Genomic DNA, 139,942 nt, shown 5'->3' with positions numbered 1-139,942 from the left:
TTGTATTCTCTTGAGTTGTTTTTATTGTGTTGGCAGGTTTTGGAATGTTTGGATTCCTTTTGGCGGGGTTTAAAATATTTTGGCAGGTATTTGGAATGTTTTGGCGGGTATTTGGAATGTTTTGATTAGTTTTGACGGGTTTTGAAATATTTTGGCCGGTGTTTAGAAGGTTTTGATTCTGTTTAGCCCAGTTTTTGGTGTGTTTGGATTAGCTTTGGTGGGCTTTATCATGTTTTGTCAGGTTTTTTCGAATGTATTGATCACTTCTGTCTGGTTTTCTATTTTGGCGGGTTTGAAAATATTTTTGGATGAGTTTTGGCGGGTTTTCAAATATTTTGGCTCTTTGCGCAGAGACGACGGTGCCGGTTGCGGTGCGCTCCGGGGCGCTCCTTCTGCGGCAAGACGCCTGGCAGCGGCACTTGGGACAGCTCCGCGTCTCTGTATTCTGCGTTTCTTGCCTTCTGCATCTCAGCAAAATGCTTTCCCACTAGGTCTAGCAAGGAGAAACTGTGGCAGCTGAGTAGATGTAGCCCGGCCCGCCCTTTGAAGTTGACAAGTTCTTGGCATCTCAGAGCCTCAAGGGAAGAGCAAGGTTATCTATGGTAGGCTGGGGCAGAACTAGCAGCAAGCAGAGCAAAATTGTCCAAGAATAGCTTCCATTGGAATGCTAATGGCAATTGAAGAGGCAGGCCAGTGGCAAGCCACTAGCTTCTAGCAGTTTGAAAGTTGCAGACACAGTGCAGGTGTTGTGCGGCTTCCTTCTTGGCCTCCTAGAAGGTGCCGCGCTCTCCGTCTCTTGCTTGCCAATATGTTGCCGTGTTCCTCCTATTGTTTGGTTTGTTTTGATTTGTTTTGATGATCTTTTGGCGGGTTTTCGGAATGTTTTGGTGGTGTTTTAGAATGTTTTGTTTTCTCTTGTGTTGTTTTTATTGTCTTGGCAGGTTGTGGAATGTTTGGATTCGTTTTGGCGGGGTTTAAAATATTTTGGCGGGTATTTGGAATGTTTTGGTTTGCTTTCATTTGTTTTGATTATGTTTTGGCAAGTTATTGAAAGTTTTGATCACTTCTGACTGGTTTTCTAGTATTTTGGCATCTTTTCAGAATGTTTTGATCAGTTTTGGCAGGTTGTAAACTATTTTGTCGGGTTTTTGGAATGTTTTGGTTGGTTTTGATTTGTTTTTATGATGTTTTGCCAAGTTTTTTGAATGTTTTGATCAGTTCTGGCTGGTTTTCTAATGTTTTGGCATTTTTTCAGAATGTTTTGATGAGTTTTGTGGGTCTAAATTATTTTGGCGGGTTTTCGGAATATTTTGGTTGGTTTTGATTTGTTTTTATGATGTTTTGTCGGGTTTTCGGGAATGTTTTGGTTGGGTTTTAGAATGTTTTGTATTCTCTTGAGTTGTTTTTATTGTGTTGGCAGGTTTTGGAATGTTTGGATTCCTTTTGGCGGGGTTTAAAATATTTTGGCGGGTATTTGGAATGTTTTGGCGGGTATTCGGAATGTTTTGATTAGTTTTGACGGGTTTTGAAATATTTTGGCCGGTGTTTAGAAGGTTTTGATTCTGTTTAGCCCAGTTTTTGGTGTGTTTGGATTAGCTTTGGTGGGCTTTATCATGTTTTGTCAGGTTTTTTCGAATGTATTGATCACTTCTGTCTGGTTTTCTATTTTGGCGGGTTTGAAAATATTTTTGGATGAGTTTTGGCGGGTTTTCAAATATTTTGGCTCTTTGCGCAGAGACGACGGTGCCGGTTGCGGTGCGCTCCGGGGCGCTCCTTCTGCGGCAAGACGCCTGGCAGCGGCACTTGGGACAGCTCCGCGTCTCTGTATTCTGCGTTTCTTGCCTTCTGCATCTCAGCAAAATGCTTTCCCACTAGGTCTAGCAAGGAGAAACTGTGGCAGCTGAGTAGATGTAGCCCGGCCCGCCCTTTGAAGTTGACAAGTTCTTGGCATCTCAGAGCCTCAAGGGAAGAGCAAGGTTATCTATGGTAGGCTGGGGCAGAACTAGCAGCAAGCAGAGCAAAATTGTCCAAGAATAGCTTCCATTGGAATGCTAATGGCAATTGAAGAGGCAGGCCAGTGGCAAGCCACTAGCTTCTAGCAGTTTGAAAGTTGCAGACACAGTGCAGGTGTTGTGCGGCTTCCTTCTTGGCCTCCTAGAAGGTGCCGCGCTCTCCGTCTCTTGCTTGCCAATATGTTGCCGTGTTCCTCCTATTGTTTGGTTTGTTTTGATTTGTTTTGATGATCTTTTGGCGGGTTTTTGGAATGTTTTGGTGGTGTTTTAGAATGTTTTGTTTTCTCTTGTGTTGTTTTTATTGTCTTGGCATGTTGTGGAACGTTTGGATTCGTTTTGGCGGGTTTTAAAATATTTTGGCGGGTATTTGGAATGTTTTGGTTTGCTTTCATTTGTTTTGATTATGTTTTGGCAAGTTATTGAAAGTTTCGATCACTTCTTACTGGTTTTCAAGTATTTTGGCATCTTTTCAGAATGTTTTGATCAGTTTTGGCAGGTTGTAAACTATTTTGTCGGGTTTTTGGAATGTTTTGGTTGGTTTTGATTTGTTTTTATGATGTTTTGCCAAGTTTTTGGAATGTTTTGATCAGTTCTGGCTGGTTTTCTAATGTTTTGGCATTTTTTCAGAATGTTTTGATGAGTTTTGTGGGTCTAAATTATTTTGGCGGGTTTTCGGAATATTTTGGTTGGTTTTGATTTGTTTTTATGATGTTTTGTCGGGTTTTCGGGAATGTTTTGGTTGGGTTTTAGAATGTTTTGTATTCTCTTGAGTTGTTTTTATTGTGTTGGCAGGTTTTGGAATGTTTGGATTCCTTTTGGCGGGGTTTAAAATCTTTTGGCGGGTATTTGGAATGTTTTGGCGGGTATTCGGAATGTTTTGATTAGTTTTGACGGGTTTTGAAATATTTTGGCCGGTTTTTAGAAGGTTTTGATTCTGTTTAGCCCAGTTTTTGGTGTGTTTGGATTAGCTTTGGTGGGCTTTATCATGTTTTGTCAGGTTTTTTCGAATGTATTGATCACTTCTGTCTGGTTTTCTATTTTGGCGGGTTTGAAAATATTTTTGGATGAGTTTTGGCGGGTTTTCAAATATTTTGGCTCTTTGCGCAGAGACGACGGTGCCGGTTGCGGTGCGCTCCGGGGCGCTCCTTCTGCGGCAAGACGCCTGGCAGCGGCACTTGGGACAGCTCCGCGTCTCCGTATTCTGCGTTTCTTGCCTTCTGCATCTCAGCAAAATGCTTTCCCACTAGGTCTAGCAAGGAGAAACTGTGGCAGCTGAGTAGATGTAGCCCGGCCCGCCCTTTGAAGTTGACAAGTTCTTGGCATCTCAGAGCCTCAAGGGAAGAGCAAGGTTATCTATGGTAGGCTGGGGCAGAACTAGCAGCAAGCAGAGCAAAGTTGTCCAAGAATAGCTTCCATTGGAATGCTAATGGCAATTGAAGAGGCAGGCCAGTGGCAAGCCACTAGCTTCTAGCAGTTTGAAAGTTGCAGACACAGTGCAGGTGTTGTGCGGCTTCCTTCTTGGCCTCCTAGAAGGTGCCGCGCTCTCCGTCTCTTGCTTGCCAATATGTTGCCGTGTTCCTCCTATTGTTTGGTTTGTTTTGATTTGTTTTGATGATCTTTTGGCGGGTTTTCGGAATGTTTTGGTGGTGTTTTAGAATGTTTTGTTTTCTCTTGTGTTGTTTTTATTGTCTTGGCAGGTTGTGGAACGTTTGGATTCGTTTTGGCAGGTTTTAAAATATTTTGGCGGGTATTTGGAATGTTTTGGTTTGCTTTCATTTGTTTTGATTATGTTTTGGCAAGTTATTGAAAGTTTTGATCACTTCTGACTGGTTTTCTAGTATTTTGGCATCTTTTCAGAATGTTTTGATCAGTTTTGGCAGGTTGTAAACTATTTTGTCGGGTTTTTGGAATGTTTTGGTTGGTTTTGATTTGTTTTTATGATGTTTTGCCAAGTTTTTGGAATGTTTTGATCAGTTCTGGCTGGTTTTCTAATGTTTTGGCATTTTTTCAGAATGTTTTGATGAGTTTTGTGGGTCTAAATTATTTTGGCGGGTTTTCGGAATATTTTGGTTGGTTTTGATTTGTTTTTATGATGTTTTGTCGGGTTTTCGGGAATGTTTTGGTTGGGTTTTAGAATGTTTTGTATTCTCTTGAGTTGTTTTTATTGTGTTGGCAGGTTTTGGAATGTTTGGATTCCTTTTGGCGGGGTTTAAAATATTTTGGCGGGTATTTGGAATGTTTTGGCGGGTATTCGGAATGTTTTGATTAGTTTTGACGGGTTTTGAAATATTTTGGCCGGTGTTTAGAAGGTTTTGATTCTGTTTAGCCCAGTTTTTGGTGTGTTTGGATTAGCTTTGGTGGGCTTTATCATGTTTTGTCAGGTTTTTTCGAATGTATTGATCACTTCTGTCTGGTTTTCTATTTTGGCGGGTTTGAAAATATTTTTGGATGAGTTTTGGCGGGTTTTCAAATATTTTGGCTCTTTGCGCAGAGACGACGGTGCCGGTTGCGGTGCGCTCCGGGGCGCTCCTTCTGCGGCAAGACGCCTGGCAGCGGCACTTGGGACAGCTCCGCGTCTCTGTATTCTGCGTTTCTTGCCTTCTGCATCTCAGCAAAATGCTTTCCCACTAGGTCTAGCAAGGAGAAACTGTGGCAGCTGAGTAGATGTAGCCCGGCCCGCCCTTTGAAGTTGACAAGTTCTTGGCATCTCAGAGCCTCAAGGGAAGAGCAAGGTTATCTATGGTAGGCTGGGGCAGAACTAGCAGCAAGCAGAGCAAAATTGTCCAAGAATAGCTTCCATTGGAATGCTAATGGCAATTGAAGAGGCAGGCCAGTGGCAAGCCACTAGCTTCTAGCAGTTTGAAAGTTGCAGACACAGTGCAGGTGTTGTGCGGCTTCCTTCTTGGCCTCCTAGAAGGTGCCGCGCTCTCCGTCTCTTGCTTGCCAATATGTTGCCGTGTTCCTCCTATTGTTTGGTTTGTTTTGATTTGTTTTGATGATCTTTTGGCGGGTTTTCGGAATGTTTTGGTGGTGTTTTAGAATGTTTTGTTTTCTCTTGTGTTGTTTTTATTGTGTTGGCAGGTTGTGGAACGTTTGGATTCGTTTTGGCGGGTTTTAAAATATTTTGGCGGGTATTTGGAATGTTTTGGTTTGCTTTCATTTGTTTTGATTATGTTTTGGCAAGTTATTGAAAGTTTTGATCACTTCTGACTGGTTTTCTAGTATTTTGGCATCTTTTCAGAATGTTTTGATCAGTTTTGGCAGGTTGTAAACTATTTTGTCGGGTTTTTGGAATGTTTTGGTTGGTTTTGATTTGTTTTTATGATGTTTTGCCAAGTTTTTGGAATGTTTTGATCAGTTCTGGCTGGTTTTCTAATGTTTTGGCATTTTTTCAGAATGTTTTGATGAGTTTTGTGGGTCTAAATTATTTTGGCGGGTTTTCGGAATATTTTGGTTGGTTTTGATTTGTTTTTATGATGTTTTGTCGGGTTTTCGGGAATGTTTTGGTTGGGTTTTAGAATGTTTTGTATTCTCTTGAGTTGTTTTTATTGTGTTGGCAGGTTTTGGAATGTTTGGATTCCTTTTGGCGGGGTTTAAAATATTTTGGCGGGTATTTGGAATGTTTTGGCGGGTATTCGGAATGTTTTGATTAGTTTTGACGGGTTTTGAAATATTTTGGCCGGTTTTTAGAAGGTTTTGATTCTGTTTAGCCCAGTTTTTGGTGTGTTTGGATTAGCTTTGGTGGGCTTTATCATGTTTTGTCAGGTTTTTTCGAATGGATTGATCACTTCTGTCTGGTTTTCTATTTTGGCGGGTTTGAAAATATTTTTGGATGAGTTTTGGCGGGTTTTCAAATATTTTGGCTCTTTGCGCAGAGACGACGGTGCCGGTTGCGGTGCGCTCCGGGGCGCTCCTTCTGCGGCAAGACGCCTGGCAGCGGCACTTGGGACAGCTCCGCGTCTCCGTATTCTGCGTTTCTTGCCTTCTGCATCTCAGCAAAATGCTTTCCCACTAGGTCTAGCAAGGAGAAACTGTGGCAGCTGAGTAGATGTAGCCCGGCCCGCCCTTTGAAGTTGACAAGTTCTTGGCATCTCAGAGCCTCAAGGGAAGAGCAAGGTTATCTATGGTAGGCTGGGGCAGAACTAGCAGCAAGCAGAGCAAAGTTGTCCAAGAATAGCTTCCATTGGAATGCTAATGGCAATTGAAGAGGCAGGCCAGTGGCAAGCCACTAGCTTCTAGCAGTTTGAAAGTTGCAGACACAGTGCAGGTGTTGTGCGGCTTCCTTCTTGGCCTCCTAGAAGGTGCCGCGCTCTCCGTCTCTTGCTTGCCAATATGTTGCCGTGTTCCTCCTATTGTTTGGTTTGTTTTGATTTGTTTTGATGATCTTTTGGCGGGTTTTCGGAATGTTTTGGTGGTGTTTTAGAATGTTTTGTTTTCTCTTGTGTTGTTTTTATTGTCTTGGCAGGTTGTGGAACGTTTGGATTCGTTTTGGCAGGTTTTAAAATATTTTGGCGGGTATTTGGAATGTTTTGGTTTGCTTTCATTTGTTTTGATTATGTTTTGGCAAGTTATTGAAAGTTTTGATCACTTCTGACTGGTTTTCTAGTATTTTGGCATCTTTTCAGAATGTTTTGATCAGTTTTGGCAGGTTGTAAACTATTTTGTCGGGTTTTTGGAATGTTTTGGTTGGTTTTGATTTGTTTTTATGATGTTTTGCCAAGTTTTTGGAATGTTTTGATCAGTTCTGGCTGGTTTTCTAATGTTTTGGCATTTTTTCAGAATGTTTTGATGAGTTTTGTGGGTCTAAATTATTTTGGCGGGTTTTCGGAATATTTTGGTTGGTTTTGATTTGTTTTGATGATGTTTTGTCGGGTTTTCGGGAATGTTTTGGTTGGGTTTTAGAATGTTTTGTATTCTCTTGAGTTGTTTTTATTGTGTTGGCAGGTTTTGGAATGTTTGGATTCCTTTTGGCGGGGTTTAAAATATTTTGGCGGGTATTTGGAATGTTTTGGCGGGTATTCGGAATGTTTTGATTAGTTTTGACGGGTTTTGAAATATTTTGGCCGGTTTTTAGAAGGTTTTGATTCTGTTTAGCCCAGTTTTTGGTGTGTTTGGATTAGCTTTGGTGGGCTTTATCATGTTTTGTCAGGTTTTTTCGAATGTATTGATCACTTCTGTCTGGTTTTCTATTTTGGCGGGTTTGAAAATATTTTTGGATGAGTTTTGGCGGGTTTTCAAATATTTTGGCTCTTTGCGCAGAGACGACGGTGCCGGTTGCGGTGCGCTCCGGGGCGCTCCTTCTGCGGCAAGACGCCTGGCAGCGGCACTTGGGACAGCTCCGCGTCTCTGTATTCTGCGTTTCTTGCCTTCTGCATCTCAGCAAAATGCTTTCCCACTAGGTCTAGCAAGGAGAAACTGTGGCAGCTGAGTAGATGTAGCCCGGCCCGCCCTTTGAAGTTGACAAGTTCTTGGCATCTCAGAGCCTCAAGGGAAGAGCAAGGTTATCTATGGTAGGCTGGGGCAGAACTAGCAGCAAGCAGAGCAAAATTGTCCAAGAATAGCTTCCATTGGAATGCTAATGGCAATTGAAGAGGCAGGCCAGTGGCAAGCCACTAGCTTCTAGCAGTTTGAAAGTTGCAGACACAGTGCAGGTGTTGTGCGGCTTCCTTCTTGGCCTCCTAGAAGGTGCCGCGCTCTCCGTCTCTTGCTTGCCAATATGTTGCCGTGTTCCTCCTATTGTTTGGTTTGTTTTGATTTGTTTTGATGATCTTTTGGCGGGTTTTCGGAATGTTTTGGTGGTGTTTTAGAATGTTTTGTTTTCTCTTGTGTTGTTTTTATTGTGTTGGCAGGTTGTGGAACGTTTGGATTCGTTTTGGCGGGTTTTAAAATATTTTGGCGGGTATTTGGAATGTTTTGGTTTGCTTTCATTTGTTTTGATTATGTTTTGGCAAGTTATTGAAAGTTTTGATCACTTCTGACTGGTTTTCTAGTATTTTGGCATCTTTTCAGAATGTTTTGATCAGTTTTGGCAGGTTGTAAACTATTTTGTCGGGTTTTTGGAATGTTTTGGTTGGTTTTGATTTGTTTTTATGATGTTTTGCCAAGTTTTTGGAATGTTTTGATCAGTTCTGGCTGGTTTTCTAATGTTTTGGCATTTTTTCAGAATGTTTTGATGAGTTTTGTGGGTCTAAATTATTTTGGCGGGTTTTCGGAATATTTTGGTTGGTTTTGATTTGTTTTTATGATGTTTTGTCGGGTTTTCGGGAATGTTTTGGTTGGGTTTTAGAATGTTTTGTATTCTCTTGAGTTGTTTTTATTGTGTTGGCAGGTTTTGGAATGTTTGGATTCCTTTTGGCGGGGTTTAAAATCTTTTGGCGGGTATTTGGAATGTTTTGGCGGGTATTCGGAATGTTTTGATTAGTTTTGACGGGTTTTGAAATATTTTGGCCGGTTTTTAGAAGGTTTTGATTCTGTTTAGCCCAGTTTTTGGTGTGTTTGGATTAGCTTTGGTGGGCTTTATCATGTTTTGTCAGGTTTTTTCGAATGGATTGATCACTTCTGTCTGGTTTTCTATTTTGGCGGGTTTGAAAATATTTTTGGATGAGTTTTGGCGGGTTTTCAAATATTTTGGCTCTTTGCGCAGAGACGACGGTGCCGGTTGCGGTGCGCTCCGGGGCGCTCCTTCTGCGGCAAGACGCCTGGCAGCGGCACTTGGGACAGCTCCGCGTCTCCGTATTCTGCGTTTCTTGCCCTCTGCATCTCAGCAAAATGCTTTCCCACTAGGTCTAGCAAGGAGAAACTGTGGCAGCTGAGTAGATGTAGCCCGGCCCGCCCTTTGAAGTTGACAAGTTCTTGGCATCTCAGAGCCTCAAGGGAAGAGCAAGGTTATCTATGGTAGGCTGGGGCAGAACTAGCAGCAAGCAGAGCAAAGTTGTCCAAGAATAGCTTCCATTGGAATGCTAATGGCAATTGAAGAGGCAGGCCAGTGGCAAGCCACTAGCTTCTAGCAGTTTGAAAGTTGCAGACACAGTGCAGGTGTTGTGCGGCTTCCTTCTTGGCCTCCTAGAAGGTGCCGCGCTCTCCGTCTCTTGCTTGCCAATATGTTGCCGTGTTCCTCCTATTGTTTGGTTTGTTTTGATTTGTTTTGATGATCTTTTGGCGGGTTTTCGGAATGTTTTGGTGGTGTTTTAGAATGTTTTGTTTTCTCTTGTGTTGTTTTTATTGTGTTGGCAGGTTGTGGAACGTTTGGATTCGTTTTGGCGGGTTTTAAAATATTTTGGCGGGTATTTGGAATGTTTTGGTTTGCTTTCATTTGTTTTGATTATGTTTTGGCAAGTTATTGAAAGTTTTGATCACTTCTGACTGGTTTTCTAGTATTTTGGCATCTTTTCAGAATGTTTTGATGAGTTTTGTGGGTCTAAATTATTTTGGCGGGTTTTCGGAATATTTTGGTTGGTTTTGATTTGTTTTTATGATGTTTTGTCGGGTTTTCGGGAATGTTTTGGTTGGGTTTTAGAATGTTTTGTATTCTCTTGAGTTGTTTTTATTGTGTTGGCAGGTTTTGGAATGTTTGGATTCCTTTTGGCGGGGTTTAAAATATTTTGGCGGGTATTTGGAATGTTTTGGCGGGTATTCGGAATGTTTTGATTAGTTTTGACGGGTTTTGAAATATTTTGGCCGGTTTTGAGAAGGTTTTGATTCTGTTTAGCCCAGTTTTTGGTGTGTTTGGATTAGCTTTGGTGGGCTTTATCATGTTTTGTCAGGTTTTTTCGAATGTATTGATCACTTCTGTCTGGTTTTCTATTTTGGCGGGTTTGAAAATATTTTTGGATGAGTTTTGGCGGGTTTTCAAATATTTTGGCTCTTTGCGCAGAGACGACGGTGCCGGTTGCGGTGCGCTCCGGGGCGCTCCTTCTGCGGCAAGACGCCTGGCAGCGGCACTTGGGACAGCTCCGCGTCTCCGTATTCTGCGTTTCTTGCCCTCTGCATCTCAGCAAAATGCTTTCCCACTAGGTCTAGCAAGGAGAAACTGTGGCAGCTGAGTAGATGTAGCCCGGCCCGCCCTTTGAAGTTGACAAGTTCTTGGCATCTCAGAGCCTCAAGGGAAGAGCAAGGTTATCTATGGTAGGCTGGGGCAGAACTAGCAGCAAGCAGAGCAAAGTTGTCCAAGAATAGCTTCCATTGGAATGCTAATGGCAATTGAAGAGGCAGGCCAGTGGCAAGCCACTAGCTTCTAGCAGTTTGAAAGTTGCAGACACAGTGCAGGTGTTGTGCGGCTTCCTTCTTGGCCTCCTAGAAGGTGCCGCGCTCTCCGTCTCTTGCTTGCCAATATGTTGCCGTGTTCCTCCTATTGTTTGGTTTGTTTTGATTTGTTTTGATGATCTTTTGGCGGGTTTTCGGAATGTTTTGGTGGTGTTTTAGAATGTTTTGTTTTCTCTTGTGTTGTTTTTATTGTCTTGGCAGGTTGTGGAACGTTTGGATTCGTTTTGGCGGGTTTTAAAATATTTTGGCGGGTATTTGGAATGTTTTGGTTTGCTTTCATTTGTTTTGATTATGTTTTGGCAAGTTATTGAAAGTTTTGATCACTTCTGACTGGTTTTCTAGTATTTTGGCATCTTTTCAGAATGTTTTGATCAGTTTTGGCAGGTTTTAAACTATTTTGTTGGGTTTTTGGAATGTTTTGGTTGGTTTTGATTTGTTTTTATGATGTTTTGCCAAGTTTTTGGAATGTTTTGATCAGTTCTGGCTGGTTTTCTAATGTTTTGGCATTTTTTCAGAATGTTTTGATGAGTTTTGTGGGTCTAAATTATTTTGGCGGGTTTTCGGAATATTTTGGTTGGTTTTGATTTGTTTTTATGATGTTTTGTCGGGTTTTCGGGAATGTTTTGGTTGGGTTTTAGAATGTTTTGTATTCTCTTGAGTTGTTTTTATTGTGTTGGCAGGTTTTGGAACGTTTGGATTCCTTTTGGCGGGGTTTAAAATATTTTGGCGGGTATTTGGAATGTTTTGGCGGGTATTCGGAATGTTTTGATTAGTTTTGACGGGTTTTGAAATATTTTGGCCGGTTTTTAGAAGGTTTTGATTCTGTTTAGCCCAGTTTTTGGTGTGTTTGGATTAGCTTTGGTGGGCTTTATCATGTTTTGTCAGGTTTTTTCGAATGTATTGATCACTTCTGTCTGGTTTTCTATTTTGGCGGGTTTGAAAATATTTTTGGATGAGTTTTGGCGGGTTTTCAAATATTTTGGCTCTTTGCGCAGAGATGACGGTGCCGGTTGCGGTGCGCTCCGGGGCGCTCCTTCTGCGGCAAGACGCCTGGCAGCGGCACTTGGGACAGCTCCGCGTCTCCGTATTCTGCGTTTCTTGCCTTCTGCATCTCAGCAAAATGCTTTCCCACTAGGTCTAGCAAGGAGAAACTGTGGCAGCTGAGTAGATGTAGCCCGGCCCGCCCTTTGAAGTTGACAAGTTCTTGGCATCTCAGAGCCTCAAGGGAAGAGCGAGGTTATCTATGGTAGGCTGGGGCAGAACTAGCAGCAAGCAGAGCAAAATTGTCCAAGAATAGCTTCCATTGGAATGCTAATGGCAATTGAAGAGGCAGGCCAGTGGCAAGCCACTAGCTTCTAGCAGTTTGAAAGTTGCAGACACAGTGCAGGTGTTGTGCGGCTTCTTTCTTGGCCTCCTAGAAGGTGCCGCGCTCTCCGTCTCTTGCTTGCCAATATGTTGCCGTGTTCCTCCTATTGTTTGGTTTGTTTTGATTTGTTTTGATGATCTTTTGGCGGGTTTTCGGAATGTTTTGGTGGTGTTTTAGAATGTTTTGTTTTCTCTTGTGTTGTTTTTATTGTCTTGGCAGGTTGTGGAACGTTTGGATTCGTTTTGGCGGGTTTTAAAATATTTTGGCGGGTATTTGGAATGTTTTGGTTTGCTTTCATTTGTTTTGATTATGTTTTGGCAAGTTATTGAAAGTTTTGATCACTTCTGACTGGTTTTCTAGTATTTTGGCATCTTTTCAGAATGTTTTGATCAGTTTTGGCAGGTTGTAAACTATTTTGTCGGGTTTTTGGAATGTTTTGGTTGGTTTTGATTTGTTTTTATGATGTTTTGCCAAGTTTTTGGAATGTTTTGATCAGTTCTGGCTGGTTTTCTAATGTTTTGGCATTTTTTCAGAATGTTTTGATGAGTTTTGTGGGTCTAAATTATTTTGGCGGGTTTTCGGAATATTTTGGTTGGTTTTGATTTGTTTTTATGATGTTTTGTCGGGTTTTCGGGAATGTTTTGGTTGGGTTTTAGAATGTTTTGTATTCTCTTGAGTTGTTTTTATTGTGTTGGCAGGTTTTGGAATGTTTGGATTCCTTTTGGCGGGGTTTAAAATATTTTGGCGGGTATTTGGAATGTTTTGGCGGGTATTTGGAATGTTTTGATTAGTTTTGACGGGTTTTGAAATATTTTGGCCGGTTTTTAGAAGGTTTTGATTCTGTTTAGCCCAGTTTTTGGTGTGTTTGGATTAGCTTTGGTGGGCTTTATCATGTTTTGTCAGGTTTTTTCGAATGTATTGATCACTTCTGTCTGGTTTTCTATTTTGGCGGGTTTGAAAATATTTTTGGATGAGTTTTGGCGGGTTTTCAAATATTTTGGCTCTTTGCGCAGAGATGACGGTGCCGGTTGCGGTGCGCTCCGGGGCGCTCCTTCTGCGGAAAGACGCCTGGCAGCGGCACTTGGGACAGCTCCGCGTCTCCGTATTCTGCGTTTCTTGCCTTCTGCATCTCAGCAAAATGCTTTCCCACTAGGTCTAGCAAGGAGAAACTGTGGCAGCTGAGTAGATGTAGCCCGGCCCGCCCTTTGAAGTTGACAAGTTCTTGGCATCTCAGAGCCTCAAGGGAAGAGCAAGGTTATCTATGGTAGGCTGGGGCAGAACTAGCAGCAAGCAGAGCAAAATTGTCCAAGAATAGCTTCCATTGGAATGCTAATGGCAATTGAAGAGGCAGGCCAGTGGCAAGCCACTAGCTTCTAGCAGTTTGAAAGTTGCAGACACAGTGCAGGTGTTGTGCGGCTTCTTTCTTGGCCTCCTAGAAGGTGCCGCGCTCTCCGTCTCTTGCTTGCCAATATGTTGCCGTGTTCCTCCTATTGTTTGGTTTGTTTTGATTTGTTTTGATGATCTTTTGGCGGGTTTTCGGAATGTTTTGGTGGTGTTTTAGAATGTTTTGTTTTCTCTTGTGTTGTTTTTATTGTGTTGGCAGGTTGTGGAACGTTTGGATTCGTTTTGGCGGGTTTTAAAATATTTTGGCGGGTATTTGGAATGTTTTGGTTTGCTTTCATTTGTTTTGATTATGTTTTGGCAAGTTATTGAAAGTTTTGATCACTTCTGACTGGTTTTCTAGTATTTTGGCATCTTTTCAGAATGTTTTGATCAGTTTTGGCAGGTTGTAAACTATTTTGTCGGGTTTTTGGAATGTTTTGGTTGGTTTTGATTTGTTTTTATGATGTTTTGCCAAGTTTTTTGAATGTTTTGATCAGTTCTGGCTGGTTTTCTAATGTTTTGGCATTTTTTCAGAATGTTTTGATGAGTTTTGTGGGTCTAAATTATTTTGGCGGGTTTTCGGAATATTTTGGTTGGTTTTGATTTGTTTTTATGATGTTTTGTCGGGTTTTCGGGAATGTTTTGGTTGGGTTTTAGAATGTTTTGTATTCTCTTGAGTTGTTTTTATTGTGTTGGCAGGTTTTGGAATGTTTGGATTCCTTTTGGCGGGGTTTAAAATATTTTGGCGGGTATTTGGAATGTTTTGGCGGGTATTCGGAATGTTTTGATTAGTTTTGACGGGTTTTGAAATATTTTGGCCGGTTTTTAGAAGTTTTCTGTTTAGCCCAGTTTTTGGTGTGTTTTGGTGTGTTTGGATTAGCTTTGGTGGGCTTTATCATGTTTTGTCAGGTTTTTTCGAATGTATTGATCACTTCTGTCTGGTTTTCTATTTTGGCGGGTTTGAAAATATTTTTGGATTAGTTTTGGCAGGTTTTCAAATATTTTGGCTCTTTGCGCAGAGATGACGGTGCCGGTTGCGGTGCGCTCCGGGGCGCTCCTTCTGCGGCAAGACGCCTGGCAGCGGCACTTGGGACAGCTCCGCGTCTCCGTATTCTGCGTTTCTTGCCTTCTGCATCTCAGCAAAATGCTTTCCCACTAGGTCTAGCAAGGAGAAACTGTGGCAGCTGAGTAGATGTAGCCCGGCCCGCCCTTTGAAGTTGACAAGTTCTTGGCATCTCAGAGCCTCAAGGGAAGAGCAAGGTTATCTATGGTAGGCTGGGGCAGAACTAGCAGCAAGCAGAGCAAAATTGTCCAAGAATAGCTTCCATTGGAATGCTAATGGCAATTGAAGAGGCAGGCCAGTGGCAAGCCACTAGCTTCTAGCAGTTTGAAAGTTGCAGACACAGTGCAGGTGTTGTGCGGCTTCCTTCTTGGCCTCCTAGAAGGTGCCGCGCTCTCCGTCTCTTGCTTGCCAATATGTTGCCGTGTTCCTCCTATTGTTTGGTTTGTTTTGATTTGTTTTGATGATCTTTTGGCGGGTTTTCGGAATGTTTTGGTGGTGTTTTAGAATGTTTTGTTTTCTCTTGTGTTGTTTTTATTGTCTTGGCAGGTTGTGGAACGTTTGGATTCGTTTTGGCGGGTTTTAAAATATTTTGGCGGGTATTTGGAATGTTTTGGTTTGCTTTCATTTGTTTTGATTATGTTTTGGCAAGTTATTGAAAGTTTCAATCACTTCTTACTGGTTTTCTAGTATTTTGGCATCTTTTCAGAATGTTTTGATCAGTTTTGGCAGGTTGTAAACTATTTTGTTGGGTTTTTGGAATGTTTTGGTTGGTTTTGATTTATTTTTATGATGTTTTGCCAAGTTTTTGGAATGTTTTGATCAGTTCTGGCTGGTTTTCTAATGTTTTGGCATTTTTTCAGAATGTTTTGATGAGTTTTGTGGGTCTAAATTATTTTGGCGGGTTTTCGGAATATTTTGGTTGGTTTTGATTTGTTTTGATGATGTTTTGTCGGGTTTTCGGGAATGTTTTGGTTGGGTTTTAGAATGTTTTGTATTCTCTTGAGTTGTTTTTATTGTGTTGGCAGGTTTTGGAATGTTTGGATTCCTTTTGGCGGGGTTTAAAATATTTTGGCGGGTATTTGGAATGTTTTGGCGGGTATTCGGAATGTTTTGATTAGTTTTGACGGGTTTTGAAATATTTTGGCCGGTTTTTAGAAGGTTTTGATTCTGTTTAGCCCAGTTTTTGGTGTGTTTGGATTAGCTTTGGTGGGCTTTATCATGTTTTGTCAGGTTTTTTCGAATGTATTGATCACTTCTGTCTGGTTTTCTATTTTGGCGGGTTTGAAAATATTTTTGGATGAGTTTTGGCGGGTTTTCAAATATTTTGGCTCTTTGCGCAGAGACGACGGTGCCGGTTGCGGTGCGCTCCGGGGCGCTCCTTCTGCGGCAAGACGCCTGGCAGCGGCACTTGGGACAGCTCCGCGTCTCCGTATTCTGCGTTTCTTGCCCTCTGCATCTCAGCAAAATGCTTTCCCACTAGGTCTAGCAAGGAGAAACTGTGGCAGCTGAGTAGATGTAGCCCGGCCCGCCCTTTGAAGTTGACAAGTTCTTGGCATCTCAGAGCCTCAAGGGAAGAGCAAGGTTATCTATGGTAGGCTGGGGCAGAACTAGCAGCAAGCAGAGCAAAGTTGTCCAAGAATAGCTTCCATTGGAATGCTAATGGCAATTGAAGAGGCAGGCCAGTGGCAAGCCACTAGCTTCTAGCAGTTTGAAAGTTGCAGACACAGTGCAGGTGTTGTGCGGCTTCCTTCTTGGCCTCCTAGAAGGTGCCGCGCTCTCCGTCTCTTGCTTGCCAATATGTTGCCGTGTTCCTCCTATTGTTTGGTTTGTTTTGATTTGTTTTGATGATCTTTTGGCGGGTTTTCGGAATGTTTTGGTGGTGTTTTAGAATGTTTTGTTTTCTCTTGTGTTGTTTTTATTGTCTTGGCAGGTTGTGGAACGTTTGGATTCGTTTTGGCGGGTTTTAAAATATTTTGGCGGGTATTTGGAATGTTTTGGTTTGCTTTCATTTGTTTTGATTATGTTTTGGCAAGTTATTGAAAGTTTTGATCACTTCTGACTGGTTTTCTAGTATTTTGGCATCTTTTCAGAATGTTTTGATCAGTTTTGGCAGGTTTTAAACTATTTTGTTGGGTTTTTGGAATGTTTTGGTTGGTTTTGATTTGTTTTTATGATGTTTTGCCAAGTTTTTGGAATGTTTTGATCAGTTCTGGCTGGTTTTCTAATGTTTTGGCATTTTTTCAGAATGTTTTGATGAGTTTTGTGGGTCTAAATTATTTTGGCGGGTTTTCGGAATATTTTGGTTGGTTTTGATTTGTTTTTATGATGTTTTGTCGGGTTTTCGGGAATGTTTTGGTTGGGTTTTAGAATGTTTTGTATTCTCTTGAGTTGTTTTTATTGTGTTGGCAGGTTTTGGAACGTTTGGATTCCTTTTGGCGGGGTTTAAAATATTTTGGCGGGTATTTGGAATGTTTTGGCGGGTATTCGGAATGTTTTGATTAGTTTTGACGGGTTTTGAAATATTTTGGCCGGTTTTTAGAAGGTTTTGATTCTGTTTAGCCCAGTTTTTGGTGTGTTTGGATTAGCTTTGGTGGGCTTTATCATGTTTTGTCAGGTTTTTTCGAATGTATTGATCACTTCTGTCTGGTTTTCTATTTTGGCGGGTTTGAAAATATTTTTGGATGAGTTTTGGCGGGTTTTCAAATATTTTGGCTCTTTGCGCAGAGATGACGGTGCCGGTTGCGGTGCGCTCCGGGGCGCTCCTTCTGCGGCAAGACGCCTGGCAGCGGCACTTGGGACAGCTCCGCGTCTCCGTATTCTGCGTTTCTTGCCTTCTGCATCTCAGCAAAATGCTTTCCCACTAGGTCTAGCAAGGAGAAACTGTGGCAGCTGAGTAGATGTAGCCCGGCCCGCCCTTTGAAGTTGACAAGTTCTTGGCATCTCAGAGCCTCAAGGGAAGAGCGAGGTTATCTATGGTAGGCTGGGGCAGAACTAGCAGCAAGCAGAGCAAAATTGTCCAAGAATAGCTTCCATTGGAATGCTAATGGCAATTGAAGAGGCAGGCCAGTGGCAAGCCACTAGCTTCTAGCAGTTTGAAAGTTGCAGACACAGTGCAGGTGTTGTGCGGCTTCTTTCTTGGCCTCCTAGAAGGTGCCGCGCTCTCCGTCTCTTGCTTGCCAATATGTTGCCGTGTTCCTCCTATTGTTTGGTTTGTTTTGATTTGTTTTGATGATCTTTTGGCGGGTTTTCGGAATGTTTTGGTGGTGTTTTAGAATGTTTTGTTTTCTCTTGTGTTGTTTTTATTGTGTTGGCAGGTTGTGGAACGTTTGGATTCGTTTTGGCGGGTTTTAAAATATTTTGGCGGGTATTTGGAATGTTTTGGTTTGCTTTCATTTGTTTTGATTATGTTTTGGCAAGTTATTGAAAGTTTTGATCACTTCTGACTGGTTTTCTAGTATTTTGGCATCTTTTCAGAATGTTTTGATCAGTTTTGGCAGGTTGTAAACTATTTTGTCGGGTTTTTGGAATGTTTTGGTTGGTTTTGATTTGTTTTTATGATGTTTTGCCAAGTTTTTGGAATGTTTTGATCAGTTCTGGCTGGTTTTCTAATGTTTTGGCATTTTTTCAGAATGTTTTGATGAGTTTTGTGGGTCTAAATTATTTTGGCGGGTTTTCGGAATATTTTGGTTGGTTTTGATTTGTTTTTATGATGTTTTGTCGGGTTTTCGGGAATGTTTTGGTTGGGTTTTAGAATGTTTTGTATTCTCTTGAGTTGTTTTTATTGTGTTGGCAGGTTTTGGAATGTTTGGATTCCTTTTGGCGGGGTTTAAAATATTTTGGCGGGTATTTGGAATGTTTTGGCGGGTATTTGGAATGTTTTGATTAGTTTTGACGGGTTTTGAAATATTTTGGCCGGTTTTTAGAAGGTTTTGATTCTGTTTAGCCCAGTTTTTGGTGTGTTTGGATTAGCTTTGGTGGGCTTTATCATGTTTTGTCAGGTTTTTTCGAATGTATTGATCACTTCTGTCTGGTTTTCTATTTTGGCGGGTTTGAAAATATTTTTGGATGAGTTTTGGCGGGTTTTCAAATATTTTGGCTCTTTGCGCAGAGATGACGGTGCCGGTTGCGGTGCGCTCCGGGGCGCTCCTTCTGCGGAAAGACGCCTGGCAGCGGCACTTGGGACAGCTCCGCGTCTCCGTATTCTGCGTTTCTTGCCTTCTGCATCTCAGCAAAATGCTTTCCCACTAGGTCTAGCAAGGAGAAACTGTGGCAGCTGAGTAGATGTAGCCCGGCCCGCCCTTTGAAGTTGACAAGTTCTTGGCATCTCAGAGCCTCAAGGGAAGAGCAAGGTTATCTATGGTAGGCTGGGGCAGAACTAGCAGCAAGCAGAGCAAAATTGTCCAAGAATAGCTTCCATTGGAATGCTAATGGCAATTGAAGAGGCAGGCCAGTGGCAAGCCACTAGCTTCTAGCAGTTTGAAAGTTGCAGACACAGTGCAGGTGTTGTGCGGCTTCTTTCTTGGCCTCCTAGAAGGTGCCGCGCTCTCCGTCTCTTGCTTGCCAATATGTTGCCGTGTTCCTCCTATTGTTTGGTTTGTTTTGATTTGTTTTGATGATCTTTTGGCGGGTTTTCGGAATGTTTTGGTGGTGTTTTAGAATGTTTTGTTTTCTCTTGTGTTGTTTTTATTGTGTTGGCAGGTTGTGGAACGTTTGGATTCGTTTTGGCGGGTTTTAAAATATTTTGGCGGGTATTTGGAATGTTTTGGTTTGCTTTCATTTGTTTTGATTATGTTTTGGCAAGTTATTGAAAGTTTTGATCACTTCTGACTGGTTTTCTAGTATTTTGGCATCTTTTCAGAATGTTTTGATCAGTTTTGGCAGGTTGTAAACTATTTTGTCGGGTTTTTGGAATGTTTTGGTTGGTTTTGATTTGTTTTTATGATGTTTTGCCAAGTTTTTTGAATGTTTTGATCAGTTCTGGCTGGTTTTCTAATGTTTTGGCATTTTTTCAGAATGTTTTGATGAGTTTTGTGGGTCTAAATTATTTTGGCGGGTTTTCGGAATATTTTGGTTGGTTTTGATTTGTTTTTATGATGTTTTGTCGGGTTTTCGGGAATGTTTTGGTTGGGTTTTAGAATGTTTTGTATTCTCTTGAGTTGTTTTTATTGTGTTGGCAGGTTTTGGAATGTTTGGATTCCTTTTGGCGGGGTTTAAAATATTTTGGCGGGTATTTGGAATGTTTTGGCGGGTATTCGGAATGTTTTGATTAGTTTTGACGGGTTTTGAAATATTTTGGCCGGTTTTTAGAAGTTTTCTGTTTAGCCCAGTTTTTGGTGTGTTTTGGTGTGTTTGGATTAGCTTTGGTGGGCTTTATCATGTTTTGTCAGGTTTTTTCGAATGTATTGATCACTTCTGTCTGGTTTTCTATTTTGGCGGGTTTGAAAATATTTTTGGATTAGTTTTGGCAGGTTTTCAAATATTTTGGCTCTTTGCGCAGAGATGACGGTGCCGGTTGCGGTGCGCTCCGGGGCGCTCCTTCTGCGGCAAGACGCCTGGCAGCGGCACTTGGGACAGCTCCGCGTCTCCGTATTCTGCGTTTCTTGCCTTCTGCATCTCAGCAAAATGCTTTCCCACTAGGTCTAGCAAGGAGAAACTGTGGCAGCTGAGTAGATGTAGCCCGGCCCGCCCTTTGAAGTTGACAAGTTCTTGGCATCTCAGAGCCTCAAGGGAAGAGCAAGGTTATCTATGGTAGGCTGGGGCAGAACTAGCAGCAAGCAGAGCAAAATTGTCCAAGAATAGCTTCCATTGGAATGCTAATGGCAATTGAAGAGGCAGGCCAGTGGCAAGCCACTAGCTTCTAGCAGTTTGAAAGTTGCAGACACAGTGCAGGTGTTGTGCGGCTTCCTTCTTGGCCTCCTAGAAGGTGCCGCGCTCTCCGTCTCTTGCTTGCCAATATGTTGCCGTGTTCCTCCTATTGTTTGGTTTGTTTTGATTTGTTTTGATGATCTTTTGGCGGGTTTTCGGAATGTTTTGGTGGTGTTTTAGAATGTTTTGTTTTCTCTTGTGTTGTTTTTATTGTCTTGGCAGGTTGTGGAACGTTTGGATTCGTTTTGGCGGGTTTTAAAATATTTTGGCGGGTATTTGGAATGTTTTGGTTTGCTTTCATTTGTTTTGATTATGTTTTGGCAAGTTATTGAAAGTTTCAATCACTTCTTACTGGTTTTCTAGTATTTTGGCATCTTTTCAGAATGTTTTGATCAGTTTTGGCAGGTTGTAAACTATTTTGTCGGGTTTTTGGAATGTTTTGGTTGGTTTTGATTTGTTTTTATGATGTTTTGCCAAGTTTTTGGAATGTTTTGATCAGTTCTGGCTGGTTTTCTAATGTTTTGGCATTTTTTCAGAATGTTTTGATGAGTTTTGTGGGTCTAAATTATTTTGGCGGGTTTTCGGAATATTTTGGTTGGTTTTGATTTGTTTTGATGATGTTTTGTCGGGTTTTCGGGAATGTTTTGGTTGGGTTTTAGAATGTTTTGTATTCTCTTGAGTTGTTTTTATTGTGTTGGCAGGTTTTGGAATGTTTGGATTCCTTTTGGCGGGGTTTAAAATATTTTGGCGGGTATTTGGAATGTTTTGGCGGGTATTCGGAATGTTTTGATTAGTTTTGACGGGTTTTGAAATATTTTGGCCGGTTTTTAGAAGGTTTTGATTCTGTTTAGCCCAGTTTTTGGTGTGTTTGGATTAGCTTTGGTGGGCTTTATCATGTTTTGTCAGGTTTTTTCGAATGTATTGATCACTTCTGTCTGGTTTTCTATTTTGGCGGGTTTGAAAATATTTTTGGATGAGTTTTGGCGGGTTTTCAAATATTTTGGCTCTTTGCGCAGAGACGACGGTGCCGGTTGCGGTGCGCTCCGGGGCGCTCCTTCTGCAGCAAGACGCCTGGCAGCGGCACTTGGGACAGCTCCGCGTCTCCGTATTCTGCGTTTCTTGCCCTCTGCATCTCAGCAAAATGCTTTCCCACTAGGTCTAGCAAGGAGAAACTGTGGCAGCTGAGTAGATGTAGCCCGGCCCGCCCTTTGAAATTGACAAGTTCTTGGCATCTCAGAGCCTCAAGGGAAGAGCAAGGTTATCTATGGTAGGCTGGGGCAGAACTAGCAGCAAGCAGAGCAAAATTGTCCAAGAATAGCTTCCATTGGAATGCTAATGGCAATTGAAGAGGCAGGCCAGTGGCAAGCCACTAGCTTCTAGCAGTTTGAAAGTTGCAGACACAGTGCAGGTGTTGTGCGGCTTCCTTCTTGGCCTCCTAGAAGGTGCCGCGCTCTCCGTCTCTTGCTTGCCAATATGTTGCCGTGTTCCTCCTATTGTTTGGTTTGTTTTGATTTGTTTTGATGATCTTTTGGCGGGTTTTCGGAATGTTTTGGTGGTGTTTTAGAATGTTTTGTTTTCTCTTGTGTTGTTTTTATTGTCTTGGCAGGTTGTGGAACGTTTGGATTCGTTTTGGCGGGTTTTAAAATATTTTGGCGGGTATTTGGAATGTTTTGGTTTGCTTTCATTTGTTTTGATTATGTTTTGGCAAGTTATTGAAAGTTTCAATCACTTCTTACTGGTTTTCTAGTATTTTGGCATCTTTTCAGAATGTTTTGATCAGTTTTGGCAGGTTGTAAACTATTTTGTCGGGTTTTTGGAATGTTTTGGTTGGTTTTGATTTGTTTTTATGATGTTTTGCCAAGTTTTTGGAATGTTTTGATCAGTTCTGGCTGGTTTTCTAATGTTTTGGCATTTTTTCAGAATGTTTTGATGAGTTTTGTGGGTCTAAATTATTTTGGCGGGTTTTCGGAATATTTTGGTTGGTTTTGATTTGTTTTGATGATGTTTTGTCGGGTTTTCGGGAATGTTTTGGTTGGGTTTTAGAATGTTTTGTATTCTCTTGAGTTGTTTTTATTGTGTTGGCAGGTTTTGGAATGTTTGGATTCCTTTTGGCGGGGTTTAAAATATTTTGGCGGGTATTTGGAATGTTTTGGCGGGTATTCGGAATGTTTTGATTAGTTTTGACGGGTTTTGAAATATTTTGGCCGGTTTTTAGAAGGTTTTGATTCTGTTTAGCCCAGTTTTTGGTGTGTTTGGATTAGCTTTGGTGGGCTTTATCATGTTTTGTCAGGTTTTTTCGAATGTATTGATCACTTCTGTCTGGTTTTCTATTTTGGCGGGTTTGAAAATATTTTTGGATGAGTTTTGGCGGGTTTTCAAATATTTTGGCTCTTTGCGCAGAGACGACGGTGCCGGTTGCGGTGCGCTCCGGGGCGCTCCTTCTGCGGCAAGACGCCTGGCAGCGGCACTTGGGACAGCTCCGCGTCTCCGTATTCTGCGTTTCTTGCCCTCTGCATCTCAGCAAAATGCTTTCCCACTAGGTCTAGCAAGGAGAAACTGTGGCAGCTGAGTAGATGTAGCCCGGCCCGCCCTTTGAAGTTGACAAGTTCTTGGCATCTCAGAGCCTCAAGGGAAGAGCAAGGTTATCTATGGTAGGCTGGGGCAGAACTAGCAGCAAGCAGAGCAAAGTTGTCCAAGAATAGCTTCCATTGGAATGCTAATGGCAATTGAAGAGGCAGGCCAGTGGCAAGCCACTAGCTTCTAGCAGTTTGAAAGTTGCAGACACAGTGCAGGTGTTGTGCGGCTTCCTTCTTGGCCTCCTAGAAGGTGCCGCGCTCTCCGTCTCTTGCTTGCCAATATGTTGCCGTGTTCCTCCTATTGTTTGGTTTGTTTTGATTTGTTTTGATGATCTTTTGGCGGGTTTTCGGAATGTTTTGGTGGTGTTTTAGAATGTTTTGTTTTCTCTTGTGTTGTTTTTATTGTGTTGGCAGGTTGTGGAACGTTTGGATTCGTTTTGGCGGGTTTTAAAATATTTTGGCGGGTATTTGGAATGTTTTGGTTTGCTTTCATTTGTTTTGATTATGTTTTGGCAAGTTATTGAAAGTTTTGATCACTTCTGACTGGTTTTCTAGTATTTTGGCATCTTTTCAGAATGTTTTGATCAGTTTTGGCAGGTTTTAAACTATTTTGTTGGGTTTTTGGAATGTTTTGGTTGGTTTTGATTTGTTTTTATGATGTTTTGCCAAGTTTTTGGAATGTTTTGATCAGTTCTGGCTGGTTTTCTAATGTTTTGGCATTTTTTCAGAATGTTTTGATGAGTTTTGTGGGTCTAAATTATTTTGGCGGGTTTTCGGAATATTTTGGTTGGTTTTGATTTGTTTTTATGATGTTTTGTCGGGTTTTCGGGAATGTTTTGGTTGGGTTTTAGAATGTTTTGTATTCTCTTGAGTTGTTTTTATTGTGTTGGCAGGTTTTGGAACGTTTGGATTCCTTTTGGCGGGGTTTAAAATATTTTGGCGGGTATTTGGAATGTTTTGGCGGGTATTCGGAATGTTTTGATTAGTTTTGACGGGTTTTGAAATATTTTGGCCGGTTTTTAGAAGGTTTTGATTCTGTTTAGCCCAGTTTTTGGTGTGTTTGGATTAGCTTTGGTGGGCTTTATCATGTTTTGTCAGGTTTTTTCGAATGTATTGATCACTTCTGTCTGGTTTTCTATTTTGGCGGGTTTGAAAATATTTTTGGATGAGTTTTGGCGGGTTTGAAAATATTTTGGCTCTTTGCGCAGAGATGACGGTGCCGGTTGCGGTGCGCTCCAGGGCGCTCCTTCTGCGGCAAGACGCCTGGCAGCGGCACTTGGGACAGCTCCGCGTCTCCGTATTCTGCGTTTCTTGCCTTCTGCATCTCAGCAAAATGCTTTCCCACTAGGTCTAGCAAGGAGAAACTGTGGCAGCTGAGTAGATGTAGCCCGGCCCGCCCTTTGAAGTTGACAAGTTCTTGGCATCTCAGAGCCTCAAGGGAAGAGCGAGGTTATCTATGGTAGGCTGGGGCAGAACTAGCAGCAAGCAGAGCAAAATTGTCCAAGAATAGCTTCCATTGGAATGCTAATGGCAATTGAAGAGGCAGGCCAGTGGCAAGCCACTAGCTTCTAGCAGTTTGAAAGTTGCAGACACAGTGCAGGTGTTGTGCGGCTTCTTTCTTGGCCTCCTAGAAGGTGCCGCGCTCTCCGTCTCTTGCTTGCCAATATGTTGCCGTGTTCCTCCTATTGTTTGGTTTGTTTTGATTTGTTTTGATGATCTTTTGGCGGGTTTTCGGAATGTTTTGGTGGTGTTTTAGAATGTTTTGTTTTCTCTTGTGTTGTTTTTATTGTGTTGGCAGGTTGTGGAACGTTTGGATTCGTTTTGGCGGGTTTTAAAATATTTTGGCGGGTATTTGGAATGTTTTGGTTTGCTTTCATTTGTTTTGATTATGTTTTGGCAAGTTATTGAAAGTTTTGATCACTTCTGACTGGTTTTCTAGTATTTTGGCATCTTTTCAGAATGTTTTGATCAGTTTTGGCAGGTTGTAAACTATTTTGTCGGGTTTTTGGAATGTTTTGGTTGGTTTTGATTTGTTTTTATGATGTTTTGCCAAGTTTTTGGAATGTTTTGATCAGTTCTGGCTGGTTTTCTAATGTTTTGGCATTTTTTCAGAATGTTTTGATGAGTTTTGTGGGTCTAAATTATTTTGGCGGGTTTTCGGAATATTTTGGTTGGTTTTGATTTGTTTTTATGATGTTTTGTCGGGTTTTCGGGAATGTTTTGGTTGGGTTTTAGAATGTTTTGTATTCTCTTGAGTTGTTTTTATTGTGTTGGCAGGTTTTGGAATGTTTGGATTCCTTTTGGCGGGGTTTAAAATATTTTGGCGGGTATTTGGAATGTTTTGGCGGGTATTTGGAATGTTTTGATTAGTTTTGACGGGTTTTGAAATATTTTGGCCGGTTTTTAGAAGGTTTTGATTCTGTTTAGCCCAGTTTTTGGTGTGTTTGGATTAGCTTTGGTGGGCTTTATCATGTTTTGTCAGGTTTTTTCGAATGTATTGATCACTTCTGTCTGGTTTTCTATTTTGGCGGGTTTGAAAATATTTTTGGATGAGTTTTGGCGGGTTTTCAAATATTTTGGCTCTTTGCGCAGAGATGACGGTGCCGGTTGCGGTGCGCTCCGGGGCGCTCCTTCTGCGGAAAGACGCCTGGCAGCGGCACTTGGGACAGCTCCGCGTCTCCGTATTCTGCGTTTCTTGCCTTCTGCATCTCAGCAAAATGCTTTCCCACTAGGTCTAGCAAGGAGAAACTGTGGCAGCTGAGTAGATGTAGCCCGGCCCGCCCTTTGAAGTTGACAAGTTCTTGGCATCTCAGAGCCTCAAGGGAAGAGCAAGGTTATCTATGGTAGGCTGGGGCAGAACTAGCAGCAAGCAGAGCAAAATTGTCCAAGAATAGCTTCCATTGGAATGCTAATGGCAATTGAAGAGGCAGGCCAGTGGCAAGCCACTAGCTTCTAGCAGTTTGAAAGTTGCAGACACAGTGCAGGTGTTGTGCGGCTTCTTTCTTGGCCTCCTAGAAGGTGCCGCGCTCTCCGTCTCTTGCTTGCCAATATGTTGCCGTGTTCCTCCTATTGTTTGGTTTGTTTTGATTTGTTTTGATGATCTTTTGGCGGGTTTTCGGAATGTTTTGGTGGTGTTTTAGAATGTTTTGTTTTCTCTTGTGTTGTTTTTATTGTGTTGGCAGGTTGTGGAACGTTTGGATTCGTTTTGGCGGGTTTTAAAATATTTTGGCGGGTATTTGGAATGTTTTGGTTTGCTTTCATTTGTTTTGATTATGTTTTGGCAAGTTATTGAAAGTTTTGATCACTTCTGACTGGTTTTCTAGTATTTTGGCATCTTTTCAGAATGTTTTGATCAGTTTTGGCAGGTTGTAAACTATTTTGTCGGGTTTTTGGAATGTTTTGGTTGGTTTTGATTTGTTTTTATGATGTTTTGCCAAGTTTTTTGAATGTTTTGATCAGTTCTGGCTGGTTTTCTAATGTTTTGGCATTTTTTCAGAATGTTTTGATGAGTTTTGTGGGTCTAAATTATTTTGGCGGGTTTTCGGAATATTTTGGTTGGTTTTGATTTGTTTTTATGATGTTTTGTCGGGTTTTCGGGAATGTTTTGGTTGGGTTTTAGAATGTTTTGTATTCTCTTGAGTTGTTTTTATTGTGTTGGCAGGTTTTGGAATGTTTGGATTCCTTTTGGCGGGGTTTAAAATATTTTGGCGGGTATTTGGAATGTTTTGGCGGGTATTCGGAATGTTTTGATTAGTTTTGACGGGTTTTGAAATATTTTGGCCGGTTTTTAGAAGTTTTCTGTTTAGCCCAGTTTTTGGTGTGTTTTGGTGTGTTTGGATTAGCTTTGGTGGGCTTTATCATGTTTTGTCAGGTTTTTTCGAATGTATTGATCACTTCTGTCTGGTTTTCTATTTTGGCGGGTTTGAAAATATTTTTGGATTAGTTTTGGCAGGTTTTCAAATATTTTGGCTCTTTGCGCAGAGATGACGGTGCCGGTTGCGGTGCGCTCCGGGGCGCTCCTTCTGCGGCAAGACGCCTGGCAGCGGCACTTGGGACAGCTCCGCGTCTCCGTATTCTGCGTTTCTTGCCTTCTGCATCTCAGCAAAATGCTTTCCCACTAGGTCTAGCAAGGAGAAACTGTGGCAGCTGAGTAGATGTAGCCCGGCCCGCCCTTTGAAGTTGACAAGTTCTTGGCATCTCAGAGCCTCAAGGGAAGAGCAAGGTTATCTATGGTAGGCTGGGGCAGAACTAGCAGCAAGCAGAGCAAAATTGTCCAAGAATAGCTTCCATTGGAATGCTAATGGCAATTGAAGAGGCAGGCCAGTGGCAAGCCACTAGCTTCTAGCAGTTTGAAAGTTGCAGACACAGTGCAGGTGTTGTGCGGCTTCCTTCTTGGCCTCCTAGAAGGTGCCGCGCTCTCCGTCTCTTGCTTGCCAATATGTTGCCGTGTTCCTCCTATTGTTTGGTTTGTTTTGATTTGTTTTGATGATCTTTTGGCGGGTTTTCGGAATGTTTTGGTGGTGTTTTAGAATGTTTTGTTTTCTCTTGTGTTGTTTTTATTGTCTTGGCAGGTTGTGGAACGTTTGGATTCGTTTTGGCGGGTTTTAAAATATTTTGGCGGGTATTTGGAATGTTTTGGTTTGCTTTCATTTGTTTTGATTATGTTTTGGCAAGTTATTGAAAGTTTCAATCACTTCTTACTGGTTTTCTAGTATTTTGGCATCTTTTCAGAATGTTTTGATCAGTTTTGGCAGGTTGTAAACTATTTTGTCGGGTTTTTGGAATGTTTTGGTTGGTTTTGATTTGTTTTTATGATGTTTTGCCAAGTTTTTGGAATGTTTTGATCAGTTCTGGCTGGTTTTCTAATGTTTTGGCATTTTTTCAGAATGTTTTGATGAGTTTTGTGGGTCTAAATTATTTTGGCGGGTTTTCGGAATATTTTGGTTGGTTTTGATTTGTTTTGATGATGTTTTGTCGGGTTTTCGGGAATGTTTTGGTTGGGTTTTAGAATGTTTTGTATTCTCTTGAGTTGTTTTTATTGTGTTGGCAGGTTTTGGAATGTTTGGATTCCTTTTGGCGGGGTTTAAAATATTTTGGCGGGTATTTGGAATGTTTTGGCGGGTATTCGGAATGTTTTGATTAGTTTTGACGGGTTTTGAAATATTTTGGCCGGTTTTTAGAAGGTTTTGATTCTGTTTAGCCCAGTTTTTGGTGTGTTTGGATTAGCTTTGGTGGGCTTTATCATGTTTTGTCAGGTTTTTTCGAATGTATTGATCACTTCTGTCTGGTTTTCTATTTTGGCGGGTTTGAAAATATTTTTGGATGAGTTTTGGCGGGTTTTCAAATATTTTGGCTCTTTGCGCAGAGACGACGGTGCCGGTTGCGGTGCGCTCCGGGGCGCTCCTTCTGCGGCAAGACGCCTGGCAGCGGCACTTGGGACAGCTCCGCGTCTCCGTATTCTGCGTTTCTTGCCCTCTGCATCTCAGCAAAATGCTTTCCCACTAGGTCTAGCAAGGAGAAACTGTGGCAGCTGAGTAGATGTAGCCCGGCCCGCCCTTTGAAATTGACAAGTTCTTGGCATCTCAGAGCCTCAAGGGAAGAGCAAGGTTATCTATGGTAGGCTGGGGCAGAACTAGCAGCAAGCAGAGCAAAATTGTCCAAGAATAGCTTCCATTGGAATGCTAATGGCAATTGAAGAGGCAGGCCAGTGGCAAGCCACTAGCTTCTAGCAGTTTGAAAGTTGCAGACACAGTGCAGGTGTTGTGCGGCTTCCTTCTTGGCCTCCTAGAAGGTGCCGCGCTCTCCGTCTCTTGCTTGCCAATATGTTGCCGTGTTCCTCCTATTGTTTGGTTTGTTTTGATTTGTTTTGATGATGTTTTGGCGGGTTTTCGGAATGTTTTGGTGGTGTTTTAGAATGTTTTGTTTTCTCTTGTGTTGTTTTTATTGTGTTGGCAGGTTGTGGAACGTTTGGATTCGTTTTGGCGGGTTTTAAAATATTTTGGCGGGTATTTGGAATGTTTTGGTTTGCTTTCATTTGTTTTGATTATGTTTTGGCAAGTTATTGAAAGTTTTGATCACTTCTGACTGGTTTTCTAGTATTTTGGCATCTTTTCAGAATGTTTTGATCAGTTTTGGCAGGTTGTAAACTATTTTGTCGGGTTTTTGGAATGTTTTGGTTGGTTTTGATTTGTTTTTATGATGTTTTGCCAAGTTTTTGGAATGTTTTGATCAGTTCTGGCTGGTTTTCTAATGTTTTGGCATTTTTTCAGAATGTTTTGATGAGTTTTGTGGGTCTAAATTATTTTGGCGGGTTTTCGGAATATTTTGGTTGGTTTTGATTTGTTTTTATGATGTTTTGTCGGGTTTTCGGGAATGTTTTGGTTGGGTTTTAGAATGTTTTGTATTCTCTTGAGTTGTTTTTATTGTGTTGGCAGGTTTTGGAATGTTTGGATTCCTTTTGGCGGGGTTTAAAATATTTTGGCGGGTATTTGGAATGTTTTGGCGGGTATTCGGAATGTTTTGATTAGTTTTGACGGGTTTTGAAATATTTTGGCCGGTTTTTAGAAGTTTTCTGTTTAGCCCAGTTTTTGGTGTGTTTTGGTGTGTTTGGATTAGCTTTGGTGGGCTTTATCATGTTTTGTCAGGTTTTTTCGAATGTATTGATCACTTCTGTCTGGTTTTCTATTTTGGCGGGTTTGAAAATATTTTTGGATTAGTTTTGGCAGGTTTTCAAATATTTTGGCTCTTTGCGCAGAGATGACGGTGCCGGTTGCGGTGCGCTCCGGGGCGCTCCTTCTGCGGAAAGACGCCTGGCAGCGGCACTTGGGACAGCTCCGCGTCTCCGTATTCTGCGTTTCTTGCCTTCTGCATCTCAGCAAAATGCTTTCCCACTAGGTCTAGCAAGGAGAAACTGTGGCAGCTGAGTAGATGTAGCCCGGCCCGCCCTTTGAAGTTGACAAGTTCTTGGCATCTCAGAGCCTCAAGGGAAGAGCAAGGTTATCTATGGTAGGCTGGGGCAGAACTAGCAGCAAGCAGAGCAAAATTGTCCAAGAATAGCTTCCATTGGAATGCTAATGGCAATTGAAGAGGCAGGCCAGTGGCAAGCCACTAGCTTCTAGCAGTTTGAAAGTTGCAGACACAGTGCAGGTGTTGTGCGGCTTCCTTCTTGGCCTCCTAGAAGGTGCCGCGCTCTCCGTCTCTTGCTTGCCAATATGTTGCCGTGTTCCTCCTATTGTTTGGTTTGTTTTGATTTGTTTTGATGATCTTTTGGCGGGTTTTCGGAATGTTTTGGTGGTGTTTTAGAATGTTTTGTTTTCTCTTGTGTTGTTTTTATTGTCTTGGCAGGTTGTGGAACGTTTGGATTCGTTTTGGCGGGTTTTAAAATATTTTGGCGGGTATTTGGAATGTTTTGGTTTGCTTTCATTTGTTTTGATTATGTTTTGGCAAGTTATTGAAAGTTTCAATCACTTCTGACTGGTTTTCTAGTATTTTGGCATCTTTTCAGAATGTTTTGATCAGTTTTGGCAGGTTGTAAACTATTTTGTCGGGTTTTTGGAATGTTTTGGTTGGTTTTGATTTGTTTTTATGATGTTTTGCCAAGTTTTTGGAATGTTTTGATCAGTTCTGGCTGGTTTTCTAATGTTTTGGCATTTTTTCAGAATGTTTTGATGAGTTTTGTGGGTCTAAATTATTTTGGCGGGTTTTCGGAATATTTTGGTTGGTTTTGATTTGTTTTTATGATGTTTTGTCGGGTTTTCGGGAATGTTTTGGTTGGGTTTTAGAATGTTTTGTATTCTCTTGAGTTGTTTTTATTGTGTTGGCAGGTTTTGGAATGTTTGGATTCCTTTTGGCGGGGTTTAAAATATTTTGGCGGGTATTTGGAATGTTTTGGCGGGTATTCGGAATGTTTTGATTAGTTTTGACGGGTTTTGAAATATTTTGGCCGGTTTTTAGAAGGTTTTGATTCTGTTTAGCCCAGTTTTTGGTGTGTTTGGATTAGCTTTGGTGGGCTTTATCATGTTTTGTCAGGTTTTTTCGAATGTATTGATCACTTCTGTCTGGTTTTCTATTTTGGCGGGTTTGAAAATATTTTTGGATGAGTTTTGGCGGGTTTTCAAATATTTTGGCTCTTTGCGCAGAGACGACGGTGCCGGTTGCGGTGCGCTCCGGGGCGCTCCTTCTGCGGCAAGACGCCTGGCAGCGGCACTTGGGACAGCTCCGCGTCTCCGTATTCTGCGTTTCTTGCCCTCTGCATCTCAGCAAAATGCTTTCCCACTAGGTCTAGCAAGGAGAAACTGTGGCAGCTGAGTAGATGTAGCCCGGCCCGCCCTTTGAAATTGACAAGTTCTTGGCATCTCAGAGCCTCAAGGGAAGAGCAAGGTTATCTATGGTAGGCTGGGGCAGAACTAGCAGCAAGCAGAGCAAAATTGTCCAAGAATAGCTTCCATTGGAATGCTAATGGCAATTGAAGAGGCAGGCCAGTGGCAAGCCACTAGCTTCTAGCAGTTTGAAAGTTGCAGACACAGTGCAGGTGTTGTGCGGCTTCCTTCTTGGCCTCCTAGAAGGTGCCGCGCTCTCCGTCTCTTGCTTGCCAATATGTTGCCGTGTTCCTCCTATTGTTTGGTTTATTTTGATTTGTTTTGATGATGTTTTGGCGGGTTTTCGGAATGTTTTGGTGGTGTTTTAGAATGTTTTGTTTTCTCTTGTGTTGTTTTTATTGTGTTGGCAGGTTGTGGAACGTTTGGATTCGTTTTGGCGGGTTTTAAAATATTTTGGCGGGTATTTGGAATGTTTTGGTTTGCTTTCATTTGTTTTGATTATGTTTTGGCAAGTTATTGAAAGTTTTGATCACTTCTGACTGGTTTTCTAGTATTTTGGCATCTTTTCAGAATGTTTTGATCAGTTTTGGCAGGTTGTAAACTATTTTGTCGGGTTTTTGGAATGTTTTGGTTGGTTTTGATTTGTTTTTATGATGTTTTGCCAAGTTTTTGGAATGTTTTGATCAGTTCTGGCTGGTTTTCTAATGTTTTGGCATTTTTTCAGAATGTTTTGATGAGTTTTGTGGGTCTAAATTATTTTGGCGGGTTTTCGGAATATTTTGGTTGGTTTTGATTTGTTTTTATGATGTTTTGTCGGGTTTTCGGGAATGTTTTGGTTGGGTTTTAGAATGTTTTGTATTCTCTTGAGTTGTTTTTATTGTGTTGGCAGGTTTTGGAATGTTTGGATTCCTTTTGGCGGGGTTTAAAATATTTTGGCGGGTATTTGGAATGTTTTGGCGGGTATTTGGAATGTTTTGATTAGTTTTGACGGGTTTTGAAATATTTTGGCCGGTTTTTAGAAGGTTTTGATTCTGTTTAGCCCAGTTTTTGGTGTGTTTGGATTAGCTTTGGTGGGCTTTATCATGTTTTGTCAGGTTTTTTCGAATGTATTGATCACTTCTGTCTGGTTTTCTATTTTGGCGGGTTTGAAAATATTTTTGGATTAGTTTTGGCGGGTTTTCAAATATTTTGGCTCTTTGCGCAGAGATGACGGTGCCGGTTGCGGTGCGCTCCGGGGCGCTCCTTCTGCGGAAAGACGCCTGGCAGCGGCACTTGGGACAGCTCCGCGTCTCCGTATTCTGCGTTTCTTGCCTTCTGCATCTCAGCAAAATGCTTTCCCACTAGGTCTAGCAAGGAGAAACTGTGGCAGCTGAGTAGATGTAGCCCGGCCCGCCCTTTGAAGTTGACAAGTTCTTGGCATCTCAGAGCCTCAAGGGAAGAGCAAGGTTATCTATGGTAGGCTGGGGCAGAACTAGCAGCAAGCAGAGCAAAATTGTCCAAGAATAGCTTCCATTGGAATGCTAATGGCAATTGAAGAGGCAGGCCAGTGGCAAGCCACTAGCTTCTAGCAGTTTGAAAGTTGCAGACACAGTGCAGGTGTTGTGCGGCTTCCTTCTTGGCCTCCTAGAAGGTGCCGCGCTCTCCGTCTCTTGCTTGCCAATATGTTGCCGTGTTCCTCCTATTGTTTGGTTTGTTTTGATTTGTTTTGATGATCTTTTGGCGGGTTTTCGGAATGTTTTGGTGGTGTTTTAGAATGTTTTGTTTTCTCTTGTGTTGTTTTTATTGTCTTGGCAGGTTGTGGAACGTTTGGATTCGTTTTGGCGGGTTTTAAAATATTTTGGCGGGTATTTGGAATGTTTTGGTTTGCTTTCATTTGTTTTGATTATGTTTTGGCAAGTTATTGAAAGTTTTGATCACTTCTGACTGGTTTTCTAGTATTTTGGCATCTTTTCAGAATGTTTTGATCAGTTTTGGCAGGTTGTAAACTATTTTGTCGGGTTTTTGGAATGTTTTGGTTGGTTTTGATTTGTTTTTATGATGTTTTGCCAAGTTTTTGGAATGTTTTGATCAGTTCTGGCTGGTTTTCTAATGTTTTGGCATTTTTTCAGAATGTTTTGATGAGTTTTGTGGGTCTAAATTATTTTGGCGGGTTTTCGGAATATTTTGGTTGGTTTTGATTTGTTTTGATGATGTTTTGTCGGGTTTTCGGGAATGTTTTGGTTGGGTTTTAGAATGTTTTGTATTCTCTTGAGTTGTTTTTATTGTGTTGGCAGGTTTTGGAATGTTTGGATTCCTTTTGGCGGGGTTTAAAATATTTTGGCGGGTATTTGGAATGTTTTGGCGGGTATTCGGAATGTTTTGATTAGTTTTGACGGGTTTTGAAATATTTTGGCCGGTTTTTAGAAGTTTTCTGTTTAGCCCAGTTTTTGGTGTGTTTTGGTGTGTTTGGATTAGCTTTGGTGGGCTTTATCATGTTTTGTCAGGTTTTTTCGAATGTATTGATCACTTCTGTCTGGTTTTCTATTTTGGCGGGTTTGAAAATATTTTTGGATGAGTTTTGGCGGGTTTTCAAATATTTTGGCTCTTTGCGCAGAGACGACGGTGCCGGTTGCGGTGCGCTCCGGGGCGCTCCTTCTGCGGCAAGACGCCTGGCAGCGGCACTTGGGACAGCTCCGCGTCTCCGTATTCTGCGTTTCTTGCCTTCTGCATCTCAGCAAAATGCTTTCCCACTAGGTCTAGCAAGGAGAAACTGTGGCAGCTGAGTAGATGTAGCCCGGCCCGCCCTTTGAAGTTGACAAGTTCTTGGCATCTCAGAGCCTCAAGGGAAGAGCAAGGTTATCTATGGTAGGCTGGGGCAGAACTAGCAGCAAGCAGAGCAAAATTGTCCAAGAATAGCTTCCATTGGAATGCTAATGGCAATTGAAGAGGCAGGCCAGTGGCAAGCCACTAGCTTCTAGCAGTTTGAAAGTTGCAGACACAGTGCAGGTGTTGTGCGGCTTCCTTCTTGGCCTCCTAGAAGGTGCCGCGCTCTCCGTCTCTTGCTTGCCAATATGTTGCCGTGTTCCTCCTATTGTTTGGTTTGTTTTGATTTGTTTTGATGATGTTTTGGCGGGTTTTCGGAATGTTTTGGTGGTGTTTTAGAATGTTTTGTTTTCTCTTGTGTTGTTTTTATTGTCTTGGCAGGTTGTGGAACGTTTGGATTCGTTTTGGCGGGTTTTAAAATATTTTGGCGGGTATTTGGAATGTTTTGGTTTGCTTTCATTTGTTTTGATTATGTTTTGGCAAGTTATTGAAAGTTTCAATCACTTCTTACTGGTTTTCTAGTATTTTGGCATCTTTTCAGAATGTTTTGATCAGTTTTGGCAGGTTGTAAACTATTTTGTCGGGTTTTTGGAATGTTTTGGTTGGTTTTGATTTGTTTTTATGATGTTTTGCCAAGTTTTTGGAATGTTTTGATCAGTTCTGGCTGGTTTTCTAATGTTTTGGCATTTTTTCAGAACGTTTTGATGAGTTTTGTGGGTCTAAATTATTTTGGCGGGTTTTCGGAATATTTTGGTTGGTTTTGATTTGTTTTGATGATGTTTTGTCGGGTTTTCGGGAATGTTTTGGTTGGGTTTTAGAATGTTTTGTATTCTCTTGAGTTGTTTTTATTGTGTTGGCAGGTTTTGGAATGTTTGGATTCCTTTTGGCGGGGTTTAAAATATTTTGGCGGGTATTTGGAATGTTTTGGCGGGTATTTGGAATGTTTTGATTAGTTTTGACGGGTTTTGAAATATTTTGGCCGGTTTTTAGAAGGTTTTGATTCTGTTTAGCCCAGTTTTTGGTGTGTTTGGATTAGCTTTGGTGGGCTTTATCATGTTTTGTCAGGTTTTTTCGAATGTATTGATCACTTCTGTCTGGTTTTCTATTTTGGCGGGTTTGAAAATATTTTTGGATGAGTTTTGGCGGGTTTTCAAATATTTTGGCTCTTTGCGCAGAGACGACGGTGCCGGTTGCGGTGCGCTCCGGGGCGCTCCTTCTGCGGCAAGACGCCTGGCAGCGGCACTTGGGACAGCTCCGCGTCTCCGTATTCTGCGTTTCTTGCCCTCTGCATCTCAGCAAAATGCTTTCCCACTAGGTCTAGCAAGGAGAAACTGTGGCAGCTGAGTAGATGTAGCCCGGCCCGCCCTTTGAAATTGACAAGTTCTTGGCATCTCAGAGCCTCAAGGGAAGAGCAAGGTTATCTATGGTAGGCTGGGGCAGAACTAGCAGCAAGCAGAGCAAAATTGTCCAAGAATAGCTTCCATTGGAATGCTAATGGCAATTGAAGAGGCAGGCCAGTGGCAAGCCACTAGCTTCTAGCAGTTTGAAAGTTGCAGACACAGTGCAGGTGTTGTGCGGCTTCCTTCTTGGCCTCCTAGAAGGTGCCGCGCTCTCCGTCTCTTGCTTGCCAATATGTTGCCGTGTTCCTCCTATTGTTTGGTTTGTTTTGATTTGTTTTGATGATGTTTTGGTGGGTTTTCGGAATGTTTTGGTGGTGTTTTAGAATGTTTTGTTTTCTCTTGTGTTGTTTTTATTGTGTTGGCAGGTTGTGGAACGTTTGGATTCGTTTTGGCGGGTTTTAAAATATTTTGGCGGGTATTTGGAATGTTTTGGTTTGCTTTCATTTGTTTTGATTATGTTTTGGCAAGTTATTGAAAGTTTTGATCACTTCTGACTGGTTTTCTAGTATTTTGGCATCTTTTCAGAATGTTTTGATCAGTTTTGGCAGGTTGTAAACTATTTTGTCGGGTTTTTGGAATGTTTTGGTTGGTTTTGATTTGTTTTTATGATGTTTTGCCAAGTTTTTGGAATGTTTTGATCAGTTCTGGCTGGTTTTCTAATGTTTTGGCATTTTTTCAGAATGTTTTGATGAGTTTTGTGGGTCTAAATTATTTTGGCGGGTTTTCGGAATATTTTGGTTGGTTTTGATTTGTTTTTATGATGTTTTGTCGGGTTTTCGGGAATGTTTTGGTTGGGTTTTAGAATGTTTTGTATTCTCTTGAGTTGTTTTTATTGTGTTGGCAGGTTTTGGAATGTTTGGATTCCTTTTGGCGGGGTTTAAAATATTTTGGCGGGTATTTGGAATGTTTTGGCGGGTATTCGGAATGTTTTGATTAGTTTTGACGGGTTTTGAAATATTTTGGCCGGTTTTTAGAAGTTTTCTGTTTAGCCCAGTTTTTGGTGTGTTTTGGTGTGTTTGGATTAGCTTTGGTGGGCTTTATCATGTTTTGTCAGGTTTTTTCGAATGTATTGATCACTTCTGTCTGGTTTTCTATTTTGGCGGGTTTGAAAATATTTTTGGATTAGTTTTGGCAGGTTTTCAAATATTTTGGCTCTTTGCGCAGAGATGACGGTGCCGGTTGCGGTGCGCTCCGGGGCGCTCCTTCTGCGGCAAGACGCCTGGCAGCGGCACTTGGGACAGCTCCGCGTCTCCGTATTCTGCGTTTCTTGCCTTCTGCATCTCAGCAAAATGCTTTCCCACTAGGTCTAGCAAGGAGAAACTGTGGCAGCTGAGTAGATGTAGCCCGGCCCGCCCTTTGAAGTTGACAAGTTCTTGGCATCTCAGAGCCTCAAGGGAAGAGCAAGGTTATCTATGGTAGGCTGGGGCAGAACTAGCAGCAAGCAGAGCAAAATTGTCCAAGAATAGCTTCCATTGGAATGCTAATGGCAATTGAAGAGGCAGGCCAGTGGCAAGCCACTAGCTTCTAGCAGTTTGAAAGTTGCAGACACAGTGCAGGTGTTGTGCGGCTTCCTTCTTGGCCTCCTAGAAGGTGCCGCGCTCTCCGTCTCTTGCTTGCCAATATGTTGCCGTGTTCCTCCTATTGTTTGGTTTGTTTTGATTTGTTTTGATGATCTTTTGGCGGGTTTTCGGAATGTTTTGGTGGTGTTTTAGAATGTTTTGTTTTCTCTTGTGTTGTTTTTATTGTCTTGGCAGGTTGTGGAACGTTTGGATTCGTTTTGGCGGGTTTTAAAATATTTTGGCGGGTATTTGGAATGTTTTGGTTTGCTTTCATTTGTTTTGATTATGTTTTGGCAAGTTATTGAAAGTTTCAATCACTTCTTACTGGTTTTCTAGTATTTTGGCATCTTTTCAGAATGTTTTGATCAGTTTTGGCAGGTTGTAAACTATTTTGTCGGGTTTTTGGAATGTTTTGGTTGGTTTTGATTTGTTTTTATGATGTTTTGCCAAGTTTTTGGAATGTTTTGATCAGTTCTGGCTGGTTTTCTAATGTTTTGGCATTTTTTCAGAATGTTTTGATGAGTTTTGTGGGTCTAAATTATTTTGGCGGGTTTTCGGAATATTTTGGTTGGTTTTGATTTGTTTTTATGATGTTTTGTCGGGTTTTCGGGAATGTTTTGGTTGGGTTTTAGAATGTTTTGTATTCTCTTGAGTTGTTTTTATTGTGTTGGCAGGTTTTGGAATGTTTGGATTCCTTTTGGCGGGGTTTAAAATATTTTGGCGGGTATTTGGAATGTTTTGGCGGGTATTCGGAATGTTTTGATTAGTTTTGACGGGTTTTGAAATATTTTGGCCGGTTTTTAGAAGGTTTTGATTCTGTTTAGCCCAGTTTTTGGTGTGTTTGGATTAGCTTTGGTGGGCTTTATCATGTTTTGTCAGGTTTTTTCGAATGTATTGATCACTTCTGTCTGGTTTTCTATTTTGGCGGGTTTGAAAATATTTTTGGATGAGTTTTGGCGGGTTTTCAAATATTTTGGCTCTTTGCGCAGAGACGACGGTGCCGGTTGCGGTGCGCTCCGGGGCGCTCCTTCTGCGGCAAGACGCCTGGCAGCGGCACTTGGGACAGCTCCGCGTCTCCGTATTCTGCGTTTCTTGCCCTCTGCATCTCAGCAAAATGCTTTCCCACTAGGTCTAGCAAGGAGAAACTGTGGCAGCTGAGTAGATGTAGCCCGGCCCGCCCTTTGAAGTTGACAAGTTCTTGGCATCTCAGAGCCTCAAGGGAAGAGCAAGGTTATCTATGGTAGGCTGGGGCAGAACTAGCAGCAAGCAGAGCAAAATTGTCCAAGAATAGCTTCCATTGGAATGCTAATGGCAATTGAAGAGGCAGGCCAGTGGCAAGCCACTAGCTTCTAGCAGTTTGAAAGTTGCAGACACAGTGCAGGTGTTGTGCGGCTTCCTTCTTGGCCTCCTAGAAGGTGCCGCGCTCTCCGTCTCTTGCTTGCCAATATGTTGCCGTGTTCCTCCTATTGTTTGGTTTATTTTGATTTGTTTTGATGATGTTTTGGCGGGTTTTCGGAATGTTTTGGTGGTGTTTTAGAATGTTTTGTTTTCTCTTGTGTTGTTTTTATTGTGTTGGCAGGTTGTGGAACGTTTGGATTCGTTTTGGCGGGTTTTAAAATATTTTGGCGGGTATTTGGAATGTTTTGGTTTGCTTTCATTTGTTTTGATTATGTTTTGGCAAGTTATTGAAAGTTTTGATCACTTCTGACTGGTTTTCTAGTATTTTGGCATCTTTTCAGAATGTTTTGATCAGTTTTGGCAGGTTGTAAACTATTTTGTCGGGTTTTTGGAATGTTTTGGTTGGTTTTGATTTGTTTTTATGATGTTTTGCCAAGTTTTTGGAATGTTTTGATCAGTTCTGGCTGGTTTTCTAATGTTTTGGCATTTTTTCAGAATGTTTTGATGAGTTTTGTGGGTCTAAATTATTTTGGCGGGTTTTCGGAATATTTTGGTTGGTTTTGATTTGTTTTTATGATGTTTTGTCGGGTTTTCGGGAATGTTTTGGTTGGGTTTTAGAATGTTTTGTATTCTCTTGAGTTGTTTTTATTGTGTTGGCAGGTTTTGGAATGTTTGGATTCCTTTTGGCGGGGTTTAAAATATTTTGGCGGGTATTTGGAATGTTTTGGCGGGTATTCGGAATGTTTTGATTAGTTTTGGCGGGTTTTGAAATATTTTGGCCGGTTTTTAGAAGGTTTTGATTCTGTTTAGCCCAGTTTTTGGTGTGTTTGGATTAGCTTTGGTGGGCTTTATCATGTTTTGTCAGGTTTTTTCGAATGTATTGATCACTTCTGTCTGGTTTTCTATTTTGGCGGGTTTGAAAATATTTTTGGATTAGTTTTGGCGGGTTTTCAAATATTTTGGCTCTTTGCGCAGAGATGACGGTGCCGGTTGCAGTGCGCTCCGGGGCGCTCCTTCTGCGGCAAGACGCCTGGCAGCGGCACTTGGGACAGCTCCGCGTCTCCGTATTCTGCGTTTCTTGCCTTCTGCATCTCAGCAAAATGCTTTCCCACTAGGTCTAGCAAGGAGAAACTGTGGCAGCTGAGTAGATGTAGCCCGGCCCGCCCTTTGAAGTTGACAAGTTCTTGGCATCTCAGAGCCTCAAGGGAAGAGCAAGGTTATCTATGGTAGGCTGGGGCAGAACTAGCAGCAAGCAGAGCAAAATTGTCCAAGAATAGCTTCCATTGGAATGCTAATGGCAATTGAAGAGGCAGGCCAGTGGCAAGCCACTAGCTTCTAGCAGTTTGAAAGTTGCAGACACAGTGCAGGTGTTGTGCGGCTTCCTTCTTGGCCTCCTAGAAGGTGCCGCGCTCTCCGTCTCTTGCTTGCCAATATGTTGCCGTGTTCCTCCTATTGTTTGGTTTGTTTTGATTTGTTTTGATGATCTTTTGGCGGGTTTTCGGAATGTTTTGGTGGTGTTTTAGAATGTTTTGTTTTCTCTTGTGTTGTTTTTATTGTGTTGGCAGGTTGTGGAACGTTTGGATTCGTTTTGGCGGGTTTTAAAATATTTTGGCGGGTATTTGGAATGTTTTGGTTTGCTTTCATTTGTTTTGATTATGTTTTGGCAAGTTATTGAAAGTTTTGATCACTTCTGACTGGTTTTCTAGTATTTTGGCATCTTTTCAGAATGTTTTGATCAGTTTTGGCAGGTTGTAAACTATTTTGTCGGGTTTTTGGAATGTTTTGGTTGGTTTTGATTTGTTTTTATGATGTTTTGCCAAGTTTTTGGAATGTTTTGATCAGTTCTGGCTGGTTTTCTAATGTTTTGGCATTTTTTCAGAATGTTTTGATGAGTTTTGTGGGTCTAAATTATTTTGGCGGGTTTTCGGAATATTTTGGTTGGTTTTGATTTGTTTTTATGATGTTTTGTCGGGTTTTCGGGAATGTTTTGGTTGGGTTTTAGAATGTTTTGTATTCTCTTGAGTTGTTTTTATTGTGTTGGCAGGTTTTGGAATGTTTGGATTCCTTTTGGCGGGGTTTAAAATATTTTGGCGGGTATTTGGAATGTTTTGGCGGGTATTCGGAATGTTTTGATTAGTTTTGACGGGTTTTGAAATATTTTGGCCGGTTTTTAGAAGGTTTTGATTCTGTTTAGCCCAGTTTTTGGTGTGTTTGGATTAGCTTTGGTGGGCTTTATCATGTTTTGTCAGGTTTTTTCGAATGTATTGATCACTTCTGTCTGGTTTTCTATTTTGGCGGGTTTGAAAATATTTTTGGATTAGTTTTGGCGGGTTTTCAAATATTTTGGCTCTTTGCGCAGAGACAACGGTGCCAGTTGCGGTGCGCTCCGGGGCGCTCCTTCTGCGGCAAGACGCCTGGCAGCGGCACTTGGGACAGCTCCGCGTCTCCGTATTCTGCGTTTCTTGCCTTCTGCATCTCAGCAAAATGCTTTCCCACTAGGTCTAGCAAGGAGAAACTGTGGCAGCTGAGTAGATGTAGCCCGGCCCGCCCTTTGAAGTTGACAAGTTCTTGGCATCTCAGAGCCTCAAGGGAAGAGCAAGGTTATCTATGGTAGGCTGGGGCAGAACTAGCAGCAAGCAGAGCAAAGTTGTCCAAGAATAGCTTCCATTGGAATGCTAATGGCAATTGAAGAGGCAGGCCAGTGGCAAGCCACTAGCTTCTAGCAGTTTGAAAGTTGCAGACACAGTGCAGGTGTTGTGCGGCTTCTTTCTTGGCCTCCTAGAAGGTGCCGTGGTGCCGCGCTCTCCGTCTCTTGCTTGCCAATATGTTGCCGTGTTCCTCCTATTGTTTGGTTTGTTTTGATTTGTTTTGATGATCTTTTGGCGGGTTTTCGGAATGTTTTGGTGGTGTTTTAGAATGTTTTGTTTTCTCTTGTGTTGTTTTTATTGTCTTGGCAGGTTGTGGAACGTTTGGATTCGTTTTGGCGGGTTTTAAAATATTTTGGCGGGTATTTGGAATGTTTTGGTTTGCTTTCATTTGTTTTGATTATGTTTTGGCAAGTTATTGAAAGTTTTGATCACTTCTGACTGGTTTTCTAGTATTTTGGCATCTTTTCAGAATGTTTTGATCAGTTTTGGCAGGTTGTAAACTATTTTGTCGGGTTTTTGGAATGTTTTGGTTGGTTTTGATTTGTTTTTATGATGTTTTGCCAAGTTTTTTGAATGTTTTGATCAGTTCTGGCTGGTTTTCTAATGTTTTGGCATTTTTTCAGAATGTTTTGATGAGTTTTGTGGGTCTAAATTATTTTGGCGGGTTTTCGGAATATTTTGGTTGGTTTTGATTTGTTTTTATGATGTTTTGTCGGGTTTTCGGGAATGTTTTGGTTGGGTTTTAGAATGTTTTGTATTCTCTTGAGTTGTTTTTATTGTGTTGGCAGGTTTTGGAATGTTTGGATTCCTTTTGGCGGGGTTTAAAATATTTTGGCGGGTATTTGGAATGTTTTGGCGGGTATTCAGAATGTTTTGATTAGTTTTGACGGGTTTTGAAATATTTTGGCCGGTTTTTAGAAGGTTTTGATTCTGTTTAGCCCAGTTTTTGGTGTGTTTGGATTAGCTTTGGTGGGCTTTATCATGTTTTGTCAGGTTTTTTCGAATGTATTGATCACTTCTGTCTGGTTTTCTATTTTGGCGGGTTTGAAAATATTTTTGGATTAGTTTTGGCGGGTTTTCAAATATTTTGGCTCTTTGCGCAGAGATGACGGTGCCGGTTGCGGTGCGCTCCGGGGCGCTCCTTCTGCGGCAAGACGCCTGGCAGCGGCACTTGGGACAGCTCCGCGTCTCCGTATTCTGCGTTTCTTGCCTTCTGCATCTCAGCAAAATGCTTTCCCACTAGGTCTAGCAAGGAGAAACTGTGGCAGCTGAGTAGATGTAGCCCGGCCCGCCCTTTGAAGTTGACAAGTTCTTGGCATCTCAGAGCCTCAAGGGAAGAGCAAGGTTATCTATGGTAGGCTGGGGCAGAACTAGCAGCAAGCAGAGCAAAATTGTCCAAGAATAGCTTCCATTGGAATGCTAATGGCAATTGAAGAGGCAGGCCAGTGGCAAGCCACTAGCTTCTAGCAGTTTGAAAGTTGCAGACACAGTGCAGGTGTTGTGCGGCTTCTTTCTTGGCCTCCTAGAAGGTGCCGCGCTCTCCGTCTCTTGCTTGCCAATATGTTGCCGTGTTCCTCCTATTGTTTGGTTTGTTTTGATTTGTTTTGATGATCTTTTGGCGGGTTTTCGGAATGTTTTGGTGGTGTTTTAGAATGTTTTGTTTTCTCTTGTGTTGTTTTTATTGTGTTGGCAGGTTGTGGAACGTTTGGATTCATTTTGGCGGGTTTTAAAATATTTTGGCGGGTATTTGGAATGTTTTGGTTTGCTTTCATTTGTTTTGATTATGTTTTGGCAAGTTATTGAAAGTTTTGATCACTTCTGACTGGTTTTCTAGTATTTTGGCATCTTTTCAGAATGTTTTGATCAGTTTTGGCAGGTTGTAAACTATTTTGTCGGGTTTTTGGAATGTTTTGGTTGGTTTTGATTTGTTTTTGTGATGTTTTGCCAAGTTTTTTGAATGTTTTGATCAGTTCTGGCTGGTTTTCTAATGTTTTGGCATTTTTTCAGAATGTTTTGATGAGTTTTGTGGGTCTAAATTATTTTGGCGGGTTTTCGGAATATTTTGGTTGGTTTTGATTTGTTTTTATGATGTTTTGTCGGGTTTTCGGGAATGTTTTGGTTGGGTTTTAGAATGTTTTGTATTCTCTTGAGTTGTTTTTATTGTGTTGGCAGGTTTTGGAATGTTTGGATTCCTTTTGGCGGGGTTTAAAATATTTTGGCGGGTATTTGGAATGTTTTGGCGGGTATTCGGAATGTTTTGATTAGTTTTGACGGGTTTTGAAATATTTTGGCCGGTTTTTAGAAGGTTTTGATTCTGTTTAGCCCAGTTTTTGGTGTGTTTGGATTAGCTTTGGTGGGCTTTATCATGTTTTGTCAGGTTTTTTCGAATGTATTGATCACTTCTGTCTGGTTTTCTATTTTGGCGGGTTTGAAAATATTTTTGGATTAGTTTTGGCGGGTTTTCAAATATTTTGGCTCTTTGCGCAGAGATGACGGTGCCGGTTGCGGTGCGCTCCGGGGCGCTCCTTCTGCGGCAAGACGCCTGGCAGCGGCACTTGGGACAGCTCCGCGTCTCCGTATTCTGCGTTTCTTGCCTTCTGCATCTCAGCAAAATGCTTTCCCACTAGGTCTAGCAAGGAGAAACTGTGGCAGCTGAGTAGATGTAGCCCGGCCCGCCCTTTGAAGTTGACAAGTTCTTGGCATCTCAGAGCCTCAAGGGAAGAGCAAGGTTATCTATGGTAGGCTGGGGCAGAACTAGCAGCAAGCAGAGCAAAATTGTCCAAGAATAGCTTCCATTGGAATGCTAATGGCAATTGAAGAGGCAGGCCAGTGGCAAGCCACTAGCTTCTAGCAGTTTGAAAGTTGCAGACACAGTGCAGGTGTTGTGCGGCTTCTTTCTTGGCCTCCTAGAAGGTGCCGCGCTCTCCGTCTCTTGCTTGCCAATATGTTGCCGTGTTCCTCCTATTGTTTGGTTTGTTTTGATTTGTTTTGATGATCTTTTGGCGGGTTTTCGGAATGTTTTGGTGGTGTTTTAGAATGTTTTGTTTTCTCTTGTGTTGTTTTTATTGTCTTAGCAGGTTGTGGAACGTTTGGATTCGTTTTGGCGGGTTTTAAAATATTTTGGCGGGTATTTGGAATGTTTTGGTTTGCTTTCATTTGTTTTGATTATGTTTTGGCAAGTTATTGAAAGTTTTGATCACTTCTGACTGGTTTTCTAGTATTTTGGCATCTTTTCAGAATGTTTTGATCAGTTTTGGCAGGTTGTAAACTATTTTGTCGGGTTTTTGGAATGTTTTGGTTGGTTTTGATTTGTTTTTATGATGTTTTGCCAAGTTTTTGGAATGTTTTGATCAGTTCTGGCTGGTTTTCTAATGTTTTGGCATTTTTTCAGAATGTTTTGATGAGTTTTGTGGGTCTAAATTATTTTGGCGGGTTTTCGGAATATTTTGGTTGGTTTTGATTTGTTTTTATGATGTTTTGTCGGGTTTTCGGGAATGTTTTGGTTGGGTTTTAGAATGTTTTGTATTCTCTTGAGTTGTTTTTATTGTGTTGGCAGGTTTTGGAATGTTTGGATTCCTTTTGGCGGGGTTTAAAATATTTTGGCGGGTATTTGGAATGTTTTGGCGGGTATTCGGAATGTTTTGATTAGTTTTGACGGGTTTTGAAATATTTTGGCCGGTTTTTAGAAGGTTTTGATTCTGTTTAGCCCAGTTTTTGGTGTGTTTGGATTAGCTTTGGTGGGCTTTATCATGTTTTGTCAGGTTTTTTCGAATGTATTGATCACTTCTGTCTGGTTTTCTATTTTGGCGGGTTTGAAAATATTTTTGGATTAGTTTTGGCGGGTTTTCAAATATTTTGGCTCTTTGCGCAGAGATGACGGTGCCGGTTGCGGTGCGCTCCGGGGCGCTCCTTCTGCGGCAAGACGCCTGGCAGCGGCACTTGGGACAGCTCCGCGTCTCCGTATTCTGCGTTTCTTGCCTTCTGCATCTCAGCAAAATGCTTTCCCACTAGGTCTAGCAAGGAGAAACTGTGGCAGCTGAGTAGATGTAGCCCGGCCCGCCCTTTGAAGTTGACAAGTTCTTGGCATCTCAGAGCCTCAAGGGAAGAGCAAGGTTATCTATGGTAGGCTGGGGCAGAACTAGCAGCAAGCAGAGCAAAATTGTCCAAGAATAGCTTCCATTGGAATGCTAATGGCAATTGAAGAGGCAGGCCAGTGGCAAGCCACTAGCTTCTAGCAGTTTGAAAGTTGCAGACACAGTGCAGGTGTTGTGCGGCTTCTTTCTTGGCCTCCTAGAAGGTGCCGCGCTCTCCGTCTCTTGCTTGCCAATATGTTGCCGTGTTCCTCCTATTGTTTGGTTTGTTTTGATTTGTTTTGATGATCTTTTGGTGGGTTTTCGGAATGTTTTGGTGGTGTTTTAGAATGTTTTGTTTTCTCTTGTGTTGTTTTTATTGTCTTGGCAGGTTGTGGAACGTTTGGATTCATTTTGGCGGGTTTTAAAATATTTTGGCGGGTATTTGGAATGTTTTGGTTTGCTTTCATTTGTTTTGATTATGTTTTGGCAAGTTATTGAAAGTTTTGATCACTTCTGACTGGTTTTCTAGTATTTTGGCATCTTTTCAGAATGTTTTGATCAGTTTTGGCAGGTTGTAAACTATTTTGTCGGGTTTTTGGAATGTTTTGGTTGGTTTTGATTTGTTTTTGTGATGTTTTGCCAAGTTTTTTGAATGTTTTGATCAGTTCTGGCTGGTTTTCTAATGTTTTGGCATTTTTTCAGAATGTTTTGATGAGTTTTGTGGGTCTAAATTATTTTGGCGGGTTTTCGGAATATTTTGGTTGGTTTTGATTTGTTTTTATGATGTTTTGTCGGGTTTTCGGGAATGTTTTGGTTGGGTTTTAGAATGTTTTGTATTCTCTTGAGTTGTTTTTATTGTGTTGGCAGGTTTTGGAATGTTTGGATTCCTTTTGGCGGGGTTTAAAATATTTTGGCGGGTATTTGGAATGTTTTGGCGGGTATTCGGAATGTTTTGATTAGTTTTGACGGGTTTTGAAATATTTTGGCCGGTTTTTAGAAGGTTTTGATTCTGTTTAGCCCAGTTTTTGGTGTGTTTGGATTAGCTTTGGTGGGCTTTATCATGTTTTGTCAGGTTTTTTCGAATGTATTGATCACTTCTGTCTGGTTTTCTATTTTGGCGGGTTTGAAAATATTTTTGGATGAGTTTTGGCGGGTTTTCAAAGATTTTGGCTCTTTGCGCAGAGATGACGGTGCCGGTTGCGGTGCGCTCCGGGGCGCTCCTTCTGCGGCAAGACGCCTGGCAGCGGCACTTGGGACAGCTCCGCGTCTCTGTATTCTGCGTTTCTTGCCTTCTGCATCTCAGCAAAATGCTTTCCCACTAGGTCTAGCAAGGAGAAACTGTGGCAGCTGAGTAGATGTAGCCCGGCCCGCCCTTTGAAGTTGACAAGTTCTTGGCATCTCAGAGCCTCAAGGGAAGAGCAAGGTTATCTATGGTAGGCTGGGGCAGAACTAGCAGCAAGCAGAGCAAAATTGTCCAAGAATAGCTTCCATTGGAATGCTAATGGCAATTGAAGAGGCAGGCCAGTGGCAAGCCACTAGCTTCTAGCAGTTTGAAAGTTGCAGACACAGTGCAGGTGTTGTGCGGCTTCTTTCTTGGCCTCCTAGAAGGTGCCGCGCTCTCCGTCTCTTGCTTGCCAATATGTTGCCGTGTTCCTCCTATTGTTTGGTTTGTTTTGATTTGTTTTGATGATCTTTTGGCGGGTTTTCGGAATGTTTTGGTGGTGTTTTAGAATGTTTTGTTTTCTCTTGTGTTGTTTTTATTGTGTTGGCAGGTTGTGGAACGTTTGGATTCGTTTTGGCGGGTTTTAAAATATTTTGGCGGGTATTTGGAATGTTTTGGTTTGCTTTCATTTGTTTTGATTATGTTTTGGCAAGTTATTGAAAGTTTTGATCACTTCTGACTGGTTTTCTAGTATTTTGGCATCTTTTCAGAATGTTTTGATCAGTTTTGGCAGGTTGTAAACTATTTTGTCGGGTTTTTGGAATGTTTTGGTTGGTTTTGATTTGTTTTTATGATGTTTTGCCAAGTTTTTGGAATGTTTTGATCAGTTCTGGCTGGTTTTCTAATGTTTTGGCATTTTTTCAGAATGTTTTGATGAGTTTTGTGGGTCTAAATTATTTTGGCGGGTTTTCGGAATATTTTGGTTGGTTTTGATTTGTTTTTATGATGTTTTGTCGGGTTTTCGGGAATGTTTTGGTTGGGTTTTAGAATGTTTTGTATTCTCTTGAGTTGTTTTTATTGTGTTGGCAGGTTTTGGAATGTTTGGATTCCTTTTGGCGGGGTTTAAAATATTTTGGCGGGTATTTGGAATGTTTTGATTAGTTTTGACGGGTTTTGAAATATTTTGGCCGGTTTTTAGAAGGTTTTGATTCTGTTTAGCCCAGTTTTTGGTGTGTTTGGATTAGCTTTGGTGGGCTTTATCATGTTTTGTCAGGTTTTTTCGAATGTATTGATCACTTCTGTCTGGTTTTCTATTTTGGCGGGTTTGAAAATATTTTTGGATGAGTTTTGGCGGGTTTTCAAATATTTTGGCTCTTTGCGCAGAGACGACGGTGCCGGTTGCGGTGCGCTCCGGGGCGCTCCTTCTGCGGCAAGACGCCTGGCAGCGGCACTTGGGACAGCTCCGCGTCTCCGTATTCTGCGTTTCTTGCCTTCTGCATCTCAGCAAAATGCTTTCCCACTAGGTCTAGCAAGGAGAAACTGTGGCAGCTGAGTAGATGTAGCCCGGCCCGCCCTTTGAAGTTGACAAGTTCTTGGCATCTCAGAGCCTCAAGGGAAGAGCAAGGTTATCTATGGTAGGCTGGGGCAGAACTAGCAGCAAGCAGAGCAAAATTGTCCAAGAATAGCTTCCATTGGAATGCTAATGGCAATTGAAGAGGCAGGCCAGTGGCAAGCCACTAGCTTCTAGCAGTTTGAAAGTTGCAGACACAGTGCAGGTGTTGTGCGGCTTCTTTCTTGGCCTCCTAGAAGGTGCCGCGCTCTCCGTCTCTTGCTTGCCAATATGTTGCCGTGTTCCTCCTATTGTTTGGTTTGTTTTGATTTGTTTTGATGATCTTTTGGCGGGTTTTCGGAATGTTTTGGTGGTGTTTTAGAATGTTTTGTTTTCTCTTGTGTTGTTTTTATTGTGTTGGCAGGTTGTGGAACGTTTGGATTCGTTTTGGCGGGTTTTAAAATATTTTGGCGGGTATTTGGAATGTTTTGGTTTGCTTTCATTTGTTTTGATTATGTTTTGGCAAGTTATTGAAAGTTTTGATCACTTCTGACTGGTTTTCTAGTATTTTGGCATCTTTTCAGAATGTTTTGATCAGTTTTGGCAGGTTGTAAACTATTTTGTCGGGTTTTTGGAATGTTTTGGTTGGTTTTGATTTGTTTTTGTGATGTTTTGCCAAGTTTTTTGAATGTTTTGATCAGTTCTGGCTGGTTTTCTAATGTTTTGGCATTTTTTCAGAATGTTTTGATGAGTTTTGTGGGTCTAAATTATTTTGGCGGGTTTTCGGAATATTTTGGTTGGTTTTGATTTGTTTTTATGATGTTTTGTCGGGTTTTCGGGAATGTTTTGGTTGGGTTTTAGAATGTTTTGTATTCTCTTGAGTTGTTTTTATTGTGTTGGCAGGTTTTGGAATGTTTGGATTCCTTTTGGCGGGGTTTAAAATATTTTGGCGGGTATTTGGAATGTTTTGGCGGGTATTCGGAATGTTTTGATTAGTTTTGACGGGTTTTGAAATATTTTGGCCGGTTTTTAGAAGGTTTTGATTCTGTTTAGCCCAGTTTTTGGTGTGTTTGGATTAGCTTTGGTGGGCTTTATCATGTTTTGTCAGGTTTTTTCGAATGTATTGATCACTTCTGTCTGGTTTTCTATTTTGGCGGGTTTGAAAATATTTTTGGATTAGTTTTGGCGGGTTTTCAAATATTTTGGCTCTTTGCGCAGAGATGACGGTGCCGGTTGCGGTGCGCTCCGGGGCGCTCCTTCTGCGGCAAGACGCCTGGCAGCGGCACTTGGGACAGCTCCGCGTCTCCGTATTCTGCGTTTCTTGCCTTCTGCATCTCAGCAAAATGCTTTCCCACTAGGTCTAGCAAGGAGAAACTGTGGCAGCTGAGTAGATGTAGCCCGGCCCGCCCTTTGAAGTTGACAAGTTCTTGGCATCTCAGAGCCTCAAGGGAAGAGCAAGGTTATCTATGGTAGGCTGGGGCAGAACTAGCAGCAAGCAGAGCAAAGTTGTCCAAGAATAGCTTCCATTGGAATGCTAATGGCAATTGAAGAGGCAGGCCAGTGGCAAGCCACTAGCTTCTAGCAGTTTGAAAGTTGCAGACACAGTGCAGGTGTTGTGCGGCTTCTTTCTTGGCCTCCTAGAAGGTGCCGTGGTGCCGCGCTCTCCGTCTCTTGCTTGCCAATATGTTGCCGTGTTCCTCCTATTGTTTGGTTTGTTTTGATTTGTTTTGATGATCTTTTGGCGGGTTTTCGGAATGTTTTGGTGGTGTTTTAGAATGTTTTGTTTTCTCTTGTGTTGTTTTTATTGTCTTGGCAGGTTGTGGAACGTTTGGATTCGTTTTGGCGGGTTTTAAAATATTTTGGCGGGTATTTGGAATGTTTTGGTTTGCTTTCATTTGTTTTGATTATGTTTTGGCAAGTTATTGAAAGTTTTGATCACTTCTGACTGGTTTTCTAGTATTTTGGCATCTTTTCAGAATGTTTTGATCAGTTTTGGCAGGTTGTAAACTATTTTGTCGGGTTTTTGGAATGTTTTGGTTGGTTTTGATTTGTTTTTATGATGTTTTGCCAAGTTTTTTGAATGTTTTGATCAGTTCTGGCTGGTTTTCTAATGTTTTGGCATTTTTTCAGAATGTTTTGATGAGTTTTGTGGGTCTAAATTATTTTGGCGGGTTTTCGGAATATTTTGGTTGGTTTTGATTTGTTTTTATGATGTTTTGTCGGGTTTTCGGGAATGTTTTGGTTGGGTTTTAGAATGTTTTGTATTCTCTTGAGTTGTTTTTATTGTGTTGGCAGGTTTTGGAATGTTTGGATTCCTTTTGGCGGGGTTTAAAATATTTTGGCGGGTATTTGGAATGTTTTGGCGGGTATTCGGAATGTTTTGATTAGTTTTGACGGGTTTTGAAATATTTTGGCCGGTTTTTAGAAGGTTTTGATTCTGTTTAGCCCAGTTTTTGGTGTGTTTGGATTAGCTTTGGTGGGCTTTATCATGTTTTGTCAGGTTTTTTCGAATGTATTGATCACTTCTGTCTGGTTTTCTATTTTGGCGGGTTTGAAAATATTTTTGGATTAGTTTTGGCGGGTTTTCAAATATTTTGGCTCTTTGCGCAGAGATGACGGTGCCGGTTGCGGTGCGCTCCGGGGCGCTCCTTCTGCGGCAAGACGCCTGGCAGCGGCACTTGGGACAGCTCCGCGTCTCCGTATTCTGCGTTTCTTGCCTTCTGCATCTCAGCAAAATGCTTTCCCACTAGGTCTAGCAAGGAGAAACTGTGGCAGCTGAGTAGATGTAGCCCGGCCCGCCCTTTGAAGTTGACAAGTTCTTGGCATCTCAGAGCCTCAAGGGAAGAGCAAGGTTATCTATGGTAGGCTGGGGCAGAACTAGCAGCAAGCAGAGCAAAATTGTCCAAGAATAGCTTCCATTGGAATGCTAATGGCAATTGAAGAGGCAGGCCAGTGGCAAGCCACTAGCTTCTAGCAGTTTGAAAGTTGCAGACACAGTGCAGGTGTTGTGCGGCTTCTTTCTTGGCCTCCTAGAAGGTGCCGCGCTCTCCGTCTCTTGCTTGCCAATATGTTGCCGTGTTCCTCCTATTGTTTGGTTTGTTTTGATTTGTTTTGATGATCTTTTGGCGGGTTTTCGGAATGTTTTGGTGGTGTTTTAGAATGTTTTGTTTTCTCTTGTGTTGTTTTTATTGTGTTGGCAGGTTGTGGAACGTTTGGATTCATTTTGGCGGGTTTTAAAATATTTTGGCGGGTATTTGGAATGTTTTGGTTTGCTTTCATTTGTTTTGATTATGTTTTGGCAAGTTATTGAAAGTTTTGATCACTTCTGACTGGTTTTCTAGTATTTTGGCATCTTTTCAGAATGTTTTGATCAGTTTTGGCAGGTTGTAAACTATTTTGTCGGGTTTTTGGAATGTTTTGGTTGGTTTTGATTTGTTTTTGTGATGTTTTGCCAAGTTTTTTGAATGTTTTGATCAGTTCTGGCTGGTTTTCTAATGTTTTGGCATTTTTTCAGAATGTTTTGATGAGTTTTGTGGGTCTAAATTATTTTGGCGGGTTTTCGGAATATTTTGGTTGGTTTTGATTTGTTTTTATGATGTTTTGTCGGGTTTTCGGGAATGTTTTGGTTGGGTTTTAGAATGTTTTGTATTCTCTTGAGTTGTTTTTATTGTGTTGGCAGGTTTTGGAATGTTTGGATTCCTTTTGGCGGGGTTTAAAATATTTTGGCGGGTATTTGGAATGTTTTGGCGGGTATTCGGAATGTTTTGATTAGTTTTGACGGGTTTTGAAATATTTTGGCCGGTTTTTAGAAGGTTTTGATTCTGTTTAGCCCAGTTTTTGGTGTGTTTGGATTAGCTTTGGTGGGCTTTATCATGTTTTGTCAGGTTTTTTCGAATGTATTGATCACTTCTGTCTGGTTTTCTATTTTGGCGGGTTTGAAAATATTTTTGGATTAGTTTTGGCGGGTTTTCAAATATTTTGGCTCTTTGCGCAGAGATGACGGTGCCGGTTGCGGTGCGCTCCGGGGCGCTCCTTCTGCGGCAAGACGCCTGGCAGCGGCACTTGGGACAGCTCCGCGTCTCCGTATTCTGCGTTTCTTGCCTTCTGCATCTCAGCAAAATGCTTTCCCACTAGGTCTAGCAAGGAGAAACTGTGGCAGCTGAGTAGATGTAGCCCGGCCCGCCCTTTGAAGTTGACAAGTTCTTGGCATCTCAGAGCCTCAAGGGAAGAGCAAGGTTATCTATGGTAGGCTGGGGCAGAACTAGCAGCAAGCAGAGCAAAGTTGTCCAAGAATAGCTTCCATTGGAATGCTAATGGCAATTGAAGAGGCAGGCCAGTGGCAAGCCACTAGCTTCTAGCAGTTTGAAAGTTGCAGACACAGTGCAGGTGTTGTGCGGCTTCTTTCTTGGCCTCCTAGAAGGTGCCGTGGTGCCGCGCTCTCCGTCTCTTGCTTGCCAATATGTTGCCGTGTTCCTCCTATTGTTTGGTTTGTTTTGATTTGTTTTGATGATCTTTTGGCGGGTTTTCGGAATGTTTTGGTGGTGTTTTAGAATGTTTTGTTTTCTCTTGTGTTGTTTTTATTGTCTTGGCAGGTTGTGGAACGTTTGGATTCGTTTTGGCGGGTTTTAAAATATTTTGGCGGGTATTTGGAATGTTTTGGTTTGCTTTCATTTGTTTTGATTATGTTTTGGCAAGTTATTGAAAGTTTTGATCACTTCTGACTGGTTTTCTAGTATTTTGGCATCTTTTCAGAATGTTTTGATCAGTTTTGGCAGGTTGTAAACTATTTTGTCGGGTTTTTGGAATGTTTTGGTTGGTTTTGATTTGTTTTTATGATGTTTTGCCAAGTTTTTTGAATGTTTTGATCAGTTCTGGCTGGTTTTCTAATGTTTTGGCATTTTTTCAGAATGTTTTGATGAGTTTTGTGGGTCTAAATTATTTTGGCGGGTTTTCGGAATATTTTGGTTGGTTTTGATTTGTTTTTATGATGTTTTGTCGGGTTTTCGGGAATGTTTTGGTTGGGTTTTAGAATGTTTTGTATTCTCTTGAGTTGTTTTTATTGTGTTGGCAGGTTTTGGAATGTTTGGATTCCTTTTGGCGGGGTTTAAAATATTTTGGCGGGTATTTGGAATGTTTTGGCGGGTATTCGGAATGTTTTGATTAGTTTTGACGGGTTTTGAAATATTTTGGCCGGTTTTTAGAAGGTTTTGATTCTGTTTAGCCCAGTTTTTGGTGTGTTTGGATTAGCTTTGGTGGGCTTTATCATGTTTTGTCAGGTTTTTTCGAATGTATTGATCACTTCTGTCTGGTTTTCTATTTTGGCGGGTTTGAAAATATTTTTGGATTAGTTTTGGCGGGTTTTCAAATATTTTGGCTCTTTGCGCAGAGATGACGGTGCCGGTTGCGGTGCGCTCCGGGGCGCTCCTTCTGCGGCAAGACGCCTGGCAGCGGCACTTGGGACAGCTCCGCGTCTCCGTATTCTGCGTTTCTTGCCTTCTGCATCTCAGCAAAATGCTTTCCCACTAGGTCTAGCAAGGAGAAACTGTGGCAGCTGAGTAGATGTAGCCCGGCCCGCCCTTTGAAGTTGACAAGTTCTTGGCATCTCAGAGCCTCAAGGGAAGAGCAAGGTTATCTATGGTAGGCTGGGGCAGAACTAGCAGCAAGCAGAGCAAAATTGTCCAAGAATAGCTTCCATTGGAATGCTAATGGCAATTGAAGAGGCAGGCCAGTGGCAAGCCACTAGCTTCTAGCAGTTTGAAAGTTGCAGACACAGTGCAGGTGTTGTGCGGCTTCTTTCTTGGCCTCCTAGAAGGTGCCGCGCTCTCCGTCTCTTGCTTGCCAATATGTTGCCGTGTTCCTCCTATTGTTTGGTTTGTTTTGATTTGTTTTGATGATCTTTTGGCGGGTTTTCGGAATGTTTTGGTGGTGTTTTAGAATGTTTTGTTTTCTCTTGTGTTGTTTTTATTGTGTTGGCAGGTTGTGGAACGTTTGGATTCATTTTGGCGGGTTTTAAAATATTTTGGCGGGTATTTGGAATGTTTTGGTTTGCTTTCATTTGTTTTGATTATGTTTTGGCAAGTTATTGAAAGTTTTGATCACTTCTGACTGGTTTTCTAGTATTTTGGCATCTTTTCAGAATGTTTTGATCAGTTTTGGCAGGTTGTAAACTATTTTGTCGGGTTTTTGGAATGTTTTGGTTGGTTTTGATTTGTTTTTGTGATGTTTTGCCAAGTTTTTTGAATGTTTTGATCAGTTCTGGCTGGTTTTCTAATGTTTTGGCATTTTTTCAGAATGTTTTGATGAGTTTTGTGGGTCTAAATTATTTTGGCGGGTTTTCGGAATATTTTGGTTGGTTTTGATTTGTTTTTATGATGTTTTGTCGGGTTTTCGGGAATGTTTTGGTTGGGTTTTAGAATGTTTTGTATTCTCTTGAGTTGTTTTTATTGTGTTGGCAGGTTTTGGAATGTTTGGATTCCTTTTGGCGGGGTTTAAAATATTTTGGCGGGTATTTGGAATGTTTTGGCGGGTATTCGGAATGTTTTGATTAGTTTTGACGGGTTTTGAAATATTTTGGCCGGTTTTTAGAAGGTTTTGATTCTGTTTAGCCCAGTTTTTGGTGTGTTTGGATTAGCTTTGGTGGGCTTTATCATGTTTTGTCAGGTTTTTTCGAATGTATTGATCACTTCTGTCTGGTTTTCTATTTTGGCGGGTTTGAAAATATTTTTGGATGAGTTTTGGCGGGTTTTCAAATATTTTGGCTCTTTGCGCAGAGATGACGGTGCCGGTTGCGGTGCGCTCCGGGGCGCTCCTTCTGCGGAAAGACGCCTGGCAGCGGCACTTGGGACAGCTCCGCGTCTCCGTATTGTGCGTTTCTTGCCTTCTGCATCTCAGCAAAATGCTTTCCCACTAGGTCTAGCAAGGAGAAACTGTGGCAGCTGAGTAGATGTAGCCCGGCCCGCCCTTTGAAGTTGACAAGTTCTTGGCATCTCAGAGCCTCAAGGGAAGAGCAAGGTTATCTATGGTAGGCTGGGGCAGAACTAGCAGCAAGCAGAGCAAAGTTGTCCAAGAATAGCTTCCATTGGAATGCTAATGGCAATTGAAGAGGCAGGCCAGTGGCAAGCCACTAGCTTCTAGCAGTTTGAAAGTTGCAGACACAGTGCAGGTGTTGTGCGGCTTCTTTCTTGGCCTCCTAGAAGGTGCCGTGGTGCCGCGCTCTCCGTCTCTTGCTTGCCAATATGTTGCCGTGTTCCTCCTATTGTTTGGTTTGTTTTGATTTGTTTTGATGATCTTTTGGCGGGTTTTCGGAATGTTTTGGTGGTGTTTTAGAATGTTTTGTTTTCTCTTGTGTTGTTTTTATTGTCTTGGCAGGTTGTGGAACGTTTGGATTCGTTTTGGCGGGTTTTAAAATATTTTGGCGGGTATTTGGAATGTTTTGGTTTGCTTTCATTTGTTTTGATTATGTTTTGGCAAGTTATTGAAAGTTTTGATCACTTCTGACTGGTTTTCTAGTATTTTGGCATCTTTTCAGAATGTTTTGATCAGTTTTGGCAGGTTGTAAACTATTTTGTCGGGTTTTTGGAATGTTTTGGTTGGTTTTGATTTGTTTTTATGATGTTTTGCCAAGTTTTTGGAATGTTTTGATCAGTTCTGGCTGGTTTTCTAATGTTTTGGCATTTTTTCAGAATGTTTTGATGAGTTTTGTGGGTCTAAATTATTTTGGCGGGTTTTCGGAATATTTTGGTTGGTTTTGATTTGTTTTTATGATGTTTTGTCGGGTTTTCGGGAATGTTTTGGTTGGGTTTTAGAATGTTTTGTATTCTCTTGAGTTGTTTTTATTGTGTTGGCAGGTTTTGGAATGTTTGGATTCCTTTTGGCGGGGTTTAAAATATTTTGGCGGGTATTTGGAATGTTTTGGCGGGTATTCGGAATGTTTTGATTAGTTTTGACGGGTTTTGAAATATTTTGGCCGGTTTTTAGAAGGTTTTGATTCTGTTTAGCCCAGTTTTTGGTGTGTTTGGATTAGCTTTGGTGGGCTTTATCATGTTTTGTCAGGTTTTTTCGAATGTATTGATCACTTCTGTCTGGTTTTCTATTTTGGCGGGTTTGAAAATATTTTTGGATTAGTTTTGGCGGGTTTTCAAATATTTTGGCTCTTTGCGCAGAGATGACGGTGCCGGTTGCGGTGCGCTCCGGGGCGCTCCTTCTGCGGCAAGACGCCTGGCAGCGGCACTTGGGACAGCTCCGCGTCTCCGTATTCTGCGTTTCTTGCCTTCTGCATCTCAGCAAAATGCTTTCCCACTAGGTCTAGCAAGGAGAAACTGTGGCAGCTGAGTAGATGTAGCCCGGCCCGCCCTTTGAAGTTGACAAGTTCTTGGCATCTCAGAGCCTCAAGGGAAGAGCAAGGTTATCTATGGTAGGCTGGGGCAGAACTAGCAGCAAGCAGAGCAAAGTTGTCCAAGAATAGCTTCCATTGGAATGCTAATGGCAATTGAAGAGGCAGGCCAGTGGCAAGCCACTAGCTTCTAGCAGTTTGAAAGTTGCAGACACAGTGCAGGTGTTGTGCGGCTTCCTTCTTGGCCTCCTAGAAGGTGCCGTGGTGCCGCGCTCTCCGTCTCTTGCTTGCCAATATGTTGCCGTGTTCCTCCTATTGTTTGGTTTGTTTTGATTTGTTTTGATGATCTTTTGGCGGGTTTTCGGAATGTTTTGGTGGTGTTTTAGAATGTTTTGTTTTCTCTTGTGTTGTTTTTATTGTGTTGGCAGGTTGTGGAACGTTTGGATTCATTTTGGCGGGTTTTAAAATATTTTGGCGGGTATTTGGAATGTTTTGGTTTGCTTTCATTTGTTTTGATTATGTTTTGGCAAGTTATTGAAAGTTTTGATCACTTCTGACTGGTTTTCTAGTATTTTGGCATCTTTTCAGAATGTTTTGATCAGTTTTGGCAGGTTGTAAACTATTTTGTCGGGTTTTTGGAATGTTTTGGTTGGTTTTGATTTGTTTTTGTGATGTTTTGCCAAGTTTTTTGAATGTTTTGATCAGTTCTGGCTGGTTTTCTAATGTTTTGGCATTTTTTCAGAATGTTTTGATGAGTTTTGTGGGTCTAAATTATTTTGGCGGGTTTTCGGAATATTTTGGTTGGTTTTGATTTGTTTTTATGATGTTTTGTCGGGTTTTCGGGAATGTTTTGGTTGGGTTTTAGAATGTTTTGTATTCTCTTGAGTTGTTTTTATTGTGTTGGCAGGTTTTGGAATGTTTGGATTCCTTTTGGCGGGGTTTAAAATATTTTGGCGGGTATTTGGAATGTTTTGGCGGGTATTCGGAATGTTTTGATTAGTTTTGACGGGTTTTGAAATATTTTGGCCGGTTTTTAGAAGGTTTTGATTCTGTTTAGCCCAGTTTTTGGTGTGTTTGGATTAGCTTTGGTGGGCTTTATCATGTTTTGTCAGGTTTTTTCGAATGTATTGATCACTTCTGTCTGGTTTTCTATTTTGGCGGGTTTGAAAATATTTTTGGATGAGTTTTGGCGGGTTTTCAAATATTTTGGCTCTTTGCGCAGAGATGACGGTGCCGGTTGCGGTGCGCTCCGGGGCGCTCCTTCTGCGGCAAGACGCCTGGCAGCGGCACTTGGGACAGCTCCGCGTCTCCGTATTCTGCGTTTCTTGCCTTCTGCATCTCAGCAAAATGCTTTCCCACTAGGTCTAGCAAGGAGAAACTGTGGCAGCTGAGTAGATGTAGCCCGGCCCGCCCTTTGAAGTTGACAAGTTCTTGGCATCTCAGAGCCTCAAGGGAAGAGCAAGGTTATCTATGGTAGGCTGGGGCAGAACTAGCAGCAAGCAGAGCAAAGTTGTCCAAGAATAGCTTCCATTGGAATGCTAATGGCAATTGAAGAGGCAGGCCAGTGGCAAGCCACTAGCTTCTAGCAGTTTGAAAGTTGCAGACACAGTGCAGGTGTTGTGCGGCTTCTTTCTTGGCCTCCTAGAAGGTGCCGTGGTGCCGCGCTCTCCGTCTCTTGCTTGCCAATATGTTGCCATGTTCCTCCTATTGTTTGGTTTGTTTTGATTTGTTTTGATGATCTTTTGGCGGGTTTTCGGAATGTTTTGGTGGTGTTTTAGAATGTTTTGTTTTCTCTTGTGTTGTTTTTATTGTCTTGGCAGGTTGTGGAACGTTTGGATTCGTTTTGGCGGGTTTTAAAATATTTTGGCGGGTATTTGGAATGTTTTGGTTTGCTTTCATTTGTTTTGATTATGTTTTGGCAAGTTATTGAAAGTTTTGATCACTTCTGACTGGTTTTCTAGTATTTTGGCATCTTTTCAGAATGTTTTGATCAGTTTTGGCAGGTTGTAAACTATTTTGTCGGGTTTTTGGAATGTTTTGGTTGGTTTTGATTTGTTTTTATGATGTTTTGCCAAGTTTTTGGAATGTTTTGATCAGTTCTGGCTGGTTTTCTAATGTTTTGGCATTTTTTCAGAATGTTTTGATGAGTTTTGTGGGTCTAAATTATTTTGGCGGGTTTTCGGAATATTTTGGTTGGTTTTGATTTGTTTTTATGATGTTTTGTCGGGTTTTCGGGAATGTTTTGGTTGGGTTTTAGAATGTTTTGTATTCTCTTGAGTTGTTTTTATTGTGTTGGCAGGTTTTGGAATGTTTGGATTCCTTTTGGCGGGGTTTAAAATATTTTGGCGGGTATTTGGAATGTTTTGGCGGGTATTCGGAATGTTTTGATTAGTTTTGACGGGTTTTGAAATATTTTGGCCGGTTTTTAGAAGGTTTTGATTCTGTTTAGCCCAGTTTTTGGTGTGTTTGGATTAGCTTTGGTGGGCTTTATCATGTTTTGTCAGGTTTTTTCGAATGTATTGATCACTTCTGTCTGGTTTTCTATTTTGGCGGGTTTGAAAATATTTTTGGATGAGTTTTGGCGGGTTTGAAAATATTTTGGCTCTTTGCGCAGAGATGACGGTGCCGGTTGCGGTGCGCTCCGGGGCGCTCCTTCTGCGGCAAGACGCCTGGCAGCGGCACTTGGGACAGCTCCGCGTCTCCGTATTCTGCGTTTCTTGCCTTCTGCATCTCAGCAAAATGCTTTCCCACTAGGTCTAGCAAGGAGAAACTGTGGCAGCTGAGTAGATGTAGCCCGGCCCGCCCTTTGAAGTTGACAAGTTCTTGGCATCTCAGAGCCTCAAGGGAAGAGCAAGGTTATCTATGGTAGGCTGGGGCAGAACTAGCAGCAAGCAGAGCAAAATTGTCCAAGAATAGCTTCCATTGGAATGCTAATGGCAATTGAAGAGGCAGGCCAGTGGCAAGCCACTAGCTTCTAGCAGTTTGAAAGTTGCAGACACAGTGCAGGTGTTGTGCGGCTTCTTTCTTGGCCTCCTAGAAGGTGCCGCGCTCTCCGTCTCTTGCTTGCCAATATGTTGCCGTGTTCCTCCTATTGTTTGGTTTGTTTTGATTTGTTTTGATGATCTTTTGGCGGGTTTTTGGAATGTTTTGGTGGTGTTTTAGAATGTTTTGTTTTCTCTTGTGTTGTTTTTATTGTGTTGGCAGGTTGTGGAACGTTTGGATTCGTTTTGGCGGGTTTTAAAATATTTTGGCGGGTATTTGGAATGTTTTGGTTTGCTTTCATTTGTTTTGATTATGTTTTGGCAAGTTATTGAAAGTTTTGATCACTTCTGACTGGTTTTCTAGTATTTTGGCATCTTTTCAGAATGTTTTGATCAGTTTTGGCAGGTTGTAAACTATTTTGTCGGGTTTTTGGAATGTTTTGGTTGGTTTTGATTTGTTTTTGTGATGTTTTGCCAAGTTTTTTGAATGTTTTGATCAGTTCTGGCTGGTTTTCTAATGTTTTGGCATTTTTTCAGAATGTTTTGATGAGTTTTGTGGGTCTAAATTATTTTGGCGGGTTTTCGGAATATTTTGGTTGGTTTTGATTTGTTTTTATGATGTTTTGTCGGGTTTTTGGGAATGTTTTGGTTGGGTTTTAGAATGTTTTGTATTCTCTTGAGTTGTTTTTATTGTGTTGGCAGGTTTTGGAATGTTTGGATTCCTTTTGGCGGGGTTTAAAATATTTTGGCGGGTATTTGGAATGTTTTGGCGGGTATTCGGAATGTTTTGATTAGTTTTGACGGGTTTTGAAATATTTTGGCCGGTTTTTAGAAGGTTTTGATTCTGTTTAGCCCAGTTTTTGGTGTGTTTGGATTAGCTTTGGTGGGCTTTATCATGTTTTGTCAGGTTTTTTCGAATGTATTGATCACTTCTGTCTGGTTTTCTATTTTGGCGGGTTTGAAAATATTTTTGGATGAGTTTTGGCGGGTTTTCAAATATTTTGGCGGGTATTTGGAATGTTTTGGTTTGCTTTCATTTGTTTTGATTATGTTTTGGCAAGTTATTGAAAGTTTTGATCACTTCTGACTGGTTTTCTAGTATTTTGGCATCTTTTCAGAATGTTTTGATCAGTTTTGGCAGGTTGTAAACTATTTTGTCGGGTTTTTGGAATGTTTTGGTTGGTTTTGATTTGTTTTTGTGATGTTTTGCCAAGTTTTTTGAATGTTTTGATCAGTTCTGGCTGGTTTTCTAATGTTTTGGCATTTTTTCAGAATGTTTTGATGAGTTTTGTGGGTCTAAATTATTTTGGCGGGTTTTTGGAATATTTTGGTTGGTTTTGATTTGTTTTTATGATGTTTTGTCGGGTTTTCGGGAATGTTTTGGTTGGGTTTTAGAATGTTTTGTATTCTCTTGAGTTGTTTTTATTGTGTTGGCAGGTTTTGGAATGTTTGGATTCCTTTTGGCGGGGTTTAAAATATTTTGGCGGGTATTTGGAATGTTTTGGCGGGTATTCGGAATGTTTTGATTAGTTTTGACGGGTTTTGAAATATTTTGGCCGGTTTTTAGAAGGTTTTGATTCTGTTTAGCCCAGTTTTTGGTGTGTTTGGATTAGCTTTGGTGGGCTTTATCATGTTTTGTCAGGTTTTTTCGAATGTATTGATCACTTCTGTCTGGTTTTCTATTTTGGCGGGTTTGAAAATATTTTTGGATGAGTTTTGGCAGGTTTTCAAATATTTTGGCTCTTTGCGCAGAGACGACGGTGCCGGTTGCGGTGCGCTCCGGGGCGGTCCTTCTGCGGCAAGACGCCTGGCAGCGGCACTTGGGACAGCTCCGCGTCTCCGTATTCTGCGTTTCTTGCCTTCTGCATCTCAGCAAAATGCTTTCCCACTAGGTCTAGCAAGGAGAAACTGTGGCAGCTGAGTAGATGTAGCCCGGCCCGCCCTTTGAAGTTGACAAGTTCTTGGCATCTCAGAGCCTCAAGGGAAGAGCAAGGTTATCTATGGTAGGCTGGGGCAGAACTAGCAGCAAGCAGAGCAAAATTGTCCAAGAATAGCTTCCATTGGAATGCTAATGGCAATTGAAGAGGCAGGCCAGTGGCAAGCCACTAGCTTCTAGCAGTTTGAAAGTTGCAGACACAGTGCAGGTGTTGTGCGGCTTCCTTCTTGGCCTCCTAGAAGGTGCCGCGCTCTCCGTCTCTTGCTTGCCAATATGTTGCCGTGTTCCTCCTATTGTTTGGTTTGTTTTGATTTGTTTTGATGATGTTTTGGCGGGTTTTCGGAATGTTTTGGTGGTGTTTTAGAATGTTTTGTTTTCTCTTGTGTTGTTTTTATTGTCTTGGCAGGTTGTGGAACGTTTGGATTCGTTTTGGCGGGTTTTAAAATATTTTGGCGGGTATTTGGAATGTTTTGGTTTGCTTTCATTTGTTTTGATTATGTTTTGGCAAGTTATTGAAAGTTTTGATCACTTCTGACTGGTTTTCTAGTATTTTGGCATCTTTTCAGAATGTTTTGATCAGTTTTGGCAGGTTGTAAACTATTTTGTCGGGTTTTAGGAATGTTTTGGTTGGTTTTGATTTGTTTTTGTGATGTTTTGCCAAGTTTTTTGAATGTTTTGATCAGTTCTGGCTGGTTTTCTAATGTTTTGGCATTTTTTCAGAATGTTTTGATGAGTTTTGTGGGTCTAAATTATTTTGGCGGGTTTTCGGAATATTTTGGTTGGTTTTGATTTGTTTTTATGATGTTTTGTCGGGTTTTCGGGAATGTTTTGGTTGGGTTTTAGAATGTTTTGTATTCTCTTGAGTTGTTTTTATTGTGTTGGCAGGTTTTGGAATGTTTGGATTCCTTTTGGCGGGGTTTAAAATATTTTGGCGGGTATTTGGAATGTTTTGGCGGGTATTCGGAATGTTTTGATTAGTTTTGACGGGTTTTGAAATATTTTGGCCGGTTTTTAGAAGGTTTTGATTCTGTTTAGCCCAGTTTTTGGTGTGTTTGGATTAGCTTTGGTGGGCTTTATCATGTTTTGTCAGGTTTTTTCGAATGTATTGATCACTTCTGTCTGGTTTTCTATTTTGGCGGGTTTGAAAATATTTTTGGATGAGTTTTGGCGGGTTTTCAAATATTTTGGCTCTTTGCGCAGAGATGACGGTGCCGGTTGCGGTGCGCTCCGGGGCGCTCCTTCTGCGGCAAGACGCCTGGCAGCGGCACTTGGGACAGCTCCGCGTCTCCGTATTCTGCGTTTCTTGCCTTCTGCATCTCAGCAAAATGCTTTCCCACTAGGTCTAGCAAGGAGAAACTGTGGCAGCTGAGTAGATGTAGCCCGGCCCGCCCTTTGAAGTTGACAAGTTCTTGGCATCTCAGAGCCTCAAGGGAAGAGCAAGGTTATCTATGGTAGGCTGGGGCAGAACTAGCAGCAAGCAGAGCAAAGTTGTCCAAGAATAGCTTCCATTGGAATGCTAATGGCAATTGAAGAGGCAGGCCAGTGGCAAGCCACTAGCTTCTAGCAGTTTGAAAGTTGCAGACACAGTGCAGGTGTTGTGCGGCTTCTTTCTTGGCCTCCTAGAAGGTGCCGTGGTGCCGCGCTCTCCGTCTCTTGCTTGCCAATATGTTGCCATGTTCCTCCTATTGTTTGGTTTGTTTTGATTTGTTTTGATGATCTTTTGGCGGGTTTTCGGAATGTTTTGGTGGTGTTTTAGAATGTTTTGTTTTCTCTTGTGTTGTTTTTATTGTCTTGGCAGGTTGTGGAACGTTTGGATTCGTTTTGGCGGGTTTTAAAATATTTTGGCGGGTATTTGGAATGTTTTGGTTTGCTTTCATTTGTTTTGATTATGTTTTGGCAAGTTATTGAAAGTTTTGATCACTTCTGACTGGTTTTCTAGTATTTTGGCATCTTTTCAGAATGTTTTGATCAGTTTTGGCAGGTTGTAAACTATTTTGTCGGGTTTTTGGAATGTTTTGGTTGGTTTTGATTTGTTTTTATGATGTTTTGCCAAGTTTTTTGAATGTTTTGATCAGTTCTGGCTGGTTTTCTAATGTTTTGGCATTTTTTCAGAATGTTTTGATGAGTTTTGTGGGTCTAAATTATTTTGGCGGGTTTTCGGAATATTTTGGTTGGTTTTGATTTGTTTTTATGATGTTTTGTCGGGTTTTCGGGAATGTTTTGGTTGGGTTTTAGAATGTTTTGTATTCTCTTGAGTTGTTTTTATTGTGTTGGCAGGTTTTGGAATGTTTGGATTCCTTTTGGCGGGGTTTAAAATATTTTGGCGGGTATTTGGAATGTTTTGGCGGGTATTCGGAATGTTTTGATTAGTTTTGACGGGTTTTGAAATATTTTGGCCGGTTTTTAGAAGGTTTTGATTCTGTTTAGCCCAGTTTTTGGTGTGTTTGGATTAGCTTTGGTGGGCTTTATCATGTTTTGTCAGGTTTTTTCGAATGTATTGATCACTTCTGTCTGGTTTTCTATTTTGGCGGGTTTGAAAATATTTTTGGATGAGTTTTGGCGGGTTTGAAAATATTTTGGCTCTTTGCGCAGAGATGACGGTGCCGGTTGCGGTGCGCTCCGGGGCGCTCCTTCTGCGGCAAGACGCCTGGCAGCGGCACTTGGGACAGCTCCGCGTCTCCGTATTCTGCGTTTCTTGCCTTCTGCATCTCAGCAAAATGCTTTCCCACTAGGTCTAGCAAGGAGAAACTGTGGCAGCTGAGTAGATGTAGCCCGGCCCGCCCTTTGAAGTTGACAAGTTCTTGGCATCTCAGAGCCTCAAGGGAAGAGCAAGGTTATCTATGGTAGGCTGGGGCAGAACTAGCAGCAAGCAGAGCAAAATTGTCCAAGAATAGCTTCCATTGGAATGCTAATGGCAATTGAAGAGGCAGGCCAGTGGCAAGCCACTAGCTTCTAGCAGTTTGAAAGTTGCAGACACAGTGCAGGTGTTGTGCGGCTTCTTTCTTGGCCTCCTAGAAGGTGCCGCGCTCTCCGTCTCTTGCTTGCCAATATGTTGCCGTGTTCCTCCTATTGTTTGGTTTGTTTTGATTTGTTTTGATGATCTTTTGGCGGGTTTTTGGAATGTTTTGGTGGTGTTTTAGAATGTTTTGTTTTCTCTTGTGTTGTTTTTATTGTGTTGGCAGGTTGTGGAACGTTTGGATTCGTTTTGGCGGGTTTTAAAATATTTTGGCGGGTATTTGGAATGTTTTGGTTTGCTTTCATTTGTTTTGATTATGTTTTGGCAAGTTATTGAAAGTTTTGATCACTTCTGACTGGTTTTCTAGTATTTTGGCATCTTTTCAGAATGTTTTGATCAGTTTTGGCAGGTTGTAAACTATTTTGTCGGGTTTTTGGAATGTTTTGGTTGGTTTTGATTTGTTTTTGTGATGTTTTGCCAAGTTTTTTGAATGTTTTGATCAGTTCTGGCTGGTTTTCTAATGTTTTGGCATTTTTTCAGAATGTTTTGATGAGTTTTGTGGGTCTAAATTATTTTGGCGGGTTTTCGGAATATTTTGGTTGGTTTTGATTTGTTTTTATGATGTTTTGTCGGGTTTTTGGGAATGTTTTGGTTGGGTTTTAGAATGTTTTGTATTCTCTTGAGTTGTTTTTATTGTGTTGGCAGGTTTTGGAATGTTTGGATTCCTTTTGGCGGGGTTTAAAATATTTTGGCGGGTATTTGGAATGTTTTGGCGGGTATTCGGAATGTTTTGATTAGTTTTGACGGGTTTTGAAATATTTTGGCCGGTTTTTAGAAGGTTTTGATTCTGTTTAGCCCAGTTTTTGGTGTGTTTGGATTAGCTTTGGTGGGCTTTATCATGTTTTGTCAGGTTTTTTCGAATGTATTGATCACTTCTGTCTGGTTTTCTATTTTGGCGGGTTTGAAAATATTTTTGGATGAGTTTTGGCGGGTTTTCAAATATTTTGGCGGGTATTTGGAATGTTTTGGTTTGCTTTCATTTGTTTTGATTATGTTTTGGCAAGTTATTGAAAGTTTTGATCACTTCTGACTGGTTTTCTAGTATTTTGGCATCTTTTCAGAATGTTTTGATCAGTTTTGGCAGGTTGTAAACTATTTTGTCGGGTTTTTGGAATGTTTTGGTTGGTTTTGATTTGTTTTTGTGATGTTTTGCCAAGTTTTTTGAATGTTTTGATCAGTTCTGGCTGGTTTTCTAATGTTTTGGCATTTTTTCAGAATGTTTTGATGAGTTTTGTGGGTCTAAATTATTTTGGCGGGTTTTCGGAATATTTTGGTTGGTTTTGATTTGTTTTTATGATGTTTTGTCGGGTTTTCGGGAATGTTTTGGTTGGGTTTTAGAATGTTTTGTATTCTCTTGAGTTGTTTTTATTGTGTTGGCAGGTTTTGGAATGTTTGGATTCCTTTTGGCGGGGTTTAAAATATTTTGGCGGGTATTTGGAATGTTTTGGCGGGTATTCGGAATGTTTTGATTAGTTTTGACGGGTTTTGAAATATTTTGGCCGGTTTTTAGAAGGTTTTGATTCTGTTTAGCCCAGTTTTTGGTGTGTTTGGATTAGCTTTGGTGGGCTTTATCATGTTTTGTCAGGTTTTTTCGAATGTATTGATCACTTCTGTCTGGTTTTCTATTTTGGCGGGTTTGAAAATATTTTTGGATGAGTTTTGGCAGGTTTTCAAATATTTTGGCTCTTTGCGCAGAGACGACGGTGCCGGTTGCGGTGCGCTCCGGGGCGCTCCTTCTGCGGCAAGACGCCTGGCAGCGGCACTTGGGACAGCTCCGCGTCTCCGTATTCTGCGTTTCTTGCCTTCTGCATCTCAGCAAAATGCTTTCCCACTAGGTCTAGCAAGGAGAAACTGTGGCAGCTGAGTAGATGTAGCCCGGCCCGCCCTTTGAAGTTGACAAGTTCTTGGCATCTCAGAGCCTCAAGGGAAGAGCAAGGTTATCTATGGTAGGCTGGGGCAGAACTAGCAGCAAGCAGAGCAAAATTGTCCAAGAATAGCTTCCATTGGAATGCTAATGGCAATTGAAGAGGCAGGCCAGTGGCAAGCCACTAGCTTCTAGCAGTTTGAAAGTTGCAGACACAGTGCAGGTGTTGTGCGGCTTCTTTCTTGGCCTCCTAGAAGGTGCCGCGCTCTCCGTCTCTTGCTTGCCAATATGTTGCCGTGTTCCTCCTATTGTTTGGTTTGTTTTGATTTGTTTTGATGATGTTTTGGCGGGTTTTCGGAATGTTTTGGTGGTGTTTTAGAATGTTTTGTTTTCTCTTGTGTTGTTTTTATTGTGTTGGCAGGTTGTGGAACGTTTGGATTCGTTTTGGCGGGTTTTAAAATATTTTGGCGGGTATTTGGAATGTTTTGGTTTGCTTTCATTTGTTTTGATTATGTTTTGGCAAGTTATTGAAAGTTTTGATCACTTCTGACTGGTTTTCTAGTATTTTGGCATCTTTTCAGAATGTTTTGATCAGTTTTGGCAGGTTGTAAACTATTTTGTCGGGTTTTAGGAATGTTTTGGTTGGTTTTGATTTGTTTTTGTGATGTTTTGCCAAGTTTTTTGAATGTTTTGATCAGTTCTGGCTGGTTTTCTAATGTTTTGGCATTTTTTCAGAATGTTTTGATGAGTTTTGTGGGTCTAAATTATTTTGGCGGGTTTTCGGAATATTTTGGTTGGTTTTGATTTGTTTTTATGATGTTTTGTCGGGTTTTCGGGAATGTTTTGGTTGGGTTTTAGAATGTTTTGTATTCTCTTGAGTTGTTTTTATTGTGTTGGCAGGTTTTGGAATGTTTGGATTCCTTTTGGCGGGGTTTAAAATATTTTGGCGGGTATTTGGAATGTTTTGGCGGGTATTCGGAATGTTTTGATTAGTTTTGACGGGTTTTGAAATATTTTGGCCGGTTTTTAGAAGGTTTTGATTCTGTTTAGCCCAGTTTTTGGTGTGTTTGGATTAGCTTTGGTGGGCTTTATCATGTTTTGTCAGGTTTTTTCGAATGTATTGATCACTTCTGTCTGGTTTTCTATTTTGGCGGGTTTGAAAATATTTTTGGATTAGTTTTGGCGGGTTTTCAAATATTTTGGCTCTTTGCGCAGAGATGACGGTGCCGGTTGCGGTGCGCTCCGGGGCGCTCCTTCTGCGGCAAGACGCCTGGCAGCGGCACTTGGGACAGCTCCGCGTCTCCGTATTGTGCGTTTCTTGCCTTCTGCATCTCAGCAAAATGCTTTCCCACTAGGTCTAGCAAGGAGAAACTGTGGCAGCTGAGTAGATGTAGCCCGGCCCGCCCTTTGAAGTTGACAAGTTCTTGGCATCTCAGAGCCTCAAGGGAAGAGCAAGGTTATCTATGGTAGGCTGGGGCAGAACTAGCAGCAAGCAGAGCAAAGTTGTCCAAGAATAGCTTCCATTGGAATGCTAATGGCAATTGAAGAGGCAGGCCAGTGGCAAGCCACTAGCTTCTAGCAGTTTGAAAGTTGCAGACACAGTGCAGGTGTTGTGCGGCTTCTTTCTTGGCCTCCTAGAAGGTGCCGCGCTCTCCATCTCTTGCTTGCCAATATGTTGCCGTGTTCCTCCTATTGTTTGGTTTGTTTTGATTTGTTTTGATGATCTTTTGGCGGGTTTTCGGAATGTTTTGGTGGTGTTTTAGAATGTTTTGTTTTCTCTTGTGTTGTTTTTATTGTGTTGGCAGGTTGTGGAACGTTTGGATTCGTTTTGGCGGGTTTTAAAATATTTTGGCGGGTATTTGGAATGTTTTGGTTTGCTTTCATTTGTTTTGATTATGTTTTGGCAAGTTATTGAAAGTTTCGATCACTTCTGACTGGTTTTCTAGTATTTTGGCATCTTTTCAGAATGTTTTGATCAGTTTTGGCAGGTTGTAAACTATTTTGTCGGGTTTTTGGAATGTTTTGGTTGGTTTTGATTTGTTTTTGTGATGTTTTGCCAAGTTTTTTGAATGTTTTGATCAGTTCTGGCTGGTTTTCTAATGTTTTGGCATTTTTTCAGAATGTTTTGATGAGTTTTGTGGGTCTAAATTATTTTGGCGGGTTTTCGGAATATTTTGGTTGGTTTTGATTTGTTTTTATGATGTTTTGTCGGGTTTTCGGGAATGTTTTGGTTGGGTTTTAGAATGTTTTGTATTCTCTTGAGTTGTTTTTATTGTGTTGGCAGGTTTTGGAATGTTTGGATTCCTTTTGGCGGGGTTTAAAATATTTTGGCGGGTATTTGGAATGTTTTGGCGGGTATTCGGAATGTTTTGATTAGTTTTGACGGGTTTTGAAATATTTTGGCCGGTTTTTAGAAGGTTTTGATTCTGTTTAGCCCAGTTTTTGGTGTGTTTGGATTAGCTTTGGTGGGCTTTATCATGTTTTGTCAGGTTTTTTCGAATGTATTGATCACTTCTGTCTGGTTTTCTATTTTGGCGGGTTTGAAAATATTTTTGGATTAGTTTTGGCGGGTTTTCAAATATTTTGGCTCTTTGCGCAGAGATGACGGTGCCGGTTGCGGTGCGCTCCGGGGCGCTCCTTCTGCGGCAAGACGCCTGGCAGCGGCACTTGGGACAGCTCCGCGTCTCCGTATTCTGCGTTTCTTGCCTTCTGCATCTCAGCAAAATGCTTTCCCACTAGGTCTAGCAAGGAGAAACTGTGGCAGCTGAGTAGATGTAGCCCGGCCCGCCCTTTGAAGTTGACAAGTTCTTGGCATCTCAGAGCCTCAAGGGAAGAGCAAGGTTATCTATGGTAGGCTGGGGCAGAACTAGCAGCAAGCAGAGCAAAATTGTCCAAGAATAGCTTCCATTGGAATGCTAATGGCAATTGAAGAGGCAGGCCAGTGGCAAGCCACTAGCTTCTAGCAGTTTGAAAGTTGCAGACACAGTGCAGGTGTTGTGCGGCTTCTTTCTTGGCCTCCTAGAAGGTGCCGCGCTCTCCGTCTCTTGCTTGCCAATATGTTGCCGTGTTCCTCCTATTGTTTGGTTTGTTTTGATTTGTTTTGATGATCTTTTGGCGGGTTTTTGGAATGTTTTGGTGGTGTTTTAGAATGTTTTGTTTTCTCTTGTGTTGTTTTTATTGTGTTGGCAGGTTGTGGAACGTTTGGATTCATTTTGGCGGGTTTTAAAATATTTTGGCGGGTATTTGGAATGTTTTGGTTTGCTTTCATTTGTTTTGATTATGTTTTGGCAAGTTATTGAAAGTTTTGATCACTTCTGACTGGTTTTCTAGTATTTTGGCATCTTTTCAGAATGTTTTGATCAGTTTTGGCAGGTTGTAAACTATTTTGTCGGGTTTTTGGAATGTTTTGGTTGGTTTTGATTTGTTTTTGTGATGTTTTGCCAAGTTTTTTGAATGTTTTGATCAGTTCTGGCTGGTTTTCTAATGTTTTGGCATTTTTTCAGAATGTTTTGATGAGTTTTGTGGGTCTAAATTATTTTGGCGGGTTTTCGGAATATTTTGGTTGGTTTTGATTTGTTTTTATGATGTTTTGTCGGGTTTTCGGGAATGTTTTGGTTGGGTTTTAGAATGTTTTGTATTCTCTTGAGTTGTTTTTATTGTGTTGGCAGGTTTTGGAATGTTTGGATTCCTTTTGGCGGGGTTTAAAATATTTTGGCGGGTATTTGGAATGTTTTGGCGGGTATTCGGAATGTTTTGATTAGTTTTGACGGGTTTTGAAATATTTTGGCCGGTTTTTAGAAGGTTTTGATTCTGTTTAGCCCAGTTTTTGGTGTGTTTGGATTAGCTTTGGTGGGCTTTATCATGTTTTGTCAGGTTTTTTCGAATGTATTGATCACTTCTGTCTGGTTTTCTATTTTGGCGGGTTTGAAAATATTTTTGGATGAGTTTTGGCAGGTTTTCAAATATTTTGGCTCTTTGCGCAGAGACGACGGTGCCGGTTGCGGTGCGCTCCGGGGCGCTCCTTCTGCGGCAAGACGCCTGGCAGCGGCACTTGGGACAGCTCCGCGTCTCCGTATTCTGCGTTTCTTGCCTTCTGCATCTCAGCAAAATGCTTTCCCACTAGGTCTAGCAAGGAGAAACTGTGGCAGCTGAGTAGATGTAGCCCGGCCCGCCCTTTGAAGTTGACAAGTTCTTGGCATCTCAGAGCCTCAAGGGAAGAGCAAGGTTATCTATGGTAGGCTGGGGCAGAACTAGCAGCAAGCAGAGCAAAATTGTCCAAGAATAGCTTCCATTGGAATGCTAATGGCAATTGAAGAGGCAGGCCAGTGGCAAGCCACTAGCTTCTAGCAGTTTGAAAGTTGCAGACACAGTGCAGGTGTTGTGCGGCTTCTTTCTTGGCCTCCTAGAAGGTGCCGCGCTCTCCGTCTCTTGCTTGCCAATATGTTGCCGTGTTCCTCCTATTGTTTGGTTTGTTTTGATTTGTTTTGATGATCTTTTGGCGGGTTTTCGGAATGTTTTGGTGGTGTTTTAGAATGTTTTGTTTTCTCTTGTGTTGTTTTTATTGTCTTGGCAGGTTGTGGAACGTTTGGATTCGTTTTGGCGGGTTTTCAAATATTTTGGCGGGTATTTGGAATGTTTTGGTTTGCTTTCATTTGTTTTGATTATGTTTTGGCAAGTTATTGAAAGTTTTGATCACTTCTGACTGGTTTTCTAGTATTTTGGCATCTTTTCAGAATGTTTTGATCAGTTTTGGCAGGTTGTAAACTATTTTGTCGGGTTTTAGGAATGTTTTGGTTGGTTTTGATTTGTTTTTGTGATGTTTTGCCAAGTTTTTTGAATGTTTTGATCAGTTCTGGCTGGTTTTCTAATGTTTTGGCATTTTTTCAGAATGTTTTGATGAGTTTTGTGGGTCTAAATTATTTTGGCGGGTTTTCGGAATATTTTGGTTGGTTTTGATTTGTTTTTATGATGTTTTGTCGGGTTTTCGGGAATGTTTTGGTTGGGTTTTAGAATGTTTTGTATTCTCTTGAGTTGTTTTTATTGTGTTGGCAGGTTTTGGAATGTTTGGATTCCTTTTGGCGGGGTTTAAAATATTTTGGCGGGTATTTGGAATGTTTTGGCGGGTATTCGGAATGTTTTGATTAGTTTTGACGGGTTTTGAAATATTTTGGCCGGTTTTTAGAAGGTTTTGATTCTGTTTAGCCCAGTTTTTGGTGTGTTTGGATTAGCTTTGGTGGGCTTTATCATGTTTTGTCAGGTTTTTTCGAATGTATTGATCACTTCTGTCTGGTTTTCTATTTTGGCGGGTTTGAAAATATTTTTGGATGAGTTTTGGCGGGTTTTCAAATATTTTGGCGGGTATTTGGAATGTTTTGGTTTGCTTTCATTTGTTTTGATTATGTTTTGGCAAGTTATTGAAAGTTTTGATCACTTCTGACTGGTTTTCTAGTATTTTGGCATCTTTTCAGAATGTTTTGATCAGTTTTGGCAGGTTGTAAACTATTTTGTCGGGTTTTAGGAATGTTTTGGTTGGTTTTGATTTGTTTTTGTGATGTTTTGCCAAGTTTTTTGAATGTTTTGATCAGTTCTGGCTGGTTTTCTAATGTTTTGGCATTTTTTCAGAATGTTTTGATGAGTTTTGTGGGTCTAAATTATTTTGGCGGGTTTTCGGAATATTTTGGTTGGTTTTGATTTGTTTTTATGATGTTTTGTCGGGTTTTCGGGAATGTTTTGGTTGGGTTTTAGAATGTTTTGTATTCTCTTGAGTTGTTTTTATTGTGTTGGCAGGTTTTGGAATGTTTGGATTCCTTTTGGCGGGGTTTAAAATATTTTGGCGGGTATTTGGAATGTTTTGGCGGGTATTCGGAATGTTTTGATTAGTTTTGACGGGTTTTGAAATATTTTGGCCGGTTTTTAGAAGGTTTTGATTCTGTTTAGCCCAGTTTTTGGTGTGTTTGGATTAGCTTTGGTGGGCTTTATCATGTTTTGTCAGGTTTTTTCGAATGTATTGATCACTTCTGTCTGGTTTTCTATTTTGGCGGGTTTGAAAATATTTTTGGATTAGTTTTGGCGGGTTTTCAAATATTTTGGCTCTTTGCGCAGAGACAACGGTGCCGGTTGCGGTGCGCTCCGGGGCGCTCCTTCTGCGGCAAGACGCCTGGCAGCGGCACTTGGGACAGCTCCGCGTCTCCGTATTCTGCGTTTCTTGCCTTCTGCATCTCAGCAAAATGCTTTCCCACTAGGTCTAGCAAGGAGAAACTGTGGCAGCTGAGTAGATGTAGCCCGGCCCGCCCTTTGAAGTTGACAAGTTCTTGGCATCTCAGAGCCTCAAGGGAAGAGCAAGGTTATCTATGGTAGGCTGGGGCAGAACTAGCAGCAAGCAGAGCAAAATTGTCCAAGAATAGCTTCCATTGGAATGCTAATGGCAATTGAAGAGGCAGGCCAGTGGCAAGCCACTAGCTTCTAGCAGTTTGAAAGTTGCAGACACAGTGCAGGTGTTGTGCGGCTTCTTTCTTGGCCTCCTAGAAGGTGCCGCGCTCTCCGTCTCTTGCTTGCCAATATGTTGCCGTGTTCCTCCTATTGTTTGGTTTGTTTTGATTTGTTTTGATGATGTTTTGGCGGGTTTTCGGAATGTTTTGGTGGTGTTTTAGAATGTTTTGTTTTCTCTTGTGTTGTTTTTATTGTCTTGGCAGGTTGTGGAACGTTTGGATTCGTTTTGGCGGGTTTTCAAATATTTTGGCGGGTATTTGGAATGTTTTGGTTTGCTTTCATTTGTTTTGATTATGTTTTGGCAAGTTATTGAAAGTTTTGATCACTTCTGACTGGTTTTCTAGTATTTTGGCATCTTTTCAGAATGTTTTGATCAGTTTTGGCAGGTTGTAAACTATTTTGTCGGGTTTTAGGAATGTTTTGGTTGGTTTTGATTTGTTTTTGTGATGTTTTGCCAAGTTTTTTGAATGTTTTGATCAGTTCTGGCTGGTTTTCTAATGTTTTGGCATTTTTTCAGAATGTTTTGATGAGTTTTGTGGGTCTAAATTATTTTGGCGGGTTTTCGGAATATTTTGGTTGGTTTTGATTTGTTTTTATGATGTTTTGTCGGGTTTTCGGGAATGTTTTGGTTGGGTTTTAGAATGTTTTGTATTCTCTTGAGTTGTTTTTATTGTGTTGGCAGGTTTTGGAATGTTTGGATTCCTTTTGGCGGGGTTTAAAATATTTTGGCGGGTATTTGGAATGTTTTGGCGGGTATTCGGAATGTTTTGATTAGTTTTGACGGGTTTTGAAATATTTTGGCCGGTTTTTAGAAGGTTTTGATTCTGTTTAGCCCAGTTTTTGGTGTGTTTGGATTAGCTTTGGTGGGCTTTATCATGTTTTGTCAGGTTTTTTCGAATGTATTGATCACTTCTGTCTGGTTTTCTATTTTGGCGGGTTTGAAAATATTTTTGGATTAGTTTTGGCGGGTTTTCAAATATTTTGGCTCTTTGCGCAGAGACAACGGTGCCGGTTGCGGTGCGCTCCGGGGCGCTCCTTCTGCGGCAAGACGCCTGGCAGCGGCACTTGGGACAGCTCCGCGTCTCCGTATTGTGCGTTTCTTGCCTTCTGCATCTCAGCAAAATGCTTTCCCACTAGGTCTAGCAAGGAGAAACTGTGGCAGCTGAGTAGATGTAGCCCGGCCCGCCCTTTGAAGTTGACAAGTTCTTGGCATCTCAGAGCCTCAAGGGAAGAGCAAGGTTATCTATGGTAGGCTGGGGCAGAACTAGCAGCAAGCAGAGCAAAGTTGTCCAAGAATAGCTTCCATTGGAATGCTAATGGCAATTGAAGAGGCAGGCCAGTGGCAAGCCACTAGCTTCTAGCAGTTTGAAAGTTGCAGACACAGTGCAGGTGTTGTGCGGCTTCTTTCTTGGCCTCCTAGAAGGTGCCGCGCTCTCCATCTCTTGCTTGCCAATATGTTGCCGTGTTCCTCCTATTGTTTGGTTTGTTTTGATTTGTTTTGATGATCTTTTGGCGGGTTTTCGGAATGTTTTGGTGGTGTTTTAGAATGTTTTGTTTTCTCTTGTGTTGTTTTTATTGTCTTGGCAGGTTGTGGAACGTTTGGATTCGTTTTGGCGGGTTTTAAAATATTTTGGCGGGTATTTGGAATGTTTTGGTTTGCTTTCATTTGTTTTGATTATGTTTTGGCAAGTTATTGAAAGTTTCGATCACTTCTTACTGGTTTTCAAGTATTTTGGCATCTTTTCAGAATGTTTTGATCAGTTTTGGCAGGTTGTAAACTATTTTGTCGGGTTTTTGGAATGTTTTGGTTGGTTTTGATTTGTTTTTATGATGTTTTGCCAAGTTTTTTGAATGTTTTGATCAGTTCTGGCTGGTTTTCTAATGTTTTGGCATTTTTTCAGAATGTTTTGATGAGTTTTGTGGGTCTAAATTATTTTGGCGGGTTTTCGGAATATTTTGGTTGGTTTTGATTTGTTTTTATGATGTTTTGTCGGGTTTTCGGGAATGTTTTGGTTGGGTTTTAGAATGTTTTGTATTCTCTTGAGTTGTTTTTATTGTGTTGGCAGGTTTTGGAATGTTTGGATTCCTTTTGGCGGGGTTTAAAATATTTTGGCGGGTATTTGGAATGTTTTGGCGGGTATTCGGAATGTTTTGATTAGTTTTGACGGGTTTTGAAATATTTTGGCCGGTTTTTAGAAGGTTTTGATTCTGTTTAGCCCAGTTTTTGGTGTGTTTGGATTAGCTTTGGTGGGCTTTATCATGTTTTGTCAGGTTTTTTCGAATGTATTGATCACTTCTGTCTGGTTTTCTATTTTGGCGGGTTTGAAAATATTTTTGGATTAGTTTTGGCGGGTTTTCAAATATTTTGGCTCTTTGCGCAGAGACAACGGTGCCGGTTGCGGTGCGCTCCGGGGCGCTCCTTCTGCGGCAAGACGCCTGGCAGCGGCACTTGGGACAGCTCCGCGTCTCCGTATTCTGCGTTTCTTGCCTTCTGCATCTCAGCAAAATGCTTTCCCACTAGGTCTAGCAAGGAGAAACTGTGGCAGCTGAGTAGATGTAGCCCGGCCCGCCCTTTGAAGTTGACAAGTTCTTGGCATCTCAGAGCCTCAAGGGAAGAGCAAGGTTATCTATGGTAGGCTGGGGCAGAACTAGCAGCAAGCAGAGCAAAATTGTCCAAGAATAGCTTCCATTGGAATGCTAATGGCAATTGAAGAGGCAGGCCAGTGGCAAGCCACTAGCTTCTAGCAGTTTGAAAGTTGCAGACACAGTGCAGGTGTTGTGCGGCTTCTTTCTTGGCCTCCTAGAAGGTGCCGCGCTCTCCGTCTCTTGCTTGCCAATATGTTGCCGTGTTCCTCCTATTGTTTGGTTTGTTTTGATTTGTTTTGATGATGTTTTGGCGGGTTTTCGGAATGTTTTGGTGGTGTTTTAGAATGTTTTGTTTTCTCTTGTGTTGTTTTTATTGTCTTGGCAGGTTGTGGAACGTTTGGATTCGTTTTGGCGGGTTTTCAAATATTTTGGCGGGTATTTGGAATGTTTTGGTTTGCTTTCATTTGTTTTGATTATGTTTTGGCAAGTTATTGAAAGTTTTGATCACTTCTGACTGGTTTTCTAGTATTTTGGCATCTTTTCAGAATGTTTTGATCAGTTTTGGCAGGTTGTAAACTATTTTGTCGGGTTTTAGGAATGTTTTGGTTGGTTTTGATTTGTTTTTGTGATGTTTTGCCAAGTTTTTTGAATGTTTTGATCAGTTCTGGCTGGTTTTCTAATGTTTTGGCATTTTTTCAGAATGTTTTGATGAGTTTTGTGGGTCTAAATTATTTTGGCGGGTTTTCGGAATATTTTGGTTGGTTTTGATTTGTTTTTATGATGTTTTGTCGGGTTTTCGGGAATGTTTTGGTTGGGTTTTAGAATGTTTTGTATTCTCTTGAGTTGTTTTTATTGTGTTGGCAGGTTTTGGAATGTTTGGATTCCTTTTGGCGGGGTTTAAAATATTTTGGCGGGTATTTGGAATGTTTTGGCGGGTATTCGGAATGTTTTGATTAGTTTTGACGGGTTTTGAAATATTTTGGCCGGTTTTTAGAAGGTTTTGATTCTGTTTAGCCCAGTTTTTGGTGTGTTTGGATTAGCTTTGGTGGGCTTTATCATGTTTTGTCAGGTTTTTTCGAATGTATTGATCACTTCTGTCTGGTTTTCTATTTTGGCGGGTTTGAAAATATTTTTGGATTAGTTTTGGCGGGTTTTCAAATATTTTGGCTCTTTGCGCAGAGACAACGGTGCCGGTTGCGGTGCGCTCCGGGGCGCTCCTTCTGCGGCAAGACGCCTGGCAGCGGCACTTGGGACAGCTCCGCGTCTCCGTATTCTGCGTTTCTTGCCTTCTGCATCTCAGCAAAATGCTTTCCCACTAGGTCTAGCAAGGAGAAACTGTGGCAGCTGAGTAGATGTAGCCCGGCCCGCCCTTTGAAGTTGACAAGTTCTTGGCATCTCAGAGCCTCAAGGGAAGAGCAAGGTTATCTATGGTAGGCTGGGGCAGAACTAGCAGCAAGCAGAGCAAAATTGTCCAAGAATAGCTTCCATTGGAATGCTAATGGCAATTGAAGAGGCAGGCCAGTGGCAAGCCACTAGCTTCTAGCAGTTTGAAAGTTGCAGACACAGTGCAGGTGTTGTGCGGCTTCTTTCTTGGCCTCCTAGAAGGTGCCGCGCTCTCCGTCTCTTGCTTGCCAATATGTTGCCGTGTTCCTCCTATTGTTTGGTTTGTTTTGATTTGTTTTGATGATGTTTTGGCGGGTTTTCGGAATGTTTTGGTGGTGTTTTAGAATGTTTTGTTTTCTCTTGTGTTGTTTTTATTGTGTTGGCAGGTTGTGGAACGTTTGGATTCGTTTTGGCGGGTTTTAAAATATTTTGGCGGGTATTTGGAATGTTTTGGTTTGCTTTCATTTGTTTTGATTATGTTTTGGCAAGTTATTGAAAGTTTTGATCACTTCTGACTGGTTTTCTAGTATTTTGGCATCTTTTCAGAATGTTTTGATCAGTTTTGGCAGGTTGTAAACTATTTTGTCGGGTTTTAGGAATGTTTTGGTTGGTTTTGATTTGTTTTTGTGATGTTTTGCCAAGTTTTTTGAATGTTTTGATCAGTTCTGGCTGGTTTTCTAATGTTTTGGCATTTTTTCAGAATGTTTTGATGAGTTTTGTGGGTCTAAATTATTTTGGCGGGTTTTCGGAATATTTTGGTTGGTTTTGATTTGTTTTTATGATGTTTTGTCGGGTTTTCGGGAATGTTTTGGTTGGGTTTTAGAATGTTTTGTATTCTCTTGAGTTGTTTTTATTGTGTTGGCAGGTTTTGGAATGTTTGGATTCCTTTTGGCGGGGTTTAAAATATTTTGGCGGGTATTTGGAATGTTTTGGCGGGTATTCGGAATGTTTTGATTAGTTTTGACGGGTTTTGAAATATTTTGGCCGGTTTTTAGAAGGTTTTGATTCTGTTTAGCCCAGTTTTTGGTGTGTTTGGATTAGCTTTGGTGGGCTTTATCATGTTTTGTCAGGTTTTTTCGAATGTATTGATCACTTCTGTCTGGTTTTCTATTTTGGCGGGTTTGAAAATATTTTTGGATTAGTTTTGGCGGGTTTTCAAATATTTTGGCTCTTTGCGCAGAGATGACGGTGCCGGTTGCGGTGCGCTCCGGGGCGCTCCTTCTGCGGCAAGACGCCTGGCAGCGGCACTTGGGACAGCTCCGCGTCTCCGTATTGTGCGTTTCTTGCCTTCTGCATCTCAGCAAAATGCTTTCCCACTAGGTCTAGCAAGGAGAAACTGTGGCAGCTGAGTAGATGTAGCCCGGCCCGCCCTTTGAAGTTGACAAGTTCTTGGCATCTCAGAGCCTCAAGGGAAGAGCAAGGTTATCTATGGTAGGCTGGGGCAGAACTAGCAGCAAGCAGAGCAAAGTTGTCCAAGAATAGCTTCCATTGGAATGCTAATGGCAATTGAAGAGGCAGGCCAGTGGCAAGCCACTAGCTTCTAGCAGTTTGAAAGTTGCAGACACAGTGCAGGTGTTGTGCGGCTTCTTTCTTGGCCTCCTAGAAGGTGCCGCGCTCTCCATCTCTTGCTTGCCAATATGTTGCCGTGTTCCTCCTATTGTTTGGTTTGTTTTGATTTGTTTTGATGATCTTTTGGCGGGTTTTCGGAATGTTTTGGTGGTGTTTTAGAATGTTTTGTTTTCTCTTGTGTTGTTTTTATTGTCTTGGCAGGTTGTGGAACGTTTCGATTCGTTTTGGCGGGTTTTAAAATATTTTGGCGGGTATTTGGAATGTTTTGGTTTGCTTTCATTTGTTTTGATTATGTTTTGGCAAGTTATTGAAAGTTTCGATCACTTCTTACTGGTTTTCAAGTATTTTGGCATCTTTTCAGAATGTTTTGATCAGTTTTGGCAGGTTGTAAACTATTTTGTCGGGTTTTTGGAATGTTTTGGTTGGTTTTGATTTGTTTTTATGATGTTTTGCCAAGTTTTTTGAATGTTTTGATCAGTTCTGGCTGGTTTTCTAATGTTTTGGCATTTTTTCAGAATGTTTTGATGAGTTTTGTGGGTCTAAATTATTTTGGCGGGTTTTTGGAATATTTTGGTTGGTTTTGATTTGTTTTTATGATGTTTTGTCGGGTTTTCGGGAATGTTTTGGTTGGGTTTTAGAATGTTTTGTATTCTCTTGAGTTGTTTTTATTGTGTTGGCAGGTTTTGGAATGTTTGGATTCCTTTTGGCGGGGTTTAAAATATTTTGGCGGGTATTTGGAATGTTTTGGCGGGTATTCGGAATGTTTTGATTAGTTTTGACGGGTTTTGAAATATTTTGGCCGGTTTTTAGAAGGTTTTGATTCTGTTTAGCCCAGTTTTTGGTGTGTTTGGATTAGCTTTGGTGGGCTTTATCATGTTTTGTCAGGTTTTTTCGAATGTATTGATCACTTCTGTCTGGTTTTCTATTTTGGCGGGTTTGAAAATATTTTTGGATTAGTTTTGGCGGGTTTTCAAATATTTTGGCTCTTTGCGCAGAGACAACGGTGCCGGTTGCGGTGCGCTCCGGGGCGCTCCTTCTGCGGCAAGACGCCTGGCAGCGGCACTTGGGACAGCTCCGCGTCTCCGTATTCTGCGTTTCTTGCCTTCTGCATCTCAGCAAAATGCTTTCCCACTAGGTCTAGCAAGGAGAAACTGTGGCAGCTGAGTAGATGTAGCCCGGCCCGCCCTTTGAAGTTGACAAGTTCTTGGCATCTCAGAGCCTCAAGGGAAGAGCAAGGTTATCTATGGTAGGCTGGGGCAGAACTAGCAGCAAGCAGAGCAAAATTGTCCAAGAATAGCTTCCATTGGAATGCTAATGGCAATTGAAGAGGCAGGCCAGTGGCAAGCCACTAGCTTCTAGCAGTTTGAAAGTTGCAGACACAGTGCAGGTGTTGTGCGGCTTCTTTCTTGGCCTCCTAGAAGGTGCCGCGCTCTCCGTCTCTTGCTTGCCAATATGTTGCCGTGTTCCTCCTATTGTTTGGTTTGTTTTGATTTGTTTTGATGATCTTTTGGCGGGTTTTCGGAATGTTTTGGTGGTGTTTTAGAATGTTTTGTTTTCTCTTGTGTTGTTTTTATTGTCTTGGCAGGTTGTGGAACGTTTGGATTCGTTTTGGCGGGTTTTCAAATATTTTGGCGGGTATTTGGAATGTTTTGGTTTGCTTTCATTTGTTTTGATTATGTTTTGGCAAGTTATTGAAAGTTTTGATCACTTCTGACTGGTTTTCTAGTATTTTGGCATCTTTTCAGAATGTTTTGATCAGTTTTGGCAGGTTGTAAACTATTTTGTCGGGTTTTAGGAATGTTTTGGTTGGTTTTGATTTGTTTTTGTGATGTTTTGCCAAGTTTTTTGAATGTTTTGATCAGTTCTGGCTGGTTTTCTAATGTTTTGGCATTTTTTCAGAATGTTTTGATGAGTTTTGTGGGTCTAAATTATTTTGGCGGGTTTTCGGAATATTTTGGTTGGTTTTGATTTGTTTTTATGATGTTTTGTCGGGTTTTCGGGAATGTTTTGGTTGGGTTTTAGAATGTTTTGTATTCTCTTGAGTTGTTTTTATTGTGTTGGCAGGTTTTGGAATGTTTGGATTCCTTTTGGCGGGGTTTAAAATATTTTGGCGGGTATTTGGAATGTTTTGGCGGGTATTCGGAATGTTTTGATTAGTTTTGACGGGTTTTGAAATATTTTGGCCGGTTTTTAGAAGGTTTTGATTCTGTTTAGCCCAGTTTTTGGTGTGTTTGGATTAGCTTTGGTGGGCTTTATCATGTTTTGTCAGGTTTTTTCGAATGTATTGATCACTTCTGTCTGGTTTTCTATTTTGGCGGGTTTGAAAATATTTTTGGATTAGTTTTGGCGGGTTTTCAAATATTTTGGCTCTTTGCGCAGAGATGACGGTGCCGGTTGCGGTGCGCTCCGGGGCGCTCCTTCTGCGGCAAGACGCCTGGCAGCGGCACTTGGGACAGCTCCGCGTCTCCGTATTGTGCGTTTCTTGCCTTCTGCATCTCAGCAAAATGCTTTCCCACTAGGTCTAGCAAGGAGAAACTGTGGCAGCTGAGTAGATGTAGCCCGGCCCGCCCTTTAAAGTTGACAAGTTCTTGGCATCTCAGAGCCTCAAGGGAAGAGCAAGGTTATCTATGGTAGGCTGGGGCAGAACTAGCAGCAAGCAGAGCAAAATTGTCCAAGAATAGCTTCCATTGGAATGCTAATGGCAATTGAAGAGGCAGGCCAGTGGCAAGCCACTAGCTTCTAGCAGTTTGAAAGTTGCAGACACAGTGCAGGTGTTGTGCGGCTTCTTTCTTGGCCTCCTAGAAGGTGCCGCGCTCTCCGTCTCTTGCTTGCCAATATGTTGCCGTGTTCCTCCTATTGTTTGGTTTGTTTTGATTTGTTTTGATGATCTTTTGGCGGGTTTTTGGAATGTTTTGGTGGTGTTTTAGAATGTTTTGTTTTCTCTTGTGTTGTTTTTATTGTGTTGGCAGGTTGTGGAACGTTTGGATTCATTTTGGCGGGTTTTAAAATATTTTGGCGGGTATTTGGAATGTTTTGGTTTGCTTTCATTTGTTTTGATTATGTTTTGGCAAGTTATTGAAAGTTTTGATCACTTCTGACTGGTTTTCTAGTATTTTGGCATCTTTTCAGAATGTTTTGATCAGTTTTGGCAGGTTGTAAACTATTTTGTCGGGTTTTTGGAATGTTTTGGTTGGTTTTGATTTGTTTTTGTGATGTTTTGCCAAGTTTTTTGAATGTTTTGATCAGTTCTGGCTGGTTTTCTAATGTTTTGGCATTTTTTCAGAATGTTTTGATGAGTTTTGTGGGTCTAAATTATTTTGGCGGGTTTTCGGAATATTTTGGTTGGTTTTGATTTGTTTTTATGATGTTTTGTCGGGTTTTTGGGAATGTTTTGGTTGGGTTTTAGAATGTTTTGTATTCTCTTGAGTTGTTTTTATTGTGTTGGCAGGTTTTGGAATGTTTGGATTCCTTTTGGCGGGGTTTAAAATATTTTGGCGGGTATTTGGAATGTTTTGGCGGGTATTCGGAATGTTTTGATTAGTTTTGACGGGTTTTGAAATATTTTGGCCGGTTTTTAGAAGGTTTTGATTCTGTTTAGCCCAGTTTTTGGTGTGTTTGGATTAGCTTTGGTGGGCTTTATCATGTTTTGTCAGGTTTTTTCGAATGTATTGATCACTTCTGTCTGGTTTTCTATTTTGGCGGGTTTGAAAATATTTTTGGATGAGTTTTGGCGGGTTTTCAAATATTTTGGCGGGTATTTGGAATGTTTTGGTTTGCTTTCATTTGTTTTGATTATGTTTTGGCAAGTTATTGAAAGTTTTGATCACTTCTGACTGGTTTTCTAGTATTTTGGCATCTTTTCAGAATGTTTTGATCAGTTTTGGCAGGTTGTAAACTATTTTGTCGGGTTTTTGGAATGTTTTGGTTGGTTTTGATTTGTTTTTGTGATGTTTTGCCAAGTTTTTTGAATGTTTTGATCAGTTCTGGCTGGTTTTCTAATGTTTTGGCATTTTTTCAGAATGTTTTGATGAGTTTTGTGGGTCTAAATTATTTTGGCGGGTTTTCGGAATATTTTGGTTGGTTTTGATTTGTTTTTATGATGTTTTGTCGGGTTTTCGGGAATGTTTTGGTTGGGTTTTAGAATGTTTTGTATTCTCTTGAGTTGTTTTTATTGTGTTGGCAGGTTTTGGAATGTTTGGATTCCTTTTGGCGGGGTTTAAAATATTTTGGCGGGTATTTGGAATGTTTTGGCGGGTATTCGGAATGTTTTGATTAGTTTTGACGGGTTTTGAAATATTTTGGCCGGTTTTTAGAAGGTTTTGATTCTGTTTAGCCCAGTTTTTGGTGTGTTTGGATTAGCTTTGGTGGGCTTTATCATGTTTTGTCAGGTTTTTTCGAATGTATTGATCACTTCTGTCTGGTTTTCTATTTTGGCGGGTTTGAAAATATTTTTGGATTAGTTTTGGCGGGTTTTCAAATATTTTGGCTCTTTGCGCAGAGACAACGGTGCCGGTTGCGGTGCGCTCCGGGGCGCTCCTTCTGCGGCAAGACGCCTGGCAGCGGCACTTGGGACAGCTCCGCGTCTCCGTATTCTGCGTTTCTTGCCTTCTGCATCTCAGCAAAATGCTTTCCCACTAGGTCTAGCAAGGAGAAACTGTGGCAGCTGAGTAGATGTAGCCCGGCCCGCCCTTTGAAGTTGACAAGTTCTTGGCATCTCAGAGCCTCAAGGGAAGAGCAAGGTTATCTATGGTAGGCTGGGGCAGAACTAGCAGCAAGCAGAGCAAAATTGTCCAAGAATAGCTTCCATTGGAATGCTAATGGCAATTGAAGAGGCAGGCCAGTGGCAAGCCACTAGCTTCTAGCAGTTTGAAAGTTGCAGACACAGTGCAGGTGTTGTGCGGCTTCTTTCTTGGCCTCCTAGAAGGTGCCGCGCTCTCCGTCTCTTGCTTGCCAATATGTTGCCGTGTTCCTCCTATTGTTTGGTTTGTTTTGATTTGTTTTGATGATCTTTTGGCGGGTTTTCGGAATGTTTTGGTGGTGTTTTAGAATGTTTTGTTTTCTCTTGTGTTGTTTTTATTGTCTTGGCAGGTTGTGGAACGTTTGGATTCGTTTTGGCGGGTTTTAAAATATTTTGGCGGGTATTTGGAATGTTTTGGTTTGCTTTCATTTGTTTTGATTATGTTTTGGCAAGTTATTGAAAGTTTTGATCACTTCTGACTGGTTTTCTAGTATTTTGGCATCTTTTCAGAATGTTTTGATCAGTTTTGGCAGGTTGTAAACTATTTTGTCGGGTTTTAGGAATGTTTTGGTTGGTTTTGATTTGTTTTTGTGATGTTTTGCCAAGTTTTTTGAATGTTTTGATCAGTTCTGGCTGGTTTTCTAATGTTTTGGCATTTTTTCAGAATGTTTTGATGAGTTTTGTGGGTCTAAATTATTTTGGCGGGTTTTCGGAATATTTTGGTTGGTTTTGATTTGTTTTTATGATGTTTTGTCGGGTTTTCGGGAATGTTTTGGTTGGGTTTTAGAATGTTTTGTATTCTCTTGAGTTGTTTTTATTGTGTTGGCAGGTTTTGGAATGTTTGGATTCCTTTTGGCGGGGTTTAAAATATTTTGGCGGGTATTTGGAATGTTTTGGCGGGTATTCGGAATGTTTTGATTAGTTTTGACGGGTTTTGAAATATTTTGGCCGGTTTTTAGAAGGTTTTGATTCTGTTTAGCCCAGTTTTTGGTGTGTTTGGATTAGCTTTGGTGGGCTTTATCATGTTTTGTCAGGTTTTTTCGAATGTATTGATCACTTCTGTCTGGTTTTCTATTTTGGCGGGTTTGAAAATATTTTTGGATTAGTTTTGGCGGGTTTTCAAATATTTTGGCTCTTTGCGCAGAGACAACGGTGCCGGTTGCGGTGCGCTCCGGGGCGCTCCTTCTGCGGCAAGACGCCTGGCAGCGGCACTTGGGACAGCTCCGCGTCTCCGTATTGTGCGTTTCTTGCCTTCTGCATCTCAGCAAAATGCTTTCCCACTAGGTCTAGCAAGGAGAAACTGTGGCAGCTGAGTAGATGTAGCCCGGCCCGCCCTTTGAAGTTGACAAGTTCTTGGCATCTCAGAGCCTCAAGGGAAGAGCAAGGTTATCTATGGTAGGCTGGGGCAGAACTAGCAGCAAGCAGAGCAAAGTTGTCCAAGAATAGCTTCCATTGGAATGCTAATGGCAATTGAAGAGGCAGGCCAGTGGCAAGCCACTAGCTTCTAGCAGTTTGAAAGTTGCAGACACAGTGCAGGTGTTGTGCGGCTTCTTTCTTGGCCTCCTAGAAGGTGCCGCGCTCTCCATCTCTTGCTTGCCAATATGTTGCCGTGTTCCTCCTATTGTTTGGTTTGTTTTGATTTGTTTTGATGATCTTTTGGCGGGTTTTCGGAATGTTTTGGTGGTGTTTTAGAATGTTTTGTTTTCTCTTGTGTTGTTTTTATTGTCTTGGCAGGTTGTGGAACGTTTGGATTCGTTTTGGCGGGTTTTAAAATATTTTGGCGGGTATTTGGAATGTTTTGGTTTGCTTTCATTTGTTTTGATTATGTTTTGGCAAGTTATTGAAAGTTTCGATCACTTCTTACTGGTTTTCAAGTATTTTGGCATCTTTTCAGAATGTTTTGATCAGTTTTGGCAGGTTGTAAACTATTTTGTCGGGTTTTTGGAATGTTTTGGTTGGTTTTGATTTGTTTTTATGATGTTTTGCCAAGTTTTTTGAATGTTTTGATCAGTTCTGGCTGGTTTTCTAATGTTTTGGCATTTTTTCAGAATGTTTTGATGAGTTTTGTGGGTCTAAATTATTTTGGCGGGTTTTCGGAATATTTTGGTTGGTTTTGATTTGTTTTTATGATGTTTTGTCGGGTTTTCGGGAATGTTTTGGTTGGGTTTTAGAATGTTTTGTATTCTCTTGAGTTGTTTTTATTGTGTTGGCAGGTTTTGGAATGTTTGGATTCCTTTTGGCGGGGTTTAAAATATTTTGGCGGGTATTTGGAATGTTTTGGCGGGTATTCGGAATGTTTTGATTAGTTTTGACGGGTTTTGAAATATTTTGGCCGGTTTTTAGAAGGTTTTGATTCTGTTTAGCCCAGTTTTTGGTGTGTTTGGATTAGCTTTGGTGGGCTTTATCATGTTTTGTCAGGTTTTTTCGAATGTATTGATCACTTCTGTCTGGTTTTCTATTTTGGCGGGTTTGAAAATATTTTTGGATGAGTTTTGGCGGGTTTTCAAATATTTTGGCGGGTATTTGGAATGTTTTGGTTTGCTTTCATTTGTTTTGATTATGTTTTGGCAAGTTATTGAAAGTTTTGATCACTTCTGACTGGTTTTCTAGTATTTTGGCATCTTTTCAGAATGTTTTGATCAGTTTTGGCAGGTTGTAAACTATTTTGTCGGGTTTTTGGAATGTTTTGGTTGGTTTTGATTTGTTTTTGTGATGTTTTGCCAAGTTTTTTGAATGTTTTGATCAGTTCTGGCTGGTTTTCTAATGTTTTGGCATTTTTTCAGAATGTTTTGATGAGTTTTGTGGGTCTAAATTATTTTGGCGGGTTTTCGGAATATTTTGGTTGGTTTTGATTTGTTTTTATGATGTTTTGTCGGGTTTTCGGGAATGTTTTGGTTGGGTTTTAGAATGTTTTGTATTCTCTTGAGTTGTTTTTATTGTGTTGGCAGGTTTTGGAATGTTTGGATTCCTTTTGGCGGGGTTTAAAATATTTTGGCGGGTATTTGGAATGTTTTGGCGGGTATTCGGAATGTTTTGATTAGTTTTGACGGGTTTTGAAATATTTTGGCCGGTTTTTAGAAGGTTTTGATTCTGTTTAGCCCAGTTTTTGGTGTGTTTGGATTAGCTTTGGTGGGCTTTATCATGTTTTGTCAGGTTTTTTCGAATGTATTGATCACTTCTGTCTGGTTTTCTATTTTGGCGGGTTTGAAAATATTTTTGGATTAGTTTTGGCGGGTTTTCAAATATTTTGGCTCTTTGCGCAGAGACAACGGTGCCGGTTGCGGTGCGCTCCGGGGCGCTCCTTCTGCGGCAAGACGCCTGGCAGCGGCACTTGGGACAGCTCCGCGTCTCCGTATTCTGCGTTTCTTGCCTTCTGCATCTCAGCAAAATGCTTTCCCACTAGGTCTAGCAAGGAGAAACTGTGGCAGCTGAGTAGATGTAGCCCGGCCCGCCCTTTGAAGTTGACAAGTTCTTGGCATCTCAGAGCCTCAAGGGAAGAGCAAGGTTATCTATGGTAGGCTGGGGCAGAACTAGCAGCAAGCAGAGCAAAATTGTCCAAGAATAGCTTCCATTGGAATGCTAATGGCAATTGAAGAGGCAGGCCAGTGGCAAGCCACTAGCTTCTAGCAGTTTGAAAGTTGCAGACACAGTGCAGGTGTTGTGCGGCTTCTTTCTTGGCCTCCTAGAAGGTGCCGCGCTCTCCGTCTCTTGCTTGCCAATATGTTGCCGTGTTCCTCCTATTGTTTGGTTTGTTTTGATTTGTTTTGATGATGTTTTGGCGGGTTTTCGGAATGTTTTGGTGGTGTTTTAGAATGTTTTGTTTTCTCTTGTGTTGTTTTTATTGTCTTGGCAGGTTGTGGAACGTTTGGATTCGTTTTGGCGGGTTTTAAAATATTTTGGCGGGTATTTGGAATGTTTTGGTTTGCTTTCATTTGTTTTGATTATGTTTTGGCAAGTTATTGAAAGTTTTGATCACTTCTGACTGGTTTTCTAGTATTTTGGCATCTTTTCAGAATGTTTTGATCAGTTTTGGCAGGTTGTAAACTATTTTGTCGGGTTTTAGGAATGTTTTGGTTGGTTTTGATTTGTTTTTGTGATGTTTTGCCAAGTTTTTTGAATGTTTTGATCAGTTCTGGCTGGTTTTCTAATGTTTTGGCATTTTTTCAGAATGTTTTGATGAGTTTTGTGGGTCTAAATTATTTTGGCGGGTTTTCGGAATATTTTGGTTGGTTTTGATTTGTTTTTATGATGTTTTGTCGGGTTTTCGGGAATGTTTTGGTTGGGTTTTAGAATGTTTTGTATTCTCTTGAGTTGTTTTTATTGTGTTGGCAGGTTTTGGAATGTTTGGATTCCTTTTGGCGGGGTTTAAAATATTTTGGCGGGTATTTGGAATGTTTTGGCGGGTATTCGGAATGTTTTGATTAGTTTTGACGGGTTTTGAAATATTTTGGCCGGTTTTTAGAAGGTTTTGATTCTGTTTAGCCCAGTTTTTGGTGTGTTTGGATTAGCTTTGGTGGGCTTTATCATGTTTTGTCAGGTTTTTTCGAATGTATTGATCACTTCTGTCTGGTTTTCTATTTTGGCGGGTTTGAAAATATTTTTGGATTAGTTTTGGCGGGTTTTCAAATATTTTGGCTCTTTGCGCAGAGACAACGGTGCCGGTTGCGGTGCGCTCCGGGGCGCTCCTTCTGCGGCAAGACGCCTGGCAGCGGCACTTGGGACAGCTCCGCGTCTCCGTATTGTGCGTTTCTTGCCTTCTGCATCTCAGCAAAATGCTTTCCCACTAGGTCTAGCAAGGAGAAACTGTGGCAGCTGAGTAGATGTAGCCCGGCCCGCCCTTTGAAGTTGACAAGTTCTTGGCATCTCAGAGCCTCAAGGGAAGAGCAAGGTTATCTATGGTAGGCTGGGGCAGAACTAGCAGCAAGCAGAGCAAAGTTGTCCAAGAATAGCTTCCATTGGAATGCTAATGGCAATTGAAGAGGCAGGCCAGTGGCAAGCCACTAGCTTCTAGCAGTTTGAAAGTTGCAGACACAGTGCAGGTGTTGTGCGGCTTCTTTCTTGGCCTCCTAGAAGGTGCCGCGCTCTCCATCTCTTGCTTGCCAATATGTTGCCGTGTTCCTCCTATTGTTTGGTTTGTTTTGATTTGTTTTGATGATCTTTTGGCGGGTTTTCGGAATGTTTTGGTGGTGTTTTAGAATGTTTTGTTTTCTCTTGTGTTGTTTTTATTGTCTTGGCAGGTTGTGGAACGTTTGGATTCGTTTTGGCGGGTTTTAAAATATTTTGGCGGGTATTTGGAATGTTTTGGTTTGCTTTCATTTGTTTTGATTATGTTTTGGCAAGTTATTGAAAGTTTCGATCACTTCTTACTGGTTTTCAAGTATTTTGGCATCTTTTCAGAATGTTTTGATCAGTTTTGGCAGGTTGTAAACTATTTTGTCGGGTTTTTGGAATGTTTTGGTTGGTTTTGATTTGTTTTTATGATGTTTTGCCAAGTTTTTTGAATGTTTTGATCAGTTCTGGCTGGTTTTCTAATGTTTTGGCATTTTTTCAGAATGTTTTGATGAGTTTTGTGGGTCTAAATTATTTTGGCGGGTTTTCGGAATATTTTGGTTGGTTTTGATTTGTTTTTATGATGTTTTGTCGGGTTTTCGGGAATGTTTTGGTTGGGTTTTAGAATGTTTTGTATTCTCTTGAGTTGTTTTTATTGTGTTGGCAGGTTTTGGAATGTTTGGATTCCTTTTGGCGGGGTTTAAAATATTTTGGCGGGTATTTGGAATGTTTTGGCGGGTATTCGGAATGTTTTGATTAGTTTTGACGGGTTTTGAAATATTTTGGCCGGTTTTTAGAAGGTTTTGATTCTGTTTAGCCCAGTTTTTGGTGTGTTTGGATTAGCTTTGGTGGGCTTTATCATGTTTTGTCAGGTTTTTTCGAATGTATTGATCACTTCTGTCTGGTTTTCTATTTTGGCGGGTTTGAAAATATTTTTGGATTAGTTTTGGCGGGTTTTCAAATATTTTGGCTCTTTGCGCAGAGACAACGGTGCCGGTTGCGGTGCGCTCCGGGGCGCTCCTTCTGCGGCAAGACGCCTGGCAGCGGCACTTGGGACAGCTCCGCGTCTCCGTATTGTGCGTTTCTTGCCTTCTGCATCTCAGCAAAATGCTTTCCCACTAGGTCTAGCAAGGAGAAACTGTGGCAGCTGAGTAGATGTAGCCCGGCCCGCCCTTTGAAGTTGACAAGTTCTTGGCATCTCAGAGCCTCAAGGGAAGAGCAAGGTTATCTATGGTAGGCTGGGGCAGAACTAGCAGCAAGCAGAGCAAAGTTGTCCAAGAATAGCTTCCATTGGAATGCTAATGGCAATTGAAGAGGCAGGCCAGTGGCAAGCCACTAGCTTCTAGCAGTTTGAAAGTTGCAGACACAGTGCAGGTGTTGTGCGGCTTCTTTCTTGGCCTCCTAGAAGGTGCCGCGCTCTCCATCTCTTGCTTGCCAATATGTTGCCGTGTTCCTCCTATTGTTTGGTTTGTTTTGATTTGTTTTGATGATCTTTTGGCGGGTTTTCGGAATGTTTTGGTGGTGTTTTAGAATGTTTTGTTTTCTCTTGTGTTGTTTTTATTGTCTTGGCAGGTTGTGGAACGTTTGGATTCGTTTTGGCGGGTTTTAAAATATTTTGGCGGGTATTTGGAATGTTTTGGTTTGCTTTCATTTGTTTTGATTATGTTTTGGCAAGTTATTGAAAGTTTCGATCACTTCTTACTGGTTTTCAAGTATTTTGGCATCTTTTCAGAATGTTTTGATCAGTTTTGGCAGGTTGTAAACTATTTTGTCGGGTTTTTGGAATGTTTTGGTTGGTTTTGATTTGTTTTTATGATGTTTTGCCAAGTTTTTGGAATGTTTTGATCAGTTCTGGCTGGTTTTCTAATGTTTTGGCATTTTTTCAGAATGTTTTGATGAGTTTTGTGGGTCTAAATTATTTTGGCGGGTTTTCGGAATATTTTGGTTGGTTTTGATTTGTTTTTATGATGTTTTGTCGGGTTTTCGGGAATGTTTTGGTTGGGTTTTAGAATGTTTTGTATTCTCTTGAGTTGTTTTTATTGTGTTGGCAGGTTTTGGAATGTTTGGATTCCTTTTGGCGGGGTTTAAAATATTTTGGCGGGTATTTGGAATGTTTTGGCGGGTATTCGGAATGTTTTGATTAGTTTTGACGGGTTTTGAAATATTTTGGCCGGTTTTTAGAAGGTTTTGATTCTGTTTAGCCCAGTTTTTGGTGTGTTTGGATTAGCTTTGGTGGGCTTTATCATGTTTTGTCAGGTTTTTTCGAATGTATTGATCACTTCTGTCTGGTTTTCTATTTTGGCGGGTTTGAAAATATTTTTGGATTAGTTTTGGCGGGTTTTCAAATATTTTGGCTCTTTGCGCAGAGACAACGGTGCCGGTTGCGGTGCGCTCCGGGGCGCTCCTTCTGCGGCAAGACGCCTGGCAGCGGCACTTGGGACAGCTCCGCGTCTCCGTATTCTGCGTTTCTTGCCTTCTGCATCTCAGCAAAATGCTTTCCCACTAGGTCTAGCAAGGAGAAACTGTGGCAGCTGAGTAGATGTAGCCCGGCCCGCCCTTTGAAGTTGACAAGTTCTTGGCATCTCAGAGCCTCAAGGGAAGAGCAAGGTTATCTATGGTAGGCTGGGGCAGAACTAGCAGCAAGCAGAGCAAAATTGTCCAAGAATAGCTTCCATTGGAATGCTAATGGCAATTGAAGAGGCAGGCCAGTGGCAAGCCACTAGCTTCTAGCAGTTTGAAAGTTGCAGACACAGTGCAGGTGTTGTGCGGCTTCTTTCTTGGCCTCCTAGAAGGTGCCGCGCTCTCCGTCTCTTGCTTGCCAATATGTTGCCGTGTTCCTCCTATTGTTTGGTTTGTTTTGATTTGTTTTGATGATGTTTTGGCGGGTTTTCGGAATGTTTTGGTGGTGTTTTAGAATGTTTTGTTTTCTCTTGTGTTGTTTTTATTGTCTTGGCAGGTTGTGGAACGTTTGGATTCGTTTTGGCGGGTTTTAAAATATTTTGGCGGGTATTTGGAATGTTTTGGTTTGCTTTCATTTGTTTTGATTATGTTTTGGCAAGTTATTGAAAGTTTTGATCACTTCTGACTGGTTTTCTAGTATTTTGGCATCTTTTCAGAATGTTTTGATCAGTTTTGGCAGGTTGTAAACTATTTTGTCGGGTTTTAGGAATGTTTTGGTTGGTTTTGATTTGTTTTTGTGATGTTTTGCCAAGTTTTTTGAATGTTTTGATCAGTTCTGGCTGGTTTTCTAATGTTTTGGCATTTTTTCAGAATGTTTTGATGAGTTTTGTGGGTCTAAATTATTTTGGCGGGTTTTCGGAATATTTTGGTTGGTTTTGATTTGTTTTTATGATGTTTTGTCGGGTTTTCGGGAATGTTTTGGTTGGGTTTTAGAATGTTTTGTATTCTCTTGAGTTGTTTTTATTGTGTTGGCAGGTTTTGGAATGTTTGGATTCCTTTTGGCGGGGTTTAAAATATTTTGGCGGGTATTTGGAATGTTTTGGCGGGTATTCGGAATGTTTTGATTAGTTTTGACGGGTTTTGAAATATTTTGGCCGGTTTTTAGAAGGTTTTGATTCTGTTTAGCCCAGTTTTTGGTGTGTTTGGATTAGCTTTGGTGGGCTTTATCATGTTTTGTCAGGTTTTTTCGAATGTATTGATCACTTCTGTCTGGTTTTCTATTTTGGCGGGTTTGAAAATATTTTTGGATTAGTTTTGGCGGGTTTTCAAATATTTTGGCTCTTTGCGCAGAGATGACGGTGCCGGTTGCGGTGCGCTCCGGGGCGCTCCTTCTGCGGCAAGACGCCTGGCAGCGGCACTTGGGACAGCTCCGCGTCTCCGTATTCTGCGTTTCTTGCCTTCTGCATCTCAGCAAAATGCTTTCCCACTAGGTCTAGCAAGGAGAAACTGTGGCAGCTGAGTAGATGTAGCCCGGCCCGCCCTTTGAAGTTGACAAGTTCTTGGCATCTCAGAGCCTCAAGGGAAGAGCAAGGTTATCTATGGTAGGCTGGGGCAGAACTAGCAGCAAGCAGAGCAAAGTTGTCCAAGAATAGCTTCCATTGGAATGCTAATGGCAATTGAAGAGGCAGGCCAGTGGCAAGCCACTAGCTTCTAGCAGTTTGAAAGTTGCAGACACAGTGCAGGTGTTGTGCGGCTTCTTTCTTGGCCTCCTAGAAGGTGCCGCGCTCTCCATCTCTTGCTTGCCAATATGTTGCCGTGTTCCTCCTATTGTTTGGTTTGTTTTGATTTGTTTTGATGATCTTTTGGCGGGTTTTTGGAATGTTTTGGTGGTGTTTTAGAATGTTTTGTTTTCTCTTGTGTTGTTTTTATTGTCTTGGCAGGTTGTGGAACGTTTGGATTCGTTTTGGCGGGTTTTAAAATATTTTGGCGGGTATTTGGAATGTTTTGGTTTGCTTTCATTTGTTTTGATTATGTTTTGGCAAGTTATTGAAAGTTTCGATCACTTCTTACTGGTTTTCAAGTATTTTGGCATCTTTTCAGAATGTTTTGATCAGTTTTGGCAGGTTGTAAACTATTTTGTCGGGTTTTTGGAATGTTTTGGTTGGTTTTGATTTGTTTTTATGATGTTTTGCCAAGTTTTTTGAATGTTTTGATCAGTTCTGGCTGGTTTTCTAATGTTTTGGCATTTTTTCAGAATGTTTTGATGAGTTTTGTGGGTCTAAATTATTTTGGCGGGTTTTTGGAATATTTTGGTTGGTTTTGATTTGTTTTTATGATGTTTTGTCGGGTTTTCGGGAATGTTTTGGTTGGGTTTTAGAATGTTTTGTATTCTCTTGAGTTGTTTTTATTGTGTTGGCAGGTTTTGGAATGTTTGGATTCCTTTTGGCGGGGTTTAAAATATTTTGGCGGGTATTTGGAATGTTTTGGCGGGTATTCGGAATGTTTTGATTAGTTTTGACGGGTTTTGAAATATTTTGGCCGGTTTTTAGAAGGTTTTGATTCTGTTTAGCCCAGTTTTTGGTGTGTTTGGATTAGCTTTGGTGGGCTTTATCATGTTTTGTCAGGTTTTTTCGAATGTATTGATCACTTCTGTCTGGTTTTCTATTTTGGCGGGTTTGAAAATATTTTTGGATTAGTTTTGGCGGGTTTTCAAATATTTTGGCTCTTTGCGCAGAGACGACGGTGCCGGTTGCGGTGCGCTCCGGGGCGCTCCTTCTGCGGCAAGACGCCTGGCAGCGGCACTTGGGACAGCTCCGCGTCTCCGTATTCTGCGTTTCTTGCCTTCTGCATCTCAGCAAAATGCTTTCCCACTAGGTCTAGCAAGGAGAAACTGTGGCAGCTGAGTAGATGTAGCCCGGCCCGCCCTTTGAAGTTGACAAGTTCTTGGCATCTCAGAGCCTCAAGGGAAGAGCAAGGTTATCTATGGTAGGCTGGGGCAGAACTAGCAGCAAGCAGAGCAAAGTTGTCCAAGAATAGCTTCCATTGGAATGCTAATGGCAATTGAAGAGGCAGGCCAGTGGCAAGCCACTAGCTTCTAGCAGTTTGAAAGTTGCAGACACAGTGCAGGTGTTGTGCGGCTTCTTTCTTGGCCTCCTAGAAGGTGCCGCGCTCTCCGTCTCTTGCTTGCCAATATGTTGCCGTGTTCCTCCTATTGTTTGGTTTGTTTTGATTTGTTTTGATGATCTTTTGGCGGGTTTTTGGAATGTTTTGGTGGTGTTTTAGAATGTTTTGTTTTCTCTTGTGTTGTTTTTATTGTGTTGGCAGGTTGTGGAACGTTTGGATTCATTTTGGCGGGGTTTAAAATATTTTGGCGGGTATTTGGAATGTTTTGGTTTGCTTTCATTTGTTTTGATTATGTTTTGGCAAGTTATTGAAAGTTTTGATCACTTCTGACTGGTTTTCAAGTATTTTGGCATCTTTTCAGAATGTTTTGATCAGTTTTGGCAGGTTGTAAACTATTTTGTCGGGTTTTTGGAATGTTTTGGTTGGTTTTGATTTGTTTTTATGATGTTTTGCCAAGTTTTTGGAATGTTTTGATCAGTTCTGGCTGGTTTTCTAATGTTTTGGCATTTTTTCAGAATGTTTTGATGAGTTTTGTGGGTCTAAATTATTTTGGCGGGTTTTCGGAATATTTTGGTTGGTTTTGATTTGTTTTTATGATGTTTTGTCGGGTTTTCGGGAATGTTTTGGTTGGGTTTTAGAATGTTTTGTATTCTCTTGAGTTGTTTTTATTGTGTTGGCAGGTTTTGGAATGTTTGGATTCCTTTTGGCGGGGTTTAAAATATTTTGGCGGGTATTTGGAATGTTTTGGCGGGTATTCGGAATGTTTTGATTAGTTTTGACGGGTTTTGAAATATTTTGGCCGGTTTTTAGAAGGTTTTGATTCTGTTTAGCCCAGTTTTTGGTGTGTTTGGATTAGCTTTGGTGGGCTTTATCATGTTTTGTCAGGTTTTTTCGAATGTATTGATCACTTCTGTCTGGTTTTCTATTTTGGCGGGTTTGAAAATATTTTTGGATTAGTTTTGGCGGGTTTTCAAATATTTTGGCTCTTTGCGCAGAGACAACGGTGCCGGTTGCGGTGCGCTCCGGGGCGCTCCTTCTGCGGCAAGACGCCTGGCAGCGGCACTTGGGACAGCTCCGCGTCTCCGTATTGTGCGTTTCTTGCCTTCTGCATCTCAGCAAAATGCTTTCCCACTAGGTCTAGCAAGGAGAAACTGTGGCAGCTGAGTAGATGTAGCCCGGCCCGCCCTTTGAAGTTGACAAGTTCTTGGCATCTCAGAGCCTCAAGGGAAGAGCAAGGTTATCTATGGTAGGCTGGGGCAGAACTAGCAGCAAGCAGAGCAAAGTTGTCCAAGAATAGCTTCCATTGGAATGCTAATGGCAATTGAAGAGGCAGGCCAGTGGCAAGCCACTAGCTTCTAGCAGTTTGAAAGTTGCAGACACAGTGCAGGTGTTGTGCGGCTTCTTTCTTGGCCTCCTAGAAGGTGCCGCGCTCTCCATCTCTTGCTTGCCAATATGTTGCCGTGTTCCTCCTATTGTTTGGTTTGTTTTGATTTGTTTTGATGATCTTTTGGCGGGTTTTCGGAATGTTTTGGTGGTGTTTTAGAATGTTTTGTTTTCTCTTGTGTTGTTTTTATTGTCTTGGCAGGTTGTGGAACGTTTGGATTCGTTTTGGCGGGTTTTAAAATATTTTGGCGGGTATTTGGAATGTTTTGGTTTGCTTTCATTTGTTTTGATTATGTTTTGGCAAGTTATTGAAAGTTTCGATCACTTCTTACTGGTTTTCAAGTATTTTGGCATCTTTTCAGAATGTTTTGATCAGTTTTGGCAGGTTGTAAACTATTTTGTCGGGTTTTTGGAATGTTTTGGTTGGTTTTGATTTGTTTTTATGATGTTTTGCCAAGTTTTTTGAATGTTTTGATCAGTTCTGGCTGGTTTTCTAATGTTTTGGCATTTTTTCAGAATGTTTTGATGAGTTTTGTGGGTCTAAATTATTTTGGCGGGTTTTCGGAATATTTTGGTTGGTTTTGATTTGTTTTTATGATGTTTTGTCGGGTTTTCGGGAATGTTTTGGTTGGGTTTTAGAATGTTTTGTATTCTCTTGAGTTGTTTTTATTGTGTTGGCAGGTTTTGGAATGTTTGGATTCCTTTTGGCGGGGTTTAAAATATTTTGGCGGGTATTTGGAATGTTTTGGCGGGTATTCGGAATGTTTTGATTAGTTTTGACGGGTTTTGAAATATTTTGGCCGGTTTTTAGAAGGTTTTGATTCTGTTTAGCCCAGTTTTTGGTGTGTTTGGATTAGCTTTGGTGGGCTTTATCATGTTTTGTCAGGTTTTTTCGAATGTATTGATCACTTCTGTCTGGTTTTCTATTTTGGCGGGTTTGAAAATATTTTTGGATTAGTTTTGGCGGGTTTTCAAATATTTTGGCTCTTTGCGCAGAGACAACGGTGCCGGTTGCGGTGCGCTCCGGGGCGCTCCTTCTGCGGCAAGACGCCTGGCAGCGGCACTTGGGACAGCTCCGTGTCTCCGTATTCTGCGTTTCTTGCCTTCTGCATCTCAGCAAAATGCTTTCCCACTAGGTCTAGCAAGGAGAAACTGTGGCAGCTGAGTAGATGTAGCCCGGCCCGCCCTTTGAAGTTGACAAGTTCTTGGCATCTCAGAGCCTCAAGGGAAGAGCAAGGTTATCTATGGTAGGCTGGGGCAGAACTAGCAGCAAGCAGAGCAAAATTGTCCAAGAATAGCTTCCATTGGAATGCTAATGGCAATTGAAGAGGCAGGCCAGTGGCAAGCCACTAGCTTCTAGCAGTTTGAAAGTTGCAGACACAGTGCAGGTGTTGTGCGGCTTCTTTCTTGGCCTCCTAGAAGGTGCCGCGCTCTCCGTCTCTTGCTTGCCAATATGTTGCCGTGTTCCTCCTATTGTTTGGTTTGTTTTGATTTGTTTTGATGATCTTTTGGCGGGTTTTTGGAATGTTTTGGTGGTGTTTTAGAATGTTTTGTTTTCTCTTGTGTTGTTTTTATTGTGTTGGCAGGTTGTGGAACGTTTGGATTCATTTTGGCGGGGTTTAAAATATTTTGGCGGGTATTTGGAATGTTTTGGTTTGCTTTCATTTGTTTTGATTATGTTTTGGCAAGTTATTGAAAGTTTTGATCACTTCTGACTGGTTTTCAAGTATTTTGGCATCTTTTCAGAATGTTTTGATCAGTTTTGGCAGGTTGTAAACTATTTTGTCGGGTTTTTGGAATGTTTTGGTTGGTTTTGATTTGTTTTTATGATGTTTTGCCAAGTTTTTGGAATGTTTTGATCAGTTCTGGCTGGTTTTCTAATGTTTTGGCATTTTTTCAGAATGTTTTGATGAGTTTTGTGGGTCTAAATTATTTTGGCGGGTTTTTGGAATATTTTGGTTGGTTTTGATTTGTTTTTATGATGTTTTGTCGGGTTTTCGGGAATGTTTTGGTTGGGTTTTAGAATGTTTTGTATTCTCTTGAGTTGTTTTTATTGTGTTGGCAGGTTTTGGAATGTTTGGATTCCTTTTGGCGGGGTTTAAAATATTTTGGCGGGTATTTGGAATGTTTTGGCGGGTATTCGGAATGTTTTGATTAGTTTTGACGGGTTTTGAAATATTTTGGCCGGTTTTTAGAAGGTTTTGATTCTGTTTAGCCCAGTTTTTGGTGTGTTTGGATTAGCTTTGGTGGGCTTTATCATGTTTTGTCAGGTTTTTTCGAATGTATTGATCACTTCTGTCTGGTTTTCTATTTTGGCGGGTTTGAAAATATTTTTGGATTAGTTTTGGCGGGTTTTCAAATATTTTGGCTCTTTGCGCAGAGACAACGGTGCCGGTTGCGGTGCGCTCCGGGGCGCTCCTTCTGCGGCAAGACGCCTGGCAGCGGCACTTGGGACAGCTCCGCGTCTCCGTATTGTGCGTTTCTTGCCTTCTGCATCTCAGCAAAATGCTTTCCCACTAGGTCTAGCAAGGAGAAACTGTGGCAGCTGAGTAGATGTAGCCCGGCCCGCCCTTTGAAGTTGACAAGTTCTTGGCATCTCAGAGCCTCAAGGGAAGAGCAAGGTTATCTATGGTAGGCTGGGGCAGAACTAGCAGCAAGCAGAGCAAAGTTGTCCAAGAATAGCTTCCATTGGAATGCTAATGGCAATTGAAGAGGCAGGCCAGTGGCAAGCCACTAGCTTCTAGCAGTTTGAAAGTTGCAGACACAGTGCAGGTGTTGTGCGGCTTCTTTCTTGGCCTCCTAGAAGGTGCCGCGCTCTCCATCTCTTGCTTGCCAATATGTTGCCGTGTTCCTCCTATTGTTTGGTTTGTTTTGATTTGTTTTGATGATCTTTTGGCGGGTTTTCGGAATGTTTTGGTGGTGTTTTAGAATGTTTTGTTTTCTCTTGTGTTGTTTTTATTGTCTTGGCAGGTTGTGGAACGTTTGGATTCGTTTTGGCGGGTTTTAAAATATTTTGGCGGGTATTTGGAATGTTTTGGTTTGCTTTCATTTGTTTTGATTATGTTTTGGCAAGTTATTGAAAGTTTCGATCACTTCTTACTGGTTTTCAAGTATTTTGGCATCTTTTCAGAATGTTTTGATCAGTTTTGGCAGGTTGTAAACTATTTTGTCGGGTTTTTGGAATGTTTTGGTTGGTTTTGATTTGTTTTTATGATGTTTTGCCAAGTTTTTTGAATGTTTTGATCAGTTCTGGCTGGTTTTCTAATGTTTTGGCATTTTTTCAGAATGTTTTGATGAGTTTTGTGGGTCTAAATTATTTTGGCGGGTTTTCGGAATATTTTGGTTGGTTTTGATTTGTTTTTATGATGTTTTGTCGGGTTTTCGGGAATGTTTTGGTTGGGTTTTAGAATGTTTTGTATTCTCTTGAGTTGTTTTTATTGTGTTGGCAGGTTTTGGAATGTTTGGATTCCTTTTGGCGGGGTTTAAAATATTTTGGCGGGTATTTGGAATGTTTTGGCGGGTATTCGGAATGTTTTGATTAGTTTTGACGGGTTTTGAAATATTTTGGCCGGTTTTTAGAAGGTTTTGATTCTGTTTAGCCCAGTTTTTGGTGTGTTTGGATTAGCTTTGGTGGGCTTTATCATGTTTTGTCAGGTTTTTTCGAATGTATTGATCACTTCTGTCTGGTTTTCTATTTTGGCGGGTTTGAAAATATTTTTGGATTAGTTTTGGCGGGTTTTCAAATATTTTGGCTCTTTGCGCAGAGACAACGGTGCCGGTTGCGGTGCGCTCCGGGGCGCTCCTTCTGCGGCAAGACGCCTGGCAGCGGCACTTGGGACAGCTCCGTGTCTCCGTATTCTGCGTTTCTTGCCTTCTGCATCTCAGCAAAATGCTTTCCCACTAGGTCTAGCAAGGAGAAACTGTGGCAGCTGAGTAGATGTAGCCCGGCCCGCCCTTTGAAGTTGACAAGTTCTTGGCATCTCAGAGCCTCAAGGGAAGAGCAAGGTTATCTATGGTAGGCTGGGGCAGAACTAGCAGCAAGCAGAGCAAAATTGTCCAAGAATAGCTTCCATTGGAATGCTAATGGCAATTGAAGAGGCAGGCCAGTGGCAAGCCACTAGCTTCTAGCAGTTTGAAAGTTGCAGACACAGTGCAGGTGTTGTGCGGCTTCTTTCTTGGCCTCCTAGAAGGTGCCGCGCTCTCCGTCTCTTGCTTGCCAATATGTTGCCGTGTTCCTCCTATTGTTTGGTTTGTTTTGATTTGTTTTGATGATCTTTTGGCGGGTTTTCGGAATGTTTTGGTGGTGTTTTAGAATGTTTTGTTTTCTCTTGTGTTGTTTTTATTGTCTTGGCAGGTTGTGGAACGTTTGGATTCGTTTTGGCGGGTTTTAAAATATTTTGGCGGGTATTTGGAATGTTTTGGTTTGCTTTCATTTGTTTTGATTATGTTTTGGCAAGTTATTGAAAGTTTTGATCACTTCTGACTGGTTTTCTAGTATTTTGGCATCTTTTCAGAATGTTTTGATCAGTTTTGGCAGGTTGTAAACTATTTTGTCGGGTTTTAGGAATGTTTTGGTTGGTTTTGATTTGTTTTTGTGATGTTTTGCCAAGTTTTTTGAATGTTTTGATCAGTTCTGGCTGGTTTTCTAATGTTTTGGCATTTTTTCAGAATGTTTTGATGAGTTTTGTGGGTCTAAATTATTTTGGCGGGTTTTCGGAATATTTTGGTTGGTTTTGATTTGTTTTTATGATGTTTTGTCGGGTTTTCGGGAATGTTTTGGTTGGGTTTTAGAATGTTTTGTATTCTCTTGAGTTGTTTTTATTGTGTTGGCAGGTTTTGGAATGTTTGGATTCCTTTTGGCGGGGTTTAAAATATTTTGGCGGGTATTTGGAATGTTTTGGCGGGTATTCGGAATGTTTTGATTAGTTTTGACGGGTTTTGAAATATTTTGGCCGGTTTTTAGAAGGTTTTGATTCTGTTTAGCCCAGTTTTTGGTGTGTTTGGATTAGCTTTGGTGGGCTTTATCATGTTTTGTCAGGTTTTTTCGAATGTATTGATCACTTCTGTCTGGTTTTCTATTTTGGCGGGTTTGAAAATATTTTTGGATGAGTTTTGGCGGGTTTTCAAATATTTTGGCTCTTTGCGCAGAGATGACGGTGCCGGTTGCGGTGCGCTCCGGGGCGCTCCTTCTGCGGCAAGACGCCTGGCAGCGGCACTTGGGACAGCTCCGCGTCTCCGTATTGTGCGTTTCTTGCCTTCTGCATCTCAGCAAAATGCTTTCCCACTAGGTCTAGCAAGGAGAAACTGTGGCAGCTGAGTAGATGTAGCCCGGCCCGCCCTTTGAAGTTGACAAGTTCTTGGCATCTCAGAGCCTCAAGGGAAGAGCAAGGTTATCTATGGTAGGCTGGGGCAGAACTAGCAGCAAGCAGAGCAAAGTTGTCCAAGAATAGCTTCCATTGGAATGCTAATGGCAATTGAAGAGGCAGGCCAGTGGCAAGCCACTAGCTTCTAGCAGTTTGAAAGTTGCAGACACAGTGCAGGTGTTGTGCGGCTTCTTTCTTGGCCTCCTAGAAGGTGCCGCGCTCTCCATCTCTTGCTTGCCAATATGTTGCCGTGTTCCTCCTATTGTTTGGTTTGTTTTGATTTGTTTTGATGATCTTTTGGCGGGTTTTCGGAATGTTTTGGTGGTGTTTTAGAATGTTTTGTTTTCTCTTGTGTTGTTTTTATTGTCTTGGCAGGTTGTGGAACGTTTGGATTCGTTTTGGCGGGTTTTAAAATATTTTGGCGGGTATTTGGAATGTTTTGGTTTGCTTTCATTTGTTTTGATTATGTTTTGGCAAGTTATTGAAAGTTTCGATCACTTCTTACTGGTTTTCAAGTATTTTGGCATCTTTTCAGAATGTTTTGATCAGTTTTGGCAGGTTGTAAACTATTTTGTCGGGTTTTTGGAATGTTTTGGTTGGTTTTGATTTGTTTTTATGATGTTTTGCCAAGTTTTTGGAATGTTTTGATCAGTTCTGGCTGGTTTTCTAATGTTTTGGCATTTTTTCAGAATGTTTTGATGAGTTTTGTGGGTCTAAATTATTTTGGCGGGTTTTTGGAATATTTTGGTTGGTTTTGATTTGTTTTTATGATGTTTTGTCGGGTTTTCGGGAATGTTTTGGTTGGGTTTTAGAATGTTTTGTATTCTCTTGAGTTGTTTTTATTGTGTTGGCAGGTTTTGGAATGTTTGGATTCCTTTTGGCGGGGTTTAAAATATTTTGGCGGGTATTTGGAATGTTTTGGCGGGTATTCGGAATGTTTTGATTAGTTTTGACGGGTTTTGAAATATTTTGGCCGGTTTTTAGAAGGTTTTGATTCTGTTTAGCCCAGTTTTTGGTGTGTTTGGATTAGCTTTGGTGGGCTTTATCATGTTTTGTCAGGTTTTTTCGAATGTATTGATCACTTCTGTCTGGTTTTCTATTTTGGCGGGTTTGAAAATATTTTTGGATGAGTTTTGGCGGGTTTTCAAATATTTTGGCTCTTTGCGCAGAGATGACGGTGCCGGTTGCGGTGCGCTCCGGGGCGCTCCTTCTGCGGCAAGACGCCTGGCAGCGGCACTTGGGACAGCTCCGCGTCTCCGTATTCTGCGTTTCTTGCCTTCTGCATCTCAGCAAAATGCTTTCCCACTAGGTCTAGCAAGGAGAAACTGTGGCAGCTGAGTAGATGTAGCCCGGCCCGCCCTTTGAAGTTGACAAGTTCTTGGCATCTCAGAGCCTCAAGGGAAGAGCAAGGTTATCTATGGTAGGCTGGGGCAGAACTAGCAGCAAGCAGAGCAAAATTGTCCAAGAATAGCTTCCATTGGAATGCTAATGGCAATTGAAGAGGCAGGCCAGTGGCAAGCCACTAGCTTCTAGCAGTTTGAAAGTTGCAGACACAGTGCAGGTGTTGTGCGGCTTCTTTCTTGGCCTCCTAGAAGGTGCCGCGCTCTCCGTCTCTTGCTTGCCAATATGTTGCCGTGTTCCTCCTATTGTTTGGTTTGTTTTGATTTGTTTTGATGATCTTTTGGCGGGTTTTCGGAATGTTTTGGTGGTGTTTTAGAATGTTTTGTTTTCTCTTGTGTTGTTTTTATTGTCTTGGCAGGTTGTGGAACGTTTGGATTCATTTTGGCGGGGTTTAAAATATTTTGGCGGGTATTTGGAATGTTTTGGTTTGCTTTCATTTGTTTTGATTATGTTTTGGCAAGTTATTGAAAGTTTTGATCACTTCTGACTGGTTTTCAAGTATTTTGGCATCTTTTCAGAATGTTTTGATCAGTTTTGGCAGGTTGTAAACTATTTTGTCGGGTTTTTGGAATGTTTTGGTTGGTTTTGATTTGTTTTTATGATGTTTTGCCAAGTTTTTGGAATGTTTTGATCAGTTCTGGCTGGTTTTCTAATGTTTTGGCATTTTTTCAGAATGTTTTGATGAGTTTTGTGGGTCTAAATTATTTTGGCGGGTTTTTGGAATATTTTGGTTGGTTTTGATTTGTTTTTATGATGTTTTGTCGGGTTTTCGGGAATGTTTTGGTTGGGTTTTAGAATGTTTTGTATTCTCTTGAGTTGTTTTTATTGTGTTGGCAGGTTTTGGAATGTTTGGATTCCTTTTGGCGGGGTTTAAAATATTTTGGCGGGTATTTGGAATGTTTTGGCGGGTATTCGGAAGGTTTTGATTAGTTTTGACGGGTTTTGAAATATTTTGGCCGGTTTTTAGAAGGTTTTGATTCTGTTTAGCCCAGTTTTTGGTGTGTTTGGATTAGCTTTGGTGGGCTTTATCATGTTTTGTCAGGTTTTTTCGAATGTATTGATCACTTCTGTCTGGTTTTCTATTTTGGCGGGTTTGAAAATATTTTTGGATGAGTTTTGGCGGGTTTTCAAATATTTTGGCTCTTTGCGCAGAGATGACGGTGCCGGTTGCGGTGCGCTCCGGGGCGCTCCTTCTGCGGCAAGACGCCTGGCAGCGGCACTTGGGACAGCTCCGCGTCTCCGTATTCTGCGTTTCTTGCCTTCTGCATCTCAGCAAAATGCTTTCCCACTAGGTCTAGCAAGGAGAAACTGTGGCAGCTGAGTAGATGTAGCCCGGCCCGCCCTTTGAAGTTGACAAGTTCTTGGCATCTCAGAGCCTCAAGGGAAGAGCAAGGTTATCTATGGTAGGCTGGGGCAGAACTAGCAGCAAGCAGAGCAAAATTGTCCAAGAATAGCTTCCATTGGAATGCTAATGGCAATTGAAGAGGCAGGCCAGTGGCAAGCCACTAGCTTCTAGCAGTTTGAAAGTTGCAGACACAGTGCAGGTGTTGTGCGGCTTCTTTCTTGGCCTCCTAGAAGGTGCCGCGCTCTCCGTCTCTTGCTTGCCAATATGTTGCCGTGTTCCTCCTATTGTTTGGTTTGTTTTGATTTGTTTTGATGATCTTTTGGCGGGTTTTTGGAATGTTTTGGTGGTGTTTTAGAATGTTTTGTTTTCTCTTGTGTTGTTTTTATTGTCTTGGCAGGTTGTGGAACGTTTGGATTCGTTTTGGCGGGTTTTAAAATATTTTGGCGGGTATTTGGAATGTTTTGGTTTGCTTTCATTTGTTTTGATTATGTTTTGGCAAGTTATTGAAAGTTTTGATCACTTCTGACTGGTTTTCTAGTATTTTGGCATCTTTTCAGAATGTTTTGATCAGTTTTGGCAGGTTGTAAACTATTTTGTCGGGTTTTTGGAATGTTTTGGTTGGTTTTGATTTGTTTTTGTGATGTTTTGCCAAGTTTTTTGAATGTTTTGATCAGTTCTGGCTGGTTTTCTAATGTTTTGGCATTTTTTCAGAATGTTTTGATGAGTTTTGTGGGTCTAAATTATTTTGGCGGGTTTTCGGAATATTTTGGTTGGTTTTGATTTGTTTTTATGATGTTTTGTCGGGTTTTCGGGAATGTTTTGGTTGGGTTTTAGAATGTTTTGTATTCTCTTGAGTTGTTTTTATTGTGTTGGCAGGTTTTGGAATGTTTGGATTCCTTTTGGCGGGGTTTAAAATATTTTGGCGGGTATTTGGAATGTTTTGGCGGGTATTCGGAATGTTTTGATTAGTTTTGACGGGTTTTGAAATATTTTGGCCGGTTTTTAGAAGGTTTTGATTCTGTTTAGCCCAGTTTTTGGTGTGTTTGGATTAGCTTTGGTGGGCTTTATCATGTTTTGTCAGGTTTTTTCGAATGTATTGATCACTTCTGTCTGGTTTTCTATTTTGGCGGGTTTGAAAATATTTTTGGATGAGTTTTGGCGGGTTTTCAAATATTTTGGCGGGTATTTGGAATGTTTTGGTTTGCTTTCATTTGTTTTGATTATGTTTTGGCAAGTTATTGAAAGTTTTGATCACTTCTGACTGGTTTTCTAGTATTTTGGCATCTTTTCAGAATGTTTTGATCAGTTTTGGCAGGTTGTAAACTATTTTGTCGGGTTTTTTGAATGTTTTGGTTGGTTTTGATTTGTTTTTGTGATGTTTTGCCAAGTTTTTTGAATGTTTTGATCAGTTCTGGCTGGTTTTCTAATGTTTTGGCATTTTTTCAGAATGTTTTGATGAGTTTTGTGGGTCTAAATTATTTTGGCGGGTTTTCGGAATATTTTGGTTGGTTTTGATTTGTTTTTATGATGTTTTGTCGGGTTTTCGGGAATGTTTTGGTTGGGTTTTAGAATGTTTTGTATTCTCTTGAGTTGTTTTTATTGTGTTGGCAGGTTTTGGAATGTTTGGATTCCTTTTGGCGGGGTTTAAAATATTTTGGCGGGTATTTGGAATGTTTTGGCGGGTATTCGGAATGTTTTGATTAGTTTTGACGGGTTTTGAAATATTTTGGCCGGTTTTTAGAAGGTTTTGATTCTGTTTAGCCCAGTTTTTGGTGTGTTTGGATTAGCTTTGGTGGGCTTTATCATGTTTTGTCAGGTTTTTTCGAATGTATTGATCACTTCTGTCTGGTTTTCTATTTTGGCGGGTTTGAAAATATTTTTGGATTAGTTTTGGCGGGTTTTCAAATATTTTGGCTCTTTGCGCAGAGACAACGGTGCCGGTTGCGGTGCGCTCCGGGGCGCTCCTTCTGCGGCAAGACGCCTGGCAGCGGCACTTGGGACAGCTCCGCGTCTCCGTATTCTGCGTTTCTTGCCTTCTGCATCTCAGCAAAATGCTTTCCCACTAGGTCTAGCAAGGAGAAACTGTGGCAGCTGAGTAGATGTAGCCCGGCCCGCCCTTTGAAGTTGACAAGTTCTTGGCATCTCAGAGCCTCAAGGGAAGAGCAAGGTTATCTATGGTAGGCTGGGGCAGAACTAGCAGCAAGCAGAGCAAAATTGTCCAAGAATAGCTTCCATTGGAATGCTAATGGCAATTGAAGAGGCAGGCCAGTGGCAAGCCACTAGCTTCTAGCAGTTTGAAAGTTGCAGACACAGTGCAGGTGTTGTGCGGCTTCTTTCTTGGCCTCCTAGAAGGTGCCGCGCTCTCCGTCTCTTGCTTGCCAATATGTTGCCGTGTTCCTCCTATTGTTTGGTTTGTTTTGATTTGTTTTGATGATGTTTTGGCGGGTTTTCGGAATGTTTTGGTGGTGTTTTAGAATGTTTTGTTTTCTCTTGTGTTGTTTTTATTGTCTTGGCAGGTTGTGGAACGTTTGGATTCGTTTTGGCGGGTTTTAAAATATTTTGGCGGGTATTTGGAATGTTTTGGTTTGCTTTCATTTGTTTTGATTATGTTTTGGCAAGTTATTGAAAGTTTTGATCACTTCTGACTGGTTTTCTAGTATTTTGGCATCTTTTCAGAATGTTTTGATCAGTTTTGGCAGGTTGTAAACTATTTTGTCGGGTTTTAGGAATGTTTTGGTTGGTTTTGATTTGTTTTTGTGATGTTTTGCCAAGTTTTTTGAATGTTTTGATCAGTTCTGGCTGGTTTTCTAATGTTTTGGCATTTTTTCAGAATGTTTTGATGAGTTTTGTGGGTCTAAATTATTTTGGCGGGTTTTCGGAATATTTTGGTTGGTTTTGATTTGTTTTTATGATGTTTTGTCGGGTTTTCGGGAATGTTTTGGTTGGGTTTTAGAATGTTTTGTATTCTCTTGAGTTGTTTTTATTGTGTTGGCAGGTTTTGGAATGTTTGGATTCCTTTTGGCGGGGTTTAAAATATTTTGGCGGGTATTAGGAATGTTTTGGCGGGTATTCGGAATGTTTTGATTAGTTTTGACGGGTTTTGAAATATTTTGGCCGGTTTTTAGAAGGTTTTGATTCTGTTTAGCCCAGTTTTTGGTGTGTTTGGATTAGCTTTGGTGGGCTTTATCATGTTTTGTCAGGTTTTTATCTCACTGTTGAAGATACCTCCCAGATGGAAAGTACCACCACAGGCAACTGTGGCTGGTTTGACAGTGCCAAGCGCCTCCTGCAAACTGACATCCGGAACCTGGCCTGGTGACTTTTGTTTCTCACGGGAAAGGGCATCGTTCGTGTCCAGTGCCCGGTGGCCTGGTGTGGCCGGCAGCCTGCTGAACTTCCGCACAGATGAGGATACCTCCCAGATGCAAGGTGCCCATACAGGTACATGTGGCTGGTTTGACAGTGCCAAGTGCCTCCTGCAAACTGACATCAGGAACCTGGCCGGGTTACTTTTGTTTCTCTGGGGAAAAGCCATCGCTCCACTCCAGGGCCAGGTGGCCTGGAGTGGCCGGCTACCTGCTGAAATTCCGCACGGATGAGGATAACTCCCAGATGAAAGGAGCCACAACAGGCAACTGTGGCTGGTTTGACAGTGCCAAGTGCCTCCTGCAAACTGACATCAGGAACCTGGCCTGGTGACTTTTATTTCTCTGGGGAAAGGCCATTGTACGTGTCCAAGGTCTAATGGCCCGGAGTGGCCGGCTGCCTGCTGAAATTCGGCATGGATCAGGATGCCGCCGAGATGCAAGGTGCCCCCACAGGCACCTGTGGCTGGTTTGACAGTGTCAAGTGCCTCCTGCACACTGACATCAGGAACCTTGACAGGTGACTTTTGTTTCTCTGGGGAAAGGCCATGGTTCATATCCTACAAACTGTGGCCCAAAGTGGCCGGCTGACTGCTGAAATTCCGCACGGATCAGGATACCTCCCAGATGCAAGGTGCCCCACAGGCACCTGTGGCTGGTTTGACAGTGCCAAGTGCCTCCTGCAAACTGACATCAGGAACCTAGCCTGGTGACTTTTGTTTCTCTGGGGAAAGGCCATGGTTCATATCCTGAGCCTGGTGTCCTGAGTGGCCGGCCCCCTGCTGAATTTCTGCACGGACCAGGATGCCTCCCAGATGCAAGGTGCCCCCAGAGGCAACTGTGGCTGGTTTGACAGTGCCAAGTGCTTCCTGCAAACTGACATCAGGAACCTGGCCTGGTGATTTTCTTTCTCAGGGGAAAGGCCATGGTTCATGTCCAGGGCTTGGTGGCCCGTACTTGCCTGCTGCCTGCTGAAATTCCACACGGATCAGGATACCTCCCAGATGTAAGGTGCCACCACAGGCAACTGTGGCTGGTTTGACAGTGCCAAGTGCCTCCTGCAAACTGACATCAGGAACCTGGCCGGGTGACTTTTGTTTCTCTGGGGAAAGGCCATGGTTCATATCCTACAAACTGTGGCCCAGAGTGTCCGGCTGCCTGCTGAAATTCCGCACGGATCAGGATACCTCCCAGATGCAAGGTGCCCCACGGGAAACCGTGGCTGGTTTGACAGTGCCAAGTGCCTCCTGCCAACTGACATCAGGAACCTGGCCTGGTGACTTTTGTTTCTCTGGGGAAAGGCCATGGTTGGTATCCTGAGCCTGGTGTCCTGGAGTGGCCGTCTGCCTGCTAAAATTCTGGACGGACCAGGATGCCTCCCAGATGCAAGGTGCCCCCAGAGGCACCTGTGGCTGGTTTGACAGTGCCAAGTGCCTCCTGCAAACTGACATCAGGAACCTGGCCTGGTGACTTTTGTTTCTCTGGGGAAAGGCCATGGTTCATATCCTACAAACTGTGGCCCGTAGTGGCCGGCCCCCTGCTGAAATTCCGCACGGATCAGGATACCTCCCAGATGCAAGGTGCCCCACGGGAAACTGCGGCTGGTTAGACAGTGCCAAGTGCCTCCTGCCAACTGACATCAAGAACCTGCCCTGGTGACTTTTGTTTCTCTGGGGAAAGGCCATGGTTGGTATCCTGAGCCTGGTGTCCTGGAGTGGCCGTCTGCCTGCTAAAATTCTGGACGGACCAGGATGCCGCCGAGATGCAAGGTGCCCCCACAGGCAACTGTGGCTGGTTTGACAGTGCCAAGTGCCTCCTGCACACTGACATCAGGAACCTGACCTGGTGACTTTTGTTTCTCTGGGGAAAGGCCATGGTTCATATCCTACAAACTGTGGCCCAAAGTGGCCGGCTGACTGCTGAAATTCCGCACGGATCAGGATACCTCCGAGATGAAAAGTGCCCCCACAGGCACCTGTGGCTGGTTTGACAGTGCCAAGTGCCTCCTGCAAACTGACATCAGGAACCTGGCCTGGTGACTTTTGTTTCTCTCGGGAAAGGCCATCGTTCGTGTCCCGTACTCGGAAGCCAGGAGTGGCCGGCTGCCTGCTGAAATACCGCACAGATCAGGATAGCTCCCAGATGCGAGGCGCCCCCACAGGCACCTGTGGCTGGTTTGACAGTGCCAAGTGCCTCCTGCAAACTGACATCAGGAACCTGGCCTGGTGACTTTTGTTTCTCTGGGGAAAGGCCATCGTTCCTCTCCAGGGCCCGGTGGCTCGAGTGGGCGGATACCTGCTGAAATTCCGCACAGATCAGGATACCTCCCAGATGGAAGGTGCCCGCACATGCAACTGTGGCTGGTTTGACAGTGCCAAGTGCCTCCTGCAAACTGACATCAGGAACCTGGCCTGGTGACTTTTGTTTCTCTTTGGAAAAGTCATTGTACGTGTCCAGGGCCCGTGGCCCGTAGTGGCCGGCCCCCTGCTGAAATTCCGAACGGATCAGGATACCTCCCAGACCGATAGTACCACCTCAGGCACCTGTGGCTGGTTTGACAGTGCCAAGTGCCTCCTGCAAACTGACATCAGGAACCTAGCCTGGTGACTTTTGTTTCTCTGGGGAAAGGCCATCGTTCCTCTCCAGGGCCCGTAGTCCAGAGTGGCCGACTGCCTGCTGAAATTCCTCATGGATCAGGATGCCTCCCACATGAAAGGTGCCCCCACAGGCAACTACGTCTGATTTGACAGTGCCATGTGCTTCCTGCAAACTGATATCAGGAACCTGGCCTGGTGATTTTTCTCTGTCTGGGGAAAGGCCATTGTACGTGTCCAGAGGCCAGTGGCCCGGAGTGGCCGGCTGCCTGCTGAAATTCCGCACGGTTGAGGATGTCTCCCACATGAAAAATGCCTCCACAGGCAACTGTGGCTGGTTTGACAGTGCCAAGTGCCTCCTGCAAACTGACATCAGCAACCTTGCCAGGTGACTTTTGTTTCTCTGGGGAAAGGCCAACGTTCGTGTCCAGGGCCGGGTGTCCCTGGGTGTCCGGCTGCCTGCTGAAATTCCGAGCGGATCAGGATACCGCCCAGATGCAATGTGCCCCCACAGGCACCTGTAGCTGGTTTGACAGTGCCAAGTGCCTCCTGCAAACTGACATCAGGAACCTGGCCGGGTGACTTTTGTTTCTCTGGGGAAAGGCCGTGGTTAATGTACAGGGCCGGGTGTCCTGGAGTGGCCGGCTGCCTGCTGAAATTCCGCACGGATCAGGATGCCTGCCAGACCACAGGTACCAGCACAGGCAACTGTGGCTGGTTTGACAGTGCCAAGTGCCTCCTGCAAACTGACATCAGGAACCTGGCCGGGTGAGTTTTGTTTCTCTGGGGAAAGGCCATGGTTCATGTCCAGGGCCCGCTGGCCCGGAATGGCCGACTGCCTGCTGAAATTCCGCACGGATCAGGATAGCTCCCAGATGAAAGCAGCCCCCACAGGCAACTGTGGCTGGTTTGACAGTGCCAAGTGCCTCCTGCAAACTGACATCAGGAACCTGGCCTGGTGACTTTCATTTCTCTGGGGAAATGCCATCATTATATCCGGGTCGCGGTGGCCCGGAGTGTCCGGCTGTCGGCTGAAATTCCTCACGGTTGAGGATACCTCCCAGATGCAAGGTACCCCAGAGGCAACTGCGGCTGGTTTGACAGTGCCAAGTGCCTCCTGCAAACTGACATCAGGAACCTGGCCTGGTGACTCTTGTTTCTCTGGGGAAAGGCCATCATTCATGTCCAGGGCCTGGTGGCCCGGAGTGGCCGGCTGCCTGCTGAAATTCCGCATGGATCAGGATGCCTCCCACATGAAAAATGCCCCGACAGGCAACTGCGTCTGGTTTGACAGTGCCAAGTGCCTCCTGCAAACTGACATCAGCAACCTGGCCTGGTGACTTTTGTTTCTCTGGGGAAAGGCCATCATTGTTTTCCGGGGTACGGTGGCCCGGAGTGACAGGCTGCCTGCTGAAATTCCGCACGGATCAGGATGCCTCCCAGACCGAAAGTACCACCACAGGCAACTGCGTCTGGTTTGACAGTGCCAAGTGCCTCCTGCAAAGTGACATCAGGAACCTGGCCTGGTGACTTTTGTTTCTCTCGGGAAAGGCCATCATTCATGTCCATGGTCTTGTGGCCTGGAGTGGCCGGCTGCCTGCTGAAATTCTGCATGGATCAGGATGCCGCCGAGATGGAAGGTGCCACCACAGGCAACTGCGTCTGGTTTGACAGTGCCAAGTGCCTCCTGCAAACTGACATCAGGAACCTGGCCTTGTGAGTTTTGTTTCTCTGGGGAAAGGCCATCATTCTTGTCTGGGGCCCAGAGTGGACTGGGCTGGCCGGCTGCCTGCTGAAATTCCGCACGGTTGAGGACACCTCCCAGATGCAAGGTGCCCCCACAGGCAGCTGTGGCTGGTTTGACAGTGCCAAGTGCCTCTTGCAAACTGACATCAGGAACCTGGCCTGGAGACTTTTGTTTCTCTGGGGAAAGGCCATGGTTCATGTCCAGGCCCTGGTGGCCCGGAGTGGCCGGCTGCCTGCTGAAATTCGTCACGGTTGAGGATACCTCCCAGATGCAAGGTACCCCAGAGGCAACTGCGGCTGGTTAGACAGTGCCAAGTGCCTCCTGCAAACTGACATCAGGAACCTGGCCTGGTGACTTTTGTTTCTCTGGGGAAAGGCCATCATTCATGTCCAGGGCCTGGGGGCTCGGAGTGGCCGGCTGCCTGCTGAAATTCCGCATGGATCAGGATGCCTCCCACATGAAAAATGCCCCCAGAGGAAACTGCGTCTGGTTTGACAGTGCCAAGTGCCTCCTGCAAACTGACATCAGGAACCTGGCCTGGTGACTTTTGTTTCTCTGGGGAAAGGCCATGGTTCATGTCCAGTGCCCCGTGGCCTGGAGTGGCCAGCTGCCTGCTGAAATTCCTCACGGTTGAGGATACCTCCCAGATGAAAAATGCCCCCAGAGGAAACTGTGGCTGGTTTGACAGTGCCAAGTGCCTCCTGCAAACTGACATCAGGAACCTGGCCTGGAGACTTTTGTTTCTGTGGGGAAAGGCCATGGTTCATGTCCAGGGCCTGGTGGCCCGGAGTGGCCGGCCGCCTGCTGAAATTCCGCATGGATCAGGATGCCTCCCACATGAAAGTGCCCCCACAGGCAACTGTGGCTGGTTTGACAGTGCAAAGTGCCTCCTGCAAACTGACATCAGGAACCTGGCCTGGTGACTTTTTTTCTCTGGGGAATGGCCATCATTCTTGTTTGGGGCACGGTGGCCCGAAGTGGCCGGCTGCCTGCTGAAATTCCAAACGGATCAGGATACCTCCCAGACCGAAAGTACCACCACAGGAAACTGTGGCTGGTTTGACAGTGCCAAGTGCCTCCTGCAAACTGACATCAGGAACCTGGCCTGGTGACTTTTGTTTCTCTGGGGAAAGGCCATCATTCTTGTCCGGGGGCCCATAGTGGCCGGAGTGGCCCGCTGCCTGCTGAAATGCCCCACTCTTGAGGATACCTCACAGATGCAAGGTGCCCCAAGAGGCAACAGTGGCTGGTTTGACAGTGCCAAGTGCCTCCTGCAAACTGACATTTGGAACCTGGCCTGGTGACTTTTGTTTCTCTGGGGAAAGGCCATCATTCTTGTCCAGGGACGGGTGGCCCGGAGTGGCCGGCTGCCTGCTGAAATTCCGCATGGATCAGGATGCCTCCCACATGAAAAATACCCCCAGAGGAAACTGCGTCTGGTTTGACAGTGCCAAGTGCCTCCTGCAAACTGACATCAGGAACCTGGCCTGGTGACTTTTGTTTCTCTGGGGAAAGGCCATGGTTCATGTCCAGGGCCCGGGGGCCCGGAGTGGCCGGCTGTCTGATGAAATTCCAAACGGATCAGGATGCCTCCCAGATGAAAAGTGGCCCCAGAGGAAACTGTGGCTGGTTTGACAGTGCCAAGTGCCACCTGCAAACTGACATCAGGAACCTGGCCTGGTGACTTTTGTTTCTCAGGTGAATGGACATGGCTCATGTCCAGGGCCTGGTGGCCCGGAGTGGCCTGGTGCCTTCTGAAATTCCGCATGGATCAGGATGCCTCCCAGATGAAAAATTAACCCAGAGGCAACTGCGTCTGGTTTGACAGTGCCAAGTGCCTCCTGCAAAATGACATCAGGAACCTGGCCTGGTGACTTTTGTTTCTCTGATGAAAGGCCATCATTCTTGTCCGGGGCACGGTGGCCCGGAGTGGCTGGCTGCCTGCTGAAATTCCGCACGGTTGAGGATACCTCCCAGATGCAAGGTGGACCCACAGACAACTGTGGCTGGTTTGACAGTGCCAAGTGCCTCCTGCAAACTGACATCAGGAACCTGGCCTGGTGACTTTTGTTACTCTGGGGAAAGGCCATCATTCTTGTCCAGGGCCTGGTGGCCCGGAGTGGCCGGCTGCCTGCTGAAATTCCACATGAATCAGGATGCCTCCCACATGAAAAATGCCCCCACAGGCAACTGCGGCTGGTTTGAGAGTGCCAAGTGCCTCCTGCAAACTGACACCAGGAACCTGGCCTGGTGACTTTTGTTTCTCTGGGGAAATGCCAACATTCTTTTCTGGGTCCCGGTGGCCCGGAGTGGCCAGCTGCCTGCTGAAATTCCGCACGGATCAGGATGCCTCCCAGACAGAAAGTACCACCCAAGGCAACTGTGGCTGGTTTGACAGTGCCAAGTGCCTCCTGCAAACTGACATCAGCGACCTGGCTTGCTGAGTTCTGTTTCTCTGGGGAAAGGCCATCGTTCCTCTCCAGGGCCCGGTGGCTCGAGTGGCAGGCTGCCTGCTGAAATTCCGAACGGATCAGGATGCCTCCCAGATGAAAGGTGCCCCCACAGGCAACTGTGGCTGGTTTGACAGTGCCAAGTGCCTCCTGCAAACTGACACCAGTAACCTGGCCGGGTGACTTTTGTTTCTCTGGGTAAAGGCCATCATTCGTGTCCAGTGCCCCGCTGCCTGCAGTGGCCGGCTGCCTGCTGAAATTCCTCACGGTTGAGGATACCTCCCAGATGAAAGGTGCCCCCACAGGTAACTGTGGCTGGTTTGACAGTGCCAAGTGCCTCCTGCAAACTGACATCAGGAACCTGGCCTGGTGACTTTTGTTTCTCTCGGGATATGGCCATGGTTCATGTCCATGGACTGGGGGCCCGGAGTGGCCGGCTGCCTGCTGAAATTCCGCATGGATCAGGATGCCGCCAAGATGGAAGGTGCCACCACAGGCAACTGTGGCTGGTTTGACAGTGCCAAGTGCCTCCTGCAAAATGACATCAGGAACCTGGCCTGGTGACTTTTCTTTCTCTGGGGAATGGCATTCATTCTTGTCCAGTTCCCGGTGTTCTGGAGTGCCCGGATGCCTGCTGAAATTCCGCACGGATGAGGATACCTCCCAGATGCAAGGAGCCCCCACAGGCAACTGCGTCTAGTTGGACAGTGCCATGTGCCTCCTGCAAACTGACATCAGGAACCTGGCCTGATGACTTTTGTTTCTCTGGGGAAAGGCCATGGTTCATGTCCAGGGCCCGGGGGCCCGGAGTGGCCGGCTGCCTGATGAAATTCCGCATGGATCAGGTAGCCTCCCTCATGAAAAATGCCCCCACAGGCAACTGTGGCTGGTTTGACAGTGCCAAGCGCCTCCTGCAAACAGACATCAGGAACCTGGCCTGGTGACTTTTGTTTCTCTGATGAAAGGCCATCATTCTTGTCCGGGGCACGGTGGCCCGGAATGGCTGGCTGCCTGCTGAAATTCCACACGGTTGAAGATACCTCCCAGATGCAAGGTGGACCCACAGACAACTGTGGCTGGTTTGACAGTGCCAAGTGCCTCCTGCAAACTGACATCAGGAACCTGGCCTGGTGACTTTTGTTTCTCTGGGGAAAGGCCATCATTCTTGTCCAGGGCCTGGTGGCCCGGAGTGGCCGGCTGCCTGCTGAAATTCCGCATGAATCAGGATGCCTCCCAGATGAAAATTGCCCCCACAGACAACTGTGGCTGGTTTGACAGTGCCAAGTGCCTCCTGCAAACTGACATCAGGAACCTGGCCTGGTGACTTTTGTTTCTCTGGGGAAAAGCCATCATTCTTGTCCAGGGCCTGGTGGCCCGGAGTGGCCGGCTGCCTGCTGAAATTCTGCATGGATCAGGATGCCTCCCACATGAAAAATGCCCCCACAGGCAACTGCGGCGGGTTTGACAGTGCCAAGTGCCTCCTGCAAACTGACATCAGGAACCTGGCCTGGTGACTTTTGTTTCTCAGGGGAAAGGCCATGGTTCATGTCCAGGGCTTGGTGGCCCGGAGTGGCCAGCTGCCTGCTGAAATTCCAAAAGGATCAGGATGCCTCCCAGACCAAAAGTACTACCACAGGCAACTGTGGCTGGTTTGACAGTGCCAAGTGCCTCCTGCAAACAGACATCTGCGACCTGGCCTGCTGAGTTCTGTTTCTCAGGGGAAAGACCATGGTTCATGTCCAGGGCCTGGTGGCTCGAGTGACAGCGTGCCTGCTGAAATTCCAAACGGATCAGGATGCCTCCCAGATGAAAAGTGGCCCCAGAGGAAACTGTGGCTGGTTTGACAGTGCCAAGTGCCACCTGCAAACCGACATCAGGAACCTGGCCTGGTGACTTTTGTTTCTCTGGGGAAAGGCCATCATTCTTGTCCGGGTCCGGGTGGCCCGGAGTGGCCGGCTGCCTGCTGAAATTCCTCACGGTTGAGGATACCTCCCAGATGCAAGGTACCCCAGAGGCAACTGCGGCTGGTTTGACAGTGCCAAGTGCCTCCTGCAAACTGACATCAGGAACCTGGCCTGGTGACTTTTGTTTCTCTGGGGAAAGTCCATCGTTCATGTCCATGGACTGGGGGCCCGGAGTGGCCGGCTGCCTGCTGAAATTCTGCATGGATCAGGATGCCGCCGAGATGGAAGGTGCCACCACAGGCACCTGTGGCTGGTTTGACAGTGCCAAGTGCCTCCTGCAAACTGACATCAGGAACCTGGCCTGGTGACTTTTGTTTCTCTGGGGAAAGGCCATCATTCTTGTCCAGGGCCTGGTGGCCAGGAGTGGCCGGCTGCCTGCTGAAATTCCGCACGGTTGAGGATACCTCCCAGATGCAAGGTGGACCCACAGACAACTGTGGCTGGTTTGACAGTGCCAAGTGCCTCCTGCAAATTGACATCAGGAACCTGGCCTGGTGACTTTTGTTTCTCTGGGGAAAGGCCATCATTCTTGTCCAGGGCCTGGTGGCCCGGAGTGGCCGGCTGCCTGCTGAAATTCCGCATGAATCAGGATGCCTCCCAGATGAAAATTGCCCCCACAGGCAACTGTGGCTTGTTTGACAGTGCCTAGTGCCTCCTGCAAACTGACATCAGCAACCTGGCCTGGTGACTTTTGTTTCTCTGGGGAAAAGCCATGGTTCATGTCCAGGGCCTGGTGGCCCGGAGTCGCCGGCTGCCTACTGAAATTCCGCATGGATCAGGATGCCTCCCAGAGCGAAAGTACCACCCAAGGCAACTGTGGCTGGTTTGACAGTGCCAAGTGCCTCCTGCAAACAGACATCAGCGACCAGGCCTGGTGACTTCTGTTTCTCAGGGGAAAGGCCATCATTCCTCTACAGGGCCCGGAGTGGCCGGCTGCCTGCTGAAATTCCTCACGGTTGAGGATACCTCCCAGATGCAAGGTACCCCAGAGGCAACTGCGGCTGGTTTGACAGTGCCAAGTGCCTCCTGCAAACTGACATCAGGAACCTGGCCTGGTGACTTTCGTTTCTCTCGGGAAATGGCCATGGTTCATGTCCATGGACTGGGGGCCCGGAGTGGCCGGCTGCCTGCTGAAATTCTGCATGTATCAGGATGCCGCCGAGATGGAAGGTGCCACCACAGGCAACTGCGGCTGGTTTGACAGTGCCAAGTGCCTCCTGCAAACTGACACCAGGAACCTGGCCTGGTGACTTTTGTTTCTCTGGGGAATGGCATTCATTCTTGTCCAGTTCCCGGTGTTCTGGAGTGGCCGGATGCCTGCTGAAATTCCGCACGGATGAGGATACCTCCCAGATGCAAGGAGCCCCCACAGGCAACTGCGTCTAGTTGGACAGTGCCAAGTGCCTCCTGCAAACTGACATCAGGAACCTGGCCTGATGACTTTTGTTTCTCTGGGGAAAGGCCATGGTTCATGTCCAGGGCCCGGGGGCCCGGAGTGGCCGGCTGCCTGCTGAAATTCCGCATGGATCAGGATGCCTCCCTCATGAAAAATGTCCCCACAGGCAACTGCGGCTGGTTTGACAGTGCCAAGTGCCTCCTGCAAAATGACATCAGGAACCTGGCCTGGTGACTTTTGTTTCTCTGATGAAAGGCCATCATTCTTGTCCGGGGCACGGTGGCCCGGAGTGGCCGGCTGCCTGCTGAAATTCCGCACGGTTGAGGATACCTCCCAGATGCAAGGTGGACCCACAGACAACTGTGGCTGGTTTGACAGTGCCAAGTGCCTCCTGCAAACTGACATCAGGAACCTGGCCTGGTGACTTTTGTTTCTCTGGGGAAAGGCCATCATTCTTGTCCAGGGCCTGGTGGCCAGGAGTGGCCGGCTGCCTGCTGAAATTCCGCATGAATCAGGATGCCGCCCAGATGAAAATTGCCCCCACAGGCAACTGTGGCTGGTTTGACAGTGCCAAGTGCCTCCTGCAAACTGACATCAGGAACCTGGCCTGGTGACTTTTGTTTCTCTGGGTAAAGGCCATCATTCGTGTCCAGTGCCCCGCTGCCTGCAGTGGCCGGCTGCCTGCTGAAATTCCTCACGGTTGAGGATACCTCCCAGATGAAAGGTGCCCCCACAGGTAACTGTGGCTGGTTTGACAGTGCCAAGTGCCTCCTGCAAACTGACATCAGGAACCTGGCCTGGTGAGTTTTGTTTCTCTCGGGAAATGGCCATGGTTCATGTCCATGGACTGGGGGCCCGGAGTGGCCGGCTGCCTGCTGAAATTCTGCATGGATCAGGATGCCGCCAAGATGGAAGGTGCCACCACAGGCAACTGTGGCTGGTTTGACAGTGCCAAGTTCCTCCTGCAAACTGACATCAGGAACCTGGCCTGGTGACTTTTGTTTCTCTGGGGAATGGCATTCATTCTTGTCCAGTTCCCGGTGTTCTGGAGTGCCCGGATGCCTGCTGAAATTCCGCACGGATGAGGATACCTCCCAGATGCAAGGAGCCCCCACAGGCAACTGCGTCTAGTTGGACAGTGCCATGTGCCTCCTGCAAACTGACATCAGGAACCTGGCATGATGACTTTTGTTTCTCTGGGGAAAGGCCATGGTTCATGTCCAGGGCCCGGGGGCCCGGAGTGACCGGCTGCCTGATGAAATTCCGCATGGATCAGGATGCCTCCCTCATGAAAAATGCCCCCACAGGCAACTGTGGCTGGTTTGACAGTGCCAAGTGCCTCCTGCAAACAGACATCAGGAACCTGGCCTGGTGACTTTCGTTTCTCTGGGGAAAGGCCATGGTTCATGTCCAGGGCCTGGTGGCCCGGAGTGGCCGGCTGCCTGCTGAAATTCCGCACGGTTGAGGATGCCTCCCTCATGAAAAATGCCTCCACAGGCAACTGTGGCTGGTTTGACAGTGCCAAGTGCCTCCTGCAAACTGACATCAGGAACCTGGCCTGGTGACTTTTGTTTCTCTGGGGAAAGTCCATCATTCTTGTCCGGGGCACGGTGGCCAGGAGTGGCCGGCTGCCTGCTGATATTCCACACGGTTGAGGATACCTCCCAGATGCAAGGTGCCCCCACAGGCAACTGTGGCTGGTTTGACAGTGCCAAGTGCCTCCTGCAAACTGACATCAGGAACCTGGCCTGGTGACTTTTCTTTCTCAGGGGAATGGACATGGCTCATGTCCAGGGCCTGGTGGCCCGGGGTGGCCTGGTGCCTTCTGAAATTCCGCATGGATCAGGATGCCTCCCAGATGAAAAATGACCCCAGAGGCAACTGCGTCTGGTTTGACAGTGCCAAGTGCCTCCTGCAAAATGACACCAGGAACCTGGCCTGGTGACTTTTGTTTCTCTGGGGAAAGGCCATCATTCTTGTCCGGGGCACGGTGGCCCGGAGTGTCTGGCTGCCTGCTGAAATTCCGCACGGTTGAGGATACCTCCCAGCTGCAAGGTGGACCCACAGACAACTGTGGCTGGTTTGACAGTGCCAAGTGCCTCCTGCAAACTGACACCAGGAACCTGGCCTGGTGACTTTTGTTTCTCTGGGGAAAGGCCAACATTCTTTTCTGGGTCCCGGTGGCCCGGAGTGGCCGGCTGCCTGCTGAAATTCCGCACGGATCAGGATGCCTCCCAGACCGAAAGTACCACCACAGGCAACTGCGTCTGGTTTGACAGTGCCAAGTGCCTCCTGCAAACTGACATCAGCGACCTGGCTTGCTGAGTTCTGTTTCTCTGGGGAAAGGCCATCGTTCCTCTCCAGGGCCCGGTGGCTCGAGTGGCAGGCTGCCTGCTGAAATTCCAAACGGATCAGGATGCCTCCCAGATGAAAGGTGCCCCCACAGGCAACTGTGGCTGGTTTGACAGTGCCAAGTGCCTCCTGCAAACTGACATCAGGAACCTGGCCTGGTGACTTTTGTTTCTCTGGGTAAAGGCCATCATTCGTGTCCAGTGCCCCGCTGCCTGCAGTGGCCGGCTGCCTGCTGAAATTCCTCACGGTTGAGGATACCTCCCAGATGAAAGGTGCCCCCACAGGTAACTGTGGCTGGTTTGACAATGCCAAGTGCCTCCTGCAAACTGACATCAGGAACCTGGCCTAGTGACTTTTGTTTCCCTCGGGAAATGGCCATTGTTCATGTCCATGGACTGGTGGCCCGGAGTGGCCGGCTGCCTGCTGAAATTCTGCATGGATCAGGATGCCGCCGAGATGGAAGGTGCCACCACAGGCAACTGTGGCTGGTTTGACAGTGCCAAGTGCCTCCTGCAAACTGACATCAGGAACCTGGCCTGGTGACTTTTGTTTCTCTGGGGAAAGGCATTCATTCTTGTCCAGTTCCCGGTGTTCTGGAGTGGCCGGATGCCTGCTGAAATTCCGCACGGATGAGGATACCTCCCAGATGCAAGGAGCCCCCACAGGCAACTGCGTCTAGTTGGACAGTGCCAAGTGCCTCCTGCAAACTGACATCAGGAACCTGGCCTGATGACTTTTGTTTCTCTGGGGAAAGGCCATGGTTCATGTCCAGGGCCCGGGGGCCCGGAGTGGCCGGCTGCCTGCTGAAATTCCTCATGGATCAGGATGCCTCCCTCATGAAAAATGCCCCCACAGGCAACTGTGGCTGGTTTGACAGTGCCAAGTGCCTTCTGCAAAATGACATCAGGAACCTGGCCTGGTGACTTTTGTTTCTCTGATGAAAGGCCATCATTCTTGTCCGGGGCACGGTGGCCCGGAGTGGCCGGCTGCCTGCTGAAATTCCTCACGGTTGAGGATACCTCCCAGATGCAAGGTGGACCCACAGACAACTGTGGCTGGTTTGACAGTGCCAAGTGCCTCCTGCAAACTGACATCAGGAACCTGGCCTGGTGACTTTTGTTTCTCTGGGGAAAGGCATTCATTCCTGTCCAGTTCCCGGTGGCCCGGAGTGGCCAGCTGCCTGCTGAAATTCCGCACGGATCAGGATGCCTCCCAGACAGAAAGTACCACCCAAGGCAAATGTGGCTGGTTTGACAGTGCCAAGTGCCTCCTGCAAACTGATATCAGCGACCTGGCTTGCTGAGTTCTGTTTCTCTGGGGAAAGGCCATCGTTCCTCTCCAGGGCCCGGTGGCTCGAGTGGCAGGCTGCCTGCAGAAATTCCAAACGGATCAGGATGCCTCCCAGATGAAAGGTGCCCCCACAGGCAACTGTGGCAGGTTTGACAGTGCCAAGTGCCTCCTGCAAACTGACATCAGGAACCTGGCCTGGTGACTTTTGTTTCTCTGGGTAAAGGCCATCATTCGTGTCCAGTGCCCCGCTGCCTGGAGTGGCCGGCAGCCTGCTGAAATTCCTCACGGTTCAGGATACCTCCCAGATGAAAGGTGCCCCCACAGGTAACTGTGGCTGGTTTGACAGTGCCAAGTGCCTCCTGCAAACTGACATCAGGAACCTGGCCTGGTGACTTTTGTTTCTCTGGGGAATGGCATTCATTCTTGTCCAGTTCCCGGTGTTCTGGAGTGGCCGGATGCCTGCTGAAATTCCGCACGGATGAGGATACCTCCCAGATGCAAGGAGCCCCCACAGGCAACTGCGTCTAGTTGGACAGTGCCAAGTGCCTCCAGGAAACAGGCATCAGGAACCTGGCCTGGTGACTTTTGTTTCTCAGGGGAAAGGCCATGGTTCATGTCCAGGGCCTGGTGGCTCGAGTGGCCGGCTTCCTGCTGAAATTCCGCACGGTTGAGGATGTCTCCCACATGAAAAATGCCTCCACAGGCAACTGTGGCTGGTTTGACAGTGCCAAGTGCCTCCTGCAAACTGACATCAGGAACCTGGCCTGGTGACTTTTGTTTCTCTGGGGAAAGGCATTCATTCCTGTCCAGTTCCCGGTGGCCCGGAGTGGCCAGCTGCCTGCTGAAATTCCGCACGGATCAGGATGCCTCCCAGACAGAAAGTACCACCCAAGGCAAATGTGGCTGGTTTGACAGTGCCAAGTGCCTCCTGCAAACTGACATCAGGAACCTGGCCTGGTGACTTTTGTTTCTCTGGGGAAAGGCATTCATTCTTGTCCAGTTCCCGGTGTTCTGGAGTGGCCGGATGCCTGCTGAAATTCCGCATGGATCAGGATGCCTCCCTCATGAAAAATGCCCCCACAGGCAACTGCGGCTGGTTTGACAGTGCCAAGTGCCTCCTGCAAACTGACATCAGGAACCTGGCCTGGTGACTTTTGTTTCTCTGGGTAAAGGCCATCATTCTTGTCCGGGGCACGGTGGCCCGGAATGGCCGGCTGCCTGCTGAAATTCCGCACGGTTGAGGATACCTCCCAGATGAAAGGTGGACCCACAGACAACTGTGGCTGGTTTGACAGTGCCAAGTGCCTCCTGCAAACTGACATCAGGAACCTGGCCTGGTGACTTTTGTTTCTCTGGGGAAAGGCCATCATTCTTGTCCAGGGCCTGGTGGCCCGGAGTGGCCGGCTGCCTGCTGAAATTCCGCATGAATCAGGATGCCTCCCAGATGAAAATTGCCCCCACAGGCAACTGTGGCTGGTTTGACAGTGCCAAGTGCCTCCTGCAAACTGACATCAGGAACCTGGCCTGGTGACTTTTGTTTCTCTGGGTAAAGGCCATCATTCGTGTCCAGTGTCCCGCTGCCTGCAGTGGCCGGCTGCCTGCTGAAATTCCTCACGGTTGAGGATACCTCCCAGATGAAAGGTGCCCCCACAGGTAACTGTGGCTGGTTTGACAGTGCCAAGTGCCTCCTGCAAACTGACATCAGGAACCTGGCCTGGTGACTTTTGTTTCTCTCGGGAAATGGCCATGGTTCATGTCCATGGACTGGGGCCCCGGAGTGGCCGGCTGCCTGCTGAAATTCTGCATGGATCAGGATGCCGCCGAGATGGAAGGTGCCACCACAGGCAACTGTGGCTGGTTTGACAGTGCCAAGTGCCTCCTGCAAACTGACATCAGGAACCTGGCCTGGTGACTTTTGTTTCTCTGGGGAATGGCATTCATTCTTGTCCAGTTCCCGGTGTTCTGGAGTGGCCGGATGCCTGCTGAAATTCCGCACGGATGAGGATACCTCCCAGATGCAAGGAGCCCCCACAGGCAACTGCGTCTAGTTGGACAGTGCCAAGTGCCTCCAGCAAACTGACATCAGGAACCTGGCCTGGTGACTTTTGTTTCTCTGGGGAAAGGCCATGGTTCATGTCCAGGGCCCGGGGGCCCGGAGTGGCCGGCTGCCTGCTGAAATTCCGCATGGATCAGGATGCCTCCCTCATGAAAAATGCCCCCACAGGCAACTGTGGCTGGTTTGACAGTGCCAAGTGCCTCCTGCAAACTGACATCAGGAACCTGGCCTGGTGACTTTTGTTTCTCTCGGGAAAGGACATCATTCATGTCCATGGTCTTGTGGCCTGGAGTGGCCAGCTGCCTGCTGAAATTCTGCATGGATCAGGATGCCGCCGAGATGGAAGGTGCCACCACAGGCAACTGCGTCTGGTTTGACAGTGCCAAGTGCCTCCTGCAAAATGACATCAGGAACCTGGCCTGGTGACTTTTGTTTCTCTGATGAAAGGCCATCATTCTTGTCCGGGGCACGGTGGCCCGGAGTGGCCGGCTGCCTGCTGAAATTCCGCACGGTTGAGGATACCTCCCAGATGCAAGGTGGACCCACAGACAACTGTGGCTGGTTTGACAGTGCCAAGTGCCTCCTGCAAACTGACATCAGGAACCTGGCCTGGTGACTTTTGTTTCTCTGGGGAAAGGCCATCATTCTTGTCCAGGGCCTGGTGGCCAGGAGTGGCCGGCTGCCTGCTGAAATTCCGCATGAATCAGGATGCCGCCCAGATGAAAATTGCCCCCACAGGCAACTGTGGCTGGTTTGACAGTGCCAAGTGCCTCCTGCAAACTGACATCAGGAACCTGGCCTGGTGACTTTTGTTTCTCTGGGTAAAGGCCATCATTCGTGTCCAGTGCCCCGCTGCCTGCAGTGGCCGGCTGCCTGCTGAAATTCCTCACGGTTGAGGATACCTCCCAGATGAAAGGTGCCCCCACAGGTAACTGTGGCTGGTTTGACAGTGCCAAGTGCCTCCTGCAAACTGACATCAGGAACCTGGCCTGGTGAGTTTTGTTTCTCTCGGGAAATGGCCATGGTTCATGTCCATGGACTGGGGGCCCGGAGTGGCCGGCTGCCTGCTGAAATTCTGCATGGATCAGGATGCCGCCAAGATGGAAGGTGCCACCACAGGCAACTGTGGCTGGTTTGACAGTGCCAAGTTCCTCCTGCAAACTGACATCAGGAACCTGGCCTGGTGACTTTTGTTTCTCTGGGGAATGGCATTCATTCTTGTCCAGTTCCCGGTGTTCTGGAGTGCCCGGATGCCTGCTGAAATTCCGCACGGATGAGGATACCTCCCAGATGCAAGGAGCCCCCACAGGCAACTGCGTCTAGTTGGACAGTGCCATGTGCCTCCTGCAAACTGACATCAGGAACCTGGCATGATGACTTTTGTTTCTCTGGGGAAAGGCCATGGTTCATGTCCAGGGCCCGGGGGCCCGGAGTGACCGGCTGCCTGATGAAATTCCGCATGGATCAGGATGCCTCCCTCATGAAAAATGCCCCCACAGGCAACTGTGGCTGGTTTGACAGTGCCAAGTGCCTCCTGCAAACAGACATCAGGAACCTGGCCTGGTGACTTTCGTTTCTCTGGGGAAAGGCCATGGTTCATGTCCAGGGCCTGGTGGCCCGGAGTGGCCGGCTGCCTGCTGAAATTCCGCACGGTTGAGGATGCCTCCCTCATGAAAAATGCCTCCACAGGCAACTGTGGCTGGTTTGACAGTGCCAAGTGCCTCCTGCAAACTGACATCAGGAACCTGGCCTGGTGACTTTTGTTTCTCTGGGGAAAGTCCATCATTCTTGTCCGGGGCACGGTGGCCAGGAGTGGCCGGCTGCCTGCTGATATTCCACACGGTTGAGGATACCTCCCAGATGCAAGGTGCCCCCACAGGCAACTGTGGCTGGTTTGACAGTGCCAAGTGCCTCCTGCAAACTGACATCAGGAACCTGGCCTGGTGACTTTTCTTTCTCAGGGGAATGGACATGGCTCATGTCCAGGGCCTGGTGGCCCGGGGTGGCCTGGTGCCTTCTGAAATTCCGCATGGATCAGGATGCCTCCCAGATGAAAAATGACCCCAGAGGCAACTGCGTCTGGTTTGACAGTGCCAAGTGCCTCCTGCAAAATGACACCAGGAACCTGGCCTGGTGACTTTTGTTTCTCTGGGGAAAGGCCATCATTCTTGTCCGGGGCACGGTGGCCCGGAGTGTCTGGCTGCCTGCTGAAATTCCGCACGGTTGAGGATACCTCCCAGCTGCAAGGTGGACCCACAGACAACTGTGGCTGGTTTGACAGTGCCAAGTGCCTCCTGCAAACTGACACCAGGAACCTGGCCTGGTGACTTTTGTTTCTCTGGGGAAAGGCCAACATTCTTTTCTGGGTCCCGGTGGCCCGGAGTGGCCGGCTGCCTGCTGAAATTCCGCACGGATCAGGATGCCTCCCAGACCGAAAGTACCACCACAGGCAACTGCGTCTGGTTTGACAGTGCCAAGTGCCTCCTGCAAACTGACATCAGCGACCTGGCTTGCTGAGTTCTGTTTCTCTGGGGAAAGGCCATCGTTCCTCTCCAGGGCCCGGTGGCTCGAGTGGCAGGCTGCCTGCTGAAATTCCAAACGGATCAGGATGCCTCCCAGATGAAAGGTGCCCCCACAGGCAACTGTGGCTGGTTTGACAGTGCCAAGTGCCTCCTGCAAACTGACATCAGGAACCTGGCCTGGTGACTTTTGTTTCTCTGGGTAAAGGCCATCATTCGTGTCCAGTGCCCCGCTGCCTGCAGTGGCCGGCTGCCTGCTGAAATTCCTCACGGTTGAGGATACCTCCCAGATGAAAGGTGCCCCCACAGGTAACTGTGGCTGGTTTGACAATGCCAAGTGCCTCCTGCAAACTGACATCAGGAACCTGGCCTAGTGACTTTTGTTTCCCTCGGGAAATGGCCATTGTTCATGTCCATGGACTGGTGGCCCGGAGTGGCCGGCTGCCTGCTGAAATTCTGCATGGATCAGGATGCCGCCGAGATGGAAGGTGCCACCACAGGCAACTGTGGCTGGTTTGACAGTGCCAAGTGCCTCCTGCAAACTGACATCAGGAACCTGGCCTGGTGACTTTTGTTTCTCTGGGGAAAGGCATTCATTCTTGTCCAGTTCCCGGTGTTCTGGAGTGGCCGGATGCCTGCTGAAATTCCGCACGGATGAGGATACCTCCCAGATGCAAGGAGCCCCCACAGGCAACTGCGTCTAGTTGGACAGTGCCAAGTGCCTCCTGCAAACTGACATCAGGAACCTGGCCTGATGACTTTTGTTTCTCTGGGGAAAGGCCATGGTTCATGTCCAGGGCCCGGGGGCCCGGAGTGGCCGGCTGCCTGCTGAAATTCCTCATGGATCAGGATGCCTCCCTCATGAAAAATGCCCCCACAGGCAACTGTGGCTGGTTTGACAGTGCCAAGTGCCTTCTGCAAAATGACATCAGGAACCTGGCCTGGTGACTTTTGTTTCTCTGATGAAAGGCCATCATTCTTGTCCGGGGCACGGTGGCCCGGAGTGGCCGGCTGCCTGCTGAAATTCCTCACGGTTGAGGATACCTCCCAGATGCAAGGTGGACCCACAGACAACTGTGGCTGGTTTGACAGTGCCAAGTGCCTCCTGCAAACTGACATCAGGAACCTGGCCTGGTGACTTTTGTTTCTCTGGGGAAAGGCATTCATTCCTGTCCAGTTCCCGGTGGCCCGGAGTGGCCAGCTGCCTGCTGAAATTCCGCACGGATCAGGATGCCTCCCAGACAGAAAGTACCACCCAAGGCAAATGTGGCTGGTTTGACAGTGCCAAGTGCCTCCTGCAAACTGATATCAGCGACCTGGCTTGCTGAGTTCTGTTTCTCTGGGGAAAGGCCATCGTTCCTCTCCAGGGCCCGGTGGCTCGAGTGGCAGGCTGCCTGCAGAAATTCCAAACGGATCAGGATGCCTCCCAGATGAAAGGTGCCCCCACAGGCAACTGTGGCAGGTTTGACAGTGCCAAGTGCCTCCTGCAAACTGACATCAGGAACCTGGCCTGGTGACTTTTGTTTCTCTGGGTAAAGGCCATCATTCGTGTCCAGTGCCCCGCTGCCTGGAGTGGCCGGCAGCCTGCTGAAATTCCTCACGGTTCAGGATACCTCCCAGATGAAAGGTGCCCCCACAGGTAACTGTGGCTGGTTTGACAGTGCCAAGTGCCTCCTGCAAACTGACATCAGGAACCTGGCCTGGTGACTTTTGTTTCTCTGGGGAATGGCATTCATTCTTGTCCAGTTCCCGGTGTTCTGGAGTGGCCGGATGCCTGCTGAAATTCCGCACGGATGAGGATACCTCCCAGATGCAAGGAGCCCCCACAGGCAACTGCGTCTAGTTGGACAGTGCCAAGTGCCTCCAGGAAACAGGCATCAGGAACCTGGCCTGGTGACTTTTGTTTCTCAGGGGAAAGGCCATGGTTCATGTCCAGGGCCTGGTGGCTCGAGTGGCCGGCTTCCTGCTGAAATTCCGCACGGTTGAGGATGTCTCCCACATGAAAAATGCCTCCACAGGCAACTGTGGCTGGTTTGACAGTGCCAAGTGCCTCCTGCAAACTGACATCAGGAACCTGGCCTGGTGACTTTTGTTTCTCTGGGGAAAGGCATTCATTCCTGTCCAGTTCCCGGTGGCCCGGAGTGGCCAGCTGCCTGCTGAAATTCCGCACGGATCAGGATGCCTCCCAGACAGAAAGTACCACCCAAGGCAAATGTGGCTGGTTTGACAGTGCCAAGTGCCTCCTGCAAACTGACATCAGGAACCTGGCCTGGTGACTTTTGTTTCTCTGGGGAAAGGCATTCATTCTTGTCCAGTTCCCGGTGTTCTGGAGTGGCCGGATGCCTGCTGAAATTCCGCATGGATCAGGATGCCTCCCTCATGAAAAATGCCCCCACAGGCAACTGCGGCTGGTTTGACAGTGCCAAGTGCCTCCTGCAAACTGACATCAGGAACCTGGCCTGGTGACTTTTGTTTCTCTGGGTAAAGGCCATCATTCTTGTCCGGGGCACGGTGGCCCGGAATGGCCGGCTGCCTGCTGAAATTCCGCACGGTTGAGGATACCTCCCAGATGAAAGGTGGACCCACAGACAACTGTGGCTGGTTTGACAGTGCCAAGTGCCTCCTGCAAACTGACATCAGGAACCTGGCCTGGTGACTTTTGTTTCTCTGGGGAAAGGCCATCATTCTTGTCCAGGGCCTGGTGGCCCGGAGTGGCCGGCTGCCTGCTGAAATTCCGCATGAATCAGGATGCCTCCCAGATGAAAATTGCCCCCACAGGCAACTGTGGCTGGTTTGACAGTGCCAAGTGCCTCCTGCAAACTGACATCAGGAACCTGGCCTGGTGACTTTTGTTTCTCTGGGTAAAGGCCATCATTCGTGTCCAGTGTCCCGCTGCCTGCAGTGGCCGGCTGCCTGCTGAAATTCCTCACGGTTGAGGATACCTCCCAGATGAAAGGTGCCCCCACAGGTAACTGTGGCTGGTTTGACAGTGCCAAGTGCCTCCTGCAAACTGACATCAGGAACCTGGCCTGGTGACTTTTGTTTCTCTCGGGAAATGGCCATGGTTCATGTCCATGGACTGGGGCCCCGGAGTGGCCGGCTGCCTGCTGAAATTCTGCATGGATCAGGATGCCGCCGAGATGGAAGGTGCCACCACAGGCAACTGTGGCTGGTTTGACAGTGCCAAGTGCCTCCTGCAAACTGACATCAGGAACCTGGCCTGGTGACTTTTGTTTCTCTGGGGAATGGCATTCATTCTTGTCCAGTTCCCGGTGTTCTGGAGTGGCCGGATGCCTGCTGAAATTCCGCACGGATGAGGATACCTCCCAGATGCAAGGAGCCCCCACAGGCAACTGCGTCTAGTTGGACAGTGCCAAGTGCCTCCAGCAAACTGACATCAGGAACCTGGCCTGGTGACTTTTGTTTCTCTGGGGAAAGGCCATGGTTCATGTCCAGGGCCCGGGGGCCCGGAGTGGCCGGCTGCCTGCTGAAATTCCGCATGGATCAGGATGCCTCCCTCATGAAAAATGCCCCCACAGGCAACTGTGGCTGGTTTGACAGTGCCAAGTGCCTCCTGCAAACTGACATCAGGAACCTGGCCTGGTGACTTTTGTTTCTCTCGGGAAAGGACATCATTCATGTCCATGGTCTTGTGGCCTGGAGTGGCCAGCTGCCTGCTGAAATTCTGCATGGATCAGGATGCCGCCGAGATGGAAGGTGCCACCACAGGCAACTGCGTCTGGTTTGACAGTGCCAAGTGCCTCCTGCAAACTGACATCAGGAACCTGGCCTGGTGACTTTTGTTTCTCTGGGGAAAGGCCATCATTCTTGTCTGGGGCCCAGAGTGGACTGGGCTGGCCGGCTGCCTGCTGAAATTCCGCACGGTTGAGGATGCCTCCCAGATGAAAAATGCCCCCAGAGGAAACTGTGGCTGGTTTGACAGTGCCAAGTGCCTCCTGCAAACTGACATCAGGAACCTGGCCTGGAGACTTTTGTTTCTCTGGGGAAAGGCCATGGTTCATGTCCAGGGCCTGGTGGCCCGGAGTGGCCGGCCGCCTGCTGAAATTCCGCATGGATCAGGATGCCTCCCACATGAAAGTGCCCCCACAGGCAACTGTGGCTGGTTTGACAGTGCCAAGTGCCTCCTGCAAACTGACATCAGGAACCTGGCCTGGTGACTTTTTTTCTCTGGGGAATGGCCATCATTCTTGTTTGGGGCACGGTGGCCCGAAGTGGCCGGCTGCCTGCTGAAATTCCAAACGGATCAGGATACCTCCCAGACCGAAAGTACCACCACAGGAAACTGTGGCTGGTTTGACAGTGCCAAGTGCTTCCTGCAAACTGACATCAGGAACCTGGCCTGGTGATTTTCTTTCTCAGGGGAAAGGCCATGGTTCATGTCCAGGGCCCGGTGGCCCGTACTTGCCTGCTGCCTGCTGAAATTCCACACGGATCAGGATACCTCCCAGATGTAAGGTGCCACCACAGGCAACTGTGGCTGGTTTGACAGTGCCAAGTGCCTCCTGCAAACTGACATCAGGAACCTAGCCTTGTGAGTTTTGTTTCTCTGGGGAAAGGCCATCATTCTTGTCCGGGGCCCAGAGTGGCCTGAGGTGGCCGGCTGCCTGCTGAAATTCCGCACGGTTGAGGATACCTCCCAGATGCAAGGTGCCCCCACAGGAAACGGTGGCTGGTTTGACAGTGCCAAGTGCCCCCTGCAAACTGACATCAGGAACCTGGCCTGGTGACTTTTGTTTCTCTGGGGAAAGGCCATGGTTCATGTCCAGGCCCTGGTGGCCCGGAGTGGCCGGCTGCCTGCTGAAATTCCGCACGGTTGAGGATATCTCCCACATGAAAAATGCCTCCACAGGCAACTGTGGCTGGTTTGACAGTGCCAAGTGCCTCCTGCAAACAGACATCAGGAACCTGGCCTGGTGACTCTTGTTTCTCTGGGGAAAGGCCATCATTCTTGTCTGGGGCCCAGAGTGGACTGGGCTGGCCGGCTGCCTGCTGAAATTCCGCACGGTTGAGGACACCTCCCAGATGCAAGGTGCCCCCACAGGCAGCTGTGGCTGGTTTGACAGTGCCAAGTGCCTCCTGCAAACTGACATCAGGAACCTGGCCTGGTGACTTTTTTTTCTCTGGGGAAAGGCCATGGTTCATGTCCAGTGCCCCGTGGCCTGGAGTGGCCAGCTGCCTGCTGAAATTCCGCATGGATCAGGATGCCTCCCACATGAAAGTGCCCCCACAGGCAACTGTGGCTGGTTTGACAGTGCCAAGTGCCTCCTGCAAACTGACATCAGGAACCTGGCCTGGAGACTTTTGTTTCTGTGGGGAAAGGCCATGGTTCATGTCCAGGGCCTGGTGGCCCGGAGTGGCCGGCCGCCTGCTGAAATTCCGCATGGATCAGGATGCCTCCCACATGAAAGTGCCCCCACAGGCAACTGTGGCTGGTTTGACAGTGCAAAGTGCCTCCTGCAAACTGACATCAGGAACCTGGCCTGGTGACTTTTTTTCTCTGGGGAATGGCCATCATTCTTGTTTGGGGCACGGTGGCCCGAAGTGTCCGGCTGCCTGCTGAAATTCCAAACGGATCAGGATACCTCCCAGACCGAAAGTACCACCACAGGAAACTGTGGCTGGTTTGACAGTGCCAAGTGCCTCCTGCAAACTGACATCAGGAACCTGGCCTGGTGACTTTTGTTTCTCCGGGGAAAGGCCATCATTCTTGTCCGGGGGCCCATAGTGGCCGGAGTGGCCCGCTGCCTGCTGAAATGCCACACTGTTGAGGATACCTCACAGATGCAAGGTGCCCCAAGAGGCAACAGTGGCTGGTTTGACAGTGCCAAGTGCCTCCTGCAAACTGACATTTGGAACCTGGCCTGGTGACTTTTGTTTCTCTGGGGAAAGGCCATCATTCTTGTCCAGGGACGGGTGGCCCGGAGTGGCCGGCTGCCAGCTGAAATTCCGCATGGATCAGGATGCCTCCCACATGAAAAATACCCCCAGAGGAAACTGCGCCTGGTTTGACAGTGCCAAGTGCCTCCTGCAAACTGACATCAGGAACCTGGCCTGGTGACTTTTGTTTCTCTGGGGAAAAGCCATGGTTCATGTCCAGGGCCTGGTGGCCCGGAGTGGCCGGCTGCCTGCTGAAATTCCACATGGATCAGGATGCCGCCGAGATGGAAAGTGCCACCACAGGCAACTGCGGCTGGTTAGATAGTGCCAAGTGCCTCCTGCAAACTGACATCAGCAACCTGGCCTGGTGACTTTTGTTTCTCTGGGGAAAGGCCATCATTCATGTCCAGGGCCTGGTGGCCCGGAGTGGCCGGCTGCCTGCTGAAATTCCGCACGGGTCAGGATACCTGCCAGATGGAAAGTGGCCCCAGAGGCAACTGCGTCTAGTTGGACAGTGCCAAGTGCCTCCTGCAAACTGACATCAGGAACCTGGCCTGATGACTTTTGTTTCTCTGGGGAAAGGCCATCATTCTTGTCTGGGGCCCAGAGTGGACTGGGCTGGCCGGCTGCCTGCTGAAATTCCGCACGGTTGAGGATGCCTCCCAGATGAAAAATGCCCCCAGAGGAAACTGTGGCTGGTTTGACAGTGCCAAGTGCCTCCTGCAAACTGACATCAGGAACCTGGCCTGGAGACTTTTGTTTCTCTGGGGAAAGGCCATGGTTCATGTCCAGGGCCTGGTGGCCCGGAGTGGCCGGCCGCCTACTGAAATTCCGCATGGATCAGGATGCCTCCCACATGAAAGTGCCCCCACAGGCAACTGTGGCTGGTTTGACAGTGCAAAGTGCCTCCTGCAAACTGACATCAGGAACCTGGCCTGGTGACTTTTTTTCTCTGGGGAATGGCCATCATTCTTGTTTGGGGCACGGTGGCCCGAAGTGGCCGGCTGCCTGCTGAAATTCCAAACGGATCAGGATACCTCCCAGACCGAAAGTACCACCACAGGAAACTGTGGCTGGTTTGACAGTGCCAAGTGCCTCCTGCAAACTGACATCAGGAACCTGGCCTGGTGACTTTTGTTTCTCCGGGGAAAGGCCATCATTCTTGTCCGGGGGCCCATAGTGGCCGGAGTGGCCCGCTGCCTGCTGAAATGCCACACTGTTGAGGATACCTCACAGATGCAAGGTGCCCCAAGAGGCAACAGTGGCTGGTTTGACAGTGCCAAGTGCCTCCTGCAAACTGACATCAGGAACCTGGCCTGGTGACTTTTGTTTCTCTGGGGAAAGGCCATCATTCTTGTCCAGGGACGGGTGGCCCGGAGTGGCCGGCTGCCAGCTGAAATTCCGCATGGATCAGGATGCCTCCCACATGAAAAATACCCCCAGAGGAAACTGTGGCTGGTTTGACAGTGCCAAGTGCCTCCTGCAAACTGACATCAGGAACCTGGCCTGGTGACTTTTGTTTCTCTGGGGAAAAGCCATGGTTCATGTCCAGGGCCTGGTGGCCCGGAGTGGCCGGCCGCCTGCTGAAATTCCGCATGGATCAGGATGCCTCCCACATGAAAGTGCCCCCACAGGCAACTGTGGCTGGTTTGACAGTGCAAAGTGCCTCCTGCAAACTGACATCAGGAACCTGGCCGGGTGAGTTTTTTTCTCTGGGGAATGGCCATCATTCTTGTTTGGGGCACGGTGGCCCGGAGTGGCTGGCTGCCTGCTGAAATTCCGCACGGTTGAGGATACCTCCGAGATGCAAGGTGGACACACAGACAACTGTGGCTGGTTTGACAGTGCCAAGTGCCTCCTGCAAACTGACATCAGCAACCTGGCCTGGTGACTTTTGTTACTCTGGGGAAAGGCCATCATTCTTGTCCAGGGCCTGGTGGCCCGGAGTGGCCGGATGCCTGCTGAAATTCCACATGAATCAGGATGCCTCCCACATGAAAAATGCCCCCACAGGCAACTGCGGCTGGTTTGAGAGTGCCAAGTGCCTCCTGCAAACTGACACCAGGAACCTGGCCTGGTGACTTTTGTTTCTCTGGGGAAAGGCCAACATTCTTTTCTGGGTCCCGGTGGCCCGGAGTGGCCAGCTGCCTGCTGAAATTCCGCACGGATCAGGATGCCTCCCAGACAGAAAGTACCACCCAAGGCAACTGTGGCTGGTTTGACAGTGTCAAGTGCCTCCTGCAAACTGACATCAGCGACCTGGCTTGCTGAGTTCTGTTTCTCTGGGGAAAGGCCATCGTTCCTCTCCAGGGCCCGGTGGCTCGAGTGGCAGGCTGCCTGCTGAAATTCCAAACGGATCAGGATGCCTCCCAGATGAAAGGTGCCCCCACAGGCAACTGTGGCTGGTTTGACAGTGCCAAGTGCCCCCTGCAAACTGACATCAGGAACCTGGCCTGGTGACTTTTGTTTCTCTGGGGAAAGGCCATGGTTCATGTCCAGGCCCTGGTGGCCCGGAGTGGCCGGCTGCCTGCTGAAATTCCGCACGGTTGAAGATACCTCCCACATGAAAAATGCCTCCACAGGCAACTGTGGCTGGTTTGAAAGTGCCAAGTGCCTCCTGCAAACTGACATCAGGAACCTGGTCTGGTGACTCTTGTTTCTCTGGGGAAAGGCCATCATTCTTGTCTGGGGCCCAGAGTGGACTGGGCTGGCCGGCTGCCTGCTGAAATTCCGCACGGTTGAGGACACCTCCCAGATGCAAGGTGCCCCCACAGGCAGCTGTGGCTGGTTTGACAGTGCCTAGTGCCTCCTGCAAACTGACATCAGGAACCTGGCCTGGAGACTTTTGTTTCTCTGGGGAAAGGCCATGGTTCATGTCCAGGCCCTGGTGGCCCGGAGTGGCCGGCTGCCTGCTGAAATTCCTCACGGTTGAGGATACCTCCCAGATGCAATGTACCCCAGAGGCAACTGCGGCTGGTTAGACAGTGCCAAGTGCCTCCTGCAAACTGACATCAGGAACCTGGCCTGGTGACTTTTGTTTCTCTGGGGAAAGGCCATCATTCATGTCCAGGGCCTGGGGGCTCGGAGTGGCCGGCTGCCTGCTGAAATTCCGCATGGATCAGGATGCCTCCCACATGAAAAATGCCCCCAGAGGAAACTGCGTCTGGTTTGACAGTGCCAAGTGCCTCCTGCAAACTGACATCAGGAACCTGGCCTGGTGACTTTTTTTTCTCTGGGGAAAGGCCATGGTTCATGTCCAGTGCCCCGTGGCCTGGAGTGGCCAGCTGCCTGCTGAAATTCCTCACGGTTGAGGATACCTCCCAGATGAAAAATGCCCCCAGAGGAAACTGTGGCTGGTTTGACAGTGCCAAGTGCCTCCTGCAAACTGACATCAGGAACCTGGCCTGGTGACTTTTGTTTCTCTGGGGAAAGGCCATGGTTCATGTCCAGGGCCTGGTGGCCCGGAGTGGCCGGCCGCCTGCTGAAATTCCGCATGGATCAGGATGCCTCCCACATGAAAGTGCCCCCACAGGCAACTGTGGCTGGTTTGACAGTGCAAAGTGCCTCCTGCAAACTGACATCAGGAACCTGGCCTGGTGACTTTTTTTCTCTGGGGAATGGCCATCATTCTTGTTTGGGGCACGGTGGCCCGAAGTGGCTGGCTGCCTGCTGAAATTCCAAACGGATCTGGATACCTCCCAGACCGAAAGTACCACCACAGGAAACTGTGGCTGGTTTGACAGTGCCAAGTGCCTCCTGCAAACTGACATCAGGAACCTGGCCTGGTGACTTTTGTTTCTCTGGGGAAAGGCCATCATTCTTGTCCGGGGGCCCATAGTGGCCGGAGTGGCCCGCTGCCTGCTGAAATGCCACACTGTTGAGGATACCTCACAGATGCAAGGTGCCCCAAGAGGCAACAGTGGCTGGTTTGACAGTGCCAAGTGCCTCCTGCAAACTGACATTTGGAACCTGGCCTGGTGACTTTTGTTTCTCTGGGGAAAGGCCATCATTCTTGTCCAGGGACGGGTGGCCCGGAGTGGCCGGCTGCCAGCTGAAATTCCGCATGGATCAGGATGCCTCCCACATGAAAAATACCCCCAGAGGAAACTGCGTCTGGTTTGACAGTGCCAAGTGCCTCCTGCAAACTGACATCAGGAACCTGGCCTGGTGACTTTTGTTTCTCTGGGGAAAAGCCATGGTTCATGTCCAGGGCCTGGTGGCCCGGAGTGGCCGGCTGCCTGCTGAAATTCCGCACGGGTCAGGATACCTGCCAGATGGAAAGTGGCCCCAGAGGCAACTATGGCTGGTTTGACAGTGCCAAGTGCCTCCTGCAAACTGACATCAGGAACCTGGCCTGGTGACTTTTGTTTCTCTGGGGAAAGGCCATCATTCATGTCCAGGGCCTGGGGGCCCGGAGTGGCCGGCTGCCTGCTGAAATTCCGCATGGATCAGGATGCCTCCCACATGAAAAATGCCCCGACAGGCAACTGCGTCTGGTTTGACAGTGCCAAGTGCCTCCTGCAAACTGACATCAGCAACCTGGCCTGGTGACTTTTGTTTCTCTGGGGAAAGGCCATCATTGTTTTCCGGGGTACTGTGGCCCGGAGTGACAGGCTGCCTGCTGAAATTCCGCACGGATCAGGATGCCTCCCAGACCGAAAGTACCACCACAGGCAACTGCGTCTGGTTTGACAGTGCCAAGTGCCTCCTGCAAACTGACATCAGGAACCTGGCCTGGTGACTTTTGTTTCTCTCGGGAAAGGCCATCATTCATGTCCATGGTCTTGTGGCCTGGAGTGGCCGGCTGCCTGCTGAAATTCTGCATGGATCAGGATGCCGCCGAGATGGAAGGTGCCAGCACAGGCAACTGCATCTGGTTTGACAGTGCCAAGTGCCTCCTGCAAACTGACATCAGGAACCTGGCCTGGTGACTCTTGTTTCTCTGATGAAAGGCCATCATTCTTGTCCGGGGCACGGTGGCCCGGAATGGCTGGCTGCCTGCTGAAATTCCACACGGTTGAAGATACCTCCCAGATGGAAGGTGCCACCACAGGCAACTGTGGCTGGTTTGACAGTGCCAAGTGCCTCCTGCAAACTGACATCAGGAACCTGGCCTGGTGACTTTTGTTTCTCAGGGGAATGGACATGGCTCATGTCCAGGGCCTGGTGGCCCGGAGTGGCCGGCTGCCTGCTTAAATTCCGCACGGTTGAGGATACCTCCCAGATGAAAGGTGCCCCCACAGGTAACTGTGGCTGGTTTGACAGTGCCAAGTGCCTCCTGCAAACTGACATCAGGAACCTGGCCTGGTGACTTTTGTTTCTCTCGGGAAATGGCCATGGTTCATGTCCATGGACTGGGGGCCCGGAGTGGCCGGCTGCCTGATGAAATTCTGCATGGATCAGGATGCCTCCCTCATGAAAAATGCCCCCACAGGCAACTGTGGCTGGTTTGACAGTGCCAAGCGCCTCCTGCAAACAGACATCAGGAACCTGGCCTGGTGACTTTTGTTTCTCTGATGAAAGGCCATCATTCTTGTCCGGGGCACGGTGGCCCGGAATGGCTGGCTGCCTGCTGAAATTCCACACGGTTGAAGATACCTCCCAGATGCAAGGTGGACCCACAGACAACTGTGGCTGGTTTGACAGTGCCAAGTGCCTCCTGCAAACTGACATCAGGAACCTGGCCTGGTGACTTTTGTTTCTCTGGGGAAAGGCCATGGTTCATGTCCAGGGCCCGGGGGCCCGGAGTGGCCGGCTGCCTGCTGAAATTCCGCAGGAATCAGGATGCCTCCCAGATGAAAATTTCCCCCGCAGGCAACTGTGGCTGGTTTGACAGTGCCAAGTGCCTCCTGCAAACTGACATTTGGAACCTGGCCTGGTGACTTTTGTTTCTCTGGGGAAAGGCCATCATTCTTGTCCAGGGCCTGGTGGCCCGGAGTGGCCGGCTGCCAGCTGAAATTCCGCATGGATCAGGATGCCTCCCACATGAAAAATACCCCCAGAGGAAACTGCGTCTGGTTTGACAGTGCCAAGTGCCTCCTGCAAACTGACATCAGGAACCTGGCCTGGTGACTTTTGTTTCTCTGGGGAAAAGCCATGGTTCATGTCCAGGGCTTGGTGGCCCGGAGTGGCCAGCTGCCTGCTGAAATTCCACATGGATCAGGATGCCGCCGAGATGGAAGGTGCCACCACAGGCAACTGCGGCTGGTTAGATAGTGCCAAGTGCCTCCTGCAAACTGACGTCAGCCACCTGGCCTGGTGACTTTTGTTTCTCTGGGGAAAGGCCATCATTCATGTCCAGGGCCTGGTGGCCCGGAGTGGCCGGCTGCCTGCTGAAATTCCGCACGGGTCAGGATACCTGCCAGATGGAAAGTGGCCCCAGAGGCAACTGTGGCTGGTTTGACAGTGCCAAGTGCCACCTGCAAACTGACATCAGGAACCTGGCCTGGTGACTTTTGTTTCTCTGGGGAAATGCCATCATTATATCCGGGTCGCGGTGGCCCGGAGTGTCCGGCTGCCGGCTGAAATTCCTCACGGTTGAGGATACCTCCCAGATGCAAGGTACCCCAGAGGCAACTGCGGCTGGTTTGACAGTGCCAAGTGCCTCCTGCAAACTGACATCAGGAACCTGGCCTGGTGACTTTTGTTTCTCTGGGGAAAGGCCATCATTCATGTCCAGGGCCTGGGGACCCGGAGTGGCCGGCTGCCTGCTGAAATTCCGCAGGAATCAGGATGCCTCCCAGATGAAAATTTCCCCCGCAGGCAACTGTGGCTGGTTTGACAGTGCCAAGTGCCTCCTGCAAACTGACATTTGGAACCTGGCCTGGTGACTTTTGTTTCTCTGGGGAAAGGCCATCATTCTTGTCCAGGGACGGGTGGCCCGGAGTGGCCGGCTGCCAGCTGAAATTCCGCATGGATCAGGATGCCTCCCACATGAAAAATACCCCCAGAGGAAACTGCGTCTGGTTTGACAGTGCCAAGTGCCTCCTGCAAACTGACATCAGGAACCTGGCCTGGTGACTTTTGTTTCTCTGGGGAAAAGCCATGGTTCATGTCCAGGGCTTGGTGGCCCGGAGTGGCCAGCTGCCTGCTGAAATTCCACATGGATCAGGATGCCGCCGAGATGGAAGGTGCCACCACAGGCAACTGCGGCTGGTTAGATAGTGCCAAGTGCCTCCTGCAAACTGACATCAGCCACCTGGCCTGGTGACTTTTGTTTCTCTGGGGAAAGGCCATCATTCATGTCCAGGGCCTGGTGGCCCGGAGTGGCCGGCTGCCTGCTGAAATTCCGCACGGGTCAGGATACCTGCCAGATGGAAAGTGGCCCCAGAGGCAACTGTGGCTGGTTTGACAGTGCCAAGTGCCACCTGCAAACTGACATCAGGAACCTGGCCTGGTGACTTTTGTTTCTCTGGGGAAATGCCATCATTATATCCGGGTCGCGGTGGCCCGGAGTGTCCGGCTGCCGGCTGAAATTCCTCACGGTTGAGGATACCTCCCAGATGCAAGATACCCCAGAGGCAACTGCGGCTGGTTTGACAGTGCCAAGTGCCTCCTGCAAACTGACATCAGGAACCTGACCTGGTGACTTTTGTTTCTCTGGGGAAAGGCCATCATTCATGTCCAGGGCCTGGGGGCCCGGAGTGGCCGGCTGCCAGCTGAAATTCCGCATGGATCAGGATGCCTCCCACATGAAAAATACCCCCAGAGGAAACTGCGTCTGGTTTGACAGTGCCAAGTGCCTCCTGCAAACTGACATCAGGAACCTGGCCTGGTGACTTTTGTTTCTCTGGGGAAAAGCCATGGTTCATGTCCAGGGCTTGCTGGCCCGGAGTGGCCAGCTGCCTGCTGAAATTCCACATGGATCAGGATGCCGCCGAGATGGAAGGTGCCACCACAGGCAACTGCGGCTGGTTAGATAGTGCCAAGTGCCTCCTGCAAACTGACATCAGCCACCTGGCCTGGTGACTTTTGTTTCTCTGGGGAAAGGCCATCATTCATGTCCAGGGCCTGGTGGCCCGGAGTGGCCGGCTGCCTGCTGAAATTCCGCACGGGTCAGGATACCTGCCAGATGGAAAGTGGCCCCAGAGGCAACTGTGGCTGGTTTGACAGTGCCAAGTGCCACCTGCAAACTGACATCAGGAACCTGGCCTGGTGACTTTTGTTTCTCTGGGGAAATGCCATCATTATATCCGGGTCGCGGTGGCCCGGAGTGTCCGGCTGCCGGCTGAAATTCCTCACGGTTGAGGATACCTCCCAGATGCAAGATACCCCAGAGGCAACTGCGGCTGGTTTGACAGTGCCAAGTGCCTCCTGCAAACTGACATCAGGAACCTGACCTGGTGACTTTTGTTTCTCTGGGGAAAGGCCATCATTCATGTCCAGGGCCTGGGGGCCCGGAGTGGCCGGCTGCCTGCTGAAATTCCGCATGGATCAGGATGCCTCCCACATGAAAAATCCCCCGACAGGCAACTGCGTCTGGTTTGACAGTGCCAAGTGCCTCCTGCAAACTGACATCAGCAACCTGGCCTGGTGACTTTTGTTTCTCTGGGGAAAGGCCATCATTTTTTTCCGGGGTACTGTGGCCCGGAGTGACAGGCTGCCTGCTGAAATTCCGCACGGATCAGGATGCCTCCCAGACCGAAAGCACCACCACAGGCAACTGCGTCTGGTTTGACAGTGCCAAGTGCCTCCTGCAAAGTGACATCAGGAACCTGGCCTGGTGACTTTTGTTTCTCTCGGGAAAGGCCATCATTCATGTCCATGGTCTTGTGGCCTGGAGTGGCCGGCTGCCTGCTGAAATTCTGCATGGATCAGGATGCCGCCGAGATGGAAGGTGCCAGCACAGGCAACTGCGTCTGGTTTGACAGTGCCAAGTGCCTCCTGCAAACTGACATCAGGAACCTGGCCTGGCGACTCTTGTTTCTCTGATGAAAGGCCATCATTCTTGTCCGGGGCACGGTGGCCCGGAATGGCCGGCTGCCTGCTGAAATTCCACACGGATCAGGATGCCTCCCAGACAGAAAGTACCACCCAAGGCAACTGTGGCTGGTTTGACAGTGTCAAGTGCCTCCTGCAAACTGACATCAGCGACCTGGCTTGCTGAGTTCTGTTTCTCTGGGGAAAGGCCATCGTTCCTCTCCAGGGCCCGGTGGCTCGAGTGGCAGGCTGCCTGCTGAAATTCCAAACGGATCAGGATGCCTCCCAGATGAAAGGTGCCCCCACAGGCAACTGTGGCTGGTTTGACAGTGCCAAGTGCCCCCTGCAAACTGACATCAGGAACCTGGCCTGGTGACTTTTGTTTCTCTGGGGAAAGGCCATGGTTCATGTCCAGGCCCTGGTGTCCCGGAGTGGCCGGCTGCCTGCTGAAATTCCGCACGGTTGAAGATACCTCCCACATGAAAAATGCCTCCACAGGCAACTGTGGCTGGTTTGAAAGTGCCAAGTGCCTCCTGCAAACTGACATCAGGAACCTGGTCTGGTGACTCTTGTTTCTCTGGGGAAAGGCCATCATTCTTGTCTGGGGCCCAGAGTGGACTGGGCTGGCCGGCTGCCTGCTGAAATTCCGCACGGTTGAGGACACCTCCCAGATGCAAGGTGCCCCCACAGGCAGCTGTGGCTGGTTTGACAGTGCCAAGTGCCTCCTGCAAACTGACATCAGGAACCTGGCCTGGAGACTTTTGTTTCTCTGGGGAAAGGCCATGGTTCATGTCCAGGCCCTGGTGGCCCGGAGTGGCCGGCTGCCTGCTGAAATTCCTCACGGTTGAGGATACCTCCCAGATGCAAGGTACCCCAGAGGCAACTGCGGCTGGTTAGACAGTGCCAAGTGCCTCCTGCAAACTGACATCAGGAACCTGGCCTGGTGACTTTTGTTTCTCTGGGGAAAGGCCATCATTCATGTCCAGGGCCTGGGGGCT

This window comes from Passer domesticus, chromosome 7 (genome assembly GCF_036417665.1).
Source record: "Passer domesticus isolate bPasDom1 chromosome 7, bPasDom1.hap1, whole genome shotgun sequence".
Taxonomy (NCBI): domain Eukaryota; kingdom Metazoa; phylum Chordata; class Aves; order Passeriformes; family Passeridae; genus Passer; species Passer domesticus.
The sequence above is the reverse complement of the archived record's forward strand: the minus strand, read 5'-3'. Positions refer to the sequence as shown.